The 118642-nt window shown below is 37.4% G+C and overlaps 3 protein-coding genes across 11 annotated transcripts; 2 read left to right on the top strand and 1 right to left on the bottom strand.

Moving 5' to 3' along the window:
* Positions 1–1386: 1386 nt before the first annotated feature.
* On the top strand, positions 1387–30576 carry GPNMB (glycoprotein nmb). Its single transcript, XM_058181087.1, has 11 exons — positions 1387–1592; positions 7778–7930; positions 11993–12136; positions 12652–12825; positions 14632–14790; positions 15154–15459; positions 18000–18134; positions 24070–24172; positions 25974–26179; positions 26937–27030; positions 29960–30576. Exons 1-11 carry the CDS (start codon positions 1514–1516, stop codon positions 30111–30113), a joined length of 1707 nt encoding a protein of 568 aa, XP_058037070.1. The 5' UTR covers positions 1387–1513; the 3' UTR covers positions 30114–30576.
* A 3964-nt stretch (positions 30577–34540) lies between these two features.
* Positions 34541–49393, top strand: MALSU1 (mitochondrial assembly of ribosomal large subunit 1). The gene is made up of 4 exons (XM_058182936.1): positions 34541–34925; positions 35543–35721; positions 42844–42925; positions 48518–49393. The coding sequence occupies exons 1-4, from the start codon at positions 34595–34597 to the stop codon at positions 48673–48675; spliced, it is 750 nt and encodes a 249-aa protein (XP_058038919.1). The 5' UTR covers positions 34541–34594; the 3' UTR covers positions 48676–49393.
* Positions 49394–55810: 6417 nt separating this feature from the next.
* On the bottom strand, positions 55811–117330 carry IGF2BP3 (insulin like growth factor 2 mRNA binding protein 3). Of its 9 annotated transcripts, XM_058179793.1 has the most exons (18): positions 117318–117330; positions 116866–117065; positions 115106–115166; positions 99483–99521; positions 92332–92380; positions 87594–87645; positions 87436–87499; positions 83092–83376; positions 81184–81318; positions 79518–79640; positions 73965–74100; positions 72786–72917; positions 71788–71823; positions 70122–70241; positions 65489–65563; positions 63757–63888; positions 59595–59708; positions 55811–58572 (listed from the first exon to the last, which is right to left on the bottom strand). In XM_058179793.1, the coding sequence occupies exons 2-18, from the start codon at positions 117038–117040 to the stop codon at positions 58465–58467; spliced, it is 1836 nt and encodes a 611-aa protein (XP_058035776.1). In that variant the 5' UTR covers positions 117041–117065; positions 117318–117330; the 3' UTR covers positions 55811–58464. The 9 variants fall into 9 exon arrangements, 8 of the variants coding, with proteins under 8 accessions (XP_058035776.1, XP_058035777.1, XP_058035780.1 ...); XM_058179794.1 differs by lacking the exon at positions 117318–117330 and having other exon boundaries at positions 87603–87645; positions 116866–117145; XM_058179797.1 differs by lacking the exons at positions 99483–99521; positions 117318–117330 and having other exon boundaries at positions 55812–58572; positions 87603–87645; positions 116866–117144.
* Positions 117331–118642: the final 1312 nt, after the last annotated feature.

Raw genomic sequence — 118642 nt, 5'->3', positions numbered from 1 at the left:
ATTCCAATGATATGTTTCTCTTGGGTAGCAATTCTCAAAACATTTTGTTCGAAGAATCCTTTACATTCTTAAAAATGGCTGAAGACTCCAAAGAACTTTGGTTTATGTGAGTTACATCTATCAGTATTTACTATATTAGTGTTAGAAGAAATATCCTTCTGGGTTCAGTTCCAAGTGGGGAAAAAGACACTGGAAATATGGAGACTGCTTGGAAAGATGGTTTAATGGTGGACAGGATCATATGGCTTGAATTCCTGAGCAGAAAAAGGGCTGAGATGCTGAGAGTCCCTGGATTTTATACCCTCTCTTGCTTTGAACTTCCTGGGGCACAGCAAGAGTATCCTGATTAGTTGCTGTCAGAGATCATAGCTAGCCTTGCTGGCTGATGTAATCTCCCCAGGTGCCATGTGGGAAGTTTCTGTTGCTAGATGGGTCCTATTGTGTTGCAGATGATGGTCCATTGACAAAGGTGGCTGGGGGAGGCAGGAAGGTAGGAGCTGCTTTGTCTTTAAAACATGTTTTTCCATTTCTCAGCCAGGGAAATATAGTCTGCCTTTTTAATATTTCCGGAAATATTTCATTTTTCTAGGAGAGGGGTGAGTGCTAACTTCCTACATTAAAAATAATAATAATAATAAATTTTAAAATATTTATTTATTTAACTTTACAGATCCCTGGAAGGCCAGGGACCCAAAAAGACCATCATACCACACTTTGATAACTGATGCTCAAGGGCAATGCTGTGTAACTTTGTTTGAGGGCCTCTTTAGCTTTTGCATGACTTAGTTAGTAGCTACATTCTGAAAAAATCAGAATCAATTTGCAAAATTTTGAGTGGAAAGTTCAGCACTCATTTTTCTCTGTCAAATCCTTTTCCTACTACAAATGCTTGATTCATGTCCTGCTTGCCTTAGGGAAGATTGTACAAACTGCAAAACTAAGGCCAACATAGTGTTCCTCTGCTACAGGACTGATACATAATGTGCTTGAATTGCATTTGGTTCTGGAGTATGAAAACCCATCTTCATAGTCCTAACTTCACTGTTAGAGAAATCTTGGAAGCAATTGTAATTCTCAGCTATTCTCTTTTATATATGACACCATTCTTGGAAGGTGTAGAACCTGTCCATCTTTGAATCACTGTAAGAATTAAAATATTAGCAGACAATACATGATTATGGCTTCTTTGTTAAAGGTGCAAAAGTGCACCAGAAATTCCTGAAAGGCAAAGCAGAGCTGCATAAAAATCCCAGTAAATATTAAAAGTGAAAGGAATGACTCATAAGCACATGAGCTGCAGGGGGGTGGGGAAGAAGGGGGGCAGAAAAAATAAAATCATGCATCTCTTCTTAAGCCAGGCCCATCACATGATGAGCCCCAAGATCTTAATTTAACCAAAGAGAAGAGGAGAGTAGGGAAATGTTATCCCAGTCTTACTTTGAAGAGATCAGAGGAACATCTAGTTAAGTTGTACAAGTTCTGTAGTGTGAGTATCTTTCTCTATCTATTCAGGATGAAGTGGACTTGCCTATTCTTCCTCCTTGGATACCTGTTTGTTGGTGAACATGTTCTGAGTGCTACAGCCTCCAAACGTGAGTTCCTTGTTTTTTCCATTTCTCTTGCTCCGTATGAAAACTGACTGTAAATTGCAAATTCTGGGTGGGGGAATCAGATATAGAAATGATGGCAGGTTTGCCTTTAATTTATACTTCTAAAAGCACTTTGTAAGAATCGGGAAATTTGGGGATGAGGGAAAGTAGAGATTTCTTAAGTGCAAAAATTTTGTTCTGTTTATACTGTATTGCACCACAAGATGGTCTGTAATTCTACACGCATATATATGTGGACGGAGATCTTATTAAGATTAGGAGGGACATTTCTATAAAGATTGCAAGTTTCATGTTGGAACAAATGGTCCAAAACAGTTTCTTCTCAGCATCCTTTAGGTTTTATATTAAAGTCCTATGTGGAAAACAGATATATGTGTTTTTTCTTTATTCCTGGCTTATTCATAATGAGGATTGTGTTCTATGTTAGGTATTTTCAATGAGGAATGGGAAAAAGAAGCAAAATGAACCCTACATTACACAATACATGTGGTGTTCATGTGCTGCAAAGCTGCATTATCTATGCATCCTGACATTTCACAATAACTGAATATGTAGTAGTGATTGTTCCAGCTGCAGACATATTAGACACCTCTGATCAAGAATGTGCATATGGCAAATTATGATAATTACTCACAAAGACCGTATTTCTCTTGGGATGGCTATTGTCTCTTGCAAAGACTGACCATGTCTCAAACAGTATGGCTATCTCTTTTCCTGGCAATGCGTTAGTGAAACACCATACTTTCATGATCTTTAGGAACTAAGATATTTCTTAATTCTTTACATAGTACCAGCAATAATGGTCAAACATTTTCAAAGCCAGGTCACTTTGAGGAAAATTTTAAGATGCAAAATGGTATAAAAACTACCATTTGCCAGCTTACATCTTTGAAATACTTTTTGGGAAGACATGCATTCTGAATTCTATTGGTTAAGAAATTACTTAAGAAGTGGAAAAACATCAAGGGAAGGGTTAATCATACTCTTGGACCTCTTCTTTACTTTCAATTTCTTTCCCAAAAAAGGAGAAAAATTAAAATTGATGTTACTTCATGTTAAAAGTAATGGGGACATTGTTTTTGCATTATCATGTGACATATTTTACCTGCTTAAGGATATATCTGAGGCCATATATGTCTGCTGCCTTCTTCAAATTAACCCTCAAACCACTGTTCCTCATAAACATGAGTCATGGTCTAGCCCAGAAATGCATTCAAGAAACCTTAGAAATATTTACGGAAACCTGTGTGCTTCAGATTTACAGTATTAATCTGTAACAGCTAAAATCTTGTCCAGATTATATGAAGAACATTTTAATTCTGATTTTTCCCAAGTGGCAATCTGCACACTTGAGCTTAGTCAACTTCTGTTTTATCTCATAAGGGAATATCATCAAGACCTAGTTGTCCTGCTAAAACCAGAAGTAAGCATCTTACAGGTACTATAGTTAAGGCTGATACTGAGCTGTAGCAGTTATCTGAAGACTCATCCAGATTGCTGATTTCACCTGCTTTTCACAGGAAGCACAACTTGACATAGCACAGAAGTCCTTTCTTCTTTAACAGTAGTTTATTTGGACAGTTGATAAGCTCACAGGAGAAGTCAACTCCACCTGCAACCATTTTGACTCGCCTTCCTTTGTATGACCAAGTGAACATAGGCCATTACAGGGAAGATGCCCCCAATGTTAATAGCGGTGATGTGTTCCTGCCTCCTGAGTAAATCCCCAGTCCCTGGAAAGCATACTCCTGGAGGCCCTGGAGTTGAGCTCCTGCTGCTGAATGCCAGGTTGGTCAATAATAAAAATCATCTTGTTCAAGATCTTATTGAAGAGGAGTGAGCTGATCTGGCATGCATTACTGAGTCAGAAAGTGGAAAGTTTCCCCTCTGGGAGATGTGTCCAGCTGGATTTCAGGTTTGGCACCAGACAAGATCCCATAGCAGGGGAGTGGCAGTAGTTATCAGAAAGTCTCTATTGATTTTCAGGGTCCTTGCTCCACAAAGCTCTGGTTGTGAGACCTGTACCTGAAGTTGGGCTCATGAGATCAGATGGGATTGTTGCTAATATACCAGCCTCTCTGCTGTGCAGCAACCTTTTTGCCTGAACTGTTGGAGATCATCTCAGGGCTGGAGGTGGAATTTCCCAGATATATGGTTCTGGGTGACTTCAATCTGCCATCTCTGGGTGCAGCCTCAGAAGCAGCCCAGGAATCCATGGCCACCATGGCAGCCATCTCAAATTATCTGGCCTGACTTGGGACGATGGTTACATGCCAGACTTGATTTTTTTGTCGGAGCAATGGCAAAGTGACCTTGTCCTGTCCCCCCTTGCAATTGCTGAGTCACTGTCTCCTTTTTTGTATGATGTCAGTGTCTATGTGTGTCTGTGATGGCAGGTAGAATCCTCAATAACTGGAATATATTGGACCTCTTACTGTTTCCAATGTGATGTCAGCAGGTTAGCTCGAGCATGTGACTGAAGCATTAACTCTATCATCTAGGGACCATGTGAAAGAATTCTTTAAGCAAATAGATAAACATGCTAGTAAAAATCATTATCAGCTCTGGCAGCAAAAGAGCCAGCGTCTGCCAAGAGCCCTCGTTAGCTGCCAAGACGCTGGTGAGTCACAACCTTCAGCTCTAGTCAATCAGTGGATTTGCCTGATACAAAGAGACACACCAGCTCTTGCTGTCTTTTATATCATGTGGGGTGTGGCTCCATGACTCAGCACTTCCTAGGCCTGCCCCTCCCCTGCTTCTATTGTTCCCTTCTCTCCTGCCTACGAAACCTAGGATTCAACCACGCCTGATTGGAGCTGAGCTAGGGAGGCCAGTGCTCCCGAGGTAAGTCCTGACGGCCCTTCCCTCTCACTGTCCAAGTCCCTTTCTGGCAGCAGGCCTGGCTCCAAGTCCCTTTCTGGCAGCAGGCCCGGCTCCAAGGCACTTTCAGGCATGGAGCCAGGTTCAGGGGCTGGAGCCACAACAGACCTGGTGGGGAAGGCGTTTAAGATTATTCCCCTTGTCATGGTAATATCTTGCCCTGGTGCCCCCCACCAAAGGGAGGCTGGACCCATCTGGATGGTTTGAACCCAGTGACTCATGGACCCTGATGGGAACTGAGGGATATCTGGAAGTGTGGCTGCATGTTCCTGCTAAAGCTGTGATGTCAGCCACGGCTTTGGACAGGATTGCACCCTCTCTTGATTCATTGCTTCTGATCCTCCCCATGGTTTACAGAGGAGCTACGGATTCTGAAAGGGCCAAGAGATGCCTAGGGTGTCACTAGAGAAAGATAAGGGATGACCCTTATGGGGTACAACCAGGGGTGGGTTCTACTTACCTCTGCTACCGGTTCGCATTATACCCGTGTGCGCGCTTGCTCCACTCGTGCATGCACGTGCTCTTCTGTGCATGTGCATAAGCTTCTGTGCATGCGCAGATCACTTTTGATAATGTTTGGGTCAGTGGGTAGAGCCTCCCACCGGTTTTACTACTGGTTGTATAGAACCGGTCTGAACCGGAGGCAACCCACCACTGGGCACAACTTAGAGCCACTATTAAGACCTACCTTATGGCAGTAAGAGTCGTGAAACACCAGTATTTCTCTGCTCTTATTGCATTGTCAAAATGTCACCCAGAAGCCTTGTTTTGGGTCACCCATTCCCTCCTAGCTCAGGGAAGCTCAGGCAAACTTTTACAGAGGCAGGCAGAAAAGTTCGTTCAGCTCTGATGGACAAAGTCACTTGGATTTATTCCCAGTTGGACCCCGGGCATGGTGATAGTCCATGTGAGATGCCCCAGGAGAGGTCTTACCCTGTTATTTAGGCAGTTTGATTTAGTTGGCCCTGATGAAGTGGACAAGCCCTTGATGCTGTAAGTGCCACCACTCGTTAGTTAGATCCTTGTTCTTCTTGGATAGTAAAAGTCTACAGGATGGTGACTAGTGGATGGGTTCAGATGTGATTAATACATCACTAGAGGAGGGGATATTTCCAGATGCTTTTAAGCAAACCCAGGTTCACTTCCTTAAAAATCATCACTGGATTCCACCTATCTGGATAATTTTTATTCAGTTTCCAACCTCCCATTCTTAGGGAAGGTTGTGGAAAAGGTGAATGCAGGACATGGGTATATGGAAAATATTTTGAATAAAATAAGTCAGGGAAAATTCTGACATGCATTAACATAATCTAAATTTTGTCATACTGAATGAATTAAGTCTTTCTTCATCTGGAAAGAATTTGTATATTCTGACACATGAGTTTTTATTTTACTGCAGCACTTTTATAACAAGAAAAAAGTCCAGTTTTCTCCTTATTGACGCTTAAACAAAACCATTTTATGAAACATTCCTTATTTCAATAAAAGTAAGAGACTCTATTTTTTAAATTATTTATCTATGAATAATATAAAAGCTTGACAATCTCATATAAGATGCAAAAGGTTGAACTCTCATTCTATAAAAAAAATTTTGGGGGGTTGGGAAATTGCTTACACACTGGGGAATTTTGGGAGTTGGACTTCCACACCTCTTGAAGTTGCTGAGATTCCTGTTGAGGCATAGTTTGTTTTCCCCACCACCACAGTTGGAATTTTATAACAATATTTTTAGAGCATTATGATGAGCCCATGCTTAATTAGCTATCATGAGGCTGTGAAGAAAACCCCCCCTTCTTTCATAGTATGAAAACTGCTGGCAAATTTAAACTCTTGAAGCTTTAATCTCTGCCATCAGCATGCAAGGAACTCATGTTGCACAAAACTCCTGATATTAAAAAACATCAATAATGTGACCCACATGCTCCTGCTAAGTGCCAAGCTTAATTGCAGTTTTTATTGGAATGATGTTATTTTTCTTTAATCAGTTCATCAGCATTTGTCTAAAGTGAAACACTTTAGTTGCAGTTATGAATTATATATATTGTTCTTAAGTACACAAAACAATTATCCAGTGGTGGGATTCAGCCAGTTCGCATCTATTCGGGAGAATCGGTTGTTAACTTTCTAAGCAGTTCGGAGACCCAGTTGTTGGGAAATCTTATTTTGTTTTTTTCCACTTTACAGGGCTAATCCTGTATGGAAGGCAGGAAGGAAACATTCTGGTGTCGTCTCTAGTCTAATCTTTATTGCCCTGTTTACAGAAACTGCCTCTCTGGTTAACCCTTATTACATTGTAACAGCTAAGGCGAAGCGCCCATCAACATGAGTGATATTGAGTTGGCCACGCCCACAGTCACATTACCATCGAGCCATGCCTACCCAGCTGGTCATTAGGGCACAGAACCGGTTGTTAAATTATTTGAATCCCATCACTGCAATTATCCCCAACTCACCGTCTTTATGTTTTCATCTGTGTCATAAAATTGACACAGAGTATTTATATTAAAGACGCTAATTACCTTAATCTGCATTTGCAGTGAATTTCAGTTGGAGAGTCTCCTTCAGGCATCAAAACTTCAATTGCAGAATTTTGCTTAAAGCATATAAGCAACAGAAGTGCAACATTTTTCACAGTGTCTTCCCATTGACTGATTGAAAGAACAGGTGTTAAACATGTCAGATCTTCTAGCACATTTGTCTTGGCATTTGTTGGTGAAATTGGAAGCATTACTTTTTAATCAACCCTCAATAATGGCACAAAATAGTAATTTTGTTTAAAAAAGGTTAATTCAAAAAATTTGAATATTAATGACAATTAAAAAGAAGAAAATAATTTTCTGTGGCACTATTGGTCTACGGGTCAAAATGGGACATGCTTTAAACAAGCTTCAAAACACTAAATATGTGATTACATAGAGTGAACAGACTTTCATCAGTGCACATAGATATAGGATATATTTCCAAATTAACGCAGTTGTACATGATACATGATTAAATACATAGTGAATAGAAGTATTAAAATTCTGTAAAGAAGGGATTGGCACAATGTAACCATATTTGCGGATTGCATATTGCCCTCAATATAGTATGGTCAGGGATAAAGCAAGTTGGACCAGGTTAGTTTTGGCATCTCCCATCCAAAGGCAGAATTGCATAACTCCGGAAAAAGCTACTTTTACAGTTTTCTGAATGAGGGTCCATCAGCATAAACATGGGTAAACCTTCTACACATGTGGAAAACAAATAAAATTCTTAACTTTATTGATGTTTTGAATTTTTCTGTGTAGGATTTCGAGATGTGATGACTAGTGGAACAGCAAATTCTCATAACAAGTACCACCACAGGCTGGATCATTGGTATTCTGATCATAATAACTGGAATGATAAGCTTTATCCTACCTGGGAGAGAAATGATCCCAGATGGAAAAACTGCTGGAAAGGTAATTCCATGTGCATGATAGGATAGAGATGGGCGGGGAAAGGCAATCAATCTGAAATGAATGTAGAATAATATGGATGATACAGTATAAGTGGAGCTTGGCTAGAGTGATAATTTTGTTTGCTGTAGAATAATGAATTTTTTGTTTGTGAAAATGTTTAGCTGGTTTTACACAAATTAAAGGCATCTAACTAAATATTATCAAACTTGTTTTCTCTGATACTGCACACATGACTTGGTACCAGCATTAGCCAAATATTTAGAATAACGACAGTTCTGCCTTTATAGACTTAAACATGCATATCATTAGTTTTACAATTAGACTGGAGCATGCTTTTGAACTTATGTATTAAGCTTAGGATTTAAAATATCTATTGGAATTGATTAGGGTTCCCTAGATCTGAATGTAATTATACCTTGATGAATGGTAATAGAATGAAGTGTGATGTTAAAGGTTAATCTTAAAATTCTTTTGTGATACAACTGATTTTAATTTATAATGCTTATGGTACGGGATCCCAAAGTTTCTCAATTCATGGCAGCTTTAGTGTCAAAAAGATATAAATTCACAAATGGATGTTGCAAAACTCAGCTTTGTAAATGAACATCACAAAAAACATTTTTACAAAATATTATCTTGCAGTAGCCGATGGAGTTCCCCTGAACACAATTTGGAAACTGCAGGCTTTGGGTTAAAGTTTCTTAATGGAATTAGACAGTGTTAGCATTAAGCTTTCTTGAGTTTGTTAGACTGATGTTAGTATTATAGTTTGCTTAGGGCTGGTTTGCTTCTTTTGGAATTAGTCTGTGATATGGTTTTTATGTGGTGGGTTACTACCAGTTCGCCCCAAATCGGGTGAATCAGTAGCGGCAGCAGGCTCCACCCACCCACCTAGATGCACACGAACCAATAGCAACGGGTTTTGAAACCTGCTCCTGGAAGGGTAGCTTTAGAGTGAAGTTTTATGCTTAAGGTTAGGCTTAGAATTCTCTTGTGTCACACGCTGTTTAAATATAACCCTCAGGTTTAAAAATTATTATTGGCATTAGAAAGAATTTTAAATTAGGATTGGTCTTCTTTCTTGAGATTTTATTTTAGCGAATCTTGGTACAGGCTAACGTGAATTTAGGAGTTAGGTTTAGTGCTATATTAAACTCCTGATGCAAACTGATGCAAAAGAGCTATTATTGGTAGCATGATATTAGAAAAAGTTTTTGCTAAAAAAAGCTGCACTACTGCTAGGTTTTTGGGAGGGTAGGTTTGTCACAGTTTAAAGTACTGATTTCAATTATTAAAATTCTAAAGTATTTTGGGCCTGACCATATGACAGTCAGTCCATTGCAGCATTGCTGTAAATGGGAAGGATCTCTTCATTAATGCCCTCCTTTTACTTACTTATTTACTTATTTATTAAATAGATATGCCTCTGTCTTACTATCAAGTGACTCTGGGCAGCTTACTACATCATATACAACAGTATAAAACAATTAGAAGATTAAAAGGTTTATATGCCCAAGTGTTCAACATGAAAAAGAAATGTTTCCCCTCTGTTGATTCTAAACTAAAAAAGTATTCTTTCCAAATTTGAACTTAGTCTGTACATTTTCTGCTGAAATGGCCTCAACAGAGAGATCCAAAAACTCATGCTAGCCAACACCACATGACTGGAAGGCCCATCCCTTTTACACTGGGACATTCATAAACAAGAGATGACACTACAATCTCATGATCACAGTCATCATTTTTACTTTTTTGATCCTCCTACTGACATACATACTCTAGTATGAGATCATAAATCAGGCTTTTTTAAATTATGTAAATAATAATTTTCTATTGATCTATTTTTCAATTAAATTTCAAAACGTTAATTGTTGGGCACTTGCAGTATGATTTATCAAACAAAAAGAATTAAGCAAGACTTGATGCCAATCTGATTTATTGCATTTGCCTGAGGCAATAGAGGATGCTGGGATTATTCTCTACTGTTACAGATTTCACTGTCATTCTGCCATATCCCAGAATTTCCATGGGTCTGTTTTGAAGAAAGCCCAGGGGACAATTCTCTCACAATGCCTCCACTGAAGTTTAACTAGGATGTAGGAATCAGTGTAGATTAGATCAGGGGTCTCCAATCTTGGCCACTTTAAGCCTGGTGGACGATTCTGGGAGTTGAAGTCCGCCAGGCTTAAAGTGGCCAAGGTTGGATACCCCTGGATTAGAGCATTATTCCTTGCTTTTCCTATTATTCAATAAATAGTCTGCCTATAGAAGTGTCATTGAAATATTCTTTAAAAAAATAATTTGGAGAGAACCAAAATGGAACATTCCTATTTATAATGCCTGCCTGCCTGCCTGCCATCCATCCATCCATCCATCCATCCATCCATCCATCCATCCATCCAAACACTTCTGTAGAGTCTTCCATTCCATTTCTTCATTTCTCATCCCCCAAATTAGTTAATATTTTTGAGGAGTTTACAAATTTTATTGGTTTATCAGAATATGAAATAAAAGGAAAATAAAAACAATGGGAAACTAGAAAAAAGAGGAGAAGAGAAAATGTGGGGTAGAAAGTGGGGGGGGGGAGAAAAAAAAGATGTTGACTTCCAACTCTCTTTAGCATAGTAGAAGTTAAAAATGTTACAACTTCAGCTTTTTACTGTTTCAGAGCAATATATACTAGCCATTTCTACAATTACAAATCTATCTAATTAGCAAAACCAAATTCAAAGTTTTATTTTTTCCCATCACAAGCACAAAATCCAGAAGCGATTTCTAAATAGAAACAACATTAGATATATTCTCTTCTTTGGATAAAGTAATCAGTTTAATCAGCTCTAATTTTTTTCCTTGTTGTGAGAAATAATATCTATTTCTGTTTTCACTTATTAATCTTTACAGATTAACATCATTTATATTAACAGCATTCACTATATTCTTTCAGATTCTTTAACCATAAGGGGAAAAAAACTTTTTATACATCATTTTAAAACACTATTCTTTAAAAACATTTCCAAAATCAGTAAGTTCTAATATATCTTTTTAAACTTCCTCTTAACATATATACTTTAAAATTCCAATAATATTTTACAATATTTTACAAGCTTAAAAAATTATTCAATCATTATATATGAAGGGGAAAATAACATTTTCAAATCCACCTTATAAACCCAAAATTACACACACATGCATGTATACCATATTTTTTCGGAGTATAAGATGCACCAAAGTATAAGACACAGGTAGTCTTCAACTTACAACAGTTCACTTAGTATCTATTCGAAGTTGCAAAAGCACTGAAAAAAGTGACTTACGACATTTTTCACCCTTATGGCTGTTGCAGTATCTCCATAGTCACATTATTTACATTTGGATGCTTGACAACTGACACACATTTATGATAGCTGCAGTGTCCCAGGATCATGTGATCCCCTTTTGCAACCTTCTGACGAGCAAAGTCAGATTCATTTAACAACCATGTTACTGATTTAACAACTAACTGTTTCACTTAACAAATATAGCAAGAAAAGTTGTAAAATGGGACCAAAATCACTTAACAATTTTTTCACTCAGCAAGGTACATTTTGGGCTCAAATGTGATCTCAAGTTGAGGACTACCTGTATAATGGTTATCTATCTATGTGCATGTATGTATATCAACATGTCAATTTTTGAGTCAGAACTTTTGACTTTAGTCACTGCGTGGACAAGTTCTACAATTTTCTTGGAAGGATTTCAGAATTGATATTGCTTCCTTCTCAGGGTTAAGAGAGAGTGATAGGCCAGAGTCACCCATCTGGCTTTGTCCTAAGGCAGGAGAACATTTTTATTTATTTATTTATTTTGTATTAGATAATATATATAAGTCTAAGCATCTCTCAGTCTCCTGACTTCTATCATATTGCAACACCAAACTGATTCCATAATGCATAAAATTGTAAACAAAATAAAATGGCAGTGGGAGAAGTAATGGGGAATTTGGTGCACCACAATTTTCTGGTGCTCTGTGGAGGAAAAATAGAATAGTAATGTAATAAGTTTATTTTATTTTTCACTTTTCAGGGGGAAGAGTAGTAGCTAGTTTGCTCAGTGATAGCCCAGCTCTTGTAGGATCTAATATGACATTTATTGCAATGCTAAAATTTCCCAGATGTCAGAAGGAAGATAATGACAGCAATATAATATATGATCGAAAGTGCCTAAACAGTAAGTAATTACATTTTTATTATTGCTGTTGTTATTATTGGGTTATTTTATTGTTAGAGAAGGTGCGAGATGGGATTTTTCTGCTGACAAGGTGAGCTTGTCGATCAGAAAGGTCGGCAGTTCAGTGGTTCAAATCCCTAGCACAGGTGTGAGCAGGGGGTTGGACTAGATGACCTCCAAGATCCCTTCCAACTGTTATTGTTACTGCTTCAAGTAATTTAGCTAACTCAAGATACCATAGATACCACATGATTTTATTAATATGATTGAAATGGTGTCCAATTTGTTTTTCTACTTAAGGCAATCTCTATTAATCCAGTAAATTCTTAATATCTATGTTTAGGACTGCAGCCTTGATAAACTTGATCCTTATTTTCCAATCTGAAGTTTTCCACATTCTTTGAATATGAAGGAATTAAATTCCAATATATGAAAGGCACCAGTCTTAAGAAAATGCTTTAAAATTTGTTCTGCTTCTCTCCCCACCCCACCTATTTTTCCCTTTTTCTTTTTAGATTCTTCAGTTCTTTCTGATAAATATGTTTATAATTGGACCCAGTGGATTGATGACTGTAGTTGGGTAAATTGCACACATAACAACAGCTATAATGTTTTCCCAGACGGAAAATCTTTTCCTTATCACCATGGATGGAGGAGAAAGAATTTTGTCTTCATATTTCACACACTTGGTTAGTCTTTAAAATGTACTTCTAGGTTTGAATTTTTATTTTATTTTATTTTATTTTATTTGCAAGTGTCCTTATTAGGGAATATATGAGCAAAAATCGGTATTTCTCTGAGAAAGTCATTGGTTCAGAGCTGCTTTGAAAATAGAGAAGCTGTTTATTGACAGTTAAGTTTGGGGAAATAGACATATTTCACAGCATTTCAAGCTGAGATAGGGTATGTTCACATCTCATAGTAAATCATTCTTAATACCTTTCCCACAGTAAATTGTACAATTGATACAGAGTTATAAAAACTTGAAAAACTTTTCTGAAGTGAATTATAATTATATTGATTTATTTTTTAAAAAAGTATTTTAAAATCTCTACAAATATTCAGCTACTAAATCATGTAGGTCTAAATTAGTATTTATGTTACAACTTCACATATTTTAAGGTCTTTTATGTCAGAAATGAATACTTTCTTTCCTCATTTATAAAAGTGTTTTTGTTTTCTGTAGTGTATTTGTTCTTTCATTCTGACTTCCACTTCTGACAACATACTAGGCAGCTAATGGTGTAGGAGGGAGAGAGGACAAGCTTTTAAATGATACATATATGGGCATCCAAATTTTTAAATAAGTAAATGCTAGCTGAAGAGACGTTTCTTACCTCCCCCTTCTAAAAGTTGAAAAAAAATGGAGGCAAATGAGATTACCAAGTGGGAAAATGACAAATGTGTCACAGGAAAATCAGATCTCCAGAGATTTTGGATTTGTTTTTATTATCCCTGAACACAGAAGTATTCTGGCTGGAGTTGAATAGAGCCATTAGGCTGCCAGCTGTTGTATATATTTTGGCTCAGAAAGAAATATTTCCCAGACTTATTATTTAAAATCCATTTCATTAGCAATTAAATGTGGAACCTTCTATTTATGAAGTACTTTATTATGTGCTATTAAAGGGACTCCTAGCAACCACATAAGTGGATTTTCTCCAAGGCAATCTGTTCTTTTATGTCTCCCAATTATACACTCATTACCTTTGTAATTGACTTTATCCCTCTTTCTGCTAGTCATCCTCTTCTTCTCTTTCATTCTACCTTTCCCAGAATTACAGCCTTTTCCAGAGAACTGAGTAATTTCATGATGTGTCCAGATTACGATAATTTGATCCTGGTCATTTGTGCTCAAATGTGAACTCTGAGTTGAATGATGCTTGCTTTTAATTTATGACTCTTTTCCTTTGTTTTCTGTTTTTTAATTCTTGTTGATTTTAGAAAAAGCTTAGAAAATGTATTAGTCAGTTGGACCACACATTTTTTGTCTCTTTCCAGTGAGAATAAAATAGAATGGCATTATACCTGGTATGCTCAGACATGACTGGGATTAAAAAAAAATTATATTATCTAGTGGTGAACCACATAATGGCCCTATCCATATAGGTGTAATAGATATAAGGGTATGGATATAAATGTAAATAGTTTATTAATCTAGAAAAGAGTTACTGCAAATCAAAGTTAGCCCAGTTTAGTTGAAAAATTTACTATTGCTATGAATTGTCAAGTGGTTTGTGCAAATGTACGAGACATGGAAAAGGAACACAATTATGACACTAGACATAAAATGATAGAATCATGTGCACGCTTTTGGACTGTTTATAAAAAGGACCGACAAACATGCAATTCATTTGGAAGCATTTTATTTATTCATTTTGCCCTTTTGATAGAGTAAGATATTTCTTTCCTTTGCAAAGAGCAATAATACAGTGCTCCCCCTCCCCCAAAAAAACCATAGTACTGCCATCTTTTTTATGTTTTATTCTTTTTAGGACAATATTATCAAATGAGAGGAGGCTCATCAGTTATGTTGTCAATCAACACAACAAATATCACTGTTGGTAAACATATAATGGAGTTGGCAGTTTACCGAAGAGGTTATCGCTCATATGTACCTGTAACCACATCAACTGCTATTTATGTTGTAACTGGTGAGTCTTCAAGGTTAAGTTATAATTAATCAAGTGTGGACTATTTATATTACTTATGGGCTGATTTTAGCTTCCAGAATTCTTAGTAGAAGTCTACACAATCAGAGAGCCAATCTTCTCTACATAACCTTCCTTCCTGGTTTTTATCAGGTTTTTAGATTTTAAAACTAAAAAAACACTTGAAATAATGTATGTTGGGTGGAGAGATGGAAAAGGTTTATGTAACACATTAGGCAAGCAAATGAGACACCAGTCCTTGGATACATCAGTACTTCTCTAGTAAGAGCTACTCCATGTGTCTAGTATTATCTATTATGTATAAAGCTGAAGTTTCATCTTTTTTTGGATATTCTTGACATGCAGATCAAATCCCCTTCTATGTGAATATATCGCAGAAGAACAATCGCAATATAGCAGACTTTATCTTCATCAAGGATATCCCCATTATGTTTGAAGTTCGGATTCATGATCCCAGCCACTATCTGAATCATTCTGCTATTTCTTATCACTGGAATTTTGGAGATGGCAGTGGGTCATTTGTTTCCAATAATTCTATTTCAACACACACATACACACTTCTGGGGAATTTCAGTGCTGACTTATCTGTTCAGGCAATTATACCTGTTGCTTGTGGACCAGTGACAGCTTCTCCTTTATCTACATTTCCAGGTAAGTGTCTATGACAACTGTAGTATCCATCCTACATATTTGCTCATGGAGACACATTGGTCTGGTTCATGAAAGAAAATAAGATATAACGTACACTGTTTTGTTTTGACATAGTTTGTTATATAAACTCGCCACCACAACCAGAATTATTATATGTGATATAATATAGTGCAAACCTAATACTGCTTGCTTTTTATAGCATTTAATTCATCTCCTCTGCTCCACCTCTTTATAATTTGCAAATATGCAAAAATAAATGATTGATTGATTGATTGTTTGATTTCTTAATGTCTATGCTTACTTCATCATTCTGCACTGTGATCTTATAACCAGAATAGGAAATGCCATCTTTTTCATCTGGGCTTTGCTTTAAGAGGTAATTTTACACCTAGGCTTATGATGATTAGATTGTTATTCTCTGTTTACTGGAAAATGCCATTGTTCTGATCATTGCTGAACATGAAGTAAGAATGATCAAGAATAAAAACCAACCCCAAAGTAAAGTTGAATGAAATGGAATGACAATACATGTTGTCTTCAACTTACACTATTTGTTTAGTAACTATTTGAAGTGACAACAGCGTTGAAAAAAAGTGGCTTTTGACTGTTTTCACACTTACAACCATTGCAACATCCCCATGATCACATGATCAAAATTCAGATGCTTGGCAACTGTTTTATAAACCTCCTAACAGTGAGGACAATTAACGAGTGGAACAGCTTATCATCAGAAGTTGTGGTGCTTCGTGACTGCAGGTTTTAAAGAAGAGACTGGAGAATCACTTATCTGAAATAGTAGAATCTCCCGCTTGAACGGAAGACCAGAAGACCTTCAAGGTCCCTTCGAGCTCTATTCTGATTTATTCATATTTATGACAGTTGCAGAGTCCCAGGGTCGTGCAATTACCTTTTGCAACTTTCTGACAAGCAAAGTCAATGGGGAACCTAATTAACTTTACAACTGTGTTACTAACTTAACAACTGTAGGGATTCACTTAATAATTATGGTAAGAAAGATTGTAAAGTGTGACAAATGAGACTTAACAACTGTCTTGCTTAACAACAGAAATTTTCAACTCAATTATGGTTGTAAGTTGAGGACTACCTGTACAGTTATTTGTGGGACTGCTTCTCTCTGAGGGCATCTGCTCTTCTTACTAGTTTGGACAGGGTGGCTGGATTCTACTCCTGTGGATAATATCATCCAATGGATCCTGGAACAGAACATTTTTCATAGGTGCACCAGCTCTTTGGAAGAACCTCTCCCTGAGATTTAGGAGTACTTTATCCTTTTAGTCTTCCAGAAAATTTTCCAGAAGACTAGTTCTTCTCCCAAGCTAGGATGGAATTGAATTGAGATGGGATATTAACAATTGGGAGAGTTCTGGCATCTTGGTTGAAAGAGTGTGATATATTTTTAAGTTGTTTTTATTGGTTACTGTGAGTCACTTAGAATTACTGTGTTTGATAGATGCCATACAATATAAACAAATAATAAACAAATAAACAAGTAAGTAAGTAAAGAAGCTTACCTCTTCTGTTGCTTGCATTAAACTTCCAGTGAGTAAATCTCCAAAAGAACAGGAAAACACAGCTACATAGTGCCAAAATCAAGTGACTTAAAAGGCAAGAACCAACAGTAGGAATAAATGGAATAATTTTCCTCATAGCGAGAAAATAACGTAGCTCTGATTCCTGAGAACAGGTGTATGGTATATGAAGGGTCCTTGGTGCCCTCTAGCTTGCTTATTTTCTTGCAGATGTTTCATTACCCAAACTAGATAACTTCATCAGTGATAGCCACTAGCAATGAAAATGTTACCTAGTTTGGGTAATGAAACATCTTCAAGAAAACAAGCAAGGTCAGGGAGCATCAAGTACCTCTCTAGTCAATCCTGAGCTACAAATATTCTCCTTTATTAGAATCATGTATGGCAGGGGTGTCAAACTCAAGGTGCGCAGGCTGGATCCAGCCCACAATGTGATTAGATCTGACCTGCTGAAGCGACACGGGCACCCACAGGGATAGGATGCTGGCCGGGCCCTTACTATTTCCAGGACGGCAGCCCATACACACACATTTCAGGTGTGTGTTTGCATGCGCAGGGGGGATGTGGCCAGCAGCACCTCATCCTGCGGGGCAAGCCTCCTGCCCAACGCCCCACCCACTGGAGACCCCTAGATTCCTTCCCCCACCCCACCCAAACCCACAGGCACCACCCACATGAACGATGTCAAGGAAACCATGCCCCTGGGCATGCCCAGTCAGTTGCGACCATTCCACCCATGCCCCGTCCCATGGCCATGCCCCCCCTCCCCCCCCTGGCCTACAGAGGACAACCACAATGCTGATCTGTCACTCAATAAAATTGAGTTTGACACGCCTAATGTATGGTATAAATATGGATGTAGGTCTCTGCATGAAAATATGATCGTCAAATAAATGTAATATACATTTTATCTTGGTATAAAGGGTACAAAAATTATTTTTGCTCTAAGATGCAAAACTCTTTCTACAACTTTTCTTTCTTCTTTTTTAGCATTCACTACGCAGTTGCCTTCTAATACAACCCCCACCTCCCCTAACTTAACCGAGGTGCCCACAAGACAGCCTCTTGTTGAAAGGTGCAGTGTTACTCGATATGGAACTTACAGAGCAAAACTTACCATTGTAGGTATGCATCTACATCAGTAAGCAAAAAATACCATTTTGATAGATGGTGTGTGAAGTGTTTCACATTCATTACATAATTAAAATGGTTTTTGGGTTCCTGCTATGGCAGAATTTTTCTGTAAACTAAGGGCAGAATATATGAAAGCTTTGTAGAATCCATTTTGAAATGAAGACTTAAAATAGTATTATTTTGTTTGCTTTGAAAATCATATTACCAATAGTGTTACGGCTAAAGATTTCCATCCATGAACAAAAAGAGATTTCTTTGTATAGGTGGGATTTCTTCCATTGGAGAAAGCCTCTTTTTGTCCACTAGAGTTCTTCCATTAATAGAAAAGACCCAACTCTACCAATTATCCTTTGTGGAATATTTAACTAAATAGTGCTGTGATGGCGAACCTATGGCATGCGTACGACAGGTGGCACACAGAGCCATATCGGTGGGCACGCAAGCATTGCCCTAGCTCAGCTCTTCACCACCGGAAGTCGGCAAATGGGCCATTTCTGGCCTCCGGAGGGCCTTGGTGGGGAAAGATGTTTTCGCCCTCCCCAGTCTCAAAGAAAGTCTCTGGAGCCTGCAGAGGGCAAAAAATGGGCCTACCAGCCCCACTGTACCATTGCGTGACAAAAGTGGGGGGAGCACAGTGTGGGTGCGCATGCACAGTGTGGGATGCATTAAATTATGGGTGTGGGCACATGCACGCGACAGCAAAAAGGTTAGCCATCACTGAAATAGCACATTAGTAATATTTGTGTTTGGCTGGGAATATTCTTGTCACTTTGCCTAGTTATCACCATACACATTATTTTAAACCAAATTTCAGCATGCAGTATTATTTTTGCCATGTTCAGGAACAGCACAATCACTGGATTAATACAGCAAATTCAAATTAAGGAGTCATTCTGAAAATATGATGAATATACCACTGAGTTTAAAAAAAACAGGGGTGAAATGCTCCCGGTTCGTACCGGCTCGCCCGATTAGGTAGCAATGGCAGCTGCTGGTTTGGAGGACCGGTAGCAAAAATCCCCGTCCCCCACCCCCTGCCCCTGCTGAGCCGCACCATCAGCAGAAGTTTTTTTTTTATTTAAAAGTTTTTCTTCAGCCGAAAACATACCTTTAAAAAAAAAAAAAACCTCTGATGATCGTGGGGCTGAGCAGAGATCATCAGAACACTTTAAAAGGGTTTTTAAAAAAACACCTCTTCAGCCGAAGGGGAAAAAAAGGAAAAGGGAGAGGGCTTTAAATGGCTCCTCTGGCCATCCCAGCTGAGTTCCTCATCACCAGAACCTTAAAAAACATGTTTTCTAATGTTAAAACAGTTATTTTAAGAGGTTCTGGGCTGCTATGAGGGAACTTCAGCTGAGATCATCAGAGGAGCTGACTTTAAAACTTTTTTTCCTCTGGCAATCCCAGAGGAGTTTTCTGATCCTAGCAGGCTTTTAAACTCAATTTTTAACAGCCCCCACTTACAAGAGCCCCACCCATGCCCAACCAACTCCCCCTCCTCACTTACCTATAATTACTGCTCTTTCAGGCTGGCAATGGCATGCTTTCTTCAGCTACTGAAGAAAAAAAAAAGCTTGCTTTGACTTCCTGCTTTGCTGGCTGAGGAACTCTGGGATTTGAAGTCCACAATAAAATAAAATAAAATAAAATAAAATAAAATAAAATAAAATAAAATAAAATAAAATAAAATAAAATAAAATAAAATAAAATAAAATAAAATATTTATGCAGCTTTCTGAGATTTGGTGTGTTTCTGTAGTGTTTCACTCTAACTACACAAACACAAAATCTCACAAAGCTATATGTGGCATTTTGTGTCTGTGTGAGTCAGTTGTGTTATGTTGTGTGTATGTAAAGTGTGAAACTGTGAGGTTCCTGCTTGTTGCAGGAGCCATTTTGGGTGAAGTGCAGCTGTTTTTACATTGTGTGTGAGTCAGTTGTGTTGTGTTGTGTTGTGTTGTGTTGTGTGTGTGTAAAGTGTGAAAGTTGGTTTTTGGTACCTCTTATTGTTTTGTATACTTCGTTAATTATTTTTATTATTTATTGTTATTGGCCACGCCCACCCAGTCATCTGACCACCAAGCCATGCCCACCAATTAAGCCATGCCCACAGAACCAGTAGGGAAAATTTTTAGATTTCACCCCTGAAAAAAACATATTTAATTTAAAAGAAAGATGAGTCCTAATCTTAAAGTAAGACTTTGAATATAATGATGTACATATCCTTAGCAGAAGTAGCGAACAAAATTCTCAAATTCTACTCCATTTTTTTTTATTTTGCAAGAACCTGAAGTCAGCCCAGTGGTGAGATTTTGCTGGTTCTAGGCGGTTCGGCCGAACCGTTTGTTAAATTGCCGGTTCGCCTCACCCCTTGCCCCTCCCCTCCACACCATTACTTACCAGTGTCTTTTCACGGCCGTGTGGCGCTTGGATCTGGTGCGCAGCGAGGCCACCGACTGAAGCAGGCCTCCATCCAAGCATCTCTCTAGCCAGTGATTAAAATGCCTCGCTGGCAGGCTTCGGTCAGTGGGGGCTATAATTGCGTGGCGCTTGGATTGGGTGGGAAGCAAGGTGCATGGATCCGATCTGACAGAAGCCTGCCTGCATCCAAGCGTCTCTGTAGCCAGCCCATTGAAGCACCTCACTGGCCAGTAAGACGCTTGGATGCAGGCAGGCTTCGGCCGGCAGCCACGTGGCGCTCGGATCGGGAAGGCAGAGGTGCATAGATGGGGGCGGCAGCTGCCCACCCCCGATCTATGCACCTCTGCCCTCCCGATCCGAGCGCCATGCGGCTGCTGGCTGAAGCCTGCCTGCATCCAAGCGTCTCTGTAGCCAGCCCATTGGAGCACCTCGCTGGCCAGCGAAACGCTTGGATGCAGGCAGACTTCAGCCAGCAGCCGCGTGGCGCTCGGATCGGGAGGGCAGAAGTGCATAGATCGGGGGGCACCTGCCCACCTCCCGATCTATGCACCTCTGCCCTCCCGATCCGAGCGCCACGCGGCTGCTGGCCGAAGCTTGCCTGCATCCAAGCGTCTCTGTAGCCAGCCCATTGAAGCGCCTCGCTGGATAGTTTTATTCAGCCGACACTTGACTCCCTACAGCTATTTCTTCACCTTCTGCCCAAAATCCAGCTCTCTGCAAAAGATTGAATGTTTTAGCCTTGTTCTCACTGGCTCTGTCACTTAATACGATGGCTGTACTAATAAACTATCATCTAAAGTTGCAACAAAGGGGCTGCAAGACAGAAGGCCTGCAAACAGATCTTGCAGACTTTGGATCCTGGTTTATTAATATAGCCCCTGGATACAGAAATGAAACCAGCCTCTGGGATATATATCCTAAATAAATGGACAGCTTGTTGAGCTTTATCCAAAATATCACTGGTCATCGTATTGATAATATCTATCTATCTATCTATCTATCTATCTATCTATCTATCTATCTATCTATCTATCTATCTATCTATCTATCCATCCATCCATCCATCCATCCATCCATCCATCCATCCATCTTTCTATTTTTCTATCATATTGAGCTGAATAAAATTGCACATAGTGCCATCCTTTCTGTGTCAAAGTTGACACAGCTCATTCTCAAAACGCCTATAGTGCACTCCTAATTTTGAGTTCATTTGCTCAACTGTTTTAAGTATGCATCAAAAATATACTGCTCTTTTCCAATTCTCATTCATACCATGGCTAAATGAAAAGAAAAAAACCTTGAAGACAATCTTTTCCCCCAAAACAAAGAATAGAATTACCATATTGCCAGCAAATGTAAGATGGGACATTCAACCTCTCGCTCTCCAATTTTAAAGAGAATTATTTTCAGGAGCAGCATAGATTTCTTTTGGTTATAATGCAGCCATAACTTTGAAATACGTTTTTATACCCAAGAGCTAATGGCTAATTTATCAATTACTGCAAAGACAACAAAGCACAAATCAGTATGATAACTCTATCCCAATTGTGGAAGAACTGAGATGACTCTCTGGGCAGGTGTAATTGACAATTACTGTGATGCATTTTAAATAAAAAATCGTACATAACTGCTTGATTGGGAAAACTGTGTCATTTTATGAGACTCCACAACAGGATTCATATACAGGAAATTCTCAGGTAAGAAATGTTAGAATACCAGGGCAGGGCCAGCCTACCCTACCTCATTTGGAGAAAGAGTGATGGAGAGAAAAAGGGGGGCAGAAAATGATGAAGGAGAGAAAGAGAGATGAAGGATAGAAGGGGGAGAAAGATGAAGGAGAGAAAGGGGGGGAGAAAGATGGAGAGAAAGAGGAGGGAGAAGGAGAGATTAAGGAGAGAAAGATTGAGAGAAAGAGGGGGAAGAAAGATGAAGGAGAGAAAGAGGGAGAGAAAGAGGGAGGGAGAATGGATTTGTTCTGGTAATTGGTTTAACAAGGCACTGAAATGTGATTTATGACCATTTTTCACACTTACGAACAGTGCAGCAAACTGTCATTAGGGCAAAGAAGCTATGTTTCATGACCACTGGCCATGCCCATCCGGTCACATGAAGCACTGCAGTTGTGACATGAGTGACATGGCTATTAAAAATGCTGCAACAGGCATAAATGATGACCGGTCATAAGTGTGAGGACTGGTCAAAAGTGTGAGAACCTGTCAGAAATCACTTTTTTCAGTCCTCTGGGTAGTCCCTATGTGCATAGGGACTACCGAGAGAGCTGAAAAATGTGATTTCTGATAGGTTCTGACACCTTTGAACAGACCTCGCATTTATGACCATCTTCACATTTATGCCTGTTGCAGCATAGGGACTACCCAGAGGGCTGAAAAAAGTGATTTCTGACAGATTCTTGCACTTTTGACCAGTCCTCACACTTATGACCGGTCATCATTTATGCCTGTTTGCAGCATTTTGTGCATAGGGACTACTCATTTTGCGCCCTATCTTGTGACTGTGGTGAAGAGAAGCAGTTGTGAAATGAGTGACATGGTTGCTAAAAATGCTGCAATGGGCATTAATGTGAGGATGGTTATAAGTGCGAGGACTGGTCAAAAGTGTAAGGACTGGTCAGAAATGACTTTTTTTAGCCCTCTGAGTGGTTTCTATGCCCATAGCCATGGCCACCCGGTCACATGACCAGCTAGCCACACCCACCCAGTCACATGACTAGCTAGCCACACCCACCCAGTCACATGACCAGCCAGCCACACCTACCCAGTCACATGACCAGCCAGCCACGCCTATCTGGTCACATAACCAGCCAGCCGCGCCCACCCGGTCACATGACCAGCTAGCCACACCCCAAAATAAGCCATGCCCACAGAACCGGTTGTTAAAAAAATTGAATCCCACCACTGAGTCAGCCATATACAATACATATACACAGCATTAAGCTTAAGCCAAGGATTCAGTTTCAGTATTGAAACTGATCGTAATAAACTTTTTAAAAAATTTCTAATTTCTAACCACTATGTGGGGCTGTGGAAGACAGGGAGTAATTCTGTTGCTATTATTATTATTATTATTTTTTTATGAGAATCAGATACTATTATCTTTTGCTACAATACAAAACTACCCATAACTTCAGACCTATCTTTTTACTCTCTTGGTTATAAATTATTTGGGGCTGAAATTTAAATATCTAATGATCTGAGATGCTTTAAAATCTCAAAAGCCTGGATCTCTCTCTGTAATGATTATATGTCAACAAAAAATAAAAAAATGATTTTTTCTGGGTGACAGAAACAAAAACACAAATATAATAACCAAGAACAAAGAAAATTGGATGACTCTGCCTATTTTTGTATTGAAGAATCAGAAACTATTGTCAACAAGAAACTATAATTCTCTTGTACTTAAGATTTAGAAAAAATACTTCTTTTCCTTGTTTTCAAATTTTGCACTTAAAAAATCTTGGTATGTTATCAGTGGCTTATTTTTGACAGAGGGGATCCTTGAGGTAAACATTGTCCAAATGACAAGTGTCCGGATGACAGCTACTCAAGTTGGAAGTTCCCTGGTTGATTTCGTAGTAACCTGTCAAGGGAGGTATGCTTTTCCAAATATTCCTATATATTCTCCTACATATTCTGGCATCTTATATTACACATTTAAATAATTCCCCTCAGCTAATTGAAAGAACTCTATACTCAAGAATATCAGTATAACTGAATTGTCCTATTGTGGTTCACTGTGTTGGTGTATTGCTCCACACAGAGACTGAGAAATAAGACAGCTGCAGTCCAGCATGCATGAATACTACTAGATGTAGAGGAATATGGAGATAATCTTGAAAATATTATGCATTTATGCAGTTAAGGGAGATGAAACCCCTATTCATCCTGGCAAAAGAGAAAGCATGAGAAAGAAACTTAGAATCACCCTACCATGATTATCTTTGGTATAAGAGGGGATAACTGTCAGATTTTCAATATTCTGTTATTATATCTTAGAACAATGAAGTAGCATTCTTGGAATGCTGACCTGATCTCTTTCCTGACCTGTCCTACCTCAAAGGCATTGGGCTGGCATTGGGCTGGAGACAATTGAATCATATTATTTGTGTAGCTAAATCATGTACCTTGGCACCTGATTTATTTATTTATTTATTTGAATTTATATCCCGCCCTTCTCCGAAGACTCAGGGCGGCTTACACTGTGTTAAGCAATAGTCTTCATCCATTGTATATTATATACAAAGTCAACTTTTATTGCCCCCAACAATTTCATTGTTTTCATTTTACCTGGGTTTTCATTTTACCTGGGTTTTCATTTTACCTACCTTATAAAGGATGGAAGGCTGAGTCAACCTTGGGCCTTGAACTTGAAGTAATTGCAAGCAGCTCTGTTAATAACAGACAGACTTAGCCTGCTGAGCCACCAGCAAGTGGCAGCATCTAGCTGACCATGACTGATACTGAAAAAAATAGAGCTGGGTTGGATGTGATTAATACATAGCCAGTGTGTACTTGGCTATAGCTTAAAGGCCTGAGCAGAAAAATTGTGAAATGCTGGCCTTTTTTTTCATTTTTAACTAAAAATTGACAAAACTTTTAATTAGAAATTGCAAGACTTTCCCTTCTAGTTTACACTAAGTGTCAGAAAAACTAAAGTGCGTGTGCGTGTGTTGTATTTAATAAAACAGCAGAAGGATGAAATGCCCTTCCCTCCTTCTTTCTTTCCTCCCTTTGTTTGACAAGAGTTCTGCCAAATTTCCTTTCTAGCCCAAGTTAAAGAAAAAATAGAAAAATATCTTCAAAAAACATGCTGGTACAAGGGAAAACCATTTTCTAATACGTATGGGACAGGACCACCACTCAGGAGCCATGTTAATTCTGCTCCAGAGCAAAGTGGAGAAAGAGGATGAAATCCAGGAGATGTTCTCTTAAACTGGATTTATTTCTAGGCAGTTTGCAAGATTCAGTTTACAAGATGCAGACAAGATTCTAAAGGCTGCCACATGGAAAAGCCCCATGGATTGTCCTTTGCACTTGATCTAGTTTTCTTTGTAATATTCAGTAAACTGTGTACTAGGATTTATAAACAGAAAGATTCATTGGAGCATTAATATTTTTAGAAGGTTTAAAAGAGTTACCTTCCTTGTGAATAATAATAATCATAGCATGATTGCAATATTTTACTTCTCCTGTTTAATCATCTTTATTGTTTGAACTGAAACTGAATTGTTTTAAATATATATATGCTATGCTTTAAAAATGAATAATAAATTGATCCGAACCATTTTGGGCATGTTATGAAAGAAGTTACATGTTATCAATTAGTCCATTGGTTCTATACAATCCAAACTGATTAACTACCTTATCACTTTTTGTCTCTTCCCCCTACCTAGTCTACCTACAGATGCCTGCACATTAATTGCTGATCCCACATGTATGATTTTACAGAGTGAGTCATGTCACCCTGTTGATATTGCCAATATATGTTTCCTAACCCTAAGAAGAGCCTTCAATGAATCTGGAACCTATTGTGTTAACATCACACTGGCTGATGCAACAAGTCTAGCACTCACAAGTACTTTGATCTCCATCAATGGAGGTAAATCCTACCTTTTTTTAATCAGATGTTGGCAAGGTTATTTCTCAAGAGATGTTAAATTTTCAGCTCTAAGGGATACTGCATGTCTGACAAATTAACAGATGCTTGTAAAAAGGTAGAATCTTTCCATATTCTAACATTACACTAATATACAAGTATAGAGATAGAGAAAAGTGTGCTTCTTATGATAAATATGCATAAAAAACTTTTTCCGTCTGAAATTCTTGGTCCTTCCTAACTCTGTCAGCCCAAATCTGAATAATAATTCTACTGGTGCCACACTTTCCCAAACATCTGCATTTGAAGAAATACAGAATGAAAGAGACTCAATTATTACTGTTTGTGCTGTGTAAGAAGCAGTGTTATGGGAAGAACTTTTTGCTTACTTTTCAAGTTCAGTCAAGTATAGAAAGAAAGATCTAAAGAAATGGAAGTAATGAAACTGAAATAGGTTTGAAGAGCAATTTTTTTTGTATTTTATAATAGTTATTTGGTAAATTAATATACCATCATCTCATGTGACTATGAGTGACAACGAAGTTACAAAACAATATAACAAAATAACACCCTCCCGCCAAAGCAAAATAATTTTAAAATATTAAAAACAATAAAGGTATTAGTTTTAATTAGGAGACAGGTATGGTGAACCCAATGTGATTGCAATATCAAGCAATGTAGAATATCTAGAGCATTATAAGAATATATTATTCACTAATTAAGTTCCCTTTATTCTGTTTTCTTTAATTTATTTTTTAAGCTAAAGCATCCTTTTCAAAAACAGCAGAAGGAATTCTGGTTACATGTGGTTTCTTGGTGGTGTTTGGCAGTTTACTGACTTTCTTCCTTTACAAGTAAGTTTCTTGGTACATGAATCAGACCATTGGTTTAATGATTTATAAAATTTTTCAAACTCAAATAATACTGATATAAGAATTTGTAACAGAAGGTAGATTCTATTTACCCATAGAAAAAAGCAAAAATCCAGTAGCTTTCCCTCTCTGTCTGACTCACTCCTGAGCTATAAAACATACCAACCCATCACCTTCCTGAAATTGTTTTTCTTTTATATTCTGTTTTCATTTTGCTTTTTAAATTATTCGTAGAAGCTCCCAAATATTATTGGATAGAGTATACAATATATTTAATATTGTTGGAAATAAGGTCAAAGCTTGTCTATCTTCTTTTCTATAACTTTTGGGTATGCTTTTGAAGAGTAGAAAATAATAATCCAAAAATCATAGGGATCCCTTAATCAATAGAAGAGAATGTTTGTAGCTCAGAGTTGAACCGTGGGGCCCTTGCTTTCTGAGTTTGGTTGTTTTCTTGCAGACATTTCATTACCCAACTAGGTAATATCATTACTACTAAAATGAGGTGGGCTTTACTCTCTTGTTCTTTACAAGTAGTAAACAATTGTCTAATCCAGTGGTCACCAACTGGTGGTCCGCAAAAAAATGTTGGTGGTCCGCAGCACACCCAGGTGGAGGAGCTGCTCCAGGATGAGCACTGGCCAGCCCTGTGACTAGAGCTAAGGAAGATGGGACTGGCCAGGCAGCTCATGGTGGAGCTGGAAATCTACGCCATTGAGGGAGGTTCGTGCAACTTGCAACTTTGCAGCTCAGCCCTCGCAGGCTGGAATGAGATAATGGTGCAAAGGGAGGTGGCGGGAGCAACAGGTGGCCGCAACACCAGGCTGTTTTTTGCCCCTGCTGTAGCTTCCTGTCAGCTGAACCCACCAGTGGCTGTCCCTGCCCCTCGCCCTCCCTTACCAGTCATTCCTCACCTGGTAAGGGGAGGGGAGGGGGGATGGAGTTTCACTCCATATTGCAGAGCAGGAGCAAAGCTTTGTCCCTTGCTGGATCTTGCTGGCCCTTGTTGGTGCTCTGTGCATCTCAGTCTCTCGGGGAGATGCTTGACTTCCTCTAAGTACCAAGACACTGGCTGGCCCATGAGATGACAGAGAGAAAGAGAATTAGAGAGGGGGGAGAGGGGGGAGAGATAAAGAGAGAGAAAAGGAGACAGAATGAAACAGAGAGAATGAGAGAGACAGAGAGAGAGAGAATGAGAGAGGAGGAGAGAGAGAGAATGAGAGAGAAAGAGTGGGAGGGAGAGGGGGGAGAGGGGGAGAGGGGGGAGACAGAAAGAGAGAGAAGGAGAGAATGAAAAGAGAGAGAGATAGACAGAATAAAAGAATTAGAGAGAGAGAGAGAGACTATGAGAGAGAATGAGTGGGAGAGAGGATGGAGAGGGAGAGAGAATGAGAGAGAGAGAAAGGGGAGAGAGAGAGAGAATGAAAGAATGAAAGAGAGACACAGAATGAAAGAGAGAAAGAGAGAGAACGAGAGAGAAAGAAAGACAGAATGAAAGAGTGGGACAGAGAAAGAGAATGAAAGAGAGAATGAGAGAGACAGAGAAGAAAAGAGACAGAGAATGAAAGAGAAAGAGAAAGAGAGAGAATGAGAGAGAATGAGAGAAAGAGTGGGAGGGAGGGGGGAGAGGGGGAGAGGGGGGAGACAGAAAGAGAGAGAAGGAGAGAATGAAAAGAGAGAGAGATAGACAGAATAAAAGAATTAGAGAGAGAGAGAGAGACTATGAGAGAGAATGAGTGGGAGAGAGGATGGAGAGAGGGGAGAGAGAATGAGAGAGAGAGAAAGGGGGAGAGAGAAAGAGAGAGAGAATGAAAGAATGAAAGAGAGACACAGAATGAAAGAGAGAAAGAGAGAGAGAGAAAGAAAGACAGAATGAAAGAGTGGGACAGAGAAAGAGAATGAAAGAGAGAATGAGAGAGACAGAGAAGAAAAGAGACAGAGAATGAAAGAGAAAGAGAAAGAGAGAGAATGAGAGAGAGAGATTGAGAGAAAGAGACAGAATGAAAGAGAGAGAGAGAATGAGAGAGAGAGAGAGAAAGACGGGGAATCAAAGAATGAGAGAGAATGAGTGGGAGAGAGGGGGAGGGAGAGAAAGTGAGAATGAGAGAGAAAGAGTGGAAGAGAGAGAAAGAGAGAGGGAGAAAAAGAGAAAGAGAGAGGAGGAACAGTGCCTGAAGGACCCCACCCCGTCACTGGGAGTCTAGGCCCTCAGCAAGCGCCGTGCTGGATTCCTATTAGTGGTCTGCGGGATTTAAAATTATGAACTTGGTGGTCCCTAAGGTCCAAAAGGTTGGGGACTCCAGGTCTAATCAAGAAACTACTAAGAACATTCCTACCAATACTAACAGGGTGAGCTACTTGTGTATAGAGACAGCAAACTCCACTCCCATGTAGCCATGATAATGTTTCTTAGTTGGGAAATAAAATGTTTGCAAGAAAACAACCAAGTTCAGAGAATACCAATGACCCCACAGATTCCCCAGTATCAGGAGCGAATGACAATTTGAACCATAGTTGCTGCCTATAACGGCAATATTCCATTGTCCCTGATTTTTAAAAGGTTTCACATAAAGAATATATCTCGCAATGACATAATATATTTTTTTCTTTATGGAAGAACTCTGAAAATATTTACTTACGACTGTAGTATATATCGTTATTGATGCAATAGATTTCTATAAGCATGAAATAGGTTTGTTTTCTTTTCTGGTGTCTCTCTCCTTTCACTCTAATATATGTTCTCAGCACCTGTTATCTAGAGCTGCACTAAAAGCTTTTTCCCATGATTTTTTCACAAACAGATATGTGCAATAACAATTTACAGAAAAGAATAATGCAATCCAGGAATTATTGGGTTTTGTTCATATAACAGGAAAAGCTTTTAATAATTTGATCTCCGCATTCTTTTCAGGAGATACAAAGAATATAAACCTATTGAAAGAAAATCAGGTCAAGGGAAATCCAGCGAAGGACTAAGTGTTTACTTCAATAATTTCAAGGCTGTTCTTTTCCCAAGAGGCAATGAGAGAGACCCTCTGCTGAAAAGCAAGATGGGAATTGTCTAATTCTTCAGGTTAACATTTTAAAATTGCATGTTAAAATTTCAAGCTTTACACTGAGCTGTAATTCACTGTAGGAATGCTCTTAAAAAGGGAGGAAAGACGGCATACTTGCATTACAAACAAAATAAAAGCTATTGTTCAATACACTTGAAATTATAAAATATCAGAACAAAATGTAATATTTTAGTTGCTTATCTTGGATATGCTATAATGTATCAGTTAATGAATCATTTATAACTTTTATTTTCATTTTTTTACTGTGAGCAGACCTGCCCACATTAAAAATGAAATTCTGTTTCCTGTTCTTCAAGAGAAAATGTATAAACTACCCATACACATACATTATAATGGGTACATTATATTGGGTATTATATTCAGTACATTGCAGATTTGTCACTGGGAGTCAAAACTGCCTGAAAAGCATAAATAAATGAATAAATAAAATTATTTACTCCTGAGGTCTAAATGTCTAGTTGGTTGAGTGTTTTTCTTTTACTAAGCAGTGAATTCTACTGAATTTAGACGAAATTATTTCTGTGCCAGCATGCTAGGATCATGCTTCAATCTAATTTTCCTTCATCCTGTATACTTAGTCAGCTTCAAGTTAATGAGTTTGAAAATTAGTTTGAAAACTACAGTAATGCTCAACTTACAACAGGTCATTTAGTGACTGTTCCAAAGTTACAAGTGACATGACCCTTTTTCACGCTTATGACCATTGTAGCAACCTTATGGTCAATTGATCAAAATTCAGGTGCTTGTCAATTCTCATATTTATGATGGATGCAGTGTCCAGGGTCACATGGAAACTGCATAGTCATAGTCATTTTTCAACCATCTGACCAGCAAAATCAATGGCAAAGTCAGATTCACTTAACCACTATGTTATTAATTTAACAACTGCAGTGATTCACTTAATAACTGTGGCAAAAAAGGTTATAAAATGGGGCAAAACTCATTTAACAACTCTCTTAACTTTGCAACAGAAATTCTGGGATTTTAATCATAGTGAAGGACAACTGTATTAGGATAGCCATTAGCTGGATGCTTCAGATATTCCTTACTGTTTAACTAATATATAGTTTAATCACAGCTTGGAGAACAATATAAAGATGTATAATTTTTGGTTCTATTTTCTTGGGTTTTTAAAATCCACTTTAGTGCATTAGAAGAAGGGAACTTCTTGTATACTAAGAGGAGAAAGTGGCTATGTCTACCAATAGCTTTGTCTCTACTTCCTAAATATGTATCTTTTTAGAACTATTATGAAAGATTAGGTAGGCTCAGACTCTCACAATTGTGGGAGAAAAGACTTTAAGAGGAAACTTGTGAATTTATTTTCATCCTGATTTCCATTTACACATTTTCTCTCCCTTGGTCCTTGAGGTACAAGTTGAAATCTGTTTTCTGTATTATCTTCAGTCTCCAAAATTTATTATAGGTTTGAAAACGCAGGTCAAATAACATAAAGACAAGTTCAGTAATACTTGACAGAAAGACCTGATAAACAAAGAAAATAGAATGTACTTATTTTCAGGCAATGAGGAATTAAAAACATGATAGGTTTCAAATATTTTCTGATACAGGTTTAACCCTAACGGGGCTCAAAAACTTCATGCTAAAACATTTATTAATATTGCAGTTGTTTAAATCCTTCCATACTATCTAATCCATTTGTGGCTATGTAAGACAAGCACCCCAACACTTTCCACGGGCAGATACAGTATTATCTTAGTATGATGTTGTCTTGCACTATTTTATGATCTGGCTTGAACATCAGGTTAAGACATTTACAGAACCCAGTGATTGGGTTCACAGATCTCATCAAACAAGTGCTCAAAGGAAAACACTTTTATTCAGTTGAATCTTAGCACCAAAGAATGCTTGTTATTCAGATTTATAGTAGAAGTGTTAGAAAGCATAATACAGGTAGTCCTCAACTTACAATAGTTCTTTTAGTGACTATTCAAAATTACAATGACACTGAAAAAAAGTGACTTATGACCGTTTCACAGTTATGCATCCCCATGGCCATGTAATCAAAATTCAGATGCTTGCAAACTGACTCATTTGTATGACAGTTGTAGCGTCATGAGTTCATGTGATCTCCTTTACTTATCAGAAGGTTGCAAAGGAGTTCACATGACCTCAGGATGCTGGAAGCCAGATTCACTTAATACCTGTGTTACTAATTTAACAACTAAAGTGATTCACAATTGTGGCAAGAAATATTATAAAATGGAGCAAAACTCAGTAGCAGAAATGTTGGCCTCGTTTGTGGTCGTTAAATTGAGAACTATCTATAAATTATTTGTTAGGCATGAAAAATGGCACTCATACTATTGATCTGCTTTCTTCTGCAGATAATATGGATTTTCAATAAGCTTTAGGGTCCAAATTTTGACTCAGGAAGCAAGATATATTTTATTTTTGATTTTCAGCTATGTTTAGGATGAGGCCAGTGGTGAAATCCACTTACTTTTGTTACCAGTTCAGGAGTATGCGGGAGTGCGTGAGCTGGATAGATCGGCCAGATTTCACCGCTGGATGAGGCACATGTGACCTTGTATTCGAAGTGGACATTTTATGAGCAATATAGAACTCCCCAACATGCATGGACCTGAAGCACAGGAATTTTTCCTTTGGTGGACATTAGTTACACGCAGAGAATGATGCACAAGTATTAAGTCTGCCAACTGATAATGGCTGTGCATTTCTCCATATATGTGTGTACATATATGGAGAAATGACCATGGAAGAGGATTTGGTCCTGCCCATCCCAAAAGCCAAGCCCTCTTCACTGACAATCCATGACTTTAATTAACACCCCAACCTTTGGGGTCAAAGGAGTTAGCCAGCACTCACTACTGATCCAGAGTTCTGATCTGAAAGAGAATAAATGGATTGGGGTGTATATGCTGTGCAGATCTCGCTACATTTATTTTGTACATTTGTACAAAAGAGTTGTATAAACACAACTCTTGCAAACAACAAAATACCTTATCCCACTAGACTTGAAATCCTAGGCTTAGAAAACTTGGAACTCCGTCGCCTTCGACAAGACCTAAGTTTAACTCATAGAATCATCTATTGTAATGTCCTTCCTGTTAAAGACTACTTCAGCTTTAATTGCAATAATACAAGCGCAACAAATAGATTTAAACTTAATGTCAACCGCTTTAATCTAGATTGCAGAAAATATGACTTCTGTAACAGAATCATCAGTGCTTGGAACACTTTACCTGACTCTGTGGTCTTTTCCCATAATCCCAAAAACTTTAACCAAAAACTTTCTACTATTGACCTCACCCCATTCCTAAGAGGACCATAAGGGGCGTGCATAAGCGCACAAACGTGTCTACCATTCCTGTCCTATTGTTTTTCTTTTCTTCTTCCTATATATATATGTGCTTATACCTCCTTATATTTACTCATATATGTGTTTATATTTTATTTTATTTATTTATTTTATTTATTTTGTCACAACAATATACATAAGCATCACACAAAATGATTATATAGTATATAATGTATATATGAGGAAATATAAGGAAGTATAAGCATATATATATATAAGAAAAAAAAATAGGACAGGAACGGTAGGCACGTTTGTGCTCTTATGCATGCCCCTTATAGTCCTCTTAGGAATGGGGTGAGGTCAAATAGTTTTTGGTTAAAGCTTTTGGGATTATGAGAAGAGACCACAGAGTCAGGTAATGTGTCATAATAATTATTATTATTATGATATATAATTAATTTATGAAATAAATTATTATAAAATAAATAAAATAATGATAATGATATACTATATAATATTTTTGTATGATACCTACATATATTGTTGTGACAAATCAATCAATCAATCAATCAATCAATCAATCAGTGAACTTAAAAAAAACAACTAAGCCTGGATAAATGCTACACAAGTGCCAATGTGCAATCCTTATTTGTAGGGATTAACAGAGATCGGTATTGAAAATGTAAAGACATCTCCTATCCTACAGAATTCCAAAAGACTAATTTAAAAATTCTAGAGTTATGTAGCACTTGAAAACAGCTGATAAACCTATCCAGCATCCATCTTAAACTGCAGTTTCATCTTCCTCTCTGAAACATGTGACACTCCAATCAAATATCATCAGAGGCGATAACATAAAAGCTGGCTCCCCGGAAGAAAGTCACCTCTTCGTAGAGATAAAACGAAGGTTGTAACATATCGGGTGCAAATACAAAGCCAACCATTAGATGGCAGTAAAGAGACTGTCCTGGTCGTTGTCTAGGCCAGATAGCCCTGCATTTAATAAAATACGTACTCCTAAACCCTTTCCGTCCTGGCGTTGCTTATCAAACAACGCCTGCGCCAGCAGTCCTGCTTGTCACGTGAGAAACGCAGCCAATCCAAACTGTTGAATTTACACCCTCCAATCAGTGAGGAGGGAGAGTTTCCTGGTTAGACACTCTCTTTTGGAACGTTGGATGTTCGAATGTTCTGTTGCCTCCTCGGGATTTTTCCCGGGGAATCGCTACGCGCCATGTGGCGGGGCAGCCTCTGCCTGCGACTGTTGCAGACTCTGAAGCCCTGGGGAAGCGTTGCTGCGATTGGAAGCCCCAAAGGTGTCCAAGGACGGGTTGATGCCGTGACCCGAAAAGCCTTAGCAGCTTCCTTCTCTCCCTCGTGGATGTCTCGGGTAGGATTACGAACATTTACCACAGTAGAGAAATCTGAGCTGTGGGGTAGAGAAGGAGCCGCCGGAGCGGAGCTTCAAACCTTGCAAGAAGCGGATAGAGATGAGCAGGAATCGAGCATCAGTTCAGGTATCGATGGAGCTGGGAGTCCTTCAGTGAAGAAATGTCGCAGCCAAGTCGACTTTGCGTCCCGTTTAATGGCAAAGCTTTAGCAGCCTCCGATAGATACAGCTGGCTGACGATTTGGCAACCAGTGTATTTATTTTCTCCTCACGGCTCTGGGGGATATAAATCAGTGGAAATATGGTGATTTTGCACGGTTGTGATGGTGGTGTTGCAGACTAAATTCCTGACTTCTAGCTATAAGTCCTGATGATCAGCCCAGAGAATACTTTATGTGGGAAAGATGGTAAGGGCAAAGGACAAGAACAATGGGTAATAACAACACAGATAACGATGCTTCCATCATTAAGTGGAAACAGGAGCTGTGGAAATGTAGGAATCTAGCTTACATAGATTCAACTACTGCCAATGCTGGATGACAACAAATTATGATTTTATATACCTCCCGTTCTAAAGACTTTTAGAAAATTGGGTGTCCATCCTAGGTATAACAAAGGCTACTGTGAAAAGAAGGGAGTCAAGAACTTTTTAATCTACCTGTTCATTTGTTCCAGTTCGAGATCTTTCACCTCTTACCTTTCTGCATAATTTACATTTAATCATTTAAGCATTGTCTCTTTCAGATCCTGTTTCTTGGGTATTCAACATTGATGATATGGTATCACTTATAAGACAAGAAAATGCCAAAGATATTTGTGTTATCAATTTGCCTCCAGAAATAAAGTACAGCAATTATTTTATAATTTGCAGTGGATCTTCTGCAAGACATCTTCATGCCATGGCACAATATTTGATAAAAATGGTATGGCTTTTTTCTTTTCTTTTAGAGATATGGAAGAATTTTTACAAGATACAATTGGATGGCCAGTTAAGGAGAGGGGTAGATACTGCAGTATGAGTGTTGATTACATCAAAGCAGATATTATTTCTAAACTGCAGCTAAAGAAGGATTATCTTTGACTTTTTGGGAAATAAAACCTGTTATGTAAATGTTTATAAATATTAAGCATAATGCAGATTTTTCCCCCAGCAGATATAAGTTTCATAATTATAGAAACTCTTCTGATTTTTTACTGCATTCCTACAACAGCAAGGTCTTTTTCATGGAATAAGCCAATATGTACTTTGCCTCATGATTTAAAAGAGGTGTGACCAAGTCACAAGCTGGATGCAGCCCTGGACAGCTAGTAATGCAGCCCCGCAAGAACCCTCCCAAAGGAAGTTTGATATTTATATAAATTAATTATATATCTTATGTATGGCCCAAGACAATTCCTCTTCAGTCAATGTGATCCAAGTGAGCCAAAAGTTGCCTGAATTCAGATATCTTCCTAATGTAACAGTGTATGTTATTGTGTGGTGGTGATTCTTATTTGATGAATTTTAAAAAGATATTTCATATTTATTGGCAACATATTCCACCCGTATAACTAATATCAAGATCAGCAAGTCTTTGTTGTTGTTAGTTGCGAAGTCGTGTCCAACTCCACGGACCCCATGGACAACATTCCTCCAGGCCTTCCAGTCCTCTTAGCTTCTCTGGAGTACATTTACTTCAGTATAAATGCCTACTGCGTCAGTGACTCTATCCAACCATCTGATTCTCTGTCATCCCCATCTTCATTTGTCCTCAAAAATTTCCCAGCATTAGGCTCTTCTCCAGTGAGTCCTTCCTTCTCATTAGGTGGCCAAAGTATTTCAGTTTCATCTTCAGGATCTGGCCTTCTAAAGAGCAGTCAGGGTTGATCTCCTCTAGGACTCACTTGATTGTTTGCCTTGCAGTCCAAGGGACTCACAGGAGTCTTCTCCAGCACCAGAATTCAAGGTCTCAATACTTTGGCATTCAGAAAGGTTGGCAGTTCGAATCACTAGTATAGGCCTCCTGCATGAGCAGGAGGGTTGGACTAGACCTCCAAGATCCCTTCCAACTCTGTTACTGTTACTTGTTACCTGTTATGGTCCAACTTTTACAGCCATACATTACAACTGGGAAAACCATAGCCTTGACTATACGCACTTTTGTTGGCAGGATGATGTCTCTGCTTTTTAGAATGCTGTCTAGAATTGGCATAGCTTTTCTTCCCAGAAGCAAGCGTCTTTTAATTTCTTGGCTGCAGTCCCCATCTGTGGTGATCTTGGAGCCCAGGAAAATAAAATCTGTCATTACCTCCATTTCTTCCCATCTATTTGCCAGGAATTGAGAGGGCTGGGAGCCATGATCGTAGTTTTTTTAATGTTGAGTTTCAAGCCAACTTTTGCACTCTCCTTCTTCACCTGCGTCAAGAGGCTTTTTAGTTCCTCTTCCCTTTCTGTCATTAGAGTGGTATCATTTGCATAGCTGAGGTTGTTGATATTTCTCCCGGCAGTCTTAATTCCAACTTTTGATTCATCTAGCCCCACCTTTCTCATGATGTGCTCTGCATATAAGTTAAATAGGCAGGGTGACAGTATACAGCCTTGCCAGACTCTTTCCTAATTTTGAACCAATCAGTGGTTTCATGTCCAGATCTCACTGTTGCTTCTTGACCCGCATATAGGTTTCCCAAGAGACAAATATGATGGTCTAGTATTCCCATCTCTTTAAGAACTTGCCACAATTTGTTGTGATCCACACAAATCAAAGGCTTTAGCGTAGTCAATGAAGCTGAAGTAGATGTTTTTCTGGAACTCCCTAGCTTTCTCCAAGATCCAGTGTAAGTTGGCAATTGATTTCTAGTTCCTCTGTCTTTTCGAAATTCCTGCCTGTACTTCTGGTAGTTCTTGATCCACATACTGCTTGAGCCTACCTTGTAGGATTTTAAGCATAACTTTACTAGCATGTGAAATGAATGCAATGGTGCGATAGTTTGAACATTCTTTGGCATTGCCTTTCTTTGGAATTGGAATTTAAACTGATGTTTTCCAATCCTGTGGCCACTGTTAAAGTTTTCTAAATTTTCTGGCAAATTTAGTGTAGCACTTTTAATGCATTGACTTCTAAGATTTTAAATAGCTCAGCTGGAATACTGTCACCTTCACTAGCTTTGTTGTTGCTCAGATTTCCTAAGGCCCATTTGACTTCACATTCTAGGAAGTCTAGCTCGACCACCCCATCGTGGTTATCAGGGACGTTAAGCTTGTTCTTGTATAGTTCTTCTGTGTGATTTAGCCATCTCTTCTTAATCTCTTCTGCCTGTTCGGTCCCTGCCATTTTGGTCCTTTATCATGTCCATCTTTGCATGAAAGATGCAAAGATTCCCTTCATATCTCCAATTTTCTTGAAGAAATCTCTGGTCCTCCCTATTCTATTGTTTTCTTCTATTTCTTTTCATTGTTCATTTAAGAAGGTATTCTTATCTCTTCTAGTTATTCTCTGGAATTCTGCATTCAACTGGGTGTATCTTTCTCTTTCTCCCTTGCCTTTTGCTTCCCTTCGTTCCTCAGCTATTTGCAAATCTTCAGACAGCCATTTTGCTTTCTTGCATTTCTTTTTTTTGGGGATGGCTTTAGGTGCTACCTCTTGTACAATGTTGCGAACCTCCATCCATAGTACTTCAGGCACTCTGTCTATCAAATCTAATTCCTTAAATCTATTTGTCACATCTATATATTCATCAGGGATATGAATTAGTTCATACGTGAGTGGCCTAGTGTTTTTCCCTTCTTTCTTCAATTTAAGCCTAAATTTTGCAATGAGAAGCTCATGATCTGAGCCACTGTCAGTTCCTGGTCTTGTTTTTACTGACTGTATAGAGTTCTCCATCTTTGGCTACAGAGCACATAGTCAGTCTGATTTCTGTGTTGACCGTCTGGTGATGTCCATGTGTAGAAGTCATCTCTTGCGTTATTGGAAAAGAGTGTGTGCTATAAACATCATATTCTCTTGACAAAATTCTATCAGCCTGTGCCCTGCTTCCTAATTTTGTACTCCAAGGTCAAACTTGCCTGTTATTCCAGTTATCTTCTGGCTTCCTACTGTAGCATTCCAGTCCCCCATGATGATAAGGACATCATTTTTGGATGTTAATTCTGTAAGGTGCTGTAAGGCTTCATAGAACCAGTCAATTTCATCCTCTTCAGCACCAGTGATTGGGGCATTTATTTATTTATTTATTTATTTATTTATTATTAGATTTTTATACCGCCCTTCTCCCGAAGGACTCAGGGCAGTGAACAGCCAAATAAAAACAAACAAGCACATAGACAAAATTAAAACATATTAAAAACTAATTATAAACTGGCTAATTAAAATTTACACTAAAATAAGCAATCCTAAAATCCCACTAAAATTTCATCAAGCTAGCTGCGCACGGTGGAATAAGAAAGTCTTGAGCTCGTGTTTAAAAGACCGGAGGTCGGGGAGTTGACACAGCCCCGGAGGGCTGGAGCCCTCAGAGAAGGCCCTCTCTCTGGGGGCTGCCAGTCGACATTGTTTGACTGACGGCACCCTGAGGAGGCCCTCCCTACGGGAGCGCACAGGCCGATGGGAGGCTATAGGCGGTCCCATAGGTAACCTGGTCCTGTGCCATGGAGCGCTTTAAAGGTGATGACCAACACCTTGAATTGCACCCGGAAGACCACCAGCAACCAGTGCAGGCTGTGCAGGAGCGGTGTTATATGGGAGCATCGCAGTGCCCCTTCTATTACCCGCACAGCCGCATTCTAGACAAGTTGGAGCCTCCTGGTGCTCTTCAAGAGGAGCCCCATGTAGAGACCATTGCAGTAGTCCAGGCGGGAAGTGACAAGGGCGTGAGTGACCGTGCGAAGGGACTACTGTGGGACTACTGTGATATTGAATGGTTTGCCTTGGATTTGAACTGAGATCATTCTGTCATTTTGGGGAGTGTATCCCAGTATTGCTTTTCCTAGTCTTTTATTGACTATGAAGGCTACTCCATTTCTTCTGAGGGATTCTTGCCTGCCGTAGTATACCTGATGGTCATCTGAGTTAAAGTCACCCATTCCTGTCCATTTTAGTTTGCTGATTCCTAAGATGTCGATGTTCAGTCTTGTTATCTCTTGTTTGACCACGTCCAGCTTGTCTTGATTCATGGATCTTACATTCCAGGTTCCTATGGAGAATAGATCTTTACACCATCAGACTTTACTTTCACCACCAGATGCATCCACAACTGAGTGTCCTTTTGACTTTAGCCCAGTTGCTTCACTCTTTCTGGCGATACTACTACTAGCCCTCTGATCTTCCCCAGTAGCATATTGGACACCTTCTGACCTGAGGGGCTCATCTTCCAGTCTTATATCTTTTTGTCTTTTGATACTGTCCATGGGGTTTTCATGGCAAAGATACTGGAGTGGGCTGCCATTTCATTCTCCAGTGGATCATGTTTTGTCAGAGCTTTCTGCTAAGACCTGTCCTTGGGTGGCCTTGCACGGTATAGCTCATAGCTCAAGCCCCTTCGCCATGGCAAGGTAGTAATCCAGGAAAGGTCAGAAAGTTTTAAAATTCAGAAATATAATGATAATTGTAATTGTATTCATGATTAAGAAGTGCCATTGATTTTAGTCAGGGGCTTTGTCTAGGGCTAGAAAATCATAGCCATCATTCAATCCAGAGGTGGGTTTCAGCAGGTTCTGACCAGTTCTGGAGAATCGGTAGTGGAAATTTTGAGTAGTTTGGATAACTGGTAACTGGTAACTACCGCTGACTGGCCCTGCCCCCATCTATTCTCTGCCTCTCGAGTCCCAGCTGATCGAGAGGAAATGGGGATTTTGCAGTAACTTTCCCCTGGAGTGGGGAAGTAATGGAGATTTTACAGTATCTTTCTGCCACGCCCACCAAGCCATGCTATGCCCACTAAGCCACACCCACAGAACCGGTAGTAAAAAAAATTGAAACTCACCACTGTTTCAATCAACCTTTTCATAATACATTCCAATTGAAATGCATCCTTTCAGGGAGATAGAACACAATAGTTTAAAATATGAAGGTAAAAATTCTAGAGCCATGATCGCGAACCTAAGGCATGCATGCCCGAAGTGGCACACGGAGCCATGTCACCTGGCATGCATGGCATCGCCCATTCCTCTTCCGGATTTCTGGTCCACATGGACATGCAACAATCAGCTGGCCTATGTGCATGCGGCAGTGCCAGATACCAGAAGAACTGTTCTGTGAGTCGGGAATGGAGCTTCTTCGAATTTCAGAATTGGGAGAGTCCAGAAAGAAGGAGGGCCAATGGGAATTCTCCCTTCTGAAGTTCTCCCTTTTCGGCACTCGGTGCAGAAAAGTTCACCATCATTGTTCTAGAGAGTTAGTTTAATGCACTGGTTAAGGCATCATGCTACAAGCTGGGAGATTGAGAGTTGTAGTTTCCTCTTAGGCACAAAGCCAGCCATGACCTTAGGCCAGTCACACGTTCTCAGCCCTGGGAAGGAGGCAGTGACAAATCATTTCCAAAATGTTGCCATGAAGAAACTCTAGGGACTTGTCCAGTCAGTTGCTAGGAGTCAGTACTAAAAGAAAAAAGAAAATCTTAGCACATCCTGCTAGGATGTGACACTTGTTAAAGAAGTTGGACTTTATCCAGTAATTCTGTGCTTACTGGATTAGAATATTTATTGAATCAATAGGGCCTACTTCTGAAAACAAGATATAGAAGTAGGATAAACTGAACAGTTTAAATGTTTGTAGATCTTTATATTTTCTATAGGGACATGGTGGCTCAGGGGCCGGCAGTTCAGCGGTTCAAATCTCTAGTGCTGCTGTGTAACGGGGTGAGCTCTCGTTACTTGTTACTGTGTAACGGGATGAGCTTCTGCCAACCTAGCAATTTGAAAGCACATAAAAAATGCAAGTAGAAAAAATAGGGACCACCTTTGGTGGGAAGGTAACAGCGTTCCATGCGCCTTTGGCGTTGAGTCATGCCGGCCACATGACCACGGAGACGTCTTCGGACAGTGCTAGTTCTTTGGCTTTGAAACGGAGATGAGCACCGCCCCTTAGAGTCTGGAACAACAAGCACGTATATGCGAGGGAAACCTTTATTTTTAATATTTTCTAAAAAGGATCTCATTGTGGTGATGTACTGGGCCCAAGTGTAGCTAGTCTATTTAGATCCTGTAAATATGTTGATTAATATTAGCAAACCTAATCATAATGATTCATTAGAATTTTCAATTATTAAGCTTGGAGCTGGAGGTCATTTAGATCCTGAGTGTCCCTACCTATCAACTTTGACCAGTCCCATTCTGAAGGAGTGTCATTTATTGTCTATACATGAACCTTTTAATACATAAGGGCAAATTTTCTGGCTTGGTTTACTCCAGTTTCAACTATTGTAAACATGCAGTGAAGCCCTAAGGAGTAGCCCTGCAATGACTTTATCGTAGGGCCTTCATTTGGGATACTTGAGCCATTGAGTCAGATGAAGGTCTTGGAGGAGAAAAAATCTGTGATCTTGGCCCCTATTTGTAATCTTCTCCAGTCTCTGCTCAATACAATTACAAGCAACAGAGCCACTTCTTGTAAGGATAAGTATTTAAGTAATAATAAGAATAGTAATAGCCCTACTACTCCTTATGTTCTTGAACCATTCTTCCATCTACCTGCAGTAAGTACTCTCAACTTCATTAACTGGCTGCCTGTATTATAGTTGGCAGACCTAAAATTAGTTCTATGAGACAAAACATTTGGAGTTCCAGTTTTATTTTATATTCGGTTATCAGCATAGCGCACTTCTGCAGTAAACATAGCTTATCATGGTCAAACCACAGCTGATACTGACGCTGTGTGCCTCAGTTAAGAAAACCTCCCTTCCAATATTTATAAAATAAAATTATCACATACAGCTTGCATTCGTGCAGCCTGCTGTGTCATAATCTCACCAGAAGTCCCAACAGTTTAAATGAATTCTGTTAGTTTTTAATATGTGCACAGATATTCACAGGAAAATAACCCACATCTTTACTTGTACTTGTCTTCCAGTACAAGCATATGAAGAACGATACTGATCCTCATGTTGTGATAGAAGGAAAAGAGACTGATGACTGGCTATGCATTGATTTTGGTAAGTATTTTATTACTGGTAAAATGGAGAGTCCAAGTGATTTTATTCATTCATTCCTATAGTTGCTCAACTTTGGGTGGATACAGTTATAAAATAATGAAAAGAAATGTAATTATCTTAAAATAATTGTTTAACAATGTTTTTATTGTTGCAATTGTTTTAAAACAATGAAAATCTTCACAAGATAAAAAATGCAAACAGCAGCCATGATGATTAACTAGGTAACAGTAAAGCCAAGCAACAGGTCCTTAACCCATTCTGAGCCTCAGGCCCAGGTACATAGCCAAGTTTTCAAAGCTTTACAAAAAGCCAATAGGATTAGTGCTGTCCTAATCTCTTGAGTGCAAAATATTCCAGAAGTTAGAGGCTACAGCAGAAAAAGCCCTTCTTCTGGTTCCCACCAGTTGATACACTGGCTGATGGGATCTGCAGCAATACTAAATCTGTTGAATCGATTGAATGGGTAAAATTCTTGGAAAAAGACAGCTCCTCGGTAACCCAGTCCCAAGCCATGTAGTGATTTAAAGGTGACAACCAGCACCTTGTACTGCACCTGGAAATATACCTGCAGCCAATAGAGCTCATAGAATAGTGGTGTTACATGTGCTGTATACCCAACACCATTTATTACCTGTGCAGTTGCATTTTGCACCAGTTGAAGTTTCTAAATGTTCTTCAAGGGCAGCCCCATGTAGAGCACATTACAGTTATCTAAAAAAGAGCTTACAAGAGCATGAATGAGTAGGGCCTCCTGGTCCAGGAATGGGTGCAACTGGCACCCTACCTGAATGTGTTAAAAGGCTGTCCTAGTCACAACTGCTATCTACTCTTCAAAGAGCTATGAGTCTAGGAGGACCGTAAGATTGCTTACGGGCTAGAACCTGAATGTGTTAAAAGGCTGTCCTAGTCACAACTGCTATCTGTTCTTCAAGGAGCTGTGAGTTTAGGAGGACCGTCAGATTGCTTATGCTATCTGGGCTAATGCCATCCCATCCAGAACTAAAGATGGAAGAACCTTGTCTGCAGAAGGTCCAAATATCCACAACCACTCCGTTTTGCTAGGGTTGGGTCAGAGCCTGTTTCCCTCATTTAGACCTAATCTTCCTCTAGACACAACACAGCATCATCAAGGAGCATGGAATACAGATATAAGCCTGAGTGCCATCTGCATATTGATGATATCTCACCCAAACCACCTTACCCAGAGGCCTTGTGTAAATGTTAAATAAGAGGAGAGATAACTGAGTCCCAAAGCACCCCACAAAATAGGGACCATAGCCTTGATCTCCTGCTTATCAGCACAGACTGAAACTGACCCTGGGGGAAGGAGAACCAGCACAATGCAGTGTCACTCACCCTCAACTTCTGGAGCCACTGAGAGGTCAAGAAGAGCCAAGATGGATACAATACCTCCATCACTCTTCCACCTTAGGTCATCCATGAATGTGATCAATGCCACCTCAATCCCAAACCATGACTTGAACCCTGACTGAAAAGGTGCTAGATAATCTGCTTTATCCAAGGTTCTCCACAGCGGCCACATGATCATTCTCCAAAGTCTTCCCTAAGAGGGAAGATTGGATACTGGGTGAAACTGTCCAGCTTGTAGGGTTGAATAATGATCCTTTGATGAGGAGGTACAATTATCACCTTTTTAAGAGCTGGTAGGACCGCTCCCTCTTTCAAGAAGGAATTAACTACAACCCCCCCCCCCCAAGAATGGGTCATGGACCCATTCTTTAATAAAATGGGAAGCATCAGTTTTACCAGATAGGCCTTAATAGCAGCTCTAGTTTGTATCCAGTCATCATCTCTTTTTCTTTTTTGCCAGATGTGCTCTAGTTGTCAGCCTATTTAAGCTCACTCAGTTCCATTATGTACATTGGGGAGCATTGGGAATCCTGGGCACAGTGTAGAGGTTACTTAGGTACGATCTGATCTAAAGCTGCTACCTCTTTGCTGTCACACAAAATCACCAAGGTCCTCAAACAAAAAATGAGGTTATATATGATTGAGTTTACAAACTGGAAATGCTTCATCTCCCAGACATTTTGTACTTTTATTCCCATTCTTATTTTGCATTCTCATTTATTCCCATTCTTATTTACCTCACTTCCAGAATTTCAGAGTTGGGGTACTTTGGAAACCTTAAAACGAGGTTCCAAAGGGCTATGGATTGGCCGTGCTTGCCGTAGTGACAAACTACTTTGAGTTTGCATACTAGCATATTATCTTTGAACTCAAGCGGTTGATTGACCCAAGAAACATATGTTAAGTAATTTTTTGCAATATTGTTTTTGCAATACAGTCATGGTAATTTATTAATACAAATGTATTGCAAATGTGGATTTAGGGCTTTGATTATTGATCAAAAAACTCTGCTTAACTCAGTTTGTAATATAATTGGTCATAAGTTTCAATTTTCTTTGAAATGAGACTGAATCATTTCTCATCAAGTATAGTAATTAACATATAATTTTTATTTATTTTTATTTTATTTATTCGATTTTTATACCGCCCTTCTCCCGAAGGACTCAGGGCGGTGTACAGCCAAAAATAAAAACAAACAATACCATATACAATTTAAAATACAAATTAAAAAACTTATTTTATAATTGGCCTAAAAAACTTTAAAATATATAAAACTAAAACCCCATTAAAATTAATAATAGATAATTTAAAATCAATAAAATTTAAGCCAGCCCCGCGCGAATGAAAAGATGTGTCTTCAGTTCGCGGAAGGTCCAAGGTCAGGTATTTGGGAAAACCCGGCGGGAAGCTCGTCACAGAGTGTGAGACCCCCCACAGAGAAGGACCTTCCCCTGGGGGCCGCCAGCCGACATTGCTTGGCGGACAGCACCCTGAGAAGTCCCTCTCTGTGAGAGCGTACGGGTCGGTGGGAGGCATGCGGTAACAGCAGGCGGTCCCGTAAGTACCCAGGCCCTAAGCCATGGAGCGCTTTAAAGGTAGTGACCAAAACCTTAAAGTGCACTCAAAAGGCCACAGGTAGCCAGTGCAGTCTGCGCAGGAGCGGTGTTATATGGGAGCTACGCGTAGCTCCCTCTATCACCCGCGCAGCTGCATTCTGGACTAACTTAAGCCTCCGAGTGCACCTCAAGGGGAGCCCCATGTAGAGAGCATTACAATAATCCAAGCGAGAGGTAACGAGCGCATAAGTGACTGTGCACAAGGCATCCCGATCAAGGAAGGGACGCAACTGCCGAACCAGGCGAACCTGGTGGAAGGCCCTCCTGGAGACGGCCGTCAAATGATCTTCAAACGACAGCCGTTCATCCAGGAGAACACCCAAGTTGCGCACCCTATCCTTTGGGACCAATAACTCGCCTCCAACAGTCAGCCGCGGCTGCAGCTGACTGAATCGGGGTGCCGGCATCCACAGCCACTCCGTCTTGGTGGGATTAAGCTTGAGCCTGTTTCTCCCCATCCAGACCCAATATAAGAATTAATGAAATCCTTTGAAATTATGGATAAAATTCTTGTATTAAACTTTCAGTATTAAGAAAATTATAAGAAGATAACTTGTGAGTTTAATAGTCCTCTTGGAACTGTTTGCGATTTCAAGTATTTTTAATTTACTTTGAATGTCATCAGGAACTGATCATAATTGTAATCCATAAATTATACTTCCCCCTAAAATTATTTAGTACTAATTATAGCCCTTCTGAATTTTGTTGGTGTGGTTCCAATTACCATCTTTAATCCAATGTATTAATTGATTTACTTAGCTGTTTTTACAAAAATTGAGAAAATCTGATAAATTTTGTGACTGCTGTTGCTGCTTTACTGCTTAGGTGAACACAATATAATTTGTTCTTTACTGTCAGATATATTGCAAAGTTGTGGTCATGGATATGGATTTTAAAGCGACTTTGCCATCAGTTGTATGCATACATGCATGTTCGCATAAATTTTAAACCAGGATTCAACTGAAGAGGCAGTTTTCTTCTGATTGATTTCTGGGTTCTGATAAAAAAAATGGATCATGTGAATAACCTGTTCACTCTTAATAAAAACCTTATTTTAATCTTCAAATGACAACCAAACAAGATTCTCCTGGCTGTTGTATACAAGACAGTCACACCAGCCTTTATAAACCTGTCACTTAACCACAGTGGTGCTTAACTTTGTTAATACCTTTACATTTTTATAAATGTGATCTAAAACTTAAATCTGTTTTTCACACAAGTCATACAAGTAAATAAAGAGAACCCAATTAAACAAATTAGTAAAAAACACTTACTTAGTATTTATTGAGAAAAAAATACACCGCCCTGAGTCCTTCGGGAGAAGGGCGGTATAAAAATCTAATAAAATAAATAAATAAAAAATAAAATAAATAAATTTCAAAGCTACATAAAGGTAGTCCTCAACCTATGACTGCAATTGGAAATGTTGATTTATGTTGTAATAATTGTATGTTGAGACGCTCATGTGACCAAATGCAATTTTACAACTAATTTTATGCCTGTTCTTACGTGAATATAGGTAGTCCTTGACTTACAATGCTTCATTTAGTGACTGTTCAAAGTTACAACAGCATTGAAAAAAGTGACTTATGACTGTTTTTCACTTACGACTGCTGCAGCATCCCCATGGTCACATGGTTTACATTCTGATGCATGGCGACTGACTCACATTTATGATGGCCACAGTGTCCCAGGGGATCGTGATCTCTTTTTGCTATCTTCTGACCAGCAAAGTCAATGGGGAAGCCAGATTCACTTAATAACTGTTACTAAGTTAAAAACAGCAGTGATTCAATTAACAAATGTAGTAAGAAAAATCATAAAACGAGGCACAACTCAACTTATTTCTCACTTAGCAACATAAATTCTGGGCTCAATTGTGGTCATTACAGGACTACCTGTAATACACTTGTAAATCCGAGTCCATTCTCCTAAAGGACAGTTTGCTGTAAATTGGTTTTAAAAAAGTTATAAATTGTAGGTACATGAAAGAGAGACACTGCAATCAGTTGTACATATGAGCCACTTACTGAAACCAAAATGCAGTAACATCACTGTGGAGGGGACAGGTGCCAACTGTAACTTCCATTAATAGTTGAATGGCCAGTTATGAGAGGAGGGTGTGTGGCAAAAGGTTGGCTGTGGGTAAAATGGTTATGTGGCAGAGTTCAAGGGGGAATAATTCAAAAGGACCAAGATGGGGAGAACTAGGTGGGTGGAGCATAGCAGGGCAGAAGCAGCATGAGGTCCTCCTCCAAAGATGGTGGTGTCCTGGCCTAACAATTGCAATCGGTACTACGAGAACTTTGATTGCTAAGCAATACAATTATGCGATGCTTTACCTAACAAGCGCATCGCTTAGTGATAGGAAATCCCAGTCCCAGTTGTGGTTGTAAATCAAGGACTACTTGTTCTAATATGATCTGACTTTTTACGATCTTGAAACCTAATGTAATATAACCAATACATATAGAAGCTGTGATGCTTGCCATTTCTTCTTACATGGAATGCCACATTAGGGAAGACATTTAACCTGAGGTGGGTCTGAAGAGTCTGATGTACTAATCTAATTCTTTACTTCCTGTGCTGTTCCATCATTTTGCAGGCAACATTGTAGTCCATTTCATGTTGCCAGAGACACGAGAAATCTACGAATTGGAAAAGTTGTGGACACTTCGCTCTCATGACGATCAGTTGACACAGATGGTTCCAGAATCTTTACCTGATGACTTTGTGTTTGGGCTAGATTCTAAACAGCAGTGATTTAACATCACATCTAAGGATCAGAAAGAACTTTGGTCAACTGAGTTACTGAGCCAATTCTTGGGAAGAAAAAAATGAAATGGAGCATGTCAACTTGCAACTATCAAGTGTCAGCATTAGGTAGTATTGATAAGTGCCTGACTTACAACCATTTATTTTGTGATCATTCAAAGTTACAGTGCCACTTTAAAAAGTGATTAGAATTGTTCTTCACAACTGTTGCAGTATCCCCAGGGTCACATGAACAAAATTTGAATGTGAGGCAATTGGTTCGTGTTTTCTGGTTGCACTGTCCCAGGATCATGTGATCCGTCTTTTGCAATCTTCTGATAAGCAAAGTCAGTGGGGAATCCAGATTCATTTAACAACGATGTTACTAACTTCACTGCCAGGATTCATTTAATAGCTATGACAAGAAAGATCATAAAATAGGAGAAATTTTGCGTTAACAAGTGTCTCACTTAGCAACAGAGATTTTGGGCTCAGTTGTGGTCATTAAATAGAAGACTACCTGTATAGAACTTATCAATGGAAGTCAGTAATGGCCTATGGAAAAGACACTGGTTCTTGTTGCAAAGGCCAAAAGCTTTTAACACCTGGAAAATAGTTATTTTAAATAATTCCTATTGACGTTTGGGTCTTTTGGATAGTGGCTTGTTACATTGATTGCTGTGCTACTTATGTCATCAGTAAGTTAATAAAGTTGTTTTGAAATATTTTTAAAATGAATCTCAACTTTATTTTGGTGTATTTTTTCTAATGTCTGCTGTTAAATCCCCCATTAAATCTGGTAAGTTCCAATAATAGAAACTCAGTGTAGAGAAAATTTCTTTTGAACTGGTATCATTCATGCTGATATCCAAGAGTTTCTAGAAAACGCTTGCAGATGTAATAGTTTAGTGCAAGATGTAGTGAGAGTAGAGGGTAAACTGCTACCCTAGCATTAATATCACCTAGATTTCCCCCAAATTGATGTTGATTTCTAAACTATCTATTTTTCCTAAAATAGTTGGCCAAAGAGTTTTTAAAATTACTTTTCCCTGTTCAAATATCAAATAGGGTTTCAGCAGAATTCTTTGCAGAGCTATCAGAAAATGTTTACGTTCTTAATTTAGGTGAGAAATACCAAATGCACAGGTATAGTATAGGTGGTACCTGGCTCAATAGTAGAACCGAGAGAGGGATTTTGGAATCCTAATGAACAATTGCTTACATGTGAGCCAGCAATGTGCTGCAGCTGCCAAAAAAGCCAATGCAGCCCCTAGGCTGCATTATCAGGGATAGAATCAAAATCACGTGAAGTCTTAACGCCACTTTATACCTCCTTGGTAAAACCACACTCCAGTTTTGGTCACCATACTATAAAAAAGATGCGAGACTCTGGAAAGCGTAAAGAAAAAAGCAACAAGGATTAGAGAACTGAAAAGGACGACTAGGGGTGACACAATAGCAGTTCTCCACTATCTAAGGGGCTGCCATAAAGAAGAGGGAGTCAAGCTATTCTCCAAAGCAGCTGAAGGCGGGACAAGAAGCAATGGGTGGAAACTAACCAAGGAGAGAAGCAACCTAAAACAAAGGTAAAATTTCCTGACAGAACAAAGTGGAACAACTTGCCTCCAGAAGTTGTGTATGCTCCAATCTTGGAAGTTTTTAAGAGATTGGACAACCATTTGCCTGAAATGGTGTAATCTTTCCTGCTTGGGTAGGGGGTTGGACTAGACAACCTCCAAAGTCCCTTCCAACTGTTATTCTGTAATATAAAGAAGCATTTAAATTGACCCTAAATTTTGAATTATATGAAACCTAAATATGATAGGAAATTATTTTTAGACCTTGCCCTGGAGTGAATGTATGGGGCCTTTCACTAGGATGCAACTTCCCAGTGAACCCCATACAGAAAAAGCTTAGTTAACAATCTTTTATGACTGTTGCCATCGTTTATATAAGCAACAGAAAAACCTCTGCATTAATTCACAGGCTGTGTTCATGCAATAGAATAATTATTTACAAGGTGTAAGGCAAAGTTGTGTTCCACGACCGTTTATTTTAATTTTTGCATAAATGCTATGGCAACAGGATTTTAATTAGAAAATCTCCATCCAAACCTAACTGGTAGACTATTGTATTACTCTTACATTGTGTAATATAAGTGGGCTTATTGTAAGTCTCCCTTGTTCAACACCATTACAATTTTGAATGGTTGCTGAATGAGATAGCAATAGGACTTATGTACTGCGTCATAGTGCTTTACAGCCCTCTCTAAGTGGTTTACAGTGTCAGCATATTGCCCCCAACAATCTAGGTCCTCATTTTACCGACCTCAGATGGATGGAATGAGGACTATTTGTAGGAATAATGTCAAATAAATTCAAGTCCTCAAAATTTCAGAATTGTTTTCCTTGCCACTGGCTTATGGAAGCCCCAAATTCAATCACCAAGAGGTCAGAAATGTATCCAGTTGGGTTTTGGAGGATTTTTTTTGGCATAGAAGGTAATTATATACCTGGTGGACTAAAAATATTCTGATTTCAAAATAATACAACCATTTTATGACTTCCAAATGTGTGCATATAATTTAAAATCATTTGAAGTTGTTCAGTCGAGCTTCTTAAGGAACTTGTTTTTGGTTTTTATTGTGTTTCTAACCCAGTCTTTTAGGCTGAAGCAGGAATAGTTTCAATTTAAATCTGTACCAAGTAACTCATTAGCTACTGGATCAAGCTAATTTTTAACCGAAGGTATCTGGCTCCCCCCCACCTTTTATTTTTGAACTCTTCAAGAAAAATTTCAGACTTCCTTGCAGAAACTGTTTAGTGTTGTCCTAACGAATTGGGAGTTTCCCTTATGTATGGATTCCAAGGAGATTTGATCAGGGCAAAGCACTTCTGGAGAGCCAATTTTTGCCTGGAAAGCAAGCTTATCCAGATGCCACCATTTATATTCCACTCAATGCAGAAAAAAATAGTGCCCTTACACATTAGTATCACTCCTAAAAAACATTGGAAGAGCTCTTACGTTTATCTGTTGTAATGCCCTCCACCATTTTGGAGGGAATATTTTGTTGTGATACCTAAGCAATTCTGTCCTCGTGATGAGGGAAAAATCGAAACTTTGGGACTTGTAGTTATGCTACTTTAAAGAGCCCTCCAAGGTAGATATATTTTCCTCTTCATAAAACAATACCCATGTAGGACAGACCGATTATTGTACCTGCTGCTAGCAGACCAGAACATGAGGATTTCAGAAAGCGTTCCCCAGTTCAGAATCCAAGCTATGATTGAATGCAAATGATTCTTGCATTGAGGCAATACTGGACCTGAAGTTACCATTCTCGGTATCTCATTTTTTTTCTTTCTAAAAATAGTCTTCCTTTAGCAACAATTTGGACTGGCAACTCAGCAAAACTTTGCTAACTGGAACTGCAAGTGTGCTTATAATCTTACTTTATCATTCTTTTGTTTCACAGGCCTGCTTATAATAACTGAATGGTCACTAAATAAGGTGATCGTTAAATAAGAAATACCTGTATTATGTTGCTTCTAGTTGGTTGGATTATAGTTGCAATAATCCCAGTCAAATCCTAGTAGAGCAGATATTGGGCCCTTACAAATCAGCCTACTTTTAAATTATAATTAATATGTTTATGTATTTATAATCAGTTATCTACCTTAACTACTTATGATATTTTTACTATAGATTTCAATTTTATTTTTTCTCTAGTATTTAATGCTATGCCAATAATTTATTTCATTGATACTACATTGTACTTCTTTGTGGAGGGTTTTGGAAAAGGTATGTTTTATGCTGGTCTATGATTGATATAAAAGCAGACAAACATACTAAATCAAATGAAGCTACCTTCTAGAAGAAGAAAGAAAAGGCTTAAAATCAATTAATGCTGCAACTTACAAAATGTTATACCGTGTTTCCCCAAAGCCTGAATAAGGGCTTAGTCTTATTTGGGGGGGTCTTATTATTTTGGGGCACAATTTAGGGGTGGCAGGTGGGGAGGGGTGAGGTGGGGGAGAAGTGAGGGGCAGAAAGCCCTGCCATGCCTGGCAAGAGAAGAGACGGCAAGAATTACGGCTGCTTTTGTAGCCGATTAAGGCTGCAAAAGCAGCAGGAAGCTCTACGCGTCTTACGCCCCCCTCAAGAACACTCTTACCTCAATCAGTGGCCAAAAGCTTGGCCCCATTGAGGCTCCCTGGGGTGGATCCTGCAGCCGAATGCTTGAGAGGGTCTTGGGGGGAAAAGCCCCTTTATGCAACCCAGCTTCTCTTTCAGGTGGGCAGGAAACCCCCTCCTATCATGCAACCTGCTGGATGAGAATTGGGCAGTTCTGGGAACCGCTCCCGGGCTGGACATGGAACTCCGGCAGTAAGGCGTCTCCTTTGCTCTACTGAGCGCTTGCCTGCATGCCTATCGGTGCTGTAGGTGCCAAGCTAAAATCCTGGGTCTAGTGGGTGCTGCAGCTCTTAGGCCAGCTGTGCGCAGAGTTGGCACAACAGTTGTAGCGGCCGCCAGAGCCCAAAAAGCGCCTGGCTTGGCATAGCTGTAGCCCAGCCCCTGCAGCATCAAATAAACGTACAGGCTAGCACTCAGCAGCCCAAACATTTGACAATGCAGGCTGGCACCTATTAGGTGCCCAAACACTTTTCACCCACTTCCTCTCCCTCTCTCTGTGTGTGTGAGCGACAGAGAGAGAAAAAGAGAAACAGTAGAAGGGAACCAGAAACATCAGGTAGATGAGATGCCAGGCGGCGAGGACGGCTCCCTTCCCGCCCTCCGCTTCTGAGCAGGTAGGCTGTCCTTGGCGGGCGGAATGGCGGCTTCCTCCTCCTCCTCCCCAAAGGCTCACCTCGCTTAAAGGCACAGCATGGCGCTTCCACTAGGCCATCTGCCCACCAACCCCTCTCCAAGCACTCGATCACGCAGCCTCCCCGCCCCTTGAACTAAACTGGCCAAGAGGTACACACAAATTCCCTCATTGCAGCAAGCTGAACTCATCCAAAGCCTCATTTTCAGTCGCTGCCTCCTTGGCCCAAGGCTCCCACAGCGCACCTGTTCGTTTAGGGAGAACATGCCCTTTTCTGGCCAGTCACTGCTTTGGAGAAATATCACAGTGGTTTTTTTTCTCTCTTTCACATACACACACACACACACACACCATTCTTTCTTTGGGATCACAACATAGACACCCCTTCCAGAAGTGCAAGGCTGAAGGCTTCGGATGGAGCATTTTGGGGATGTGTGTCTGCTGCTATCCCAAGTAAAGAAAGATCAACAGGGAAAGGGGAAGGAGGCCGGCAGCTGCAGAGGTGTTCTGGATATCTGGGCGGAGTTGCACAGCCTTCGCTGGCTCAGCTGATCAGCAATTAAAGGACTGAACTCCAGGAGGTGACCAGGGAAGGGAAGGGTTGCTTCCTGTGATGGCCACACCCATCCCTTCACTAGGGCTTATTTTTGGGGGAAAGCATATATTTATGTCCACCCCAAAAATCAGGCTTGGCCTTATTTTCGGGACATGTCCTATTTTCAGGGAAACACAGTAACAATCAAAATATTAAGTATTTTTGAAAAATAATCAGAATCAGAATTTAGTAACTACAATATAAACAGTATCAGTAATGATGTCTGTTTCTATGGATAAAATATGCCAATGAAGGAACGACGGAAATGGAACAAATTTTATCTGAAAGAAGAAATAAGAGAATGTGGAACTACAAATGACAGGCCAAGAGAATAATTTGGAAAAGGATGCTTTACTGGATGTACAAAATAGGCTTATTAAAATCTCAAAATTTGTATTTTGGGATACAGAAGAATTGAAGAGAAATAAAATCCTATTTTGATAATATTTGAGTGTATTAAAAATTGTTAGAATGAATATAAGACTGGTTTATTTGATCAAGATAAAAATATGGCAATGATTGCTGATACCAAGATTGAGAATTTGGTATCTATTTAACCTTATAGAGGATGAAGTTATTAAATTTGTTTAAACTTCTTGTGATGAGGATTAAAGTAACTCCTTATATATTACATTCTTTTCTCTTCATTCTAGAAAGAAAAAAGCTCTTTTTCTAAGTTTATGATTGTATTGGTTTATACTACTGTAATTAAATTCTTAATAAAATTATATTTGAAAAATGCTTACATATACAATACATAAACTACTGCTTAAAGATAAATTTCAAAGTTACTCTGAAAGCGTGTTAGGTAGTATTTAAATTTGATAATACTAAACATAAAATTCAGAGCCACTTCAGGCTAATTTTACAACCAACTGCTTAAGCCGGGGGGGGGGGGTCAAATTCAAGGCCTGTGGGCTGGATTTGGCCCCTGGGTGCTTAGATCTGGACCCCAGGGCCACCCTGGAAACAGTGACGGACCAACCACAATGCCTCTGTCTGCCAAAAAAGAGCTCGGGAGGGCCGCAGCTGGCCCTCGCGAGCTCCGTTTTCGCTGGCAGAGAGTTGCAGGAGGCTGTCACAGCCGAAAACAGAGCTTGGGATGACCGTAGCTGCCCCTCGTGAGGTCTGTTTTCGCTGGCAGAGTGCTTGGGCCACCACAGGCACTCCCAACACAAGTGACATTGATTTGGCCACACCCACTCTGGCACCTCGAGATCAAACACAACCCTGATGCAGCCCCCAATGAAATCAAATTTGACACCCCTGATTCAAGAAGATAAAACAAATTGCTCAAATTCTGCTTTATTATAACTGCAAGCTATTAAACCTGCAAGGTTTATTTAACAAAACTACTCAATACTATTTACATGTTTGATACTATTTACAATACTATTTACATGTTTGTGTGCTCACAGTGTACACAAAGCAGCCTGCCAGTCTCTTCCTAATTATAGGAAACTATAAGAGAACTCGTCTTTTATCAGTATTAAATTTTCCAAATTAAATCTTTGGGCACGAAGGCAAATTGATCCCACAATTTTACTATATGAATATTGAGTTATTTGAGTTCACTTATGACATTATCAATTTCAGCTTATTCTATTTCTGATGAAGCAAACTTGCAAAATCTTGCACTTGTGTGTTGTGTATATTTAGAATCATAGTGTTAGAACAGCGTCTTCTCTAGGAATCTTATAAATAAAGACTAAATATGCAATATATTTGAACTATCAGTCTATGAATTGCTGTGTTAATTATTCTGTTCCAGCAAGGATTTTCATTTCAGCCCCGTGAATCAATCAATACATTTTTTAAAAATGGACATAAGCTCATAAGATCTCCATTCTTTTAGTTTTTTTAACCTCTCACTCTTATCAAATAAAACAAAGACACATTTATCTGATAGTAGGAGTTAAACTCTTTATTCCATTCAGAGGCATCTGGCAAGTGAAGCTGCATAGGGGGCACATTACAGAGAAGAAATGATCAATACTTTATAGAACACTGAAATCATTTAAAGGTTCGCTTCCTAGCTATATGAAATACTTCATATTGCCGTATCTCAACTGAAACTAAAAGACATGATTTTACCACACTAAAGTCTACACATTTAAAGAAAAATGACAATATTTATGTCAGCAGGCGTAAATGTAGCACTTATTTTGTAAAATAAAGCTATTAAGGAAAACAATCATATCAATCTTTGCCAAAATTAATAATATTGGACTCAGATTTTTAAAAATCATTATGTCCATCTTCTTCAGTAATTGTAAAAGTTCATTATAAGAAAAAAACATCTCCTAAAGTTTAGGTAAAGTATTGTTCCCCCTTCCAAGCCCCCAAGAAACTTGTTTTTCTTTCTTTCTGCTAAACTACAACATATACTTGTATTTTTAAGCCAATTAGTAAAGAAAAATGCAGTAAAATAAAAGAAACTTCCCCCTCAAAAAAGTTATCTAATCTGTATAATCATAATCTTTGGGCAAATGATCTATTCTATGTAGAAATGCCTCTATTTTCGTATCAATCTAAGAGGTAGATCAACAAAATGGTGAAACAAACTGTTTTTGCTAATTGTGCCCCTCCAAACAGTGCAGCATAGCAGTCCCAATCTTCTCATGCACAGAAACATTACAAACAAAAGGGTCCGAGGTAATAGCATGGCTCGTGCACCCAGGGAGGCATGCACACGCACAGCAGTCTTTATGCACCATGTGTTGCCACATTGTTAAACTGAGGTAGACTGAAGTTTGTGTAGAAACTTGAATGCATATTACCACAATCACAATTCAAATTACATTCTGAAATTAAAGAAACAAGTATAATTTTTCTGTGATCCCTGCTTTTTAGTACATGTTTTTAGTTTGTGGTGTTGCAGAATGTGCATAAACGCTGCTGTATCTTGTTTGTAAGCCAAGCTTGAGGTTGTATGAATTTATTTTTATTTTTAAAAAACCCTTCGAAGTGGCTTAGCATGGCCTTTAATAGAGGATATGTAAACTTAGCCTTTCATTACCTTTAAATGGGATCATCAAACAATGTTGATCTCACCTCCCTCACCCAACACCCAATACAATAACTGAAAAGAATACAAAGCAATTGCTGGAAAGCAGAGAACCCATGCCTCCAAACTGCTCTAACTGATCAAGCACATTACCAAACTCAAGATGAAGCTTGCTCTTTGAAACAGAACATACAAATGGGCTGCAAATGTTTTAGTATTAGTAGGCAGAGAGTGATGGTCAAAGGCACAAAGGGTTCATGCATTCAATCAAGTAATACAAGAAAAAAAAATGTCCAGTTCTAACAGACTTCCTAGCATTTACCCAGAAGTCCCAGCCTCTTGCCATCACTTCCTTGTTCTGTTCCCAATAACGTACCATCAAATTTTTTTCATCCCATCTTAACAGAAAAATAATGGCATTGCTGCAGTAACTATATTGGCATTTGTTTAGGTTAATCTGAACATTCACTGATACCCTACCCACCCCCCAAAAAATGATTGTGTTGACACCCTCATATATAATCTGAAACTAATTTTTTTCCATCTCACTCCTGTCAGCCAACAATTAGAAGTCACTCACAACATTTGTCCCATCTCAATAAATTCTGTAGCACTCCTAGATTGTTGGCTGATCAAATTTATCATTTTTTAAAAAAATAAAATGCTCAAAAACTATTAGCTTTATAAAGTATACAAAATACAAAAAAAAGCAAAAAAAGGCAAAAAAGGAATAATTTCTTATTTGAGGTATTAAATGCCTGAGGTAGTTTAGTAAAATGCATATTCATCTTTTTATGTCTGGCCAACATCACTGAAACCTCTTAGTTTATACATGGCAGTATTGTGTATAAATGCAGCCAAAAGGGTTTTTAAAAAAAAGCCACTTGGTTAACATTGGGAATAACACTTAACCTCTTTGTTAATGCCCTTGTCTAAACTCCAGTCCCATCCCCAAATCAAACCTTCCCATTATCTTTGCTTCTTTTATAAGTGGAATAGAATAGCAATGCCTTTACTTTTTATATCAATGAACTCGAAAGAGAAAGCTTCATTAAATCAATGCCTAATATTGCTGGGGAATAATAAGAACCATGAAAGAAAACTAGCAAGTTTATGTTAAACTGTGAGAATAGAACAAAAGGGAAGTGAAGGGGTCCTTAGTTTAAAGCTGGGTTTCAAAAAATAAAGAGAGCCTAAAGAATACATTCTCAGAGACAGTATGCCAACTGCGCCTGGTCCTCAAACAAACTGGCTTGGTGAAACTTTTGTATATCATTCCAACAGGTGCCCATAACCTGTCCATTACAGTTTAGTCTCTCTCTCTCTCTCTTTGGTTTGGCATCTGTCTCTGAAGGGTCTTTTACTAAACCTTTATTTTCGTCTCTGCTGAGGCTGTCCACTTGGTGCTGTTTTCTGTTGTTGTTGTTGTTGTTGTCTTCTTACCTGAGCCAGTATTTCCTGAATTTTTCGTTGGGCAAGCTATGTGACAGAGAGGAATTGTCATTAGAGAATTAAATGCTTTTTCCTGTAACTGCTATCCCATTTCTCAAATATGTTTGAAACTGTGTAACTTTTAAGTGCATAACTCACTGCACATCTGTGTTTGAAATACTTCATCAGGAATGACTATAATTATACCCTGTTTCCCTGAAAATAAGACCTCCCCGAATAATAAGCCCAATCAGCCCCCCTCCCTGAAAATATTTAACTGCATGCACAGTTGGTCCCCGCCATTTCCTCTGGTTAGGGAGACAGAGCTGGAAATCAGGTAAGACGGCAAGAAGACCTCCATCTTGCTCCACGAGCCCCAAAATAATAAGATCTCCTTGAAAATAAGGCCAAACATTTATTCCAGGCTTCAAAAAAATGTAAGACAGTGTCTTATTTTCAGGGAAACACGGTAGTTACAATTCTTTAACCCATTTTTGAGACAGGTTTTAAAAAAAGTAAATAAATAAAAAAAAACTAAATTAAGACATTAATATATCACCACATAGCCAAAGTGAGCTGTCCTAGACAAAACGGGAGAATAAGAAAGATTTTTGTGATTTAAAATAACCCAAATAGTAAGCCATTGGCATTTACACACAAATCACTACTTTAAAAAACTTAAAATAAAGCCCCTTTTCTCAAAGGTACTTCAAAAAGAAATACAATAGTATACAGGTAATCCTCAATTTACGACCATTTATTTAACCACAATTTGAAGTTATTGTGGTTTTGGAAAAAGAGATGACTCATCCTTATAACCATTGCACTATCTATCCCATCATGTAATTGCAATTTGGGCACTTTAGATTGCAGTCATGTGGGGCCAGTGATATAATGACTTGATTAATGACTGTATCACTTAGTGATCAAAATTCTGGTCCCAACTGCGGTTGTAAGTCAAGAAGTACCTGTAACAGATAGGTTCAGTGGGAAATGCCATGTGCTTTTTGAGATTCCAATTATTAAACAATTAAAAAGTCAAAAGTTTTCAGACAGAAATTTCCACCAACCTGGCATGCATAGAAATGACCAGTAATTTTCACAACCACCTGATCATTTTCATCTGGTGTCTGATCACGAGGAACAACAACTTCTGCACTTGTTAAATTCTGAAGCTCATTTACCTGTTTTTTAAAAAAAAGTAAAATTACTGTATTGGTTTTCAAATCTTGTAACTGAAACCTACATGTGGGTGTATAGTCAAGAAAATAGATGTAAAAAATGTGGAAGTAAAAAGGTTTGCAAGAAAGGTGAGTCAATATGGACTCTGGATAACATACAATAAAGTAAAAGAACCATACAAACAAACCGGAATAATACCATTGCTGAAATTCCATAAATGGTTCCCAAAAGAATGAAAACTCAATTAAAAACAGTTGTGTTGTTGTAACACTTTTATGAATTGTCAGGAGGGAACAAGCTTCTTAAATCCCACTACAGTATATAGGATGTTCCAAAGTATAGGGATAACAACAGAGAAGGTCTGCTTAATACATGGGTGTCAAACTTGTGGCATCACATTGCCATCATGTAACCTTCCATGGTTTTTCCCATTCAAGGAGCTGGGGTAGGCATGGCCTATGCATGACCCTGGCTCATGGGCTGCCAGTTTGATACCCCTGGCCTAGTCCACCTGAAAATCCCATATGTGACCTCAGGCTATAAGGAGCTGGACAACACATAACAGAGCAACTGTCCAACTGATTCTCTTACTTCCCTTTACACTTGTTCTGGATGAGACCTCCTTCCATATGAAGGAGATCTGTAATTTATGGAGTCTTTCTAGACTGTGTCTCCTTCAGTAGGTGGAGCTTTGGCTGGTATTCCTGCAGTAGCCCTTTTCAGAGCAGAAAGCTTTAGTCACAGCCATTCACTTTATTATTTTATTATTATTTTAAAGTTGGGATTACTTCAACCTACTTTATCAGCTGTGCAGTAAGGGATTACGGGCAGCCTTTTGATTACAACAGCAATTGAGACCAGAATTTTGGTCATTAATTCCAAAATTTTGGTCAGTAATTACAAGCCAGTCTGTTATAAACTGGTGGGAGGGGGAGAGAGCTGTGGGAAGAGGAGAAAACAGAAGGGGAGATGGGGAAACTGAAAGCAATCTTCATGAATCCAGATAGAGACATCTCAAGGCCATGGACCTGGAATGGAATCTAACACCTCTCCATTTATCCATCTGTTGCAGGGTTACCAAAACATCTTCAAATGTGAATGGATAAGGGGAAGATAAGAGGGGGAGGGGGAATGAAAAAAGGAAAGTTAACCAGGGAATCTTCCACGCAATCTCTGAGTTTGCTTAATTTAAACACTTGACTATTAGTGAAAGTAATCTTTTCACTATAAATGGAGTTGAGAGTGGTTTTTTTTTCTAAAGGACCAAGCTGGGACCAGATCTGACAATTGTGGTCATGAAGCATGACATCACATGTCTCTGTTTATCTCTGTTGCCACTGTTAAGTAAACACCTTCTTACAACTTCCTCCCAGCTTTCAACAAGTCAGTAGAAAAGCCATCAGGAAGTTGCAAGTGCGAGGTAGATTGCAAACAGGTCAGCAGGAAGGAAAGTGGTGAGAGAGAGAGGGCAATGGGGATGTGGTTGGGAAGAAATGAGAATGCAGAAGAGCTTGTGCTAGCTGCTGTGGGGTAGGAGAGATTTTGTGAGTGGCAAAGAAGGTGTGACAACAGCACAGCAGGGCTTGGGATGGTGGCTGCTGGATGAGAGGAAGCAAGGGGATGGCCAGGAAGAAATGGTTAAAGTGCAGCTGCAGCAGGGCATGCAGTGACTGCTGCCCAGAAAGGGAGGGTGTTCAAGTGGCCAGGTGGAAATGTGACAAGGCTTGGGAAGGATGTGCTGATGTGAGAAACTTATCCAAGCAATTTATGACCTTCTCTGCTAGCTTCCCTCTTGATTCTGTTTGTGGAAAGCCAGCAGGGAAAATTGCTAATCATAATCACGTGAGGTCTTTGTTAAGTGCGAGACAATTGTCAGGTACCCAGATCACAATCACATGGCTATAGGGTTGCTGGGATACCTGGAACTTCCAGGACCAGTTGTAATCACTACTCATTCAGTGCTGTTGTAATTTCTAACAATCACTGGGCAATTACAGCAGTCTGTAGGTAGGCAGAATATTGCTATACCAATATTACAAGAACTGCAATACCTGGCTACAATTCAAGTTGATTGCTATTATTTCTGAATACCTATATTACTTTTGTCCAGGCTGCTTATGGGATCACCTATTCTAGAGGCAATCAATACTTTCTATGCAATGCATTTATAGGCTGTCTTCCTTGAGAGTTTAAAAGGAGAGGTGGATGTGGGGTGTAGACCAAGAAACATTTTTTGAATTTCTTTTTCATATTCCAGTAAAATATATTAACTGGATATTAATCAGGTAGTTCATGACTTACAACTATAACAGAACCCAGAATTATTATTATTTATTTGCATTTATATCCCGCCCTTCTCTGAAGACTCAGGGCGGCTTACATTATGTAAGTTACACTATGTAATTTATGTTCCTAAGTGAGAAATTTGTTGAGTCTTAACCCATTTTGCAACTTTTCTTGCCACATTTGTTTACTACCATTGTTAAATTAGTAACACAGTTGTTGTTAAGTGAATCTGGCTTCCCCCATTGACTTTGCCAGGTTGCAAAAGGGGATCACATGATCCCGGGACACTGCAACCATCATAATACAAATCAGTTGTCAAGTATCTGAATTTTGATATGATCATGGGGATGCTACAACTTCCTAAGTGTGAAAGTGGCCATAAGTCACTTTTTTCAGTGCCGTAATTTTGAGTCGTCACTAAATAAATTGTTGTAAGTTGAGGACTACCTATACGCCACACAATCCTATTTTTCCAAAGAACTACAACAATCTGGCAGTTTAAGAAAACATTTTGACCTGATTTGTGGTGCATTCTTTTTAATCTTCATATGTTTCTGCAATTATTATCTTTTTTATCCATTAAATTTAATCCATTAAACATGAAACTCAATCAACTGAATATTTAAAAATGTATCACAAATAATGTTGACTGGCACTGTTTGTTGATATGATTATTATTATTATTACATTATTATTTTTATTAAAAGGTTTTACCACAATTTTAACAAATAATTACCCTCATCCTCCCCTCCCACCCTCCACCCCCTTCACCCAACCCCCCTCTCCCCGGACTTCCCAGAGCAAATACAGGGTATAGCATTTACCAATCATAAGCTAAAATATGCTAATTATTCATAAACTCCCATCCCTCCCCTAGAACCATAACTCCCTTATTTCATATAAAAGAAAAAAGAATACTGTATACAAATACAATTATTACTTTCTGCTCATTCATATGCTATTTGATACTTTTTAGTCTGATATTTGTTTTGAATATATTCTATCCATCTTTTCTATTCCACTATATATCTTTCTTGTGAATAGTCTTTCAGGTATGCTGAAATTCTTGCCATTTCTGCTAAGTTCATTACTTTTAGTGTCCACTCTTCAATAGTAGGCAGATATTCCTTCTTCCAGTATTATGCCACCAGTAGTCTGGCTGCTGATATTAAGTTTAAAATTAATTTAGTGTCTATTTATGTACAGTCCGTAGTTATACCCAATAAAAACAATTGCGGAGTAAATTTTATCTTCTTCTTCAAAATATTTTGCATAATCCACCAGATTTTAATCCAAAATGCTTTGATTTTTTTACAAGTCCACTATATATGATAATAAATAGCATCATCACAATCACATCTCCAACATTTAGCTTGCAAATTCGGATACATATACACCAATTTTTTTGGATCTAGATGTTATAAAAATTTTCTCTCAAGTTTTGAGCTTGCGTAAATTTAACATTTCTAACCCATATTGTTTCCCATGTTTCCATCACTATAGGTTGATTATTACATTATTATTATAGTAATCATTATCATTATAATAATCATGATATTATTGTTATTTTAATTGGAATTTGTCACCCAGAATCTATAAAGTTGGGACAGGACGTACATGGCGGCTAGAAAATAAGTACACAAACATGCAAGCAGGCTTGCTAGCTAGCTTTAGGAGAGGAGAGTCTGTTCCTTGGCCTCAAATCAGACATTTTTGTTTTATAAGATAATCTGGTAAAATATTTTTTCACATTCTAATACTTGCCGTTTTGCCACCTTTGCCAATAACTCTACCAGCAGCATGGGATGGCACTTTTATATGAGCTTCAAGTTTTACTTCTTCTTTAGGTCCAAAGAAATTTTCTTCCTTAAGTTTCCCATAGATTCTCCCTTGGGCCTTTAATAAAACAATTAAATAAAATTATGTGAATATTACCAAACACTAAATTCCAGAACATAGTGTATAAAGATGAAAAACTGTGGGTTTTTTTACCATTTCATCCTTTTCATTTTCTAATATCAAAATAGCATAAAAACAAGAGAAATAAATCCTAAACCTTAAGAAATGTTAAATGTTTTTTTCATCGTCAACTAGCTCAAGGATATTAGAATGTGGTTTCCTAGAAGGATAATGGAACTTTGGAGCTGATTTTCCAGAGATTAATCTGCAAGCAGCCAATGGCACAGTGATCAATAGAATATGCCTCTCAAGATTTTTTAAAATCACCTTTTTGGAAGGTATAATGCAGAGGTGAAATGCTCCTGGTTCGGACCGGATCGCCCGATCTGGTAGCGATGGCAGCAGGTGATTCGACGAACCGGTAGCAAAAATCCCTGCCCCCCTTCCCCCCTCCTGCATGCCCAGCTGAGCCATACAATCAGAGGTTTTTTTAACTTTTAAAAGCATTTTTCTTCGGACGAAAAAATGCTTTTAAAAGTTAAAAAAAAGCCTCTGATGATCGTGCTGCTCAGCTGGAATTGTCAGAACCCTTTCAAAGCATTTTTTCTACAAGTTCTTCGGCCGAAGAGGCTGTAAAAAAAAAGAAGCTTTTAAAGGGTTCTGGTGATCAGACAACTCACCTGGGCTCGTCAGAACCCTTTCAAAGCATTTTTTCTACAAGCTCTTCAGCTAAAGAAGTTATAGAAAAAATGCTTTCAAAAGTTTAAAAAAAAGAGTTAGCCACGCACACCCAGTCACATTACCACCCCCCACCAAGCCATGCCCACAGAACTGGTAGTAACAAATTTTACATTTCACCCCTGGTATAATCTCCAATTTGAATGTTGCAACAAAACAATGCCCAGTAATAAATATTACTACAACTTAAGTTGTAGTAGTTACTTAAGTAGTTACTTAAGGCTGTAAGTAAAGAAATATGGGAACATTTTGCTTAATGCATAATATACCCAAAATTTTAATTAATTCCAAACCATTGGTTGCCTAAGGCAACTATTCGAAATATAGAAAAATCCTTCATATCTTACTATTGTATTAAAGACTTTATATGGCCTTTATTTAACAGTCAAACTCTGCAATTTTGGCACTGGTGCCATCTTTTAACAGAATTAAGTTCTCCAATTATCCTCAACGTTTACACCTTTAAAAATCACAATCTCAATTTTAGTTTACTGTGCAGCATTTTTGTACTTATAAGCAACTTAATAGAGTTTGATTATCCAATTCAAGCAGAATGTTGAAACTGCATTCAGAAATGTAGCAGTGCACAGCTTTTTTGGGTATCGAAAATGCTATAGTTACAGGTATCCATTGTTTTCCTATCCCAGATATAGGAAAACTTCTCAGCAGTTGAGAGCCATTCTGATGGCCAGAGAGTTTTCCTTCCCATGATCTAGAAATGAAATGAAATCACATTTTTGGTTATTTGTCATGTTAGGTTAATGGTTGGGAGGTTACTGAGAACTGCAAAAGAGGGTGACATGTTATTTGCACATCTTTGCTCTACAAACAAAAAGCATTAGAAACTTTAAAATGTTACCTTGAATTGTGCCTCAGGTGGTCCAGTAATTATCACCATTCTCAGTTTGGCATCTGGTCCTTCAGGAGGTGCTATCTAGAACGTAAGTGATATATTTAAGAGATTATTTTCTGTTCCCCTGGACTCTAATGAAATCAATCAATCAATGTTTATTATGGTCACAGATCAGCACTACAAATAAAAGCATTAAAAACAATAGTAAAAACAAAAATAAAAGACAAGACATTTGTACTGATCTGACAACTATAGTCATATGTAAGAGAGTTCAGTATTTCCCAGATATTTTATAATGTGAGGTGTTATAAATTGAGTCTATGAGTCCTTATAGAAGAATGCAATATATCAGGACATGAACTATAGTTTCTATGGCCCTTTGTCCACAGGGGCACAATCTCAGCAAATGTGTTATTTTTTTCATGCATCCAAAACTGTTGTGGGAAGTACATTGTAGCATGCTAAAGTTAATAGCCTTTAGATTTCTGGGATGGTTATTTGATTACCTTATCTTGCTGCTTTAAAGGAGAATGAAATCACTTTTTTAAAAAAACACTTATTTTAATTCTAAAAACATTGATTAAAAACCTTTTCACAAGGGTGGGCATCCAGGTAAGATTCAATGGCAGATTAGATGTTTGCATACAATGTTGTTGTGGCAGCAAATAACAGCCAGCAGTGATTTATGGCTGGTAGTCTTTCCAGATAAAGAAAAATTGTCCACATGCCCTCTGCAGTGCAGCTTCTCATGAGGAGTGGCAGAAGTTCAAGGAAGAAACAGTGTGCTTCTATACACAAGCCACATCCTTTTGAGGGATAGCAAACCCTCAAACCTTCAGTTTTGAATATAATCAATTGAAGCTTTTAAAAACAGTGGGGCAAAGAAAACAACTCTCAGTGAATCTCAGAACTTTCTTTCTGAATTACAGAAAGCAAAAATGAAATACTTCGAAGAGTTTAAAACAACAGCAAAGAGCTTAAACAAGATTTTGACTGAGAAAGTTATAAAAAGATAAACAAGACTGTACAAATTTGAAATATTGATATTTTGGAAAAAAGTAATTTTGGTGCTATTTGGAATTAAACAAACTAACAAACCTTCATGGGAATGTTGATTCTTCAACATCAAAGGAAAAAGACAATAGGCAAAATTTATAAAAAAGATTGTTCTTGGAATGGGATGAAGATGATATAAGGAGGCAGAAATGACAAAGTGTATAGATACATCAATACATGATTTCCAAAATTAAGAAATATACCAAGGGGTATTCCTTGTGTACTTTGTCAGAAAGAAGACTAGACCCAAGTTTTGGAGCAGCATTTTACTATCAAACTCAAGTTAATAATGGATAAATCCTGATCAGAATACTGAACAAACAAAAATAATATTTTTATACTAAAAACTCAAATAGAAAAATATACCATTTTGATAGGCTTGGAAGGAGTGACCTCCACATTTTATCATGCCTATTATGACTTGCAAAAAAGCCATAAAATTTTAGGCTCAAATAGATATTGTGATACAAAGAATTTTAAACATGAATATTCAATTGAAATCAGAACTCCTCTTCCTGAGACTAACAGACAGTTAGAAAAGAGTTATGGAAGATTGTTTTTTTTTAATATGATCTGCTGCAAGATTATATTCACAAAAATTGAAAGACTCTGAAATAACAAAATGGCTGGTGAGGATAACAGAATTAACAGAAATGTCAAAATTGACTTGTTTGATTAGAGCAGGGGTCAGCAACCTTAAACACTCAAAGAGCCATTTGGGCCCAAACACTAAGAGCCACAAAACCTGAGTGGGCCAACTTGACGTCACTCACTCCTACACAGTCACATGACCCTCCCCCAGTCACGCCTACCCAGCCTATCATTGGGGCAGAGAACTGGTTGTTAAATTATTTACCCCACCCGGCCCCGCGCGTGTGTGTGTGTGTCTGTCTGTCTGTCTGTCTGTCCTTTCTACTATTTGAGCCCCTCTGAAGAAATTACAACAAAAGTTTAGCTCTCAGGTAGTTCAAAGACTTTTACCTGTTATACCAAAGGAAAGAAAAGTGTGCTAGAAGAGCAAATGGGGGTGGGAAAGAGAAACCAGGATATGGAATGCTTGATGGGTACAAAGATGAGACTGGCTCCTGGGGCATCTTCTGCAGGATCCCCTTCAACCCTGGCAGTGCCCTGGGATACTTCACTGAATTAAGAGGACAGCAAAGAAATACATTTATCTGAAATTTAAATCATAGGGCACATAACAAGAAACTGCGGTCAGGAAGAATGCACATCTCTGCTATGACTATCACCACTTAGTTTCAATATGAGGAATTTCAATCACTCTTTCACAACTTTACTTCTCCCTGGTGGCACTGGATTTTTTTAACAGCACAATTCAGGAATGATGGGAATGTAGTGCAGTAGCCTCTGGAGGGCCATTACAACCTTATTCTTGCTCCCCCCTCTCCTGATTTCATCTTCTTTTCTTCCTTCTCCACTCCTCTGATTTCACCTTCCTTCCTTCTTTCCACAAAAATAACAGCAGCTGTTGTTTGTGGCTGAAGCTATCTCGGGCTGTTATTTACACACACACACACACACACCTATTTTTATTCCACTTCTAAGGCGAAGGAAAGAAGTGACCCCTTCTCCTTCTAGAAGCCCACCTACCCTTCCCCCAGCTCTCTTCCCTCCACTCAATTCCACTTTGGGACATTGGAATGAGCGCTGGAAACACGTGTTGGGGCGACATCAGAGCATGGCTTCTAGCGCTTGGCCCACAACTCTTTGCGTTTCTCCAGGCCCAGCTTTTTTTTTTTTTTTTTTTACATTTATATCCCGCCCTTCTCCGAAGACTCAGGGCGGCTTACATTGTATAAGGCAATAGTCTCATTCTATTTGTATATTTATATACAAAGTCAACTTATTGCCCCCCCAACAATCTGGGTCCTCATTTTACCTACCTTATAAAGGATGGAAGGCTGAGTCAACCTTGGGCCTGGTGGGACTAGAACCTGCAGTAATTGCAGGCAGCTGTGTTTAATAACAGGCTTCTTACAGCCTGAGCCACACCGTGGCCCTCAGCTTGCTGAGGAGGGGAGGGAGCTGCCTTGACGTCTCCACTGCCACCCCCACAGCCCCAGCCATTCTGCTGCCCAGAAAGGTGGGGTGTGTTTCAAAGGCAGCACCTCGCATCTGGAGGTGCCGAACGGTGTCCTGCTGCTAGAGCCGGGCCAGGCCTCTCCATCGTCCAGCTCACCAATGGGGGCGCTTCTGCCAAGCCAGCTCCCCCACTAATGGGATTTTGTGCTCAGCACTTGGCAGGGGAAGGGGAGCATTTCTTTCTCTTGGCCCCACTGACGAGAGAGGAGGAAGGCCAGGCTTGGGCGATGACCCCCACCCTGCAAGATCTGCCCCCGCTGTTCTTTCTCCACCCGCTTTGCTGTCAACAACAGAAAATGTACTACGACAAAGGCAGCAGGAATCCTGTTGCCATGCAAAGGCAAATATAGTGGCTCTTCACTCCTGCACTAAGGCTCCGCCCATTGCCACCACCATGACAGGATGACAGCTCTTTCATCCCACTGCCATGGACAGGGAACCTCAGCAGAGAGATGAAAGAGCCACATGCAGCTCTAGAGCTGCGGGTTGCCGACATCCGGATTAGAGAAAGGTCAAATGCCTTACAAACTGTTTTACTGGACAAAGAAAAAAAAAAGATTTATAAGTTTGGTTAGAAAAGACTGACTATAGGTAGAAGGAAATTATGTTGTACTGTTAGAGAGGGAGGGGATAAAATATAAATCTACTTACAACTGTTGTTAAGAAGACCAGAAGCTATTTCTTTTCTTTCTCTTTTATATTTCTTTCTTTGTACTTTTTCACATACTTCCTCTTTACTTTTCTTACTTTTGTCTTTCAAAATCTGCATTGTTTTTATTCATAAAATTTCTTTAATAAAAATTATTTTTAAAATCTGTTTACGGATTTTTACAGTATAGCTGTTAGTAACAGTCTTTCTAAGGTACTTCCTTCATTTGAATCAAACACATTTTTATTTAAATATACATCCTGCTATCAGACATCTACCATTTTGGTAACTGGAAATTACTGGGATTATTTGATTGTGAATTATTTGATTAGCGAATAGTGAAGAACAGTAATATTACAGTATCTTTTATTTCCTGAAAACTTTTTGCTATGCTGCTGTTGTACTAGTTTTTCTTTATTCAACAAAAAGCAGACATGCCTGAACTTGAACTCTGAAATGAACTGAAGTCTAGGCAAGTGGACTTCTCAAATAGTAAACCATTTGCTTCTCTTGTTTTGAATTAAACATTAAAATTATGTGGGAACAATTAAGCTGCACTTCAAAAACATGGCCTAAAGGTTTCATGCTAAGAACAATTATCTAAAAGTCTCGACCACCAAGAGGATTTGGGTTTTTTTTACAACTTCTATTTCACCTCTCAAATAACTTTTTAAAATATTCTTGTAATTATCTTGTTTCTGAATGAGCCAGTAATAACCATTCTAGAAACAGGAAGCACCAGTTATGGAGTCTAAGGTAGCCACAGAACGGGGCCTGTAAAAACTTGCTCTTAAGAGTCAAGAAGACTGTGGTATAAATAACTTATGTTACCTTAATAGATGCACCTGCAAAACGAGAAAGTTGCTTGATGTGCTGCCCTTGTTTGCCAATAATGGCTCCCACTGCTAAGGCTGGTATGAACAGATGAACTGTCTCAGATTCTGGTTGTTGCTGGAATGCAAAAGCAAAGAAAACACAGGCGGGTATGAACAACCACAAGGCTAAGTTACTCTTAAGCCAAGATTATACCTATAAATATTAGGTTTAAAAAATGTAATTAAACATACAATTTTAATCAAAGACATAACGGAGAAAGATAATTACACAGATAAATACACAAATCATTAACTTCAAAACAGCAGTGGCTTAAAATGAAGGGTAGGCAGTAAATTTAGAATATATGCAGTAAAAATATTTAAAATAGCTGCAGCCTTTTCAATAAAAAATTTTATCAGTTGTTGCTAATGTCTTTCACATGTTTCATGTTTTTAAATATAATTTTTATAAAGGACATAACGGTTGTAATTGATTAATGTCTTTATATGGCTGTCCATCTCACAAGATATCACTCTGGGCAGAAAGTTTTTTTAAAAAGGCATAAAAACAGTAAACATGCCAAACACGATCATATTAAAACACATAAATACATATACTCACACACATACACATAATTAGATCAGCAGTAGAACCACATTAAACTCTTTATCAATTCCATGTGATTTATAAAAATACTGTTTAAAGGAATTAAATGGCACTAAGAATTTCAATGATACAGATTGCAAATTCCATATTGAACTTTAAGATTTTCAAGAGATCTTGCTGCATGTAATATTGTTTACATAATGCTAAGACACTCCCTTGATTTTTATGAAAGTCTATATACATCACTTTTCAATTATTATTAATGGATATAAGAAAACCTAAAGAACATCTGAATTTGGTTTATTTAAAACCAACTGTAACCATTCTTTTTGCAGCAAATATATTCGGGTATAAGGCAGCAGTGACATTTGGCCAGATCTATCCGACTCGCGTGAACCGGTAGCAGCGGGAGGCTCAGCCCATCCATCAGGACGTCATTATGTCCGTTTTTGACCCTCTGCTCATGTGCAAAAGGCTCTATGCATGTGCAGAAGAGGCGCCATGCGCGTAGTGCGTGCATGCTCCTGTTCCCAAACCGGTAGCGAAGGTAAGTGAATTTCACCGCTGGTATAAGGGTTTTACTTTATAATCAAGTCTGATTTTATTTTTATTATAAAATTTAATCAAGACCATTTTTTGTATACTTAAATACTTGTTTTATCACTTTATAAGTTTTTCAAATGGATGAACTTGTTCATCTGTAGTTCATCTGTATTATAGTAAACAGCTGTAAATGTTCCACCACTATTAAGATTAAAGTACATGGCATTTAATTATTATCTTTTTAATAGGTATGTTGCATTTCTTTGGGTCACAGAGGAACAAATAATCAACTTTACAATCAACAAAATTGTTTTAGAAAAACTATTGAAAGACTAACAATAGAAGTAACTCCTTAAAAATACCTCACATACCAGTTACTTCTATTGTTAGTCTTTCAAACACTCTCTTTTCATTTTCATGTGTTTATATCAAGTGTCATATATACACTTTTTGTTGCTAACAAAACTTATGTAGATGTTAACAATACTTCAACAATTTAATCTTTGCATTAAAAAAATCCTTAGTTTAGTACCTGGCCTCTGTAACTGTAGGAGGGAAAATGGCAGAACTAGGAGAAGAAATAAAAAGTTTTTGAGTTATTATGTAGCTACAAAGTCCAACTTCCCTTGATAGTGAATGACCATTATCTAACACTAACCACTATTGACTGTTGGTTGAGAAGATTCCTATGCATAGATTTTAAGCAATAAATCACGTGTGGGCTTGGTTTTTCATGCCTGACATTAGAGCAATCAGAAACCGAGAAAGCTGTCAATAGTCATTTTAAGGAATGACTGTCCTGACTAGAAAATTCTGGAAACCAAGGTTCACGAATCTTAAATCAGATTTGGGAATACTAGAGAGGACCACATGAACTAGGTAAGTCATCTTCTTCAGCATAAGACAGCTTCTTCTATTTTCTTTAGCCCAAATCATGTTTATTGGAAATCTATCCCTCAAAAGAAATGAGAGCACAATATAATCCCAAACAAAAGTACCTTCTACAACAGAAAGAGACTTCCGGCTGACATCGCGGCGAGTCTCAATGCTGTTTTTTTATAACATAATGACCAAAACCGGCTGCAGTATTCTAAGTGTGTTCTTACTAAGGCATTATAAAGCGATATTAATACTTCACATGATCTTGATTCTACCCCTCTGCTATTGCATCCTAGGACTCACTGGCTTTTTTGATTGCTGCCACACACCGGTGGTTCTTATTTAAATGGTTGTTCTTTAACAAGATGTATATGAATAAGAATAATGTATTCATAAAACCAAGTTTTCTCCATCTATTTCTGGTTCTCAGGAACATAGCTGGTCATATTTTCTTTTGATGTATATACTCTTCTCTTAATATTCTGTGAATTGTCCTTTTCTTCACATGTTGTGCTATTCTAATTCAAGATTTTCATATAAAAATCACGCTAGTTATTTCCATTGAATTGGAAACCAACATATCTGTTATGCAATATATAAATGGGAACAGTTATAACCTACTGTCCAAAATGTACAAAGAGATAGAATTACCCCAAATGGAGGATATGAAGAGGAAGCAGTGGCTGGAGCAACACCCACTGTGGGAGGTGGTATCCCTGAAGAAGAAGGTGGGAATAAACCCAAGGCATTCAGATTTAGCCCTGGAATTAAATGTGCTTGAAGCTGGAATAATATGGAAGATAATTAGTTCACCAACGTAATTAAAAATAATTACTATCTTAAATAAAGGATTCTTTCTTGCTGGAGAAATGGAGTGAAATTTCATGTAGCTAATTAATTTAAAAATTAATATCATAATCTTGTACCAATTTATCTAACAATGTATATCCTACTATTCTGTCAGAAGCAACTATTGATTGATTCTATGAAATAATGTAACATATTAATAGCTATATCACTTAGACTTATATACTGCTTTACAGTACTTTACAGCCCTCTAAGCGGTTTTCAGAATCAGCATATTGCCCCCAATAATTTGGGTCCTCCTTTTACCCACCTCGGAAGGATGGAAGGCTACCTTTAAATCAGCATGTACTAAAACTTTAGCCTTCACAGATAATTAAATACACAAAGATTATTATATTCACTAAGGAGAAATAAGAACTGTCCTCTTAAAAGAATTGAAATTATCATGAAATCACCTTGGGCTGAAAATTTCTGCTTATTATGTCTTTCAATATAATGGCTTACAGCACTTTTCAAACACAGTGGCCAAGAGAGAATAAATGCATTTGCAACTGGAGTGCCTAACAAACTACTCTGGACCATTAGTAAAGCATTATAATCAATGCATTAATGTGACCCATTCAAACAGCTATGCCTTTTTTTCTGATTCAGGTATTAGCCTGAAAAAAGACATGCCTTTAAAGACAAGCTGAACTCATAGCCACACAAGTTCAAATAACCTCTTTCAAATTATTTTCAGACTGTAACTCTACCTTAATAATGTAATCAGGAATATATAAAATTTTATTTTTTACAGAAGTAGGCAGGCAAGGTTTCTAAGATGATCAGTTGGACTCTCCAACTGTGAATAGGAATACTGGGTGGTGCCTATTTGGATTTCTTTAATATGTATGCCTTTATTAGATTTTTCCAGTAGAAAGGACAAAATATAAACTACCCCCCAACTGATTTAGCTCTACTATAATACTTTGAACAATTTTTTTTAAAAAAAAGCAAATTTACACTCATAAGAAATGCACTTACATTCATAGCAGCAATATCATTTTCATAGGACTCCCTAATTTTCTTCATTATTTCCTCCTCAGCCTTGGCACATGTATCAATACTGCCTTTAACTGTAATGGTTCGTTCTGGATTATATAGTGTCAAGTCCTGCAATCTTCATAGCAAAAAGAAGTGAACTGATATGCATGTAATAGCTAATATACGAAGCTGAAACTGAAAATAATTATTCTTCAAATAAACTTTTAAGTATTTATAATTCTTCAGATAAACAATAGACAAAAGCTTCAGAATATACAAATCCTAGATGTATCATTAGTAACTCAGGTTCAAGAATGCCTGACCATCAGCCAATCCATCTTCATGAGTGATATAGTCAACTAGATTGCCAGTCATTTAACAAAATAGGGTTTTTAGTGGAGTCACGTGGAGATATGGATTGGTTGAGAAGACAAGCATATAGTATGCAAGAAGCCAGTAGAATGTAGCCTCCCTTTTAACGTCTTCTACCTTCAGAACATAATGTTCAACAATTAAGTTTCTATTTCTACTCTTCTAAATCTGATTATTTCAGTGTAAATGTTGTATTCATGTATATTAAAAACTTCATATTTAACTTGTCACCACATTGTTCAGTTTTTTAACTATTGTATATTTTTAACTACTGTATATGTACAATTACAGCTGTTTCAGGGACAAAGGGCTTCACTGTTCAATTCATGTTATTGATGTAAGCAATTTATTGCAAAATTGAACAAATCCAGAAATGTACACAATTAAAAAATAATCAAAACATGAGTCTTCTGACAATAAAATGCACTAGGATAAAATTACTTTTTCTCCTTCACAAATATATGGATCCCAATTATGTTCCATCTAACATGCAAATACAGGACAGACATATAACAATTACTAAAACAGACTGGATACAAAATGTGTCTTAACTACAACATACTGGCCAATTCAAATGATGCTACCTGTTACAACTTTTCTATTTAAAAAAAACCCTCCCTCACAAAAGTGAGGATCAACATTTCTCTGTGCTACTGACTTACAAGAGGGGAGAAAACTTGTGACTCCCCTGGCTTTCCAGATGCAGACCTTTAAATGTATAGTTTAAATCATTTCAGCATCCCTGTGGAGTTTACCACGGAATACTGGACTTACTGCAGAATGTGTCATGGAGAGTTCCTCCTCCCATGTACTTGGAAGCAAAGCTGATCTTACTAGATTTCCTGCCTCAGGAGGTGGGAGGGAGTTCCCACCCAGTTTGAGAGCTGTAGTCCATTGGGTGCCATAAAAAAAATTAAGAAAACTGCACTGAAGTGTTTTCTTTTATTATCCGACAACTCCAACAAAGAAACATAAGAGGAACAATGCAGAGAAATGGAGAACAAAACAAAAGATTGGGGGGGGGGCTTTCTGAGGGCATAGGGAGATGTGATAAAGAAAGATGATCTCTTAATAATTTGCAGTAGCCCCCAAAACTGAGATCGGTGAAAATAGGTTGATCTCCTTTCTTTCTTTCTTTCAAAAATGCTGGCAAACACTGCCCCTTAACTCATGTATCATCAGTATCTACTACTAGAACTTGCTATGGAATTATGCACAACTATGTAAAAACAATTTGAGAAACATCTGAACACAGTATGGCCTTACATGTATCCCCTAAAGGATGATGCAATGATGTCTCAGACATCCACCCTTAAGACATGGATGTTTTCAGATTCCTTTAGTTCAAGTTATTCTTCACTGGTGATTACAATGTCATTCCTGACTCACAACAAAATGAAGCCGACAATTACGTAAAACAAAATATATCTCCACCCCACCCCAATAGTTTGGATTCTTGTATAAATATCCAATCCTTTTTTCTTTCGAGTATCAAGACAGAACCAAGAAAGATAATTAATACCCAGAAGCACATCATTTTAACATAAAATATGAACAGATGTTTCTGAACAACTATTTTATTTTTAGATTACTTACACTTGTAAAACAGTGTATCTTTTTTTCATCTGTAAAAAAGAAAAAGCAGATTCCATCTCCAATTCTATGAGCCAATGCAACTATGTCAAGACACCAACCCCCAAGCAACTTAAGGACAAAGTGAAGAAGGACTCTATAGCCGATGTGAAATCTCAGTACCATAAACGCTAGTAACATATGCAACAGAGTATGCATTCAGGCAACAGCCATTTCTCTGAAACACAATTACACTGGGAAATTTGAAGAATCCCTACTGGCAAACGTAAAGTACTGTTCCCTGTGGGCTACCAGCAACCTCTGACATTCCTTTGCTTGGAATTAAACCATGAATACCCAATGAAACAGAGCGACTAGAGAAGCGTTTGACCCTCCTTGATCCTTTTCACATTCGAATTGGAGGCATTCAAGTAGATTTTTGTTGCCTTGGTAGCTGTCTATTTCCTCAGAGGGAAATACTCTACCTAACCCAAACAAGAAATGCAGCATTCCTTCTCTGCCTATTCCCAGTACTGAGAAAAACTGTTCCACAAACTATTCATTTTTTTGATAGAGAAGAAATTTTTAATTGCATGGTAAGCATGTCAGGAATGGGGGATGATCCTCTCAAAATCAGATGCAGGACTCTGGGTGGAATGAGCTCTTTTCATGAATGAGTAAAATGCATAAGAGATACAATACCTCTATTGATAGTTTCGTATTGTGAGATCATTATAACATTGCAGGCATTTCACTACACATGGGATTATAGCTGAGAAAGCTACACTATGGTCTTTCAAAGTGGTATCAAATACTTCTCTACTGAGCTTGCTAGAGTCTGGAAATATGCTACATTAAGACTACTTCTTAAAAAAAACACCAAGATATGAATCTGGAAAATAAAGATGAAATCTCATTCATTAGCTCCTTTCTAATATGACTCAGAAATTACAAGGCCTTAAAGGTGATTATGACATTGAGTCATAGTCAAACTGAGTCAAGGTTCACTAACACTGAAGAAAAACAGCAGCTGTTATTTTCCCTAACATGAGATTTATGTAAGGGAATAGCAACAATTACTGTAACTTCATTGTGGTTGGTCAAATAAACACAGTGCTGAAATAAAAATATTTAAGAGACAATAAATTGTTAAAATAGTAAACAATTACAAATAAAGATGCACATGACATGGAAAAAATGTTTTGTGAATGAAACAGTTTTGGCTTAGACATTTGGACAGTTTATTCGTTCAACACTATTTGGTTTTTGGGCTTCAGCTAAGACAAATTCTGGTGTAGTGAGTAAATAAGACCTTGTCCAACTTTCCACCTAATCTTCCTCAACGTAGTCTGTGCCCACCCTCTAATTTTGCTAGCTCCTTTTTTTTACCCTAGCCACCAACATGCTTTAATTAAAACATGGTTTACCTAACAGGCTTATTTGCTCCTTTCTCCTTTTTCTTTCTTTCTCCTTAACTACCAATATGGGCCGCTCCTGAGCTTGCTTTTTCTCCCCTCTTATTTCTGGGCATCCAAGCTTGTGTCCCATGGCTCAAATGTTTTGCAAAGCCTAAATTAAAAAGCTGTTTGAAACTTGACCTTTATTTGCCCTAAGAAAAATCTAATACTTAAGGAGAAGCTGAGAGTCTCAGTCACAAGCTTTTTGGGAAAGCAATGAAGGACAGGGCTTTGCTAAGGGCCCTGCTGTGCAGCTCCCAAGTAAAACAGAGTAGCAAGGCAGTTTGTGCCACAGAGCTCTTGTGTAGCCCATCTTTCCATGCTTCCCCCTTCCCAGTTCCCATAAGGACCTAGGGATGCCCCCACCCCTTGTTCTTTCACTGATTCTCTCCTGTCCAAATACATCACCTCCACCTGTGGTCTGCCAAAAAGGAAACCTCCACTTGCCTCACTTTCTCCTGCCCCAAAGTCCCTTCAGTGTTTGTCTGGCCTTTTCTCACTTCCACATACCAACTACCATTCCTATTCTCCACTTGTCCACCTTGAAAAGAAAGGCCTATCAAACAATTTATTTGGGCAACCCACCCCCCATTTTCTGAATATGTTGTATGTTGAGTGTACTTGAGGCTACTGACAGACTGATTTCACTGTGTGCGTGTCTGCTTACTCTTCTAATCCATTTTTCTCCAAAGAATATAAATACAAACCTTAATTCCCTTCATGTAAATTATCTTTGGGGGTAATCATTCTAAAGGACAGGATAATAATTAGGAGGCAAACAAACGCTAAGGTGTGAAAGCAACTATTCTTGTCATTTTCAAGACAGAAAGCAAAATGTGGTGATGTGATCTCTCACTTAACAACTGCTTCACTTAGTGCCTAGTTCCAACTGTAGTTGCTAAATGAGGCAACCTATCTTTATCTCCAATAATCAGCTATGAATAATACTGTAAAGAAATTGTCACATTTTTCTTTGAACCTGTATATGTTTCACCTGTTTTACTTTCTTCAAAAGGTCCAAATTACAAGAAACAGGGTCAAGAATATGCAGATGCAGTAAGTATGATGAATTACTAATATTTTGCCCTTTTTATCACTACCACAAAAGCTCAGACATGAGCTCTGTTCAGTACTCCATCACATTCACTTCTCATTTTTCTACCACCATCACACTAGATATCTTTTCATTCATTTCATTTCCCTCAATTCTATGGAAACCCAGCAATTGCTTGGAATCAGAAACTAGGAAGAGGCCTTACTCGAGTAACTTCATCCAGCACATTTTTTTCTTCTTCCCTAGGCTACAGAAACTGGCTTAGGTAACCGGTGGAACTTTCTGCCAGTGGCCAGGAAAATCTCCAAGTGGTTTCTGGAATCCTTCTGAATCAATTTGCAGTAGACTATTCTAAAGGGCGTGACTTCCAAGCAGTCCTGATTTTTTTTCATCTGTAATTTCATAAGTGATATGACCACAATAAAACATGGATGTCAGTGTCCTTCAGTGTCTGTGTCAGTGTGACACACAGATAACATCTTGTCTGCTCTGTGCTTTGCCATGTGTTCCAGGGATGCAATTGCTTGCAATAAGCCCCATGATCCCCATGAAGGCTATGAATTCACAAGAGCCTTCATCAGAACATGGAAGTTGAAGTAACCCAAGATTAAAAGCTTCAGGAACTCTAAACTAGTGCAAAGAATATTAAAAGAAGTACTAATGAAAAATATGAAATTTGATAATATATAAATGAGTATGTCATGAAATTCTACTCAAATTTAGAAACAACAGAATACACTGTATTGGAAACATTAATCTTGGGAATTCTGTAACGTTTTTCAAATGTAACTGCGTATCTGAGAAACACACACACACACATACACACACACACACACACACACACACACATATAAAATCATAATATACATTTGAATTTATGTGCACAAAAATAAGTTGGTGTAACATGACATTCATATGCAAAGAAAATATACTATCACATAGACATAACATAATGGAATTAGCAACTCATTAATATATATAATAACATAAGAATGCAGTTAATACTTTTTTTCTAAAAAGCTTCTGCCAGTTAGCAGTTCTAACAAGTATAGCATTTTAAGATTGACATTGCATTTCCTTAAAATTCCAAATACTTACGGAGATATTGTTATTTTAGTGTCAGTATCCTGTTCAATTTTTTTCAAATTCCGTCCCTCTTTACCAATGAGTCGGCCAACAAAATTATTATGTGCCAGTATCTTCAAGGGAATGTCTTCTGTACTGTAAACATTCCAGACAGGCATATAAATGAAAGTCACATAATTTATCAACCACAAATTAAGAAGCAGAGTCATTTTTCTATGATCAAGTTCATATAGTTTATTATATAATCAAGAAATTCTCAAACTATCCTAGAAAATTATATTTCCTCAAGAATAAAGGTTGAAGCTTTAGGCCCAACATTTCCAAAGTGCTTTGAGTATATTTACCTTTATACTATCTATATGATCATTAAGAACACAATTGCTGATTTCTTACCTAGGAATATATTTGAAATAAGGCTTAGTTTGAAAGATACCATGTGTTTGCTGGAAATATACTATAGTTTTTCTATTATAGTTACTGGTTTTTTTCATACTCCAAAGCAAATTTATTCTTAGTTTAATCAGATTTCTTGTGTTTCTATGGGGAGAAGTTTTATCAGTTGTTCTTCATATTATTTCCTATCTCTAATAATAACTTCTGACTTCTTTTATATTCAGTAATTATAATCTGTCTAGGACACCATCTTATCACAGTTTAGGGAAGAACAGAATGCACTTAGTTCTATCCCACATTAACTAGATGAGCTGTTTGATTATGACTTATCTCTTTCACTACTGTATTAACAAGAAGTTAGAAATGAAAACATCATACTGTGGTTATTTTAGAGCTGAAAGATGGTGAAAGTAAAGTTATTTCCTAGGCCAATGTGACTTTAAATCTTCAATGAAATAGTACATTGAACTAGACCATTTAAAATTGCTTTTTTAAAAAAAATTGCAGTAACTTCAACTATTATTAACACTTCTACCATGTTTCAATTGTTACTGTTCAATTTATACAACAGTTAAAATTATTTTTGGATTGCTAAAAATATTGAGAAGCACTCTATGCTTATATGTATTTCAGTTGCTAGTTTGAAATGTTAGAAATTTATTTGAAATTCTGGTTTCATTTTCTCACATCAGTATTTACATCTATCTCTATAGATGTATTTTAACTATGCAAAATATGCTTAAGAAATAGCTAACTTAAATCCCTCTTTTGTCTAACTTTTTTCTTCAACATATATAAACAGAATTAAGACCTAATATTCTTTTGTATATATAATATGTTTGCCATAGTTAAGTACAGGTAGTCCTCGACTTACAACAGTTCATTTAGTGACTAAAGTGACCTCTAGTAAGTAAATGAACTTACAACAGTTCATTTAGGCACTGAAAAAGGAACTGACTTATGACACTTTTTCACATTGTTGCAGCATCCACATGATCAAAATTCAGGTGATTGGCAACTGATGCACATTTATGATAGTTGCAGTGTCCTCTTTCTGACCAGTCAATAGGGAAGCCAGATTCATTTAACAACCATGTGATTAACATAACTGAAGTGATTCACTTACAATTGTGCTAAGGAAAGTTGCAAAACGGAGCAAAGTCACTTAACAAATTTCTCACTTAGCAACATAAATCTTGGGCTCAGTTGTAGCCATAACTTGAGGGTTACCTATATTTGAGACAAACAGGCAGGCAGGCACACTTACTAAAACACTTTTACTCACAATTTAGTGTCTTGAGCTTCCTTTTGCATTATTTCCATGATAATTTTACAAGCAGTTGAGCATCCTTCTGGAGTAGAATGGATTGTGATTGGTTTTTCAGCAGCTCCTGCATTTTCTTTACGATGAATATCAATCCTAAAAAGAAAAGTAAAAATATTTATGATTTTCAAAATCTGAGTCTATTGATAATAAACCAATAGAACGAAATTCAAATGTCATAACTGACTGTCAGATTAATGCATTTTCATTAATATTGTGATACATTCAGTTCAATCCATTGGTCTTATTGTCTAACTTCATTTAGCTTGCATCTGCCATAAGATAGAATGAGACTATTGCCTTATACACTGTAAGCCGCCCTGAGTCTTCGGAGGAGGGCGGGATATAAATGTAAACAAACAAAACAAAAAAAGATGAATGTACATACAGAAGATGTTTCCTTTGAGGGATTAAACCAAATCCTCAAGAAAGTAATTTATACATATTTTTATCCAATCAAATTTTAAACAAAGTCCCTCTGAAATAGACCTTGGTTCCATGGAAATGATTTGCCAGTATTTTATTTTGGGAACTTTTTTTCTATAAGCTCTGTAACTTTCAAATGACCTATTCTACTTACCCTTTTAAAGATCAGCCACAATAACTCACATTCACCCATTATTATAAGATTTGCTTACCAGAACAAAAGTTTTGAAGTGGTTTGATCAATCATTTAACATATACAGAAATATCAATAACTTGCTACATTTTCCCTACTTTGGGACTTGCAAAATTTCAAATTCTTCTCTCTCGTTGTAGTGCCAACAAAGAAAATCAAGTCTTGTTCCACTGCTTGCCATCCATCTCAATATTTGTAGTACTGCTACATTAATTCAGTGCCATTTTCAGATGTACAAGTCTGTGTGACTGAACACATTTCGGTTCAGCGAAGAATAGGATGTTATGCCTGACTTTCAAACAATCCTAAAATTCACTCAAAAATGGATGTCAAAATAAGCAATAAAATAAATAAATAAAACCTGCAATCAGTGAATACTGCTAAAAAAAAACAACAGGCTGCAATTTTATTTGCTTCAACAAAAACAGTACAGGAAAAGTACAATGAAATGCAGTCTTCACTGGACATTCTTCAATGCAAAAATACTACCTCTCCATATTGGCCTTATTCAGATTCCATTCTGCCAGATTATAGTTTTGATAATTGGAAACATCTTACAGACATCTATGCTTCTCTCTTTCATACAAATTCATGTCTCCCATTTTCAGTTCACAAATTGACTATGCTTTCAGTATTCTATCTGAACTTGGTTTCATCTTACAGAAGTGTTTTTTTTAATTGTTCTTAAAAGAAGTTAAAATATATATTAAAATATTGTACTGAATGCACTTTTTAAAAAAGTTTTTAAAATCCTATTCAGTGAAGTTTATTAAAATACACATTCAAGCTTTAAAAATAATTAACAATGACCTACCAAATAATTAAGTTAAATATTATTAAATTTAAATAATAGAACTGGGCAAAAATGTCAGACATGGCCAAATCAGTAATAACAGTCTTTCTAAACATGATGTGCTGATCGAAGAATGAGCTGTGAACGACCCTAATGTTTTCTTCCTTTTCATCCTGTTGAGTACCTGCCTCCTTAATAGCTAGATTGGGGAAATATAGATGCAAGACAATATAATGAAATGTGACACATTGTAATGTTTATCTGGATTCTTAAATGTAAGAACTCTTAATAGCACAACAGCCCAGTTAGCATCATCTCTGTTGAACTGAATATCCATGAAGGAAGATCATATGAAGTCAGTCTTCTTTTCCAATTAAAAATAACATAACAATATAACACTTTAAATTATAATAAAATCAATAATAATTGATAATAAAGACTTCATATAGTAACTTACTTTGACTGCGTCTGCTTTGTGATATTTCTGATTGTGGCCCCTTCTTTTCCAATAATAGCTCCTACAAACTGGGTTGGAACAAGTATCCGTAATGGAACATCAGACTGTGGTTTCTGTCTTGTTGCTGCACCTGGTGAACCTTGTCTAGGGGGACCTCTCTGCCCAAATCCACGTCTACCTTGAGGATGCTGCTGAGGAGGGGGTTGGGCTGCCATTTCATCAGGAATATATGCAACTTTTAATGAATAGTTTTCAAGCTGGAATCCGTTCAATTTTTCTATTGCTCTGTATAAGTTTACAAAGAAAGTAAGTTGTTGCAGATGAAGCAGCAGAATAGAAAGCCAATCAATTATGGTATAGCATTTCATTGGGAATGGTAAGCTGTCCCATCTGGCTCATGAGATCATAAATAACCCTTTTCTTTATGCCTAAACATTATCTCCTTCCTTCCTCATGGGGAAATGCCTTAAGATGACTCAAAAGCAGTATTAATAGCAACATGAAGCAGAATTTTCTCTGAAGTTCTGCCTTTTTCCTATTTCCCTAGAGAAAAAAGTACTTTGGGAGCCAGCATCTGAAAGTGTTCCCAGTTCTAAAGTGTTTTGAATGCTGGCTTTTGAAGAGCCACATTTAACTCCTTTCTCTTTACAGATAGGCATAAGTTGGCAAAAAAAGAGCCCCATAAAAAGGAAGGTGTGATTGGCTGGAATCTTAAAACTGCTTATCATTGGCAGATAGGCAAGATGATAAGAGGAAAGGACTCTGGTCCTAATTTATGACATTATAAGTAGAAGGAAAAGAACTGGATTTTGGGCTGGATCCTATTTTCCAGCATGCTCAAGAAATTCAAATTCCAAATATAGGTAGTCTTCAATTAATGACTGTCCTGTTTAATGATCATTTGAATTTACAACAGAGCTTAAAAAGCAGGTTTACAACTGGTACTTGAACTTACAACGGTTGAAACATCCCCCTGGTCGTGATTCAGGCACTTGACAATTGGTGCACATTTCTGACATTTGAAGTGTCCCGCAATTATGTGATCATACCATTTCTGATTTTCACAGCTGACTCCCAACAAGGAAAGTCAATGGGGAAGCCAGCAGTTAGTCACAAGCTGTGGTTATGTGACCACGCTTAGCAACCATAGGTGATTTATTTAATAACCAAAGGACTCATGTTGTAAGTTGGACAAGGTCAGTTTCACTTACAAACAACAACACAGCAGTGTTGCCAATCTCAGCTGTGATCATTAAAAGATAATTATCTGTAAGTTAGTTGCCTAAATTTGAATTGTCACTTTCCTTTCTGCTTTTTCCTTCATATTATATGACTGTTTAGACAACAAATCTGAAGGTAAGGTTTTATTGCATTCTCTTAAGAAAAGCCTTTGCCTTTTAATCGAAACTATAAATCCTGCATGAACAGGAAGAGGAAGAAGGTTTTTTTTCCTTCTTCTCTGCCTTCCCCAAATCATCAAGTTTTAGAAAAACCTATATACAATTAAAATATCTAATATGACGTCTCTCAACTCAAACATGAGTTTCTAACAGAGTTCCCCATGCTTATTATCATGGGTCTATTTAAAGCATTTGTCTTCCTAACAGAATAATTCCTGCTTCCTCCATAACTTATTTTTGAATCAGTGTAGCAATGTATTATAACATTAATCCTTCACTCATATCAAACTCATTTCAAACGAGAGAACTAATACAAGTAGTGATAGCATCCTTATTTTGTTTCTTTTGAAGGGCAAGCAGCCAATCTGTCTTGGCAAACTTGCTCTTTTCCCCCTTTTTCTACTTACATGCAGCTGTTCATGAACTGCACCTGGCAGCCTGGAGGCAAGTGTTACTCACTTAGGCAAATATCTAATTACAATAATGTATAAATTAATTGAAATTATCAATTGGTTAGTACTGACCAATTTGTAACATTTTTTGAAAAAGTCATGGTATATTTGAAATTTAACTAACCAAACAACTAGCTCACCTTTCTTACATGAAAAATGAATTTAGAATAATGGTTCTGACTTTAAAATCATAGTACACTACCCAGAAATGATTAAATGTCTATGATTCAGTATTAAAACTTTAGTCCACGTGCACATGCATGCACCCACATATATAATTCCCAGAGACAATAGATAACCCGATGTGAACAGCACCTTACTTCAAAATTGCATCCTTGTGAGACATGTATACTGAAAGCAAGGTCTAGTAAAGCACCTTTAACAGATTAACTATTCCTTGTAGGAAAATGATCTGATACTACATTGTTCATCCAACTCTTACAACACACAATTCTAGGAACCTTATTTCTATAACGGCTCTTTGAAAATTATCAATAGCACTAAATGATTGAGCAAAAGCAAGCGTAAATGTGTAGAGAACCATACAGAAAAAAACCTAAATTATTAATTTCAGTTAGCCACTAGGTGGTACAGAATTCCATTTTAATATTTTCATTTTGTAGAGGAGTGACACCAGATTTACCAAACAAATGTAGACATCAAAATATTACAAGTCATAAAACTGGTGAAAATATAGCCAAATACTACATGTAGCGATCTCTACACATCTACATTTGTAATTTTATGGTATTCTTTTATGGTATTCTATGGCATTAGGTCAATATCACATTTTTTGAAAAGTTAATGTATCCTTTCTACATCACCCATAATACTTTTATATTATAAAGGCTATACAGGTAGTCCTTGATTTATAACCAGTCATTTAGTGTTTAAGAAAAAGGGGACTTTTGTCTATGGATATTCTCAGTGATCCAGGTCGTGGTTGTCCAAAAAGTATTTTTTCCAAAAGGTAACTGGACATTCTTGGTGTTTTCTTTAAAAACTTCCACATCTCATTGAAGAAGCTTTTTCAATTCAGATATTGGGGTACTTATGACCTGGATTTAAAGTTCCAACCGTTCTTTCACCCACCCAGTGTTCACATGACTATAGTCTGGATACCCAGCAACATGGCTGCATTTATGTCCATTTGCAGCATTCCAGAGTCATATTATCATGTTTTATTTCAGCCATAACTTCAGGCAGGGGTCATAAGTCCTTTTGTCCAGTACCATCCTTAATTTCAAATGGTCACTAAACAAACATTTGTAAACTGAGGACTATCTGTATACCATAAAACGTGACTCCTCACTATGATTTTAAGAAAGTATTCTTGACTTTGCAAAAATAGGGCAGGGCATGTAGACAGATATAACTTTTACTGGTGCCTACTGCTGTAGAATTTGCTTTTACTAGAATGATAGCCAATTCTGAACTGTAATCATTTTATACAAGACTGTATACAACCAGCTCTACCCAGTAGAAGTCCAGTTTCCTCTATTAATGTGTGCACGTGTGGCAGGTAAGATTTTAGAATATAAATTCCACCAAATTTTCAATAAACCATCCCAGACCTAAATAGCAAATCCACTGATAAAGGATGAATGGGTTTTCTAACTTCTGTATCTATCTAATATATTGGCATTTCTGCATTTACTTTTATGGTTTGGTTTTACAATGCTTTTAATTTTACATGCCACATTGAGGGGTTTGTTTTTTTTGATCATGTGGCCTTATAATTCTAATAAAGTGTCAGTGAATATTCAGATGAAGATTTCATTGCTTCCTATTATGCAGTCTTGAAATATTTAACTAGAAACTGAAAAAGACTTGCATATAATAATAATAATAATAATAATAATAATAATAATAATAATAATAATAATAATAATAATAATAATAATAATAATAATAAAGTAAAGCAAACCAAGGGTTAAATAGATATCAAATTGGAATGTGTGGGTGTGTAAGGGGGAAAAAATACCTCTGTTTCCAACAAATGCCAATAGCTTTCAATCGCTTTAAGACATTATAATCTTCCCAAAGTTTGATTTTCTTACTATTAAAAATAAATTCTATGAATGTTCATCTAGACTCAAATCCTTCTATAATTATTTTCAACCTGGGCATTTTTCACTTGCATGGATCAACTCTTCTCGAGAGGACATCTGGTCAGAGACATCAGGAAACTGAATACACCAATTAACGAGGGAACTGTTTGATGTTAAATCACCTTACTCCCTCATAAAAGTTTACAAGGGCAATTCCCCAATGTAACTAGATATGTTCCTATTCAAAAGATAATCCAACTAAGCTCAACATGCAGGCTTCAAGATAAGCAGTTGGAAGAAGACTGTAACCTTAGTATTTTGATTTTAAAAAGTAAATATAAAATAAACGACAAATAAGAGACTGTATCAAATGTTAATACATAAGAGAAAAACAATTTTAAAGGTTGGAAAAAAACTAAAAATAAATAAATGAGGACTTACTGCCTGGCCTGGTCCTTATTGGCGTATGTTACATTTACTACTGCAGTCTCTGTGTCAGTATTCACTAGAACAAAAAAGGATGTATCGGGGAAAAAATAAATAAATTAAAATGTCCTTTTATCATTTCCTTTAAACTAACTATTTGAATATTACACCACCTTGCTCACAGGTTTCCACAGTACCATACTGTGCCAGCAAACCGTCCAGGACCTATTAAAAAGGAAACAAAGTACAATGTAAACTTTACACAAGTTATACAAATTTATATAATGAACTTACAAAGTTAGTGACATAGGTTTTTCCAGATTTTTCTTAAATTTGATTATCTTTATTGCTGAATGTGAAACTTCCACATTCAATTTGATCCCCAGGAATTAAATTAAATGAATTCATTAATAGCAAATTGTATGGAGCTACTTAAAAAAAGTAGGTTTGAGACTAAAATCAGCACATATTGAAATAGGCTTTCTAATTACTATAATTTTCTTCAAAAGCAAAATAAAACCATGCTTATTTAGAAAAATGGTTGACTCAAATGCAGTATTAAAAATATTTAAACTGCTCTTATTATAGTGAAGAATTTAATAGATAATACATTTTTAGAAAATATTTACATATTAGAAGTATTTACAATTAATTACAATTTTTAAAGGTATATTTATTGTAAAGTAAACTGAATTGAGTTAGTGTGCTTAGGAGGGGGGAAAGCAACAAGCAATTATTTTTTTAACTTCATTAGACTGAAAAATTCCTTGCATATTCAGGAATGTAACCTTTCAAGTCAGGCAGCACTTAATCGTTAGTTATAATAATTTTTAAATTTTACAATAGCTAGCAATTTTACCATGACTTAAATACTTCACCGAGAGGCAGAGAAAGGATAGTCCTCTGAGGCAAGATTAGGTTCTCTTCATTCGTTTTCAATAATAATTCACCTTACTTCTTTTTACAAATCAGCCTAGTCTGATCAAGCAACAAATGAGGTTTATGTAGAAGGAAACTTCTTGAAGGGACTTTGTTGGATAGATTTATCCTCACAATCTTTTTTTAACCCATCAAAAGCATCTTTCCTGATGCCTGGAAGCCAATTACTAAAACATGAAATATAATAAACATACTTTTAAGCTAAAGTGTTTTTGAACAGAGGAAATGAAAAATCATATGCCTACTGGTTAGTATTGTAACCCACTCCTTCACAGGAAAAAAAAGTTGGTTAGAGGAACACTTAATTCATGTCTAGAATAAACACCCAAAGTCAATGGGATGTAAATTTAAACCTGTATCCAGCCATTATTTTTGAATCAGTATTAACAAATAAAATACACCTTCCTTTTAATACTAATCTTTGTCTAATATTGGCTTAATCCATCATGATTCTTACATTCTGGTGGGGGTTTTTTTTGGGGGGGAGAAACTGAATGCGACGAGTTTATAAATAGACATAACTTTTCATCAGTAAATGTGAAAACGAATTCAATATAAGCAGCATTCTATAAAGGCAAAATCACTAAAGATTGAATGCAAAAACAAAATAAAGAAAAATAACCAAGGAATTTATACTCTAAATCTCAAACCATAACATTAGTAGTTCTCGCCTCATACTCTAAAAATAAATTTACATCTTACATCAATATACATGAATGAATCCAAGAAAAGCATGTGAAACTTTTGCACTGGTATTCTACCAAACGTACTTACTAAGCCTTTCTTACATTTTTATAACTACTCCCAATTCCTATTTGATTTTATCAAGTGCAATACATTTTACTTTTATTCCTAAAAAGCCAAGTCCTCTAACTTTACTCTAAAAACAAACCCATTTTGTCTAAACTGTTCATCTGCCTCTCAATCTTCACATGCAGCCTTGTTGGGCAATAACAGTATTTCTAGCCAAGCTGGTAGTGAGATAGTAATCTTGATGAGCAAATGAACAGAAAAGTTTGTTTGTGTGTATATTTACTGTAGCTAGAAAATAAGGTATTTCTTTTTTATGTAGGAACTCTAGCATTTGTCTAACTGGGGTCTCCTCCTCTTGTTATAACATAGCTCCCTTTCTTGCACACAAAAAGCTGCAGTTTTTATACTATAGGCTTTCATTCATTGGATACTAAAAGCCAAGCCATACAGTATTATAAACAATGTTACCCTATACTCCTGGTGGCGATCCTGTGGCACACATACCAGAGGTGGCATGCAGAGACCTCTCTGTGTGCACATGTGCTGTCGCCCCAGCCCAGCTCCATCACGTTTCTCCATCATTTCTCACTGCTGTTTGCAGGACTAAAAAAAATGCGCGAAACAGCATTCCACTTTAGTGGTGGTGCATTTGCTGTTGCTGCCTCCATGGCCTGCCCCTTGCACAGCACCATGAAATTTAGTGCACTTCACAATGGGGGAAGACAGGGTCCCCTTTTCCTCCTGGAGCCCATTCCGACGCAGAGCCACAATGCGACCCTGCTTGTTCTCGCCCCCTGGATGTCAGTTGCTTTTTCTGCAGAGCTGCCTGTGTTGGGATGCCTGGCCTCCCCACCGGCTAGCTGGTCTTCGGCTTTCCGACGACCAGCTGAGCATAGACATGCAGCTCCTGGGCTCCAGATCAGCCTCCAGATTCCCACCACTCAGCACCAGTACAGGGGTTCCTTCCTCTCCCCAGGAGAGGGAGTGTGGAGACAGGGGGGGGGGGAGAGAAAGAGAATAGACAGAGAGAGAAACAGAGAGAGGGGGAGGGAAAGAGAAGGGGGGAAAGAAAGACAGAGGGAGGGAAAGAGGGGGGAGAGAGGAACGGAAAGGAGAAATTATATTACAAAAGTTTTTCTTTTTTATTGTTGCTAAACGTAATATTTCAAAAGCAGAAAAAATGATTTAAAAAAAGATAAAATATTTATCACGTTTTTCTTAGAACAATTAGTTGAACTTTGCATTGTTTATCATTATTTTAAGTAGTAAAACCTCAGGTTAAATTGCCGTGTTGGCACTTTGTGATAAATAAGTGGGTTTTGGGTTGCAGTTTGGGCACTCGGTCTCTAAAAGATTCACCATCACTACCTTATACCCACTCAAAAGCCACAATTACCTTTAAGGAAGAGCCACCTAAACATTGAAATCAAACATATAATTCTGTGAAAATATAACAGCCCTTTTGGATTGCCTCAGTTTCTGAGGATTTTTGCTACTTTGCTTTATGTGAGTTCTACATAAAGAAAATGAATGAACAAATAACACCAATGTTTTATGCATGTTCCTTTTATTTTATAAACAAGCAAATTAACATGCTTGTTAAATTACTGCCCACATTAAAAAAAAAATCACCCTTCGGATTTAGGTACTAGTTGCACCATCTTTAGCTTTTTGCGTGATAATTGCACTCAAATGCTTCCTGTAGTCACAGACTAGTTTCTCAGGTAGCTGTTTAAGAATTTGCATCCCAAATTTGTTTAACTGTGTTCTCTTTATCTACTTTCAGAACTTATGTGGAGAATGATGTTTGAGGTCACATTTATGCAAAAATACTGACAATTCGAAAGAATTCACGATCCTTTAAGCAGCATTGCACAAAATTTATCTATACTATTTACTGCATCATAGATATGAATTAGACTATAAACATCATGAAGCAGGAAGGATGCCTGCCCCAGAGCTAACTGTCTCTATTGGGTATTCATGATCAAATTGAGGAATGTTGAAATGTTGTCTAGTAAAAGAATCATGAAGCATAGAAACTTGGTTGCTCTTTATGAACCCTGATTCGTTCAACATACCATATTTAACGTATATTATATACAGGTAATGATATATGATGTATTTATTTCAAATCTGTAAGGTTTAGTAGAGATTTTAATTTACAGCAGTAAAACTAGTTATTTAAATGGTTGTGTATGGGATGTATATCTCTTACAATTTCATGCATTCTAAAAGTAACCTGTCAGTGATAAATCACATTTCTGCATGCAAGCTATAGCATATAAATATAGCTGAGGCACCACCTGCGGGTACTTACTTGTATTCAATAAAGCTGTATGTACACTAACTTTATTTTATGAACTTTCTTTCAACTCAATTTAACTCCTTTCCCACTATGTCACACTACTTTTACCTTTCTGTAAGAATTTTTAATGGCAACTGCTCCAAGGTATTATCTCTATTATATGAAAAATTCTAATTTTTTCCCAGATATTTTAAATATTTTATTTTTACTGACACAACTAAAACATCATCCTACTATTATTACACTGTACAGCCTCACTAAAAATGAGGGAAAGTGGGGAATAATAGATATTATGTTTGATAAATAAAAATATTCAAAGATTTCAACAGCTCTTCAGTATCCAAAACCTATCAAATAAATTATTTAGGCAAACGAATATAAATTTTACAAATTATATCTGGGAGAACTACAGCATGAGAAAGAGGCACAAATAGAAAGGTATCATCATATTCTTGGGATAATTGCTATCCTGATTTTATAAAATCTTCAGCCAGCATGGGGCTTTGAAAATGGAGACAGAAAATTAATTATACGAATTCCATAACAATGTTCATGTTTCTAAAGATCAGGAAAGCACTAACGAGTCTTTAAAGTGGGAATAAATCAGAAGGTAACTATTCAGCTAGGGTTGCACTGTAAAACTCTGAAAACATTTAACTCCAATTGCCCTCCATTTAACTTCAACTGTCCAATTTAGGGCAATTGAAATAAATACTTCGATGTCCCTGTTGTTCAAAGTTGTAAATTAACATCTCAAGAACAAAAAACAGTTCTTGTCAAATTTTGCATATGCTAAGAGTTAGAAGAGAAAAAAGTGAGAGAACAAGAGGCAAGTTGGTAGGCAAAAGGCATACCATCCATTTATCTTCATAAACAGGTTGAAAATTTAAAATTTAAAGATGAATGCCTACCTCCCACTGCAAGTGTGGTGGAATATTTCGGATTTGAAGTTTTCGACTCCTAGTGATAGAAGTTGGGGTGGGGAGAAAGAAAGATTGTTATTTAAGACAATTTATAAAGTTAAAGCACTACTGAATATTTCTAACAATACATGGGGAAAATATTATGACAAAAAATATGTCTTATCTCAAGCTTCTTTAAAAATATCCAACAGAATGGACTGTATTCTAAGATACTGCTTTTCATAATGTTTTATTGATGTACTAATATTGATTTCTAGAAATGCATTTCTTTCAATTTAACTTCCCCATGCATATTGTTTAGATACGCAATTAACTGCTTCTTACACTTATAAAAGTTTATTTATTTATTTAGAGGGTTTGTATGGCTGCCCATTTTCACTGACTCTGGGCACTTACAAACAATAATTTGTAAATTATTGCCATGGTTCAAGTTCCCAAAATGGCATCAATTTAATTAGCACTTAAATTACTAAGATCTTACAATACTTGTCATTTTTTTTTACTCATCTTACAGCTGCCTTTGCCAAAAATGAAATTATCTACAAACTCATGTACCATGTAAACTCTAGGACCTGCTAGAACATGGAATCATGTCCCCTGGGGGTGGGGGAGAAGGAATCATGCTTGGTGTTGTCTGCAAATTTGATGAGTTCCCCATCCATCCCCTCGTCCAAACGAACACACACAAAAAAGCATTCACATCTATTGATTACTACTCACCACTACTCCAGTCTTCCTCACTGCTATTACTACTCTACAACTCCAGATATTATCGCTTGTGAGTTCTGCTACTTCAGTGAGTATTCTAGAGAAAATTATCTCCTTCTAGCTGCTTCAGACCGCTTTACTTAAACATACCTTCTTCTCACTGTCTCCTACGCACTACAACCAGCTGTCTCTGAGCACAGCTTTTATAGTCAAGGTTGCAGTGCTGGCCAGGGAGAGAATTTAAAGAGACAGGACAACAGCAGCACAGGTGCTTGCCATTTTCTGGTCAGTCTGCTCTTTTACATAAATGTAAGAAAAAGCCTCAACATTTCAAGACAAAAATAAATTAAGAAATTCTAGCTAGCTACATTAATTGCATGGAACTTAAGTTTTTATAACAGCTTATCTTATATTAAGAGTTCTGAAAACAACCAACAAACCAACCAATCAGTATTTATTTGAGTTTCTGTTCTAACTATTCTGGAATATAAAAAACAATTAAATTAGATTTATATACATCTTTCTAGATGCTATACAACATCACAATAACATAGAGAATTTTATTAGCCAAGTGTGATTAGACACAAAAGGAATTTATCTCCCGTGCAAAAGGCCTCTGTGTACTACAAACCAATAGAGTAATAATAAGCACAATAATAATACCAATAAAGGAGATGGGAAGTATAATAATACTACAGCTATACAACATGTGTAAATATACAGGATTGTGAGAATTAGGTGTTCAGCAAAGTGATGGCACAAGAGAAAACTGAAACAATGCTCTTAATATATAAAAAGTCATCTAGCTCTTTTGTATAGGACAGGCAGATGAATCTTAATATTTTCTTGGCTGCTCTCTCTCTTCTAGATTTCTTCCTATGGATTAACTGATGGCAGATAGTCTAGATAGAAGGGAACATAAAATACCTGCTACAGGTTCAGCCCTGGGGAACTGTAAATTCTCATTTGACTTAAATACATTGTATAGCCTGGAAATAAAGTGTTATTTTCCTTGATGGTCATTTTTAAAGCAGAAAAAGAGAACTTCATTAATCTCTGGAAAGCTGCTTGATGTTAAGTACTTGCAACATTTACATAAATATCTAGAACAGCTTCATTAGTTTGTTACCATTTAAAAGGCTTACATGATCTCCAAAGTGGCTCCATATATATCTAGACAGACTTTGTTATCAAAGAACTATGCATTTCTGAAACGGCACTTCTACAATCTGCAGCCTAGTATTGTTAGAGTGATTTATTGTTTGTGAGTTTGATGTTTCTTTTATCTACCTACATATCTACCTACTTATCGTATGTATATGTATGTATGTCGAGATATATATATACCTATATACATACACACATACTGTGTGTGTGTGTGTGTGTGTGTGTAATATTGTTGTTCTAAACAGGTATTAAAAGAAAGATACAAAGATACAAATACTCAGCTGCTTCACCAAAGTTAGTTACTTCCAAGAAACTTAACAACTGGATTTTCAAAAGAATGATATTTTTTTCTTCATAGAACTGAAGGATAAATATTATTCTATAAATAGTATAAACCAGGGGTCCCCAACCTCCAGACTATGGACCGGTACTGGTCCAAGGTACTGTTAGGAACAGGGCACTACAAGTGGCAGGTGACTGAGCAAAGCTTAATGTACGCATGCACAGAATCTAGGTTGCGTGCAAAATCCCACCCACCCGGTCCATGGAAGAACTGCCTTCCATGAAACCGGTCTTTAGTATCAGAAAGGTTGGGGACCACTGGTATAAAGTATGGTTACTTAGTGAATTCAGTTGGTGATGAAGAAATTTAGTGCTAGGCACTTGTTTTCTTGTGTTTAAGAACAGAAACCAGCTGGATAACATGCTGAAGAAAATTAAGAGATTTATATATAAGGGAAGATGTGACAATCTTAGATAAGATGACGAAGGATAAAGTTTCTCCTATAGTAACCAAAAGCAGAATAGCTTGAACAACAGTCTTTCCTGCAGTCATATATGGCTGTGAAAACTGGACACTGAGAAACAGAAAGGAGAGAGACAGCTTTGAATTATTGTTTGGAGATGGTTACTAAGAGTGCCACGGTCTGCACAAGAACAGCTGATGTTTCAGTCCATCAGGGAAATAAAAGACTGATTACTCCCTTGAAAAAAATTATTAGCAAGCAAAAACTCACATTCTATTGGGCATGTAATATGAATGGATAGAGTACAAAAAAGAACTATGTTTGGTAAGGTAGTAAGGGAAATAGAGAACAAAGACAACAGATAAAATAAATAAATGCAATCAATGATATCAGTGGAAATACCCTAGAAGAGCTGTGGATTATCACAAGGACCAGTCAAGATGGAAGGCATTTGTCCATATAGTCACCAGTAGTCAGATCAAACTTAAGGACACCAAAATAATTAATGCTGAATGAGTTATAATAATTGTAATTTGAGAAGTGAAGGATTTTTCATGCAATGTTTCACTATCTTTCATTATTAATGGAGATAGATAGATAGATAGATAGATAGATAGATAGATAGATAGATAGATAGATAGATAGATAGATAGATAGATATTCAATATATATTTTGTTACAATAATGCACTTCTAATTACATTATTCACTTTTAATCAGCAGTGTTTCATATAAATGTTTTAGGCTTGATTTTATACATTGCAATATTAATTCATAATTGCCATGAACTCTTTTTTCTCTAAACACTTAGTATCTTAAAAATGTACAACTTGACAAAAACAAATCTTATCCATGTAGTAGTGTGATGGGTTTTTTTGGAAGCTGAAATTATACGACTCTTAAATGCTTATGCCAAACTAAGTACAGAATCAAAAATTATCCCAGTGTTGATATATTTTAATAAAACTAAACCCAATAACAGTTTAAACTAAATCCATAAAGGACAGCAGGTGTACAGTCAATTATAATATACATTGATGTATATATCAGTTGTCCTATGCGAAGTAATTTAGCAAAGTCCTTCTTTGTGAATAGGATTGAAAAGGTGTCATTGTAAAACTTTACAAGTTTTCTTGGGATCTGTTATACAATAATATGTTTATTAAAAGGAAGAAGTTAGCAATGTATATTTCTGTTGGTTTGTGATCGCATTGGATTGCTCAGGGACACTTTCAGTATAATAAGCAGTGTGACCTCTTGGGAACCAATATTTTCAACTAAATGTTTCCAATAACTGTCAATCATTTCTGCATATTGGCTTGGATACGTTTTAGCCCTTTCTTCCGTAAAGAACAGCTTCAGCTCAATGATTGGCTTCAGGTCCTTCCATAAAACATTTCCATACAATTAATATCAGGATTTTAACCTGATCATTCCAAACATTAATTTTCTTCCCCTTTAATCGTTCTCCAATTATCTCTAATTTCCCCTTTAAATGATCTGATACCGGTAATTTTTAACTTTCAACCACAATTGAGCCCAAAATTTCTATTGTTAAGCAAGATAGTTAAGTGAGTTTTGCCCCAGTTTACAACCTTTCTTGCCACAATAACTGAATCACTGCAGTTGTTAAATTAGTAACACGGTTGTTAAATGAATCAGGCTTCCCCTCTGAAGGTCACAAAAGGTGATCACATGACGCCAGGACACTGCAATCATCATAAATAAGTCAGTTGCCAAGTGTCTGGATTTCGATCATGTGACCATGGAGATGCAGCAATGGTCATTAAGTGTGAAAACAGTAGTTTTCAATGTTGTTGTAACTTTGAATGGTAACTAAATGAACTGTTGTAAATCAAGGACTCCCTGCATTCCTGGAGGGTCACATACTTTTGCAACAGGCAACAAATATGTAGTTTTGGATCATTTTCCTCAATAAATCTATGAACAAATATACTGTTTTTGATTTAATTTGTTTAACTGCATTACCTTTTTTTAGTTTAGGATTTGGGAGGAGAAAAGATCATATGTTAGGTCACCTTTATGCAGAAATATTGAAAATTCAAAAGGTTTCACGAAGTTTCAAGCATCACTATATTCCAAAAAGCCAAAAAAATTAGATTGGTGACACATGACTTGGTTACACTTAGATGACAATGTGAATGAAACTGAGCAAGTACTGAACTGTTGTGTGAAACATCAACCGGTCCAGAATGTGACAGTAACAATGGGGTTATATTATATTTTTCTGTACATGGAATCATCTGACTTTCTGAAACAGCTGCGCTGAATGCCTATGTCTTCTGAACACAATTCAAAGCATTTATCAATAACTTCCACATCCTAAATAATCTGGTCCCAATGTTTCTTATCCTTTTGTACTTGCCTACTCATGTCCTTACACCTGATGAAAAGATCTTTTCCTGAGGGTTAATTATTACAAATGCATACAAGAGAAAGATCCATTTCAGAAGTCTCACTTTGAGAAGTTCAAATTATCCATTTTTAAAATATATTTCAGTAAATACATTTGTTTAAAGAATCTCATGCTTTCATTTATTGATTTGCACTATTCATATTGCTCACTTGTGAACATTTCTGTTTTATCATAGCTTTACTTAAATGTCTTATATGTTATCATTAATTTTTTTCTGCTATAAACTGAATTCATATAAGCGAAATACTGGGATATGAATCCTTACATTAAAAGTATACCTTGAAGAAAAGACCAGACCCACTTCCCAGAACAGTATATTCAACATTTAAAATATTTTTATAAAGACAAAGATGCTATGAAATGCTCTTTCTGTGTGTGCAATTCTTTATTGGCATACTATTATTAAAGTATTGAAGATAAATTCTGTACAATAATTTTCAATTTTTCACATACTTTAGCTCTTTTAATTTCAATTTTGAATACCTACCCTACTCACTTTTGAGGGTTTATTTTTAAATAAATAAAATATCATAGTACGAACATGCAAGTCTTTTTATATGCTCAATTATGGCTAGCACAATTTGGATGGAATTCAAATAGCTCCTTTAGACGTGCCCAAGGCGCACACTTAATTTTTTTTTATTCTCACTGTGCTGTAACACAGATGCTTTTGATTCAATTTCAAAAATGATTTTCAGTGTGCACATTGCAGTGCTATTAGAGAAACAGAAGCCCCAGTTCCTCCTAGGCACATACATCGGAATTAATTATGCTGCCTTTTGAAATATACTGGCAGGGACCTAAATCTAAATCTACCAATCACATTTTCTATACTGAAGTAACTAAAAATGTATATTCTGTCATAAAAATTAAAGATGAAAAAAGCAGAAGAAAGGAATAGAAAAAAAGCATAAGAAAGGAAACTTCAGAATTTGCTAAGGTCTCCATTTTTATTCACAATGATCTTCTGCCAAATTCTTTTTCAAACATTTAATAACCAAGTGCATTGAAGCACAATTGTACCAGGACTTCAAAATAGTGCTAACACTTATCACTATTAAAAACTACATATATATTGTGTGGATACTTGGTATCCTCTGAGCCTGGTTGTTTTCTTGCAGATGTTTCATTACCAAGCTAGGTAACTTAAGCAATGCTAGAAGGGAGTGGGGCTTGCCCTCATTTTATATACTAGTGGCCTGGCCTATTAATGTTGATAGAGTGGTCCTGGTGCTTCTTTGATTAGGATTTTTCTTTCCCATTCAAAATTATTACAAAAATAAACATGACCTGCAAGCTTTCCATCTCTTCCTTACAGCATAAATCTCACATAAACCACAAGGTTCCCAATACTTTTTTTAATAAATATTGAAAAACTATCATCTTCTAAAATTTAACTACCTATAGAATCTACAGGACCCATCTACAATAAGAAGAAAAACTGATCTATTATCTATTTAGTAATTATTATGATTCATAACCAAATATGTTATTACACGATATTTATCATGTTTTTACTCTTTGATCCTTAAAAACAAACACATAATCCTAGCTCCAATTTCAGGAACAAAGGATCAATTTTTTGAAAAGTACATGTAAGTTTTATCCTCCAAAATGTTTAGTGTATCATTATGCAGGATATACAGGCTGTTTCAGAATATAGTTTGCATACCCAAGCCTGTAAGAGTTGTAATCATTAAAACAAGAGTGCTAAGTTTTCAGTATGGTTTATATTACAGGATCTTTAGAAATATCAGAAAAAAATGCCCAAATGGCAGTCCAAATTACTGTGGCGAGTGAAAAAACATATGACTACATTTGTTTCAAGCAAGGATTATCCTGAGCACTGTATTTAAGGTAACTGAAAATGACATTAGTACAAATTATTAACTTCATTTCCCAAGGATCATCTTCAACCATCTTTCTCTCTAGGCCTAATGTTATCTTTACAAAACATTTATCATGACTCTAATCAATGCAATCCCTGAATATGCTAAGAAAATATCAAAATAAAAAGGAACAGTTGTAATGGACTCCTGAAAAATAGCATTTTTTCCCCAGTCCCAAATAGAAAAATTGTACCCATTTTCTGATCCAGATGTGCTTTTCCAATCATAAAATCTGTAATTTGGAGTACAAAAAAGAAGATTATTAATTCTCTTTTCTTATTGTAAGATGAGTAATTTTTAATTTCATCTTCCTCCATAGCTCTCTGTGAATCAATGAGAAAAGTGCTTTTAAAAAGTCAAAAAATAACCTAAATCCATAGCAATATACAAACTATGCGTCCGAAATGACTAGAACACAACGGATATCTGATAAGAGAATTCTGATGCAGAGATTAACTAAGATTTGACAATAAAGTATATAAAAAGTACAAAGGGGAGAGCTTTCATATTCCTCCCTGCAATTCTCTCTTCTGATGTTTATTTGATATTTATTAGATTTATATCTAATGTAATCTAGTCTATCTCATTAAAGAGACTGAGCAGAGTACAATAAGCTAATGAAGCAACATACATAAAAACAATCATATAAATATATAAAAATCAGGACTAAAAATGTTACTTGATTAAAATATCCAAACCCAAGGTTTTGCGAAAGAGAATATATCTATCTCAGTAGTTTAACCATCTGACCATATCCTGGTTCCCTGGGACCCCAAACCTGATGACCTAAGGAACTAGAGAACACCAAAATGGATGGAGTTAACCAAACCTTTGAGGAAAGAATGTTACACAAGTCGCCAAACATGGCAAATATCATCTCTTCAAATCACCAAATTTAAGTCCCTGGCAAATGGTAATTGCAGCCTGCCATCTCTGTTTGATCTAATGGGACAGGCTCATATAATCAGGCAGAGGCAGTCCCTCAGATCATGAAAGGCTTTAAAAGTTAAAACCAGCAATTTGAATTCAACCTGAAAATAAACTGGCAATCAAAGCCTGTTTGACATGGGATGTTCTAGATCTAAAAGCACACATAATTGCCCAAACCACAGCATTCTGCTTAGTTGAAGCTTCTAAATATCTTCAAGGACAGCCCTGTGTAGAAAGTATTACAGCAATTCAATATGGAGCTATCTAGGGCATGTATCATTGTGGGCAGAGTCTCCTGATCCAGGAACAGTCTTTCCAGCTGCAACTGTCACTTGTTCTTCAAGCAGAGTCATGAGTCTGAGAAGACTCCAGAACGTTAACTGGGACATTTCCTCTTTACCCAAAGGACTGGACTGTTTTTGAAGTCTAAAACAAGCAGGTAACATTCAGAAATAGCTCAGACAGATGCCTCTTTAATTCACTAAATTATAAAAGGAGGTTCAGGAAGTACAGCATAATCAAACTTACAAGATTCTGCTATAATAGTTAATCTCAATAAAAGTAGTTTTAGTCTTCAAATGGAATTGATTTCCAGGCCTGATCCATGTAATGGGGATGACAATTTAGTATTGCCATTTTGAACTTTTACATGGGGACATGCTTCTTCTAACAGATGATTCAAATTTGCTGTTTTTGATACAATTGTAACTGAGTAGTTTTGCTTCTGGTTTGTGAAACAGTAATATCATCACTTTGGTCTTGCTGTTACCTTTACAATAGCCAGGCTACCAAAGTATTGGGCTGATTAACAAGTTTAAGACTACAGGAGCTGCAATAAAACAAATTTAAACTAGACCTTATTTCCTGAATAAGGAAGTGATCTATTCCCTGGAAGACTAGAGCAGTTCCGGTGAGTAGGACCAAGTAAAATTACAAGATGACATAGAAACTAGAATACTATAATATTTAATATTTCTTTTGTATAGGTAGGAACAACTTTAATGTTAATGGGAATGAGCACCATCTTGCAGAATTCTGATTTTAAAATAATTTATTTCATCTACCGTATATACTCGAATATAAGCCGATCCGAGTATAAGCCGAGGTCCCCAATTTTACCCCAAAAACTGGGGTAAACTGGGGACTCGAGTATAAGCCGAGGGTGGGAAATGAGGCACCTACGGTTGAAACCCTCCTCCCTCAGCTGAGAAGGCTGGCGGCCCCCGCCCGTCCTCTCACTGCACCGGCAGGGCTTCCCCGCGCCGTCCGGTAAAATGTGAAAAAAAAAAAAAAAAAAAACTCGAGTATAAGCCGTATATACTCGAGTATAAGCCGAGGGGCTTAAAAAAAAACAAAAACTCGAGTATAAGCCGTATAGACCCGAGTATAAGCCGAGGGGACATTTTTCAGCACAAAAAACGTGCTGAAAAACTCGGCTTATACTCGAGTATATACGGTATAAGGACAGGGAAAATATCTTGGAATGGATTGTGAAAAATAAAAGAAAAAAACTTTGTTTTGCTCAGTGAATTAACAAAAAACAAAGCATCAATTGCTATACTGTGAATAATGTTTTTGGCATCTAATATATTTGATTGAAGGGACATATATAAAAATCTAAATAAAATGTCTATGTGTGAAACTTTTTAAATTTAATTGAAGTTTTAAAAAGTGTCTTTCCTATGTATGTATTTTATTTCTGCTAATATATTTAAGATATAGTATGCAGTGAACTAATTAAAGAATTAACAATTTAAGCTGATTGAAAAATATTCTACTTAATATCTTAAAATGACTAGTATCCTCCACAGTTTGTACACAAGAGTAAAGCCTCATACTGAATTAAGCAAAAGGGAATAATAAGCTGAGAAAATTCAACAGAGAACTCTCACATTTAAGCTATTATTCTAATTTTTCAGATGAGAAAATAAGACACACATATTTTACCAGCAATTGCTCATCCAAATCTTTATACAAAACCCTTCAATGCTTAAGACAGTATCAACTGAAATGGCAAACTGAGAACACGTTTTTGTTGTTATGTTGTAATTAATTCCATCAAAACAATACTTATTTTAAAGTTATTTGGGAAGTTTCAACATTATTTATATACAGTTCCAGTTTGTGCAGGTAGTTCTTGATTTAAAGTTCAGCAAGAGTTTTAAGTTATGATGGAACACTTCAAAAAATACTTATAACTTGGTTCCAGTTTGGGGCAAAAGCAGCTCAACAAACAATGGGTTTGCTTAATGATCACATATTCACTTAACAACCACCACAAAAAAGGTTATAAAAGCCTCTTTATGACCATCATGGCATGGGGAGGCTCCATTATGCTCATAAGTCAAGGAGTGCCTATATAGAATAGAATATAATTTTTTATTGGCCAAGTGTGATTGGACACACATGGAATTTATTGCATTTATTGCATTTATTGCATTTCACTTTGGAATAAAGAAAAACTAATTTTGATAACTGAAATCAAAAAGGCTTGCAGCTGTTCTTCAAGCACATCAGATAAATTACTATTTTAAAGAACTACTTGATACTTTATTTTCGAGACAAATTCACATCTTTATCTCAAAAGCAGTTGTAATGGAATATAAGCATGTGAGTTGATTTAAACCCAAATCCCTATCCTAAGCACTAAGTCTCTGTGCTAATTTAAAAAACTTAGATCCCCTTCCAATATACTAATAATTAGTATATCAATATTTTTAATCCAAAATACTGCAGTTTAACTATTTTGCTGAATTTTATCATTGTTTAATACATTCTAAATTATCAACGTTGCCCTATATGTTTATTCTGTAACATCACAGTCAACATAAAAGTTTTAAATTCCATTGATAAAAAAAGAACAGACATATAAAGGCCTGTATGAAACATGGAAAATTAGAGGAGACTCCAGCTTTTTTCCCAGTTGTTTGTATCTCCCAATAGGGATTTAAACATAAATTGAGTTTACTGGTATTTGTTTGTAAATCAATGGGACTTGACTTGGATTCTGTTCTGTTCTGTTCTAGAATAGAATAGGAACAGAACAGAACAGAACAGAACAACAGAGTTGGAAGGAACCTTGTCTTCTAGTCCAATCCCCTGCTCAGGTAAGAACAGAGATAAGTCTGTTCTACAACTTTAATTGCTGCAATTTCATAAGTGATATCCAGTGGCTAAGTATTGTGTGAATATCATTCAGCTTATGTAGCTTTCATTTACCAAAAAATCTGCTTAAGAAAATATTTAATAATAAATTCCCGTAACAATAATTACATTTTTAAGCATAAGTTAAATTCTTAAACAAATAAGATATCATCTACTCCTGCTGCTAATTCTAATATAGTTATATGGTATTGGCAGGGATTACCTTATCAAATATTTCTGATGAAAAATCATTTTGTATTACCTTATTTATTTTTTTCATTCCATTCTATTTCCTTCAAACGTAAATAAACAAGCATCATATTAAGAATAAAGGCTTGATCCCATCTCACACACTATTTGTCTATTTTCTAAGTAATATTTTTATATAATCTCAGATTTTTTATCTATCCCACCTGATACAATGTGCAGTATAGATCTCAATTACTAACTTCAGCTCACAAAAAGACATTCTGGTGACCAGCATGCTGAAAATTCAATAGCATATTTTAGAAAGCCAAATGGACAAAAAGATTCTAGATTTTGTTTTCATAAGAGTACAAAACTCAAGTATAGTACATACAAATACAATTAGCAATACCTTAAAAGAAAACACCTATGAAGCATTATTTGGTGTATTTCATAAGAAAGTTTAAGGTCAATTTATATTTTAAAATAATATCACAGGATACTTTTGCATAATTATATTTTATAATTATATGCAGACACATCTGCATGGAAATAGTCATGGGTGTACGCTGGAGCTTCTCAGAAAAAAGCCTATGCAGGCTGCTTCTGCATGCCCTAATAGTAGATTACGATGATAGGACAAAGCCTTCTCTTTACAACAATGTCCCTCCCTTGGCAACTTCTGTAAGGAAGCATTGTAACATGAAAATCAAGACATATTTTATGTGCATTTTAGCCAAAAACTATGATAACTGGAAAACCTTATCAGGATATTCTTTATGACTGTCAATTAAATATTATTTCAGACTCATTGAATAGAAAGTACAGGTGGTCCTTGACTTACCACTAAACTGAATCCAAAATTTCTTTCTTTCTTTCTAACGATCGATTGATCGACAGATAGATACAGATATATAGATATAGCTATATCTTCTCTGAATCTATATTACTTATGCATTGTAGTCCTCCAGCAAAGCCAAAACTGTTTTATTTTGACCAGAGGAGCTTTTTATCAGGTACACCTGATATGCCAGTTACGTTCCTTCTTGGACCCGGATTCCCTATGCACAGTCACTCATGCCCTCGTAACTTCCCGCCTGGATTACTGCCATACTCTCTACATGGGGCTCCCCTTGAAGAGTACCCGGAGGCTTCAAACTGGTCCAGAATGCAGCTGCGCGGGTGATTGAGGGAGCGGCTCGAAGCTCCCATATAACACCTATCCTGCACAGGCTGCACTGGCTTCCGGTTGCCTTCCGGGTGCAATTCAAGGTGTTGGTTCTCACCTTTAAAGTGCTCCATGGCTTAGGACCGGGTTACTTACGGGACTGCCTCCTGCTACCGGTGGCCTCCCATCGACCAGTGTGCTCCCACAGAGAGGGTCTCCTTAGGGTGCCGTCGGCCAGACAATGTTGACTGGCGACCCCCATGGGGAGGGCCTTCTCTGTGGGGGCTCCAGCCCTCTGGAACGAGCTACCCGCAGGGATACGCCAACTCCCTGACCTCCGGGCCTTCCAGCGTGAATTGAAAACTCTTTTATTCCATCGTGCAAGACTGGCCTAATAGTTTTAATGGGGATTTTAATAGTTTTTAGTATTTTCAGCCTATCTAAATTATTTTTTTTAATCTGTTTTTAATTTTTGTATTTGTTGTTCTTAGTTGGCTGTAAACCACCCTGAGTCCTTTGGGAGAAGGGCGGTATAGAAATTGAAATAATAAATAAATAAATAAAAAGGAAAACCAGTGTTAAAGACAAAGAAGAAATATTCCACCTAACTGCAAATGCAGAAGCTCCATCGTATTAAAAATGCCCATATGAAACTAAGAGTTCTTATTAGCAGAATATAATTAGTTCCTCAAGTTAATGTAAGATTTTACATGGGTACCCAAAATGTTTCACAGTAAACTCTATTGGGACAAATAGTTCAGTTCTATGTAAAGAAATATTAATTCTGAAATATTTCTTGTATGTCCACTTTAGTCTCCTTTTCTAGTACGCAGCAAATGCTATATATAGTAATCCTTATGACCACATGGGACAGGGATTTCAGTCACTAAGAAGTGCAGTTATAAAGTGAGACAATATGTGACCAGATTCCTTAGTGAATTCAATTCTGGAATTCACTGTTGCTGTGCCCAGGAGTCTTTGCAAAGTGGCTACTTTTGGCTTCCCCTCCCATTCCCCCCATGAAGTCTAGCCCAAGTCTGATCCAGCAACCAGGCCATCCACACCTTGCAATAGGAACAAGAAAACAGCACCATGTCTGCTGGGTGGCACAGCCCAGGATGGAAGGGGATCAAAAGGGCACAGACAGGGTGGGGATAGGTAGGTGGCAGAAGTTTATGTGCTTCAGCAGTTGTTTCTGCAAATGGCCTCTAAATGCAGAATTTTGGTTGTATGACTGCAAATGGCACAACAATGATTGTAACTTTGGACATGGATTGTACATCCCATCATTCTTAACTTCAGTCACTGAATGGGTATTTATAATTCAAGGACTACCTGTATTCTACTATGAGCTTATAGACTTTAGGTTGAATCACTGATAAAAAGTATTGTATTCTATGAGCTAGTCCAGAGCCTGTATTGAGCATATTTAATACTGTTTACTTCAGTTAAAAGACATGCATCTGCATAAGAGTTAACATATAAAAATTGATTATATTGTTTATATCATTATATCCTATTTATCTCAATTGAGTCAACTGGTGATATAATTGGTATGATACATGTAATCCTTGATTTACAACCACAGTTCAACCAGAATTTCCATCATTAAATGATGTGGTGGTTAAGTAAATTATGACCAATTTATGACTTTTTCTGCCATGATTGTTTCATGTAGTCATTAAGCAAATCAAGCTTCCTCCATTGGTTTTGCTTGTCAGAAAGCCCCTAGGCAGGTCACAAATTGGGATTACATACCCAGAGTAAATATAAGTCTACTGCCGAATGCTTAGATTTTAATCATGTTACCGTGAGAATGTTATAATGGTCGTAAGTGCAAGGACTGGTCATAAGTCACTTTTTTCAGCACCATCATAACTTTGAATGGTGTTAAACAAATAGTCATAAGACAAAGCCCACATCTATATTTTATAGGAACTTGTAGGTTAATAGCTGTAAAGCAATTTTTTTTCACCTAACTTGGATATAAAAGTGAGTTTAAAGCATCACAAAGTTAGGGCTGGTTTTTCTGGAACAGTATGACATACATTAAGTAGTCTGATTACAATTAAAACTGTTGTTTCATTTTTGAATCTTGATTCAAACATGATTTTCAAACATAAAAGATTGTATAGATCTACTAGTTCAGGGCTGTCAAACTCACTGTGTCACATACATATCAGAACTTTTTTCCCCTTTGCTAAACTGGGCGGGGCGAACATGTGACACATCCAGCCCACGGGCCGTGGGTTTGACACCGCTGTATTAGTGGAAAATTATAAATTACTTGTGCAAACACAACTCAAGAAGAGAGAAAAACAGATCTACAACAATCCAACCCAGTCTGATTGTTAGGCAAGTTATCATAGAAAATTCATAATGGAGACAGTTTGTCATTAATTTATTACTATCCCTGAATAAGAGTTTAAATTATCATTCCATAATTTCTTTTATTTATTTTTGTATTAAAATTATACAAATCCAGAGGGACCCCCACCATTTTACAACAAAAGAAACATATAAAAGTAGAAACATTAATAGCTAAAATATCCTCAGTAAACTCAAATGCAACTCCTATCAAAATCAAGGAACTCCTCCATCAAAATGACCATTAACTACTCAAGTCCCTGTTGAATAAATATCTTCTTTGCTTTCTGAAAAACCTGTACCAAGAAGGAAAAATCTAAATCTAAAAGAAACTGAAAGATGGTGCCATTCTCCACTTCCATTCATTGTCAGGATTCAACAATGTGCATTTCTTTAAAAGGAAACAGTTTGTTAAAATTTCTACATTTATTCTTTTAGGATGGGAAAGCAGAAGTGTAAATTGTATTTTAAGTATGGCCATCACATCCTATTTCAAGGATTGGGGGCTATTCTAAATATGATATAGGATATCAAGCAGAAGTAAGAAAAGGGATAGCAGTCTCATCCAAAGCCAAATAAATCAACGTCTCCATATACTTGCAGGAAATCACAGAGCTTAGACTGTTGAAATTGGCAACCTGTTTCTTGTGTTCTGTCAACTCAATGAAGGAATGGTTTCACAGACAGTAAAAATACATTATTAAATCAGACATGACTCCTGGCAAATGCAGGGACACATCTATGTAGTGTTTTAGCAGTTTTACAAATAGATTATCATTAGATTTTTTTCAATCTAATATAAAACCTAATAGAGTCCTTGATTTATGACCATAACTGGGACCAGAATTTTAGTCATTGAACTAAGCAGCTGTTAAGAGAAAAGTCATGTGGCTCCTTTGCAGAGCAATCACAATCATAACATTCCTGGTTGTAGTAGTTAAGCTATTTTATGAGTTGTTAAGCAAACAGAATCCCAATAAGGAGAACAGGGTGACTGGGAGTTAGGACGGGGATACCTCTAAAAGTTTCCACGCAGGAGCTGAAAAGCCTCTTTGGCAAAATCCAAGCAGGATTTTCATCCCCTGAGCAAAGAGACAGGCAGGTGTGACCTGTACTACACTTTCCCCACCCACCTATGGCACCCTGAACTTAGCTTACTGCCTTGTCCATTGTTAGTTTAGATTTCATCTCTCTCTTATCTCTTGAGGCTTGCTGAAAGAGCTGCCTGCCAGAGAACTTCAGCTTCCCTCTATACACAGATGGGAACTCCTCTGGTGATGTGCAAGAATGAAGCTCAAATAGGATGTGAGCTTCATTTCTGTATCCTGCCAAAGGAGTTCAGCTCTTTTGGCAGGATTTTCAGCTAGCCCCTAGGGCAGACATGGGCATTTTATGACCCCGGGCTACATTCAGCCCTTTGGCTGTCCCTGTTCAGCTCACATAAGGGAAATAGGAAATTAGAAATTAAATGTAAATAAGCATGCTGCAGAAGACAAGAGAAGAAGCTGAACTAATCCAGCTATGTGCAATTGCTGTGCACTCCTTTAATTGGCTGGCGGCAGCAAGAGGGCATGGAAAATGCTTTTCTGCACCTGTGCAGTGCTTGGCCCTGGAGCAGCTGAAGTGACAGTGGACGACTTCAAATTAAGATTACATCGGTTCAACCGTTCACAGTACCCTAGCTTCTCATGCGACCCCTTGGAAAATTTAATGCCCATTCCACCCTCTGCCTTAAGACGTAAGTCAGCCCTCTAAAAGGGCAACCACAGCTTGCAACCTTCCCTGTCAACTTCCCATCTGATTTTTGGGGGAAGCTGGCAGGAAAGATTGCAAATGGGTATCACATGATAACGAGGTGCTTGATAACTGGTTATCATTGCAAAATAGATTGCAAAGCACACAGACTGCAATCACATGACTATGGGAGTGGTACAACATTTTGCCATGGCCTGAAATGCTTTATATTTTGAAGTACCCTTTCGAATGCCATCATAATTCAGATCATCATTTACATGAAGTCTTTAAACTGAGAATTATATATATTGATAACTTGAAATTTGCTTGGCAATTTCTTTGCCAAGCAAATGAGCAGCTGATGGGAGTTAGGCAATGGAGAAGAATAGGTGGGTAAAATGGCCGCCTTATTTTAGGTTTTCCCTCATAATATTCTTCAACATTTTATCAGCGGTCCATAGTTGAAAATAGCAATTTCAAACTATTTGTATGCAGTATCATTGCCACAACAGAAGAAACAATAATTTTACCAATCCTATTATAACATAACATAACAACAGAGTTGGAAGGGACCTTGGAGGCCTTCTAGTCCAACCCCCTGCCTAGGCAGGAACCCTACACCATCTCAGTCAGATGGTTATCCAACATTTTCTTAAAAATTTCCAGTGTTGGAGCATTCACAACTTCTGCAGGCAAGTCGTTCCACTTATTAATTGTTCTAACTGTCAGGAAATTTCTCCTTAGTTCTAAGTTGCTTCTTTCTTTGATCAGTTTCCACCCATTGCTTCTTGTTCTACCCTCAGGTGCTTTGGAGAACAGCCCGACTCCCTCTTCTTTGTGGCAACCCCTGAGATATTGGAACACAGCTATCATGTCTCCCCTAGTACTTCTTTTTATTAAACTAGACATACCCAGTTCCTGCAACCGTTCTTCATATGTTTTAGCCTCCAGTCCTCTAATCATCTTCGTTGCTCTTCTCTGCACTTTCTAGAGTCTCAACATCTTTTTTACATCGTGGTGACCAAACTGGATGCAATATTCCAAGTGTGGCCTTACCAAGGCATTATAAAGTGGCACTAACACTTCACGTGATCTTGATTTTATCCCTCTGTTTATGCAGCCCAGAACTGTGTTGGCTTATACTAGCCCCCAAATCTTTTCCCCAATGATTAGTGATCAATAATAAAACTGTTTTGCTACTATTTTTGTCAACATTGTCATTTTTCTGTGGCAATTCCCATGATAATGTATTGCATCACTGAGTTTTTAAATATTGTTACATGAATTGGTTTGAATATATTTAAAAATATTTTAATAGATAATTAAAAACTGGCCATTCTGCTAAGTTAACCCCACTAGTGAAATTTAGTATTATGTGAACTGTTATGTCTGTTTCCTCAGACTAGAAGACACACAAATGCACATCCAGGGACTGCCACAAAATCCTTTTACAATGTTAAGACACACATACAACCAAAGCCTGACCGATTTCTTTCTCCACGTTTCTGTTCAAAGGCAGTTCAAGGCAGAATCAGTATACTAGAAACACCTCCTCATGGATTACCCCTGTAATATACTAGTATTAAAGAGGGCAGTGCACTATAACCAGTTAAGATTAATTTACAAAATTGAGTTAACATTTAAAAACTGTTAGTAAAAACTTCATATTAGTAAAAACAGCCTGTTTGAAGGAATACTTGCATTAAAAGCAGATTTTATTTTAGATTCACTTTTTTCAAAATGTTAGAATAAGAAAATTAAGGGAATTTTGTGTACAATTATGGTTTTTTATTGCTCAGGGATGGCATTCTACAGGATAAACAATTGTTACTGTAAGAACAGCAAGCTTACAGTGTATGGTACAATTGCCTTAAATAGAAAATCATTCTGTTTTACAGGATATAACTAATTTAGAGGTCAAAAGAGCAGCGGCTGTACTAATGGTAGAACTAGTTCAGCTATATTTGTCTTTGTTTCATTATAGGAAGTATGGGATGAATGTTAGCTTCCTTTTCCTTCTAAGTATACTTACAAGCCAATCTTTAAACTTTGCATCCGCATATACAGATACTACTGATTAATTTTCCAAGTATATTGCATATTTTATAATCAATGTCAAAAGCTATTCTACTGTATTTCTATGAAAACATGACACCGATATTTTCAATTGTTTGTATTTTATAAAACTCAGTTATGCATATTATAAAGTAAAAGATAAAGATGCTCTTGACACTAGTAACTGGCATTTTGGCAGTTTTCTTGGCTGTGCTATCGAAGTAATTTACTGTTACCTTCTTCCAATTCCAGTCCAGTTATCCATCCTGGAATTCCCTGACAATCTCCCTCCATGTACTAATCAGAAGCAACAAAATATTGGGATTATCCACAGTCAGTTGCTGTGCTATTTCTTTAAACATATTTTGTAGACTTTTTAATACAATGATTTGGATACGGACTATAGAACATAAAGGCTAATATGAAAAACAATATGGGGACACTACTCAAAACATTTAATCCCTTTCATAGAACCAGATTTCCTAAGAACATTTTAAAATATCAATCAGATTTTCATTATTTTTCTCACCCATCTTTTTTAATTATAAGTTTAAATTGTTTAATTATTCGGTAAACCAGAACATACCACATTTTATGCAGAAATCTGATCTGAATACAGAAGTACTAAAGTTGCTTTGTTTTTTTACCACCAAATTTATATCTGTCATATAAATGTTATAGAATTTGGAATGGCAGATGAAGGCAGATAATTTTTTTTCTCATAACTGCTCTTGGTCCATAAAACACTTGACATAATTACTATGAGAAAGAAGTAAATTAAGAGGTCAACAAGCAGATCTCTTCAGCCATCTCCCTTTTCCAACTTCCTAAATCATAAAGCTTCTCATTTTAGGAGCACTAGTCAAAATTGGGAATTTGGGTGGCAGAGAGAAGTTTATAAAATGTTAAGACAAAGAAAAGGAAGGCTTAACCTTGGTACCTAAACTATAAGAATTAGAAGATTGTTTGAATGTTTGTTTTAATATGCAGGAACAGTTTATAATATGCCACCAGGCACTGCTATCTATACATGAGCTCGGAGACAAAAAAATTGCTGAGAATATTTGTTTCACTTTTAATCATCTGTTACAAACTAAAGGTACATGGTTAGGATAGTAACACACATAAACTCCCCCCCGCCGCCCAAAACACACATGCTGTAAAGTAGATTAGTATCTCTCCCTCAAAATAAGAGTACTTTCAAGAAGATTCTAATTTTAGAGATAAATGTCATACCTGTGAAATTTGCAAGGATTAAATAATATTTATACTCCTCAAGGACTGACTCAATATAATATAGCCCTAGCCCACAAGAATCAGGTTCCACTCTCAAGCTATACTATCCAGATACCAATGTTATTTGAATAATCAGTCCCTGGTATGTATATCACCCAACAAAGTAACAGCTGCTGAAGCAAACTAAATAGTATCTAAAAGGCTTACATGCAAAGATTTCCAATATGCATGCATGAACTTGTTTTATATAGTTTTTCCCTTTTGTGGGAAGTGAAAATCATAGCTAAGAATACTCCACATTCTTTTCAAACATGTGGCTAAATAGCAGCACTGTTACAATGTCATTTCCAAGTGCTGAATGAAGTAACTTGAAGTAAGTTGAAGTTGACTTTGTAAAAAAATATACAAATAGAATGAGACTATTGCCTTATACATTGTAAGCCGCCCTGAGTCTTCGGAGAAGGGCGGGGTATAAATGTAAACAAAACAAAAAAAAACTTGAAATTCCATAATATAGTAAGGTATTTTCTATTATTCATGAAGTATAATACCAAAATATTATATTCCTGTTTTCCTTTGAGGTTTCTTAGTAAGTCAGAAATCGCTTTCTTAATATAACTATATTATAAATACTTCGTTCTTCACAGTCTCCTCTGTTTCCTCTTTTAGTCTATTTGGAATATGCCAACCACTCCTACTCTCACCCCACAAAATTTACCATTTGCCTTTCTGAGGAGTTCAATGAGCATTCAAGAACACTAAAGTTCTATACTGCTTTTCATAGAAATTATAAAAGTTAATTCTGTAAATATTGGAATGCAATGAGTTCTTGAATCTCTTTTTCCATAGAAAAAGATATATTTCTTGCAATAACTGGCCCTACAAATGTAATTTATATTTCTAACAATACTGAAACCATTAATATGCGAACATATGGATTAACAATATACCTTTGGTCTCACAAAACTAAGTGAAAGAGAAATACCTAGAACATAAATGAGAATAATTATATGGAAATAGATATATCACTAAATTGTTCAGAATTTTTATTTCACCAAAAATATTTGTTTTAATACAATTTTTGTATGTTTCTATTTTTCTTAATATATATAGTTATCAAATGACCAACTGAAATATTTAACCAATCAGATCAGTCCCAGATCAATTGGTACCAACTGTATACATTTTCTACTAAAAAACAGAAGTGGAAAAAGAAAGGGGGAGAGTTTAAAATACATTTTTATTACTATCTTAGTAGTAAATTAACTTAAAATTTCTAAAATATCAATTAGACATATATTTTACCTTAAGGATATTCAATTATTTAGACAGATCTTTATACAAAGAACTTTAAAAAAAGAAGTTATAAAAGAAAAGCTATTTCACAATGAAAAATATTTCATCTCAGAGAACGTTAGTTTTTTACTTAAAGAGGACTGTACACTTTTTAAATGGTAACAATAAACAATATTATTTACAACCAAATACATTGTTGTAAATTGTTTACATTATTTCATTGGGAAGTCGTCCTGGGTTCAACAAGACTTTATTTCCAAACATGCATAGAGCTATAGCCTATTTCTTTTTATCTGTCTTCATATCAGATATTTTATATATGCATTCTGTATTGAACATTTAAATCATGTTTTCAAAAGTATGTTAATCATTGATGGCATTTTAAATAATTTTAGCAAAAATCTCTCCCATGCAAAGCAGTTGAATTTGCAATAAAATAAATGTATTTGCGATATTTTTCAACTAGATGCTTGGTATACCTTTTCTGCGTACTCAGATTCAAAGTAATAACACAAGAAAAACTGAAAATGTATCAAAGAAATTTTCAACATTTTAGCATTTGGTATTGCTTGATAGTAATAAAAATATTATAAACTCATTATAGTTTCTCATTTTATAAAGTGTGATAATGTTAATATTAGCTATTGTACTATTCTGCATGATACCAATTTGAAATGTGCATCTTAAGAAAGGTATTTATGGTATATATTTTCAAACCTATAGTGTATACCTGGGAACTAGTTCTTAATTTTTAATGAACTTTTAAATAAGCCTTTACATAATGGGTATCACTAGTGAGTTTACAAATGAAATATGAGTGTGGAAGTATTCAGTAAGCATAAACAAAATAAATACCAGTAGATTTAACACACAACAGGTATGGCAAATGACACTGGTATTCTGTCAACTACCTAACCCTTACATTTCCAACTAAAATTCTTTAAATAACTTTTATATATTTTAATTCTCAATATGAGATAATCTAATTTATAAGTTTCAAACTTTTTCTAAAGGTCTTTTAAAATATTTTTAAAGATTTTTTTTAAAAAATGTTTTCATTTGGTTAATATTCATAACTAGGTTTCGAATCCTAATAACAACAAACATGCTAAATTTGTGTTTTTAAAAACTGGGAATACTTTATAACCCTGATCATTCAGGAACTGCAAATGGATGTACTTGTCCCTGGCCCTAACAGATAGATTCAAGTGTATCAGCTCTATAAAAAGTGTACTGCTAACTACTCCCTTCACCAAGTTCAGAAAAGGCTAATTATAAGCCTTTTTATGGCAATAAATAAGCATTTATTGCCATAAAAAATTTAACTGCTGTCTACGATATAAGAATATGTTCTGATGAGAAAATACTTCATCTTCAACATGGTGGCCCTTTTACAAAATAACAGTATTCTCTCCAATTTCAGACCACCAACTTGGAAAGATGTCAGACCTCACTTATCTTTTTAAATTTCAACATGCTAATTCTTAATGTTAAATTATTTCTTTTAAATTAATTGCATTACAAAATATTTTAATATTTAAACTTTATTATAAATTGTAACAAATTTCTCTACAACCACAACACTCTTGACAGCTATCCCTTAAATATAATTACTAATTTCAGATTACTTTCTCAATCTCTTGTAAATAATGAACTTTTCAATTTAGACATTAAACTATTATGCGTATGTAATTAAATACCTTTGTCTTTTGGGAACTGAATGTTCAACTTCTAGGAGTTTACCATGCAGCTCCACTTTACCTGCAAACAGTAACACAACTCATTATAGAATGAATTACGTGCTCTCCCACTCCTTCAGATCTTCCAATGCCCTCCTGAACTGAATATGTAATGATGCAGAACACCACAAATACAACTTATTTATGTGTTTTTAAAATGTTGTAGGATGGTGGAAAAGTCACAAAGGTAACTTTAGGCCAATTTCCAAGATAAATGCTCAAACTAGTATTAAGAGACTTTCCAAATTTAATGTGGATGCTTATTATTTAACCTATGCTTTCCAAAATATGTGGAAACATTAACTGCACAAAGACATATACATATGTATGTCTCCCTGGACTAAAAGAACAGGCCTCTAATAACTTGTCACGAGGAAACAGGAACTGCTGGTTTCAGTGAAAAATGAGCGCGCTCCCCACGCGTTTTTTCCTGGAAATACACCCTCTCATGTCTTCTTTCATATGCCTACTCCCACAGTCACCGGCTGAGACAAGGTTCCCCCCCTCCCCCCAGCTCAGAGGTGGAGGAGACCGAAAACAGGACTGAAATGAAATCATTCAGTTTAACCAGCCTCCCCCGCTCAGCCCGCCAAGTCGTCTTTCACACAAAAACAGGATGTAGAAACTGAGAGGTCGAGATGCTCACTGATTGCCTGAGAGCCAAAGAAAAACCGAAATGACACCCAGAAGCATCGGCGACTTGGGCTTTCAGGCCTCGACCTCTCTCCCGAAAGAGGCAGGCCGCCCAGGAGTAGCAGCAGCCCTTTGTTGTTCTTGTTTTAAACAGCCAAAGTTTGGCTTTTAATGTGAGAAGGAATCAACAGCCCCACACTCGGCAACTCTTCCCTCACAAATTCGAAATAAATATGGGAGGGAGGGGAGCGTAATTTAGAAAAGCCAGCGAGAATCTCCGGGCGCGCGCGCTTTGCGCTTCCAGCAAAGCCTAAGGCGCTGCACGTTGCCTCCATGGAAAGGATCGTGTTTCCATTTCCACCTGCCCCAAAGACAACTGGAAACTTACATCTCTGCCGCGGTATTCCGTGTGCGAGCGTTTAGACCGAGAGGGAGTCCCTGCGCCACGAAATAGGCGGCTGCTAGTTGGGCCCTGGCTTGTGCGTTTCTGCGCGCGCGCCTCCCTTTTCTACTACTACTGTGGGCGACGTTTAGCGCGTCTTCTCTCCCTCTCCAACACGCCGTTTTCTCGAACACGTTTGAAATGCTATTTTTAGGGGGGGGGGGGAGAGAGACAGAGAACGCACAGCAAATTCTCCGAGCCCAGCGGTCTTGTAATTTCTATTCACAATGCTTTTTTTCCCCCTCGAAAGAAACGACTTGAACCCCAGCCATTCCAGCGTTACCTGACAAGAGTGCCCGAGGGCTGCAAGGAAGGCGCAGCAACCTCCTCGAGCGAATCTAAGCAGTGCTCTCTCGGGGCCCCGAACAGCGCGGCTGGAGTCCTTCAGAATAAGTGCAGCCTAATATACCCGACCCCCGCACCGAAATAAACCCGTCAGGAAGAGCCTTCGGACCGAATCGAGGGATTATAATCCGGGAGTAGGAATTTTAAATCAAAATGACGAGGGCAATACGCAGAGGGGTGGGGCAGAGAGAATTCTTACCGAGGGGTTATTGGAGCAGAGGAAGGCAGCGGCTGGCGCCCTGAATTGAGCTTACGGGTAGTAGGAAGCTAAGACTGGGATGGCTGAGGGGACTTCACCCACCTGAAAGTGCCTCGATGGCCTTCATAGCCCAATTCTCGTCGGGGCAGTCCACAAAAGCATATCCCGTCTTCACAAGAAACTGACCGGTGAAAGGAATCTTGGACTCTTTAAAGATACTTTCCAGGTCCATAGGGCACACGTTTTCGCCCAGGTTCCCGATGTACAGCTTGTTCATCTTCTTAGTGAAAAATAGACCTTTGCTTAACGACAATTAAAGAAAACATGCAAAGGCTGACTTGAAGCAACAACAAAAAAACACACCCCCTCAAATGATTCTTGGAATCAAAATAAGAGGGCGGGTGCAAAAAAAAAAGAGAGAGAGAGAGAGAGAGAGAAAGAAAGAAGACTTATAACTACAGCTTGTATCCGTCCGTCTCCCACCCACCCCTCCCTCCCGTTTTAGAATTAAAAAAAAAAAGCCTGTGACAAATACTGAACGTTCAATGCGCTACCCGAAGAAATCACGATGCGTTCGGAACAGCGATGGCGGTTTAAAAAAAGGGAAAGGGAGGAGAAAGGAGGGGGGGAAACTACTTTTTTGTCTTACCCCCCAAGCCCCCTTGCAAGCAGCAGGCGGAGTATGAAAATGTTACAATACGAGAGCGCAGGCACCGCCTCTTCCAAAAAGAGAGAAAGAGAGAGGAGGGGGGAGGAGGGGAAACAAAAAATCACTTGAATAGTCCGGCTTTTTGAATGAGCCACGTGTTCATACTACCAATCAACTTCTCACGTGAGGAATACGAACGCCTCAATTAGATAACAGCAGATTTAAGATCAGGGAGTCACAAAGGAGTAGAAAGCGAGCTAGCTTTGGCCGTTCAGAGCAATTTTTTTTTAAAGAGCGAGATTTGATCAGCTAGGACTCCTGACCGCGTGCTCTTTCCCCTGTTTTCTACTTTCTCCTTCGGATTTAGTTGCTGTGTATACGAACTATCTCCTGTATGCCAAGTTTCTCTGCCTTTAGAGGCTCAGAAGCTCCCTCGCCTGGATCGGGACAACTGTATAACTACAAAGGGTCAGGAGAGGAGAAATTCCTCCCTACCTTTAATCTAGGGAAAAGGCAGAAGAGCAGGAAGGAGGCGGCCAAATGTGACACAAAGGCCACCTATTCGCCTTCCCCGCAATCGCTGGGGTTCCCCAAAGTGTGCTTGGGCCTGCTGAGTGAATTATTAAAGCTCCTAAGGAACCTCTGTGGGATAACGAGCGCAAAACACTGGTGTCAAGAGCTGGTCTTCCACACAAATTCATGGACGATGCGCTACCACCACTTTTACCCGGGATTTCGCGTTTGGTGGCTCTGTCTAGTGCCTTGTTCGCAATTGGCTACACGCCAGAGAAAGACCAAGGGGTCTCATAGAGGGCGGGAGGAGGAGGAACGACCGTCTCCTTGAAACAGCTCACACCCACCCCTTTCCTTCCTGCATAATGATGTTTCTGGCAGTTTGATGAGCGTTCGTTGCATCGATTCTAGAGCTCAACATTATGAATCGGAGGACAAAGGGGTGGAGGCCAGTTGGAGGGTGATTAAAAAGTGGGAGTGCGCAGGGGGAGAGGACAATGTGCTACTCTGGATGTCTCCCCCTTCCCAAGCTGTTTCCTTCCTCCAGTATTTCAAATTTAGTAATGGTGATTTCTGGCTCAGAAAATGGGAGTGATTGGACCACATAGCCCTGCAATTACCATAGAACAGAAGAATCCATCTACCCCCATTCTCCTCCCCTCTTTGGTTCAAGGAACCATTCATAATTTTCAACATTTGTAAGTGTACAATGGTGGG

Source organism: Ahaetulla prasina, chromosome 4 (genome assembly GCF_028640845.1).
Source record: "Ahaetulla prasina isolate Xishuangbanna chromosome 4, ASM2864084v1, whole genome shotgun sequence".
Classification (NCBI taxonomy): Eukaryota; Metazoa; Chordata; class Lepidosauria; order Squamata; family Colubridae; genus Ahaetulla; species Ahaetulla prasina.
Note: the sequence above shows the minus strand (reverse complement) of the source record. Positions and strands in the feature narration are given on the sequence as shown.

Bases quoted from the DNA above. Each gene is read 5' to 3' on its own strand.
- MALSU1 (XM_058182936.1), top strand. From the start codon at position 34,595: ATGTTCTGTTGCCTCCTCGGGATTTTTCCCGGGGAATCGCTACGCGCC. The intron at 35,722-42,843 runs GTATGGCTTTTT...CTTGTCTTCCAG, and splicing joins CACAATATTTGATAAAAATG to TACAAGCATATGAAGAACGA. The intron at 42,926-48,517 runs GTAAGTATTTTA...ATCATTTTGCAG, and splicing joins CTGGCTATGCATTGATTTTG to GCAACATTGTAGTCCATTTC.
- GPNMB (XM_058181087.1), top strand. From the start codon at position 1,514: ATGAAGTGGACTTGCCTATTCTTCCTCCTTGGATACCTGTTTGTTGGT. The intron at 12,137-12,651 runs GTAAGTAATTAC...TTTTCTTTTTAG, and splicing joins TGATCGAAAGTGCCTAAACA to ATTCTTCAGTTCTTTCTGAT. The intron at 26,180-26,936 runs GTAAATCCTACC...TTATTTTTTAAG, and splicing joins TTTGATCTCCATCAATGGAG to CTAAAGCATCCTTTTCAAAA.
- IGF2BP3 (XM_058179793.1), bottom strand. From the start codon at position 117,040: ATGAACAAGCTGTACATCGGGAACCTGGGCGAAAACGTGTGCCCTATG. The intron at 99,522-115,105 runs GTATTTAATTAC...TCCAAATTACAG, and splicing joins TCAGTTCCCAAAAGACAAAG to ATTTTATGATTGGAAAAGCA. The intron at 81,319-83,091 runs GTAAGTTACTAT...TTTTCTTTTTAG, and splicing joins ACAAAGCAGACGCAGTCAAA to GATTGATATTCATCGTAAAG.